This window comes from Aquarana catesbeiana, linkage group LG01 (assembly GCF_042186555.1).
Source record: "Aquarana catesbeiana isolate 2022-GZ linkage group LG01, ASM4218655v1, whole genome shotgun sequence".
Taxonomy (NCBI): Eukaryota; Metazoa; Chordata; class Amphibia; order Anura; family Ranidae; genus Aquarana; species Aquarana catesbeiana.
In genome coordinates this window covers 241,927,381-242,056,000 of record NC_133324.1, presented here as the reverse complement: position 1 = coordinate 242,056,000, position 128,620 = coordinate 241,927,381, and the positions used below count along the sequence as shown (strand labels likewise).

General features: G+C 44.0%; 1 protein-coding gene and 1 pseudogene across 1 annotated transcript; both read right to left on the bottom strand.

The window, feature by feature from the left end:
* Positions 1–11,228: 11,228 nt before the first annotated feature.
* LOC141124391 (U2 spliceosomal RNA) lies at positions 11,229–11,407 on the bottom strand (annotated as a pseudogene).
* Positions 11,408–40,336: 28,929 nt separating this feature from the next.
* Positions 40,337–127,694, bottom strand: TMEM120B (transmembrane protein 120B). Its single transcript, XM_073626719.1, has 12 exons — positions 127,503–127,694; positions 108,028–108,146; positions 105,029–105,145; positions 91,681–91,740; positions 89,400–89,495; positions 72,619–72,708; positions 69,831–69,896; positions 68,028–68,089; positions 53,846–53,938; positions 52,233–52,297; positions 49,739–49,807; positions 40,337–41,068 (listed from the first exon to the last, which is right to left on the bottom strand). Exons 1-12 carry the CDS (start codon positions 127,563–127,565, stop codon positions 40,961–40,963), a joined length of 1,008 nt encoding a protein of 335 aa, XP_073482820.1. The 5' UTR covers positions 127,566–127,694; the 3' UTR covers positions 40,337–40,960.
* Positions 127,695–128,620: the final 926 nt, after the last annotated feature.

Below are 128,620 nucleotides of genomic sequence, written 5' to 3'. Positions count from 1 at the left end.
GGGGGAACGCTGGGTTGCCCAGTGTTGGGAAAAGAGGGGAGTCTCTGGTGGAAAGGGAGGTTGTCCGTATAATTGTCGAGCCTGCGCAGAGGGTAGTGCCTATTATCGGGTGGGATTTCAAAGCAGAAGGCAACTGGTCAAAACACCACACGGCCCCTTTCAATGGAACCTCCGTCTGGGCTTGTTCCAGTTGCGTCCACAGTTTGGTCTTGCCGTGTCGATTCCAGTCAATAATTCTCCCTAGGTGTACTGCCAAATAGTAATTTTGTATGTCAGGGAGAGCTAGGCCTCCGTAATGTTTGGGTAAAGTAAGGTAGCTTCTGCGTAAGCAAGGTTTCAAGTGTGCCCAGATAAATTTAATAAAAAGTGAGTGCAACTGTTTGAAATAATGTGGTGCAATGTTGATCGGTAGTGCTTGAAATAGAAAAAGAAACTTCAGGAGTGTACACATCTTGAGGAGGTTGCATCTGCCAAACCAAGAGTGTAGGCCTTTGTTCCACTCCTCTAACAACAAGCGGGTTTTGGTTAGCAGAGGTGGGAAGTTAAGTTTAAAGGTGCGTGTCAGGTCATTAGGATATTTGAGGGCGCAGTCTGACCATTTGAAGTTGAACTGGGTTTGTAAGGATTTCAGTCTATTTGGTGCTACATTATTTCCCATTGCTGCGGACTTAACGAAGTTAATTTTTAAATTAGACAATGTACCATATCTATTGAACTCTGAGTAAATTCGGAAGGGACACTACAGGGTTAGTTATTGAAAAGAGAAGGTCGCCAGCGTAGGCCGATATCTTGTATTGGGCATAAACTAATGTTATTCCAGATATGTCTGGGTTGGAGCATATGGTGCACAAAAAGGGTTCCAGAGATGGGGCAAAGAGAAGGGGAGAGAGTGGACACCCCTGTCAGGTGCCATTTGTGATTGGAAAAGTATCTGAGAGGACACCATTGGCTTTAACCTGGGTTGTTGGTGTGGAGTAGATATTTGAAATCCATTGCAGCATTTTGTGTCCCAGTCCAATGTGCTTGAGGACAGAGGACATGAACTTCCAGATGACACAGTCTAACGCTTTTTCAGCATCTGTGCTGAGGAAGATGCATGGCGTTTTAGTCACAGTGGCTATATGAATGAGGTTGAGCACTTTGGTGAAATTATCTCTAGCCTCTCGTGTGGGGATAAAACCCACCTGGTCTAGGTGAACTATACCCTGAATGTGTTGGGTTAATCTGTTGGCCAGTATCTTTGTAAAAAGCTTGAGGTCTATATTCAGAAGGGAGATGGGTATATAGCTACTGCAGGCGGATGGGTCTTTACCGTCCTTATGATTAAGAGATATGTGGGCCTTCTGTGTATCTCTGAGAAAATGCACCCCCTCACTGAGTGCATTGAACAGCTTCACCATGTAAGGGCCTAGAAGTGGTAGAAGAGATTGGTAATACTGTAGAGTGAAACCATTAGGGCCAGGGGCTTTGCCCGATTTCATCCCTCCCACCGCTCTTTGCAGTTCGTCTAGGGTGATGGGGGAATCTAACTCCGCACCTACCTCAGCAGATTGCTGGGGGAGGTGGGATGAGGTCATATAGTCCTCCATTACTGCTTCATTGGATAATCGCATTGGGAGGTTGTATAAGGACAAGTAGTAATCCCTGAATTCCTTTGCAATATGGAGGCATGACCCTTTTCTAGCCCGAAGGAGCTATAATTTGGGGGACATATGTATTAAGCCTAACTGCTTTCGCCAAGAGTTTCCCACATTTATGGCCCGATTCGTAAAAAAGGTTCTCGGCAGAATTGTAGCACCGCTTTAACTCTATATGTAAATCTACCGTTTGCCTTCTAAGCGATAACAGTTCAGTGCGTTTATGCCTTAGTTCAACTTCATATATCTTATGTAGAAGCTTAAGCAGTTGTTCTCTTTCACATTTGATGCGCGCCCCGGGTTTAATCACCACCCCTCTTATAACGGTCTTGTGGGCTTCCCATAGGATGCCGGGGTCACAGTGTGCACTGTTGTTAGTTTGGAAATAGTGCTTTAGTTCAGTCGTAACGTTGGTCAGAACTGCTGGGGTCTGCAATAGACTTTCATTTAGTTTCCAGAACCTAGTTCTGGTGGTCGAGGCTGTAGAGATGGTATATCGCATGGTAATCGGTGCATGATCTGACCATGTGATATTGCCTGTCTTTGGATCGTGTACTGCCTCCAATTGACCATGGGGAACTAGAAAGTAATCTATCCTCAAGTACACTTTGTGGGGTGAGGAATAAAATGTATAATCCCTCTCCCCAGAATGATGGAGCCTCCAAACATCTATCAGTTGGTCTTGTGTGATGCGTTTATGGACATCAGAGCGGACCGAGGAAAAACCAGACGAGGTGTCCACCATGGGAGACAGGGGTATATTAAAGTCACCCCCTACAATCAGCTGCCCCTCTGCAAATTCTGTGAGTTTATTCAGTATACGGTGGAGAAAGGCGTCTTGCCTATCATTAGGAGCATAGATGGTAGCCAACCTCACCCGCGTGCCCCCCCCATCAATCAAATCAAAGAGGTTAGACCGGACCGAGAGGAGTCCTCCCAGCCCCCCCAGCTTGGAAACATAAAACAGACACGTAGTAACTCCAAAACATCTATTAATTCCAGAACAGGTGTAATCAGCCCAGGAACAAAAAATATTGGAAAACATTGGAAACTCTAACGGTAAACTTTTTCCCCCTGAGAGAGCTACTAGAATCAGTCTTGAAAACATCTAGTACACTGTGATGCTGCCTAAACCTCAGGTACTGCCAGGCATGTACTGGCCACCGGGACTACCGGGAGTTTCTCGGTGGGCCGATGGCTCAGTGGGCCTGTTTCAGTGACAGACAGTCAAAATAATGGATGCGCGGCCCTTGCAGCCATTATTTTGAGCACTGCTGTGCTGCCGGCCCTACCATGGGACCGAGGCGGCAATTTAGGGGTGGACTTAGCTGGGATGGTGGGAGCTGGCTGGGTGCTTTAGTGTTTTACTGCCGGCTCGCCCACCACCTGTAGCACAGAGCACTTCCTTTGCCGCTACGATAGGTTACTGTAAGGTTACGCTGGTGGGTGGGGAAGTCCTCCAATGGCCGCTGCTGCTCCATCCTTCGGATCATCCCTGATGTCAGCGTGTGGGCAGTGGGTGACAGCCAGCTCGGTGCAGCTGCCCTAGAGGAGAGGATTCGCATACTGCTCCTCAGCCAGCTTGTGACAAACACTGCTTCTACCGCCCCTTTCTCCCTGCCCATGCGTTGCATCTATGAAGAGGAAGAGGGAGCAGATTAAATAAGCAGCCGACAGCCACATTAAAGCCCTCGCCACCATTCAAGTGAGTTAGCTGAGCACTGACCAGACCCGGACCCCTCTCTCCCTCCTCTCTCTCTCTGCCCCCTTCTCCCTCTGCCCCCTTCACTCTCTCTCTCTGTGGCCCCTCCCGTCTCTGCTTCTCTGCCCCTTCTCTCTCTCTGCCCCTCTCTGCCCCCTTCTCTCTCTCTCTCTCTCTCTCTCTCTCCCCCTTCTCTCTCTCTCTCTCTCTCTCTCTGCCCCCTTCTCTCTCTCTCTCCCCCTCTCTGCCCCCTTCTCTCTCTCTCTCTCCCCCTCTCTGCCCCTTCTCTCTCTCTCTCTCTCTCTCTCTCTCTGCCCCTTCTCTCTCTCTCTCCCCCTCTCTCTTTCTCTCTCTCTCTCTCTCACTGCCTCTCTGCCCCTTTCTCTCTCTCTCTCTCTCTGCCCCTCTCTTCCCCCCCTCTCTCTCTGCCCCCTCTCTCTCTCTCTGCCCCCTTCTCTCTCTGCCCCCTTCTCTCTCTCTGCCCCCTTCTCTCTCTCTCTCTCTCTCTCTCTCTACCTCTGTGCCCCCTTCTCTCTCTCTGCCTCTCTGCCCCTTCTCTCTCTGTCCCTCTCTGCCCCCCCTCTCTCTCTCTGCCTCTCTGCCTGCCCCTTCTCTCTCTCTGCCTCTCTGCCCCCTTCTCTCTCTCTGCCTCTGCCCCTTCTCTCTCTCTCTCTCTGCCTCTCTGCCCCTTCTCTCTCTCTGCCTCTCTGCCCCTTCTCCCTCTCTGCCTCTCTGCCCCCTTCTCTCTCTCTGCATCTCTGCCCCCTTCTCTCTCTGCCCCTTCTCTCTCTCTGCCTCTCTACCCCTTCTCTCTCTCTCTCTGCCCCTCTCTCTCTGCCCCTCTCTCTCTGCCCCTCTCTCTCTGCCCCTCCTCTCTCTCTGCCCCTCCTCTCTCTCTGCCCCCCTCTTTCTCTGCTCCCTTCTCTCTGCCTCCCTCTCTCTTTGCCCCCTTCTCTCTCTGCCCCCTTCTCTCTCTCTCTGCCCCCTTCTCTCTTTCTGCCCCTAATCTCTTTTCCCCCTTCTCTCTTTACCCCTTCTCTCTCTGCCTCCCCCTCTCTCTCTCCCTCTGCCTCCCCCTCTCCCTCTCTCTCTGCCTCCCTCTCTCTTTGCCCCTTCTCTCTGTGCCCCCTTCTCTCTCTGCCTCTCTCTCTCTGCCTCTCTCTCTCTGCCCCCTTTTCTCTTTGCCCCCTTCTCTCTGCCTCCCTCTCTCTCTCTGCCTCCCTCGCTCTCTCTGCCCCCTTCTCTCTCTGCCCCTTCTCTCTCTCTCTGCCCCTTCTCTCTCTCTCTGCCCCCTTCTCTCTCTCTCTGCCCCCTTCTCTCTCTGTCCCTCTCTGCCCTTCTCTCTCTCTGCCCCCCCCGCCCCTTCTCTCTCTCTGCCCCTCTCTCTCTCCTCTCCCTTCTCCCCTCCTCTCTTTCTCCCCCCTCTTTTCCGCTTTCTCCCCCCCCTCTCTCTATCTCTCTCACCTCCCTCTCTCTCTCTCCCTGCCCTTTCTCTGGCAGCAGGTGACGGTGACAAGTGACACATTGCATCTGGTGGCAGGTGGCGGGGGGCAAGTGACACGCTGCATCTGGGGGCAAGTGACACACTGCATCTGGTGGCAAGCGACAGTGGCAAATAACACACTGCATCTGGTCGCAGGCAATGGTGACATGCTGCATCTGGTGGCAGGCGGCGGTGGCAAATGACATTCTGCATCTGGTGGCAGGTGACAAGCTCAGGGTTCCCACTGATTCTGCATTCTGGTGAGTTGAACTATTTCATTATATATTACAATTTAGTAATAGAAATAATGTGATTTGATCATCCTGACACCATATTAAGCATGGTGTCGGGATGTTTTCAGTGCTAGCACCAGCCATTCATTCGACAAATCACCCCCACCACTGAATTCCCTGTCAACCCTGAGACTACATCCCCCTGGTCCTTGGCAAAATTGTCCCTCAATGGCAGTCTGGAAATGTGGTCACCCTACCAGGGGGCAAGGTGGCATTTTCCCCCCGGCCGCTCTGATGCCCCATACTAAGGCCGCACAGCTTCCCTCAGATCCATCCCAAACTCAATAAGTATCCATATTGCGCATTTGCGTATAGTTTTATATACTGTTTTGGTGCATGCTTGCAAAAATAAAGTGGGCCGGTCTGGGTGAAGTCCAGGGCCAAATTTTTGTCCCAGTCCAGCCCTGGGTACTGCCCCGTATTCCTGGGCTAACTAAAGTCATCGCCTACAGGCGCCCAGGGGTAGCAATAATAAGGATGAAAAATTAAAAATAAAGATCAAAAATAAAGGTAAATACCCCTGGCTTTCTGTGAGATGTGGGGTGTGCCCGTATACCTCTAATATACATAGTTGGTTCACCCCTTAATGGACAAGATTCATGCCCCCATTCCCAGGCGTCAGGGTCAGCCCCAGCGCAGGGAACGTATAGATCTCACCGCACACCTGTCAGGGTCGCCTGCCAAGGGGCAATCCCCTCCCCTCAGCCGAGAGGAGGCAAGCGGACCTCCTGGCCCCCCTGCTTATGCTAGGGGCATGTCTAAACTGCCAATGGCATGGTCAGAGCCATCAATGCCCCTATCAGGCTCAACTCAGCTGTATTGATTCCCCCATGGGGAGCAGGTGGGCACACACGCTGGGGTTAATAATTGTATATGGGCATATAATGCCGTCCAGCACAGGGCCAGACTGATAACAAAAAAAAGAGAGGATAGAAAGGCGTTAAAACCTTTGCTCAGTGAGACTGGTAGTGCATGCCAACCCGGTCCTCCACAGTGCACAGTTCTCTGCAAGAAGCATCATCACATTAGGTATATATTTACATGCTGAATCCCTTATTGGGCACAACCCTCTCTTGGTATTTGAGAACTTTGTGTAGGAAGATTGTGATCCCCAGCCATACAGTATCTACAGGTGAGATATAGATCTCCAAAACATTAAGGCACAAAGACCTTTCCGGTGCAGCAGGAGGGGCCCAAACCATCCAGAGGGATGCAGTGTCTGCCGGCCAGGTAGGTGTACCCCCTGTTTAGGCAGTGTCCGCACTTGCGATGCCAGGGACATCAGCCCAGTAGTTCCTGGATAGGTAGTAAGATTCCATGGAGGTGCATAGAGGCCATCCTGTAAACGCCTGACACTGACAGTCCAGGAGAGCTGCGGGATATAATGGGATCCATGTGGGCGAAACGTGTCTGGTGCATGGGAAAGTCACCTCCCGTACTGGGTTCTCCCCCTTTCCCTGGTCCACCGTAGGTTATGGGGTCTGGGTGGGGAACTGGCCTTCCAGTGGACAACTAGGGGGGTTGGAGGCAGAGGACAGGAGATGGGCAGACCCGGGGCAACATAATAAAAGGTATATACGGCAGCTTACTGTACCGTTAGCAGCTGTTAGAACTCTTCAGGTGAGGCGATGCGGGATCTGCATCCGCTCCTCTGCGGTCTGGGTGAACGGGCTCTCCTTGATCTCGGCACGCCAGGACGGTGAGTGAAGTGCTGGAGCATCTGGAACCAGTTGGGTATCTCGATAGGGTTGACCTCCATAAAGGCAAACAGGGCAGGGAGATCCTCCGGGGTATGAAGAGTGAAGAACTGCTGAGCTTTCTTGAAGGTAACAGAGATGGAGAAACCCCATCTGTAAGTGATTCCCGATTGTCGGGATTGGCTGAACGTTTAAAAAAAAAAACGGTTTCAGCACTGCTCGCCGCTGTAAGGTTGCCCTGGACAAATCGGGTAGTATCCGTAGGGCAGTGCCGTCAAAGTCTATTTCCCCCTTTTCCCAGGCCTTTCGCAAGATAAGTTCCTTGTGGGGATAGTGAAGCACACGGCAGATTACATCTCGCGGCCTATCTGGCTCCGAGGATCAGGGACCCAGGGCTCTGTGTATCCGGTCAAAGGTCAGGTTGGTAGGGAAAGCTTTCCCCGCTATGTCCCGAAATATAGCCAGGGCTGATGCTGCTAGGTTCTCCCTCTCCGTGGCTTCTGGTAGGCCTCAGCCTCAGATTGTTCCTCCTGCTGCTGTCCTCAATTTCCTCCAGCTGAAGTTGCTGGGTGAGTATCGTGGCTCCCTGGGATGTCTAATGATTCTCTACTGTTAGCATCTGTCTTTCCAGCGATGCCACCGAGAACTCACCCGACCCCATCCCATCTGAGAGCAGTTTCACTTTTTTCCTGACTGATGTTTTGTCTTTGTGGTATGATGCCTCAAGCCTGCTAACCAGGGCCTCGATGTCTGATCTCGTGGGCAAGGCCTGGGGCTCCGTTTGGAACACTGCTGGGGTGTCAAAGCCTGTCATCGAGACCGCTGGGGAGGTAGAGGGGTCCTGGGATGGTGGGTCCTTGTGGGGACTGAGCAGCGTGGAATCCGCCATCTTGGTAGCCGGAGAGGCCTCCTGTGTGTTTGTAAAGTAACGCTGGATTTCCCCACTCGTCTGCGGTTTGGGAGAGGTCTTCTTTTTGCTTTTGCCTTTCCTCTTACCCGCAGAGTACATGCCGGGGAATTCTGGAGTATATAGGCTGGGTTTTTAAGCTGGTTTAGGCTGAGAAGGGCCGGGAGCTCCACAGACACACTTCCTCACTCGGCCATGTCCAGACCATGTCCCCCCCCCCCATCCAATCTTGTAAATGTAGCGGTGAAGCCAGATTTCTTATGCACCCCTCTAGACCATACTCTGTGGGGCTTTTATATAATTATCCTAAGCTCTTGCTGCTACGGAAATGTGTTGTCAATATAAAGGGCTTTGGGCTGAGCTAGGAGTGGCTCTTTCAACAAAAAGACTGTCAAAGTTGCCAAGATCTAAGAAGGCTACAGCAATAACTTGCATGTACATAGATGACAATGCTGAAGTGCTTTTCACTGCTTACTGAGACAGTGCACCTACATCACATATATGGTTTTATTGTTTGAGCATAGTTTCTACTTTAAGGGGCTAAAATCAGATCTGTGTTGCTCTTTATACTAAAGAATAAACATAAATAAGCCTACAGACTGAAACCTAAATTGCTGCCAAGTACCATCACACATCATTTACACTTTGCTTACATAATGCCTTCAGGATATGTTTAGTGATTGGCTGAACGTTTAAAAAAGCACACTAGTTTGTGTTGTGGTACCCTACAATTTTGCTGGTTGCTGTAGGTTGATTCTGTGAGAACCTCTGTGTAGGTGTATTTTTTTGTCATGAGATTCTAAGAGATGATGTGTTTGAATATGCTTTTTCTTTTATATATAGCAGCACACCCTATATGTTTTTGGTTTGTTATTCCCCCACACACATTTTTTAGTTGAAAGTATAAAAATATAGTTCTTAGTACTTTGACATATAATACTCACAAACTAATCTAGGTAAAAATAGCCCTTGCCTGGCTGACTGTAAATGACAAATTTAAAGGAGAACTTCACATTCATAAAAATATGTAAATTGCTACATGAGCCATTTTTTATATAAATTTTCTTAACGTTTGCCTTTCCACTTCAGTCTTTGGTCCCTGTGCAATAAGACAACCTGAAGGTTCTGTACATAAAGCCCCTTGAAATGTGCCTGCTTTTGTGATTGTCTCCCAGATTTTTCACATAAGTCTGTACTAGATATGTTTTAGACATCCCCTGCAGTAGGATTTTCATTTTTGGTTAAAATGTGTTACCCTCAAAAATAAGCTTTAATGTCGGTGTTGTGATCGGTGCTGTCTCATATAGGTCTTACTAAATGTAGTCTGTTATTTCTTAAAATTAATTTGTCCGTGTAAATATTTGCGCCAGTTTCTGTAACATTACCAATACTAGCGAAAAATTAAGGTAGTAGTCACTACTGTCACTCTAGGAATGTCTGCCATAGCAATTGATTCTTTTAAAGAATTAGCACTAGTTCACAGATTGGGAACCTGGTGGCAACTAAAACCAGATCTGAGCTGGCGTATGGAGGTACCCTAATATTTAGTGTCGGGCATGTCTATACTGAGAGGTAGAGTACTCTATCGCCGGCCCCATACTGCTGTGCACTGGCAATCAAAAACCAGGCAGACCTTATGGGGAACTAGTCTTTCTGTTCCCCACCAGGCTCCTCCCGCCCCTTACTACAGAACCTCTGGCCCATGTACCTGTCAGTGTGCTTGGTGCAAGAAGGAAGGGAGTGCGCTGTGGAAGTGGTCCCCCCATACCAACCTCAGTGCCTAGGACCAATAGATTAATGTACCTATGTGTGACATGTTCACAAATTGGCCACAATCACCAATGGAATTCTAAAGGGTATCTATGAGAGAGCATATAAACAATATAGCAGCAGCGAAGGTCCCATTTAGGGGTGAACGTAATCGGAGGTGCTCACAAAACGTTCTGAACCTCCCCCTGCACACTACATCCGATCTCATCGAGCCAACACCCATAGTTTGTACATATATCAATATTTACTTCATTAACTACCAGGGCTATACGCCCGTATTCACTCTCTATCAACTGCTCTTGTATTCCCTGTTTTTACCTATCAAAGCCTATTGAAAGAATGTGACCTGCTTCACTGAACTGTATGTCAAACTCTACCTGTTAACCTGTGAAAATTTTCAATAAAATCTTTTGAAAAAAAAAAAAAAAACAATATAGCAGCCCTTGATTGTGCCCCGGCCTACGCTAACCTGTACCTGGGGGGGTGGGAGTGTGACATCTTCTCCAGTGAGGCTCTGGCTAGCCACACCAGCCATGCGCTGGTGTGGCTAAGGTACATTGATTATATATTTATTGTGTGGACTAGTACACAAAAAGCTCTGGACAGTTTTGTGGACCTTCTTAACAATAACACATATAATCTCAAATTTACCGTGAATAGTGACCCGCACAATATTTAATTTCTTGACCTTCAAATTTTTAAAGATTGTGACAACTGTTTGGCCACCACACTCTATAGCAAAGATACTGCCGGAAACACTATTCTGCATGCCTTAAGTGCACATCCTTTTTTTTTTTTTTATTAGCCAGTGGCGTGCAAAACACACCTCAAAAACTTCCACCCGGTGCCAAAAAAAGTGCACACACATAAAGAATGAAACACAAAAATGTGCAACGGGTGTTCAGAGTCCTCCACTAGGGAAAGACCTTACCCTGATCCCCCGGGGTGTTAGGCTCCAGACAGGGACTGAGGTACTTTACAATGGGTCCATCTGGCCGAAACCAGGTGGACCCCTGTTCTCTGGAAGGTCTGCCGAAACAGACCCACCCAAATACTAGGTGGGGCTCCCCCCAAGGGAGACCCCCAAAGGAGAGGGCAAACCAAGCCAGAAAGCCTATGTCCACCCCTTCCCAAGACTTTCAGAGTAGGCCTGAGGACCCACACCCTACTCGTCACACAGTGACAAACGTGTATACACTACAAACAAAAAAATACAAAAAAGTGACAAACGGGGTGAATAAAAAGAGTGGGGAGGTAGGAGAGTGAAAGTGACTATTGTGCAATACAATGGCCGGCCCTCCGGCCAGGAATAAAAATTTCCCCTGGTCCTAGCCAAAAGGCTCGGCCCAAGAGGCAGGTGTGAAAAACGTGTGTAGTGGTGAAGTGACCATGGTGCCATAAAATCAAGTGCCTAAACACAGTGACTGTACAGCACCCCTGAACTGCCACTTCAGGGTCACATTCACCACTGGCTTTTCAAAGCAATCCTGACCCACAGCCCAGACCACAGCAGCCCCCACCCCAGGCAGGAAGGCATGAAGTTCTGGAAGCTTGGTGAGAGCCTTTACCATCAGGCCTCACCGTCGTTCCGTCCCTCCTACCTAATTACATTTGGGAAATACTGGCCGCTCCCCCGGTGGGAGTAAGGGGAGCCAGTGTTCTCTCCCGAATAACTGTCCGGAGCTAGAGCTGCCCCAATCCAGGCCAGAAGGTCAGGGACCCGACCCTCCAGCCAGACCAAATGGTTCTCCTTCCCCATCAGAAGGCTCCGGGTTACCTTCATTCCAGCAGGTTTTGCATAGCAACCGCCATCCCATCTCTACTTCGCCATAGATTAGGGACGGAAGCAAGCGCACCTCCTGGAAACTGATAAGAACAGATACTACACTTGATCTTAGCCAAAAGGCCGAGAAGCCTTAAGTGCACATCCTACTACACTTATCCATAGCATCCCATATGCCCAATACATCAGATTGAGAAGAAACTGTACCCACGACAAGGATTTCAAATACCACGCAGACTTGTTGAGAGAACGACTCCTACTGTGTGGCTATTCGAAATCACTCTTACGTAAGGCATTCAATAAAGCACTCCAACAGCCTAGAAATGCATGACTTTACAAAACCAAGACCAAATCTGATCATAATGCTATGTTACAATTCATTACCCAATATTCTTATCAGCAACACCAACTTAGAGATGTTTTGGCCAAACATTGGCATATTTGTGTGACGATTCAACCCTCACCAAGTATATCTCTGCCTGCCCTGAGAGTTTTTAAACGTGCTGTTTCTTTAAGTGACAAACGCACTAACAGCCACTATGTCCCTACTCGTGGGCAGGGCACTCACAAGAAAGGGATCCACAGATGTGGTCATTGCACTTTTTTGTCCGTGGATGTCCACGGATTCCAGATTTAAACTGCCCAATGGGGAACTTTTTAATCCCCATTTCTGGGCAGATTGCAGCACTCAGGGTGTCGTTTATCTTATGACATGCAAATGTGGCGCGTTTTATGTTGGTAAGACCATCCGCCAACTACGTCAAAGAATAAATGATCACATCTATTACTCTACCAATGGCAAGATGTTGACTCCCATAAGCAGACATTTAGATCTATACCATAGATTTAACACATCGCTAGGGGAGGCGACTGGGATAAAAGAATATTGCAACAGGAAACTAAATAGATAGAATGTTTAAACGCTACGCATCCACCTGAAATTTATGAGTTACAATCTTATAAATCATTTCTGTAAAGATATACAGGTATCTGTATATACAGCAGATGCTTTATGTGCCTTGTCTACTATCCAATTTTGTCATTTTTGTTTCTGTGCCAAAAAATTGTTGTAATGATGTTTTGCTATTAACCCTCAAAAATGTACTCTCTGCCTGAATGCACTCTATGCCATAACTTAATCTGAGATGTATAATATTATAAACTCAATTTGTATTATTAACTAAATAATTTTTATTTTACTTGTCTTTTTTATTTTTCTAATTTGTTTGTTGATTTGTCTCCTGGTGTATGGAGGACCACCTGACTGTGCCGATGAGCTGGCGTTTCACAGCGTGTCAGCGTTGCGGGTCTTATGTGCGGCCAGTAAGCCGCAGTGCCTTTCACTCAATGTGGGACGGCTCTGCGGATTATGTGGGTCTAGGCTGAGCTTTTCCCTCTGGCTGTCACCCTGGGCTCTCTGTTATTCCATCAATCAGCCACAGGTCATCTCCACTCTGGCCTATGCAATGCACACCTTATTGCATTGCACGGCTTTCAGACGCCACTGGGGGGGAGCCCTTAGTCTTATGTTTCCCACTGGGACGCCCGCCCCGCTCGGTCTCGCTTGTTGATCGCCGCCAATGCGGACTGGGCATGCGCGGCCGGGCGGTGATGCGCGCGCATCCTGTCACGGCCGAGTCAGGTGATGTGGAAGCTCCATACTGCACACCTCATTGGAGCGTGTGTATATAAGGCACTAATTGTAGCCTTATATCATGGTAACTACCTCCATTTTTCAATCCCTTATCCGGACTTATTTTACAACACTACTTGGTTACGTATGTACTTAGTGCCAACAACCACTGAGTAAGGACAATATCAGGATTTTTAGATTATTTACCAGAGAAATTCCTATTTTTACAGATGGTGTGGGTCTGACCTTCTCTGTGCTTTCTGTGCTCTAAGCTTTAGTGATATATCTTTTAAAATAATTCCTATATGATGCATATCTCCCTGGTTTGAGTATCTGTCCAGCTCTATTGACACTGGCATTACTTTTACATATCAAGTACAGTTATCAGGTGAGACTATTCACTCTCTTTTCCCCCATTGCTCCCCCCCCCCCCCCATTTTTGTACTTCTTTCTTAATACCACTTTCAATTTGGTTTATATTCCATAGATGGCATGTTTTTGCCGCTAAGCATATTTAAAGCCTTATGTGAAGATCCCAGCTACATACAACAGATTAAATATCTCCAATCTACAAATATTTATTGTCCATACCAAGGTAGGCATAGGTAAGATCCTACCTACCCCATTGCATGAGAATATCCGGATACGGGCGTAGTTTACTAATCATCTTTACATAGTTTATTTTCTTCTTTTTCCTTTGCCTACATAGTTTAGGTTCTGCGCTTTTCTTCTTTGGTGCATCTATATAGACATATGTTTATACAGTTTCGACCTGGCACGTCCCCACATATCGCCTGTTGCGCACCTTACATGCTGTGTGTCCATTTGTCTGCTCCTGGGTGCAGTCTTGGTGCTTCCTGCATACTCTGAGACTATCTACCTATTATATATAGTTCTACTGCATTATAATTATTGATTGTGTTTCTCTCCTTATAATTTATACAAAGCTCCTGAAGAAGCGATTTTTGCAAAACATGTAGAGCTTATTTCATTGTTACATTATAGTCTAGTCATACATGTCTATTATGACATGTTTTCGACATCTATGACCATTACTGGAGAGGTCTAGCTGCCACTGTAGTAATACTGCAGTATTTTAATGTGTTTTTTATCTCTATGTATTGTTAATAAAAGTTTGTTTATTTCTTACTATTGGTGCCTGGAAAGTCCATTTTTTTTCACTTTCATTATTTGATCAATATAGCAGACCTTATCCAAGCCCATAGCATATATAGCCATCCACTCCGTGTACTCTTAGCAGAATTTCTTTATTGGCTACACATAAAAGGACACAGTAAAATTATTTCCAAGCTCTCCCCCTGTTTTTGGAGGGAAGATGGGACATAGTAAGGAAAGCACATTGTGCTTGGGTTGTTCAAGCAATGTTTTTAAGTTTTTTTGTTCTCTCTTTTGTTTCTTTTTTGTTCTAGGATTATGTAAACTGTTTAAGGCCCCTTTCACACGAGGCGGGCTCCGTTTCTACGGAGCCCGCCTCGGTCCGCCGGCTCAGCGGGAGATCAGTCCGTTGATCTCCGCTGAGCCGGCGGATGACAGGTCCCTCTCTGCTCACTGAGCGGGGAGGGGCTTGTCAGGCGCCGCTGCCGCCTATGGAGGGATCGGACGAAAACGGACAGCGTGTCCGTTTTCGTCAGATCTCACCCGATCCGATCCGCCAGCGACGGATCTGGACGTAGAGCCATACGTCTGCTTTTAGCGGATCGGACGGGGTCGGATGTCAGCGGACATGTCTCCGCTGACATCCGACGCTCCATAGGCTAACATGGATCGCCCGTTCAGGTCCGCCGTCAAAACTGACAGGCGGACCTAAACGGTCCGATCGTGTGAAAGGGGCCTAAGAGCTGATGATACCTGGTATGATGTAACAGAGATTATGCTGCTTATGGGTTGTTTCTTGGTGCGCCCCCTCAATCATTCTAATTGGTCATTCTCACTTACCTCAAATGGCTGACCCCCTAGCTTATTCCTTCACAGTCCTTTCGTGGAATGTGAGGGGTCTCGGCTCCAAATTCAAAAGGGCCTTACTGTTCCAATATTTAAAATCCCACGCCCCCCAACTCATTATCCTTCAGGAGACCCACCTCATGGGCAGCAAAATCTTGACATTTAAAAAAACGTGGATACAGAGGGCTATTCATGCCACATACTCTACATATGCAAGGGGAGTGTCGATCCTAATTCACAAAAACTTTCCATGTGTGATTCATGAGGTGTGTATGGACCAACAGGGCAAATTTGTCATTGTAGTATTTACACTCTGGTCTCAAAGATATGTTGTGGTTGGTTTGTACATACCTCCACCCTTTTCACCCGATATACTATATACGGTTATGGATAAGGTTGCATCTTTCGGCCCGGGTAAATTACTAATAATGGGTGATTTCAACGCCACTCTGTCCCCGGACTTGGATAGACCTATTCCCTCCAAACACCACAACAGAGATCTGTCTGCCTGGGCTCAGGCAATGGGTCTAGAAGAGATTTGGCGGTGGAAGCACCCTACCGCCAGAATCTATTCGTGCTTCTCCACCTCTTATAAAACTGCATCGCGCATAGATTTGGCATTCTCTAATCTTACACTGATGGCAGATGTGCTGGAGGCTTCCTATCTGCCAAGCGGGCTGTCAGACCATAGCCCATTGGCAGTGGTACTCCGCTCTCCTGCGTCTAGGAGTGCTGCGCTTTGGAGACTGGGGGCACACTGGGTCTCGCATCCGGAGCTAACTGACACATTGCCCCCCCTTCTTCCTGAGTTCTGGGAGCGGAACGCCGAGTCCTCCTCTACGGGCATTGCTTGGGATGCATTTAAGGCCTACACTAGGGGGCAGTACATTTCGTCCATTGCACACATTAAGAAACAGCAATCAATCGAGACTCGATCACTGCAACAATCGGTGACGACTCAGACCTATGTATACAGCTCAGATCCCACCCCTGTTCACTTTGATTTGTTGATGGCAGCTCAAAGAGAACTCCACCTGCACTTATCAGAGATCACACGACTTGAGGCCCTTAGAGGTAAACAAGGACTTTTGAGCAGGGCGATAAAAATGGTTGTCTTTTGGCCTTGTTGGCACAAAACGACCAACCGCTCACACTTGTCTCCATACTGCAGACCTCTGAAGGTGAGAGTGTACCGCTCCTTCGGAAATCTTGCAAACTTTCAGCTCCTTCTATAAAACCCTATATACGTCCACCTTAACCTCTGCTTTCCAACCTGAGAAGTTGCAAGATCTGTTGGATCCACTGGCACTCGGTTGGCTTTCAGACCAAGAACGGGAGACACTGGTCCAACCATTCACGGCCCTAGAGGTCCTGAACGCCATCCACTCCTTTCCTTCTGGAAAGGCGCCTGGGCCTGGTGGCCTTCCAATTGATTTTTATAAGGCACATGGTGATCTATTAGCGCCTCTGTTGGCCCAACTTTACACTACCTGTTTAACTGATGGCAAACTACCAGATTCCATGTACCATGCCTACCTGACCTTAATATACAAATCCCCTAAAGACCCAACATCCTGTGCCTCTTACCGACCAATGGCGTTACTGAATAACGATTTTAAAATACTGACTAAATTGCTGGCCCTTCGACTGTATCCCCTCCTACCTTCCTTAATAGATCCAGATCAAACTGGCTTTATATCCCGTAGGTCCACAGACGTAAACCTTAGAAGGTTGTTCACTAACATTCATGCTCAACACCACAACACGGGATCGAGAGCGATAGCCTCACTTGACATAGAAAAGGCTTTCGGCACCGTGGAGTGGCCCTTCTTGTGGGAAACATTGTGCAGGATGGGATTCCCATTAGTTTTTATCCACTGGCTTCAAGTGTTGTATAAATGCCCCATTTCATCGGTGAGACTGGGAGGGGGATTGTCCACCCCCTTTAGACTGTATAGAGGAACTCGGCAGGGCTGCCCTCTCTCCCCGGATCTATTTGCTTTAGCCATTGAGGCGGAGGCATTGCGTACCTCCCCTCATATCAGGGGTTTCCGTCTTGGTTTGCTAGAGGAGAGGGTAGCCCTGTACGCAGATGACATGCTGCTGTTCCTCAATGACGCTGGCCCATCCCTGCAGGGTGCATTGACTGTACTAGACGCCTTTACAGAGGTTACTGGACTCAAGGTAAACTGGTCCAAATCCTTGCTATTCCCGATAGATCGAGCGGCTATGTCTACATCCCCTCCGGACTGCCCCCTGCAGTGAGTAGACACCTTTAAGTACTTGGGGGTACAAATATCCACGCAAGCCTCAGATTTAATTTCACTAAACCTAGACCCAATACTGATAGACACTAAGATGAAACTCAACTCATGGTGTAAGTTACCTCTGTCCGTTTGGGGGAGAGTGAATCTTTTAAAAATGAAAATCATTCCCAAATACATTTATCTCTTTCGTCACTCCCCACAATGGGTACCCAGATCCTTTTTTAAAAAACTTAACCAACTATTCTCATCTTTTCTGTGGGGTCCTTCGCCGCCTAGATACAAGTTGACGACCTTGATGAGGCCGACAACGCAAGGTATGGCATTTCCCAATTGTTACAAATTTTTTCTAGCTACCCAGCTGGTAACGGTGGCCTGGTGGCTACACCCTGATAAAACAAATTCATCCACAGTCCTAGAGGCCACGGTAGTAGGTTCATTAGAGGCCCTCCAATTCCTGATCTTCAGAGGCCCTCGTGCCCCATACCCCCTGACACCCTCTATGTGCACCACCCTGAGAGCATGGCGGACAGGCTTAGCTATTGAAAAATACAAACCAACTGAGAACTCCCCTAATGCCCTGATATGGCTAAATCCAAATTTACCTCACATATATAAACTCCCAGATCCTTATGCATGGACCAAACACGGGGTAAAAACTCTATCACAAATGTCATTATTATCCCTGCCACAGCTGTCCTCTTTATATAATATACCACATCACTACCAATTTCGTTACTTCCAATTATCACATGCTTTTGCTGCACAATTTCCACGCTTTTCTTGCATCATAGTTCAGTCGGGGCTCGAGAGAACACTCAGAACTAACTGTACTGAGAAACCTACTTCACAGCTATATGCACATTTAATCTCAGTGTCTTTGCCATCTCTAGATAAACTCTGGGCTCGCTGGCAGCATGACATACTGGGACGATGTTTGGGATTTCCCTTTTCGATCTCTAGTTTCTATACGTGATAGGTTAGTGCAATTCAAAATTGTACACAGAGCATATTTCACTCCATATGATGAACCCTGATTGTCCCACAGAATGTTGGAGATGTGGAATCTCACCAGGAGATTTCTCACATATTTTCTGGAGCTGCCCTAGAATTCAGCAATATTGGAGGGAGGTACTTGACATGATAAATAGAGTCGCACCAGCCACACTGCCACAAGTAATGGAGGTTTGTCTCTTGGGACTGATTGAAACGCTTCTACCAACTATAGCAAAATGTACACTGGTGGGATTGTTACTCTTCTATGCCCGGAAGAATATTGCCATACTAAGGAAGAAACCCAACCCTCTTTGATGCAATGGAAACGTCTGGTTAATGATAATCTCCCCTTATATAAGGATACATACACGAATAGGGGATGTCCATTGAAATATGATAAGGTCTGGCATACTTGGTTAGCTGAACCAGAAACGGCTTAACTGAGACTCAGCAATGATCTGAGATGATATGAGAGGAGAGTTTTGTAGATCAGAACAGGGGGAGGGATTTTGACTTTTCTGAGGTCGTGAGTCGAGAATGGGGAAATGTGATTTACACCATACATCCACAGAAATGTATTGGCTGGAACTGTTATATGGATGTATCATAGCACTTGAGTCGTTGAGTCGTATGTGTATTGTTTGTATTGAAAATGTAATAAAAATAAGTTAAAAAAAAAAAAAAGGACACAGTATCTAAAAAGCAACGCGTTTCAGCTCACACAGCCTTCCTCATAGCATATGCTATGTGAGCCAAAACGTGTTTCATTTTGGCTATTGTGTTTTTTATGTGTAGCCAATAAAGAACTTATGTTAAGAGTACACTGAGTGGCTGGCTAAATATGCAATGTCTATGAAAGTGCACCAGGTGATTCTAATGAACACTGACCATCCCATTTGTGAATCAGTCCCATCCAATTTGTGAATCAAAGTTTGTAAAGTACACAGATCACCAAGAGGCGATTGTTTTTTGTCCTGCCCCCCCCACCCCCCCCCCCCCCACACACACACACACACACACACACACACAAAAGTGGAGTTAGACTTAAGCCTCGTACAGGTGTGTTTGTACTTTCAACTTTTGTGTGACGGGTTTGTGTACTGACCATATGAAAATCTGACATCAAACCGTTGTCCGCTGAAAACTTACTAGCCTGCCATCCAACATTTGTTGGCCGAAAGCTGGACAACAATTGTCAAAAGGAATGTACTAATGGTAAGATTTAAGGACAACAGTCTGTCAACAGACAATCACCTGCCAACAATCGTACTGTGTGTACGAGGCTTTAGTATATGCTCCTTTCTTACAGTAGAATGATTGCTTTTACAGGAAGATACTCCATACATTCTGCAATTTTTAGCTCTTGCAATATCTATTTGCAAGTCACTTTCTCTGACTGTGGAGATCAAACTGAAGAACTAAAGTGTAATTCCTGTCAAAACTTAACTAAGTTTAAATATACCCTACCCCAAGTCTATTGTGGTCACATACATTGGCTAATCAGCTTCTCTCGATTGCTGGTTAGTCACCATCCGGTCCAGCTGTCCTTACCATCGCTGCGACCCGCCATCCATTCTAGACAAATCCCAGACCGCTCTCAGTGGAGAACTCATGAAGGTTAGCTGATGGTAATTTGTTTGATCACGCGTATTCCTTTTAATCCAATAAACTACAAGCTTTTTAATGAGTATGATGTGGCTCACATAATTATTGGTCCCTCCACCAATTATAAGCCTTTTTGAGAGAAACGTGGTGGATCTAAACGCTTCTAGGAACTCTTGCTGCTTTTTATACCCCAATTCTAAGCCTATACTATATACCCAGTAAAAAGAAAGATGTCTATACTTACCTATGCTCTAGTTGCTCCGGTGTGGTCACATGATCTCTCCAGCGGCCGACTTCAGTCTAGAGGAGAGATTGCTGACAATTGCTGCAGAGCCTGGGCGATAATGTCATCCATAGGCCTACTATGGAGCATCCATTGTCTGCTGTTCCTTCTCTCTACCCTGAATCTGGCGCTGGGACATGCTCATATGACTGGAACACCCTCAAAATAGGTAAGTATAGACATCTTTCCTTTTACAGGGTAGATAGAATAGGCTTAAAAATTAGTGTAGGAGCAGGTTTAGGCTTAGTTAGGTTTTGCCATTATTTACACTTTAACCAGTTAAGGACCAGCTGCTGCAGTTGCACTGCGGCAGGTTGATTCTCCTGGGCGAATCTGCGTCATTGTACGTCAGCCGCTTTAAAACCACTAGGATGCACCTTTAAAACCACTAGGGGGCACGCAACGCCATAGCCAATGCGCGTGGCCGGCAGCCGTGATGTCCGCCGGCCACCCTCGATCTCTCCTGAGAGAGACAGAGCAGGGATCTGTCAATGTAAACAGACAGATCCCTATTCTGTCAGGGGAGGATAGGCAGATCTGCTGAACAGCAATCTGTCTCCTCCTCCAGTGACTACACTGCCCCCACAGTTAGAAACACCTCCCTAGGAAACACTTAACCCCTTCCATGCCAGTGACATTTATACAGTAATCAGTGGCTATTTATAGCACTGATTACTGTATAAATGTCACTGGTTCCAAAAAGTGTCAAAATTATCCGATCTGTCCACCGCAATGTCACAGTCCCACTAAAAATCACAGATCAACGCCATTACTAGTAAAAAAAAAAAATAATAATAATAAAAAGTCCATAAATCTATCCCCTATTTTGTAGACGCTATAACTCTTGCGCAAACCAATCAATATACGCTTATTGCGATTTTTTTTTATACCAAAGATATGTAGTAGAAGTATACATATTGGCCTAAACTGATGAAGAAATTTGTTTTTTTTACAATTTTTTGGGGATATTTATTATAGCAAAAAATAAAAAAATAGGATTTTTATAACAGCTTACCTGTAAAATCCTTTTCTTGGAGTACATCACGCACCATAATAATAACTATATGGGTTATAGGCCACCTTCAGGTAATGGACACTGGCGCACTCTAAACAGGAAGTTGCTTCCCTATATAACCCCTCCCATACCGGAAACACCTCAGTTTTTGTAGCAAAGCAATATACATATACCCCAGAAAAAGAGGGGAGGGACATCTGTGTCCCATCAGGGCCGATCCTAGGGTCACCGGCGCCTGGGTGCATAAATATTTCTGGTGCCCCCACATGGGCGTGGTCATCTTACCAACTCCTCCCCTTTATAAATGTTTCTATGGCAACGACTCAAACACAGAGATGCTCCCCTAAGAAGTCTTTGTTACCCTGAGATCCTCCCATGATCTTTTAACAATAAAAAAAATACAGGAAGAGCGTACACTAATGAGACCTGGAGGGGGTCTCTCTGATGCACACAGAAATGGCTTCTGTTAGAGAGTCTGTTAGAAAGAGCCCCAGTCATATTACAGGAGATGGTCAGAGACTGCAATCATGGTACAGGAGATGGTCAGAGACTGCAGACATAGTACAGGAGATGATCAGAGACTGCAGACATAGTACAGGAGATGATCAGAGACTGCAGACATAGTACAGGAGATGATCAGAGACTGTAGACAGGATATAAGAGATGATCAGAGACTGCAGACATAGTACAGGAGATGATCAGAAACTGCAGACATAGTACAGGAGATGATCAGAGACTGTAGACAGGATATAAGAGATGATCAGAGACTGCAGACATAGTACAGGACATGATCAGAGACTGCAGACATAGTACAGGAGATGGTCAGAGACTGCAGACATGATACAAGAGATGGTCAGAGACTGCAGACATACTGCAGGAGATGGTGAGAGACTGCAGACGTAGTACAGGAGATGCCCAGAGACTGCCGACATACTACAGGAGTTGATCAGAGACTGCAGACATAGTACAGGAGATGGCCAGAGACTGCAGACATAGTACAGGAGATGGCCAGAGACTGCAGACATAGTACAGGAGATGGCCAGAGACTGCAGACATAGTACAGGAGATGCCCAGAGACTGCAGACATACTACAGGAGATGGTCAGAGACTGCAGACATACTACAGGAGATGGCCAGAGACTGCAGACATAGTACAGGAGATGGTCAGAGATTGCAGACATACTACAGAAGATGATCAGAGACTGCAGACATAGTACAGTAGATGGTCAGAGACTGCAGATATAATAAAGGAGATGGTCAGAGACTGCAGTCATAGTAGAGGAGATGGTCAGAGACTGCAGTTCCTATGGATGTTAGTAGATAATGGCCGATCGCTCACCTGACCCAGCAATACAGCAACGGTTCCTCTGATCAGGAGTCAACTCACTCTGAATTGCCCATGGCGACTCTGCTGAGTAGCACCCAGATCTGTATTCCTGCAATGACTCCATTCCTTTCTCCACCAGGGATGGCGCTAGGCTGTGTGGCTTTCCCTATGGTGGCGCAGGGCAGCGGGGTTCTCTCTCTGATGGTGTTATCTCAGCACTGTCCTCTCCCTCTGGAGTCCTGGGTGCACTTCCCTGAAAGCTTTCCCGGCTCCTGTATCGCTCTCTCTCCCGTTCAGCTGAGCATGTTGTGTGGGCTGCAGTTTCCGTGTTACAGTGGGGCTGCCAGTCCTCTGGACTATATGTCCCACAATCCTCTTCTCTGCTCCTTTTTCTATTCTGTTTCTTCCCTGGGCATATGAAGGCGGGGGAAGATACATAGTGGGCAGCTGTGCTGGCAAGCACCGCTCACTAGTACAGCAGCGCGCGAGAAGGAGGGGGGGAGAGGGAGAGGGAGGGGGGAAAGAAGAGCCCGCAGCTGCATGGGCATCACTAGGGTTAGGGTCACCCCCCTTCCACCAACTATAGTTGCCCCTCAGTACAGACTAAGTATAGTATAGACCTCCACTAAGTATAGACCCCCCTCCATCAGTGCAGAAGTATAAACCCCTCCCTCAGTACAGACCTTACTCAGTACAGACCCCCCCCCAGGAAAACCACCCTTCATTAGTACAGACCCCCCCAGGACAGATCTCCCCCTCCATTAGTACAGACCCCCACAGGACAAACCACCCCTCCATTAGTACAGACCCCCCCTCCCCCTCCATTAGTACAGACCCCCCCATTAGTACAGACCCCCCAGGAAAAAACGTCCCCCCTCCATTAGTACAGACCCCCCTCCATTAGTACAGACCGCCCCAGGACAGACCCCCCCTCCATTTAGGGTTGTCCCGATACTAGTATCGGTATCGGCACCGATACCGAACATTTGCCCAAGTACTTGTACTCGGGCAAATGCTCCCGATGCTTCCCCCGATACCTAGAGGACAGCTGTGATTGGCGCGTGGGGGAGTTACAAGCTTCTCCCCCAGCGGCTTTCACCAGCTTTAGTGACATACAGCAGTGATCGCTCACAGCTGACTGTCACTGCATCCTCCTCCATGCCTCCTCCGTTCCTCTGTGCCTCTCCGCTGTCCCCTGCATTCCTCCCTCCTTATCTGTCCCCCTCCGTTCTCCCCCTCCGTTCCTCTCTCCTTATCTGTCCCCTCCGTTCTCCCCCTCCGTTCCCCTCTCCTTATCTGTCCCCTACGTTCCTCTCTCCTTATCTGTCCCCTCTGTTCTCCCCCTCAGTTCCTCCGTCCTTTGTGTATGGATAGAGTCAGCTGACTCTGTCCATTCACATAACTGAAACATTGTAATCTCCTGTGATTACGATGTGTCAGTTTATGAATGGAGAGGAGCCGCTGTCTTCTCTCCATTCATTCTCAGTGCAGCTGACGCTGCAGAGAAAGGGACTGGGGAATCTCTATCCTCTGTCTCTTTCTCTGTCTCAAGGGGGAGATATCAGAGGTCAAGACCCCTGATATCTCACCAAAGCCCCCCAAAAGGGCTGATTAAAAAAAACAAACAAAAAAAAACAATAAAGAATAAAAAAATATTATTGTAAAAAATAAAAATTGTAAAAAAAAAAAAAAAACACACACACATACAACTTTCACCCCCCCCCCCAAAAAAATAGCAAAAAAAAAAAACTGTCACGTGACATAAAAAAAAAAAGTATCGTAATCGGTATCGGCGAGTACTTGAAAAAAAGTATCGGTACTTGTACTCAGTCCTAAAAAAGTGGTATCGGGACAACCCTAATTAGTATAGACCCCCCCAGGACAGACCCCCGCTCCATTAGTACAGACCCCCCAGGACAGACCCCCCCATTAGTACAGACCCCCCCAGGACAGACCCCCTTTATTAGTACAGACCCCCCAGGAAAGACTCCCCCATAAGTACAGACCCCCCCATTAGTACAGACCCCCCAGGACAGACCCCCCTCAATTAGTACAGACCCCCCTCCATTAGTATAGACTCCCCCAGGACAGACCCCCCCTCCATTAGTACAGACCCCCAAGACAGACCCCTCCTCCATTAGTACAGACCTCCCAGGACAGACCCCCCTCCATTAGAAATGACCCCCCCAGGACAGACCCCCTCCTCCATTAGTACAGACCCCCCAGGACAGACCCCCCTCCATTACTACAGACCCCCCTCCATTACTACAGACCCCCCAGGACAGACCCCCCCATTAGTACAGAGCCCCCCTCCATTAGTACAGACCCCCTTCCATTAGTATAGACCCCCCAGGACAGAGCCCCCCTCTATTAGTACAGACCCTCCCTCCATTAGTAATGACCCCCCAGGACAGACCCCCCTCCATTAGTACAGACCCCCCAGGACAGACCCTCCTCCATTAGTAATGACCCCCCAGGACAGACCCCCCTCCATTAGTAATGACCCCCCAGGACAGACCCCCCCTCCATTAGTACAGACCTCCCCTCCCTTAGTACAGACCCCCCAGGACAGACCCTCCCCCCCTCCATTAGGGTACGGTACATAAAAACACCCGGGCGGCAGCTTGAGAGGAGAGGACTGTGTGCAGCCGCGCCGCCCGGGTGGAGAACAGAACAGTTCACAGCAGGCAGGAGTGAGAGACACAGAGAGGAACAGAATGTGTCAGGCACGGACTGCCCCGCCCCCCCGTGTGACATCACTGTGCAGCTAGTCTCTCTCCACACAGAGACCAGCCGCTCTGCCTCCATTCTCATCTCCGGGCCGGCTGGCTGTTCTCCTTCTCTGACAGGAGGAGGGAGGGGCTTGAGCAGTTAACACAGCGGCGCCTTTCTTCTTAGAACACCGGCGGAGAGGCGTCGCCGGACACAAACAAGAGGAGGAGGAGGAGGGAAGGGAGCACTCTGGCGCTTCAGCGCCCCCACCTCTCTGGTGCTCGGGTGCACTGCACCCTGTGCACCCCGTCTGGGATCGGCCCTGTGTCCCATGATGTACTCCAAGAAAAGGATTTTACAGGTAAGCTGTTATAAAAATCCTATTTTCTTTATCGTACATCACAGGACACAGAGCACCATAGTAAATACTACGTGGGACGTCCTATAGCACAGGTGGCAAACACAAAGCCCGCGGGCCAAATCCAGCCCGTCAGGCCTTGTCATGTGGCCCTCTGCCAGGTATCCCAACAAGAAAACATCCCCCCTCGTGAGCGGAGCGGCCGGTCAGTCTCCATGAGAACAAGTAAACATGTCCCCCTCCGTGCTGTCTCCGCCTCCACCCCCGCCTCCCTGAACTTTGTCTCAGCCAAAGATGCCACTCTGTCTGCGCCTCTGCCCTGTCTCCGCCTCCGCCTCTGCCCTGTCTCCGCCTCCGCCCTGTCTCCGCCTCCACCTCGCCTCCCTTAGCTTTGTCTCAGCCAACGATGCCGCTCTGTCTCTGCCTCCGCCCTGTCTCCGCCTCCACCCCCGCCTCCCTCAGCTTTTCCGCAGCCAACGATGCCGCCCTGTCTCCGCCTCCGCCACTGCCCTGTACCCGCCTCTGCTCTCTCGCCTCCCCAGTCCCTCCAGCGACGCCGACTTTTTGCATAGTGGTATTTTTCGTGCATACTGGCATTCTTTGCATAGTGGCATTTTTCGTGCATAGTGGCATTCTTTGCATAGTGGCGTTTTTCGTGCATTGTGACATTTTTCTTGCATAGTGACATTTTTCTTGCATAGTGACATTTTTCCTGCATAGTGACGTTTGTCGTGCATAGTGACATTTTTCGTGCATAGTGACATTTTTCTTGCATAGTGACATTTTTCTTGCATAGTGACATTTTTTGCATAGTGGCAGAGATTGCTGACAGCTCTGTTTTTTTTTTTTTTTCCCCATCCAGCGGGCTGCATCCTGAGGGCTTTTTAAGCACTTGTGTTGATGAAGTGTGTGCTGCTTATTTTGAAGTGATGGTGAAAAAAAACATAGCAAAACTGAGTACTGATACTAAACACAGAGATCTGCTCACAGAGGGAGGTACCATATATAGTCCAATAAACAGGAAACTACTAACTATAGCCCAATACAAAGGGAGGGAGCCGCCTATACAGGGAGGTACCAGAGCAGGGCCAGGTAGGAGAGAGAACAGATGTGAGGAAACTTGGGGCGCATTCCTGACCCCTGCACTCTGTACGTAGCACATTCCTGACCCCTGCACTCTGTACGTAGCGCATTCCTGACCCCTGCACTCTGTACATAGTGCATTCCTGACCCCTGCACTCTGTATGTAGTGCATTCCTGACCCCTCCACTCTGTACGTAGCACACTCCTGACCCCTGCACTCTGTACGTAGCGTACTCCTGACCCCTGCACTCTGTACGTAGCGCATTCCTGAACCCTGCACTCTGAGTATATACATAGTCCTACAGATACAACCGGCCCTTCGAGGGCAACCATACTGCTGATGCGGCCTCCCGATGAATTTGAGTTTGACACCCCTGTCCTATAGCAATGCTATTTGAGGAGAGGGAGACACAACCCGTAGGGCGCCAACAGACTTGAGGACCTATACTGCTGCCTGCAGCATACTGTGCCCAAAAGCGTTATCCTCATGCCCTTTTATACATCCACTTGATAAAATCTGGTGAATGTATGGACTGCAGACCAAGTTGCGGCCTTGCAGATCTGAGCCATGGAGGCTTGTGATGTACTGCCCCAGAAGCACTAACCACTCTAGTAGAGTGCACTTTGACATGAAAAGGTGAAGTCTTACCTTTTAACCATTAGGTCTGAATTATAACTTGCCGAATCCACTTAGCAATAGTGGATTTCAACGCTGCCTGTCCCTACCTAGGACCATCTGGCAGCATATTAAAACATCAGTCTTTCAGACCTGAGCAGTCGTCTTTAACCACTTGGACCTGAATTTCCGGGAGGCCGTCATATGACGGCCTCCCCTGTGCACGCACCGAGCGTGCTGTGATCACGAGTCACTGAGACTTGGGTGATCACCAATCCGAGTAAGGGGCTGGTCCCGACCCCTTACCATGTGATCAGCTGTCAGCCAATGACAGCTGATCACATGATGTAAACAAAAGATCGGTAATCTTTTTTTTTTCTACTCACGCTGATAGCGTGAGTAGAAAAAAAAGCCGATCACCGGATCAGCTGCAAGGGACATTGGTCCCGAAGTGGAAGTGGCACATCTGCCTCATCTGTGCCACCTGCCGTTGCCACCTAACAGTGCCACCTATCAATGCCCACAAGTGCCATCTATCAATGCCCACAAGTGCCAGCTATCAATGCCCACCAGTAGTGCCAATCAGTGCCACCTAGCAGTGCTGCCTATCAGTGTAACTGATCAGTGCTCATTATTGCCACCCATCACTGCCATCCATCGGTGCCCATCAGTGCCGCCTCATCAGCGTACATCAATGAAGGAGAAAAATTACCGGTTTTACAGTTTTTTTTTTTTTTAATTCAGACAAAAAATTTAACAAAAAATAAAAACCGCAGAGGTGATCAAATACCACCAAAAGAAAGCTCTATATGTGAGGAAAAAAATGATAAAAATTTCATTTGTGTACAGTGTTGTATGACCGCGCAATTATCATTCAAAGTGTGTCAGCGCTGAAAGCTGAAAATTGGTCTGGATAGGAGGGGGGTTTAAGTGCCCAGTAAGCAAGTAGTTAAATAGACCTTGACCGCTCTCACTACCTACTAAGACAATGTAGTGAGTTATCTTGGAAAAAAAACTGGAAAAAAACTGACGGCAGGACAATATCTTGGTTTAGGTAAAAAACCTAAAACCACCTAAATTATTAAATATGGCTTCTTTACAGGAAAGAGTGGCCAACTCCGATACCCTTTTTCAGAGGGTATAGCAACCCGAAACACTATTTCCCTTGTCAGGAGGACCAAGGGAGTATGCTGTAATGGTTCAAAGGCCTGTTTTGCAATACCGACAAAAAACTAAGTTCAAGTCCCAAGGGTTCAAGGGTGGTCTAACTGGCGGAATAAGCCGCATTACCCCTTGTATAAAAACCCTGGACCAAAAAATGCGAAGCAAGCGGTCTTTGAAATAAGACTGATAAAGCCGAGACTTGGCCAGCTTCATTTGTACTTGTAGAAAACAACAAGAATTCTACCTATGTTATATTTCCGAGGGTGGCAACCCTTGGATTCACACCAGGAAATGTAAACCCTCCAGAGTCTATAATATATAACTCTAGAAGCAGGCTTCATTAATGAAGGTAGAAATCACTGACCCGGAGAGACTTCAGAATGTTGGCTTCAATAGCCAAACCGTCAAACTTAGAGTTTGTAAGGTAGGATGGAATATCGGCCCCTGTGAGAGTAAGTCTGGCCGTAGTGGAAGGGACCATGGATCCTCCACCGCCATCTTTACGATTTCTGCATACCAGGACCTTCTGGGCCATGCTGGGGCTACAATAATTACTGGCTTTCTTTCCAGCTTGATCCTGCAAAGAAGCCGTGGCAGCAACTGAATAGGGAATAAAGCCTAACTGAAAACTGACCCCATGGGATCACCGTGCAGCTGTCTCGCATGCAAGTGGATTCCTTGTCCTTGACATAAAGTCGACCAACTACATGTTGAACCTGGACGTGAAAGATCTATGTCCGGGATCCCCCATCTTTGGCTATAGCCAGAAAGATTTTGGGGGGGAAGGGACCACTCTCCCGGGAACAACTGCTGGTGACTCACGTAGTCCGCCTGCCAATTCTCTATTCCTGGAATGAAGATTGCCAATAGGCAAGGAACATCCTTTTCCGCCCAAGCTAGAATATGGTCCACCACTCTCTGAGCTGTGTGACCCTTAGTGCCTCCTTGGCAATTGATATAGGCCACAGCTGTGTCATTATCGGATTGGATCCTGACAGGACAATCCCGTAACCTTCAGGGCTTCAGAGCCAGACGCACTGCCTGAATCTCTAGGATGTTGATGGCCAAGGCTTTTTCGGTTCTAGACCTCTGTCCCTGGACAGTTGTCTTTTCCAGTACTGCTCCCCAACCTGAAAGGTTGGTATCTGTCGTTACCACTTTCCAGGTAACTGGTATGAAGGTTTTTTTCCTTCTGCAGATTCCTGGATACCGGGCACCAACTGAGGTTCTGGAACACCTCTGGGGACAGCCGCATTGGAAAGTCTAAAGCTTGAATCGTTTTGTTCCAAGTAGACAGGATACTGTTTTGCAACAGGAACAGGGCATAGGGAACCATTTCAAATTAAGCCACCATCTTTCCTAACAACCTCATGCAAAGGCGAATGGAGGGATCTCCTTTCGACTTGACTATCCGCACCAGCTCTCTTATGGAATTGATCTTTGCCTGAGGCAAGAACACCTTTTTCTGGGCTGTGTCTATGATCAGACCCAAGTACTCCAGCCTTTTTAGAGGTAACTGGTTTTAATGCGTACGCTTGGCTCCAAACGGGCCACCGACTGGTCTATTAGCAATAGATCGTCTAGGTACGGCAAGACTGTTATGCCCTGTGCCCTTAACCTGGCTAGAGGTGGGGCTAGGACTTTTGTAAACACCCGGGGTGCTGTAGCTAGCCCAAAGGGCAAGGCTACAAACTGGAATTGCTGCTGTTCTACCTCGAACCACAGAAACCTTTGATGATCGAGAAATATAGGAACATGCAGATATGCATCCCTGATGTCGATAGATGCCTGAAGTTCTCCTCCTTGTAGGATAGAAACCACTGACCTGATCGACTCCATGCAAAAGGAGCGGATCTTCAAGAACTTATTTAGATTTTTTAGATATAGAATGGGTCTGACCTCTGCGTTTGGTTTTGGTATCGTAAATGGTTTGAATAAAACCCCAAACCTTGCTCTTCTGTGGGGATTTGTATGATAACCACCTGAGCCATTAATCGGTCTAGTGCCCGAAACAGAGATTTTTCCCTGGATCTTTGGGAACATTTGACCTCAGAAAACGAGACGTGGAAAGTCCCGAAATTCCAGTTTGTACCCTAGAGTTACCGTGGAGATGACCCATCTGTTCTGAATTTCCTCTTGCCAGACTTCTGAGAACTGCAGAAGTCTTCCCCTCACCCAGGCGAGGGAGGGGGGCCTTCATAATGAGGCTTTAGAATTCTGTTTTGCAGGATTCCGGCCCCAGGACTTCTTTTGTGCCTGGGCCTAACCCTGAGGTCTTCCTCTAGAGTCTGACAGCAGAGGCCGTCAATACTGCCTAGAGGCAGATGCCCCTGGCGCAGGAGAAAGAGTCCGCTTAAATGAAGGGCGTTCATTCTTTCTTTTGACTGGCAAAAAGTGTACTTTTCCCACTGGAAATCGTTTGGATGTATTTGTCCAAATCATCCCCAAATAGCCGATCCTCATGAAAAGGAAAACCAGTCAGGAGCTTTTTGCATGGTGCTTCGGCTGACCAATTTTTAAACACAGGATTCTACGCATGTGTACTAGAACAAGCGCAAGGCGGGACGCCTGGAGAATAGAATCTTTAATGGCATCTATGGCAAAACACAATGCTTTTGGTAGTTCAGCCAAATCCCGAGCTTGTTGTACAGGAACCTCTTTAAGGGCCTGTCTAAATTACTCCTTTAGGGATTGACAGATGCCTATTGCAGCGATTGCAGGCTGAGTAACGGCACCTGCCAAAGAAAAAGAGGATTTTACCAGGAATTCCAACCTTTTATATGTTGGATCCCTAAGCATTTGTGCATCGTGAACTGGACAAGTTAGACTTTTATTCACACTGGAAATCGCAGCGTCAACTGCTGGTACATTCCATGTTTTGGTGAATTTCTCCTCCATGGGATAGAGAATTGAGAATCTCTTTGGAGGGAGAAAATGCTTATCCAGGTGATCCCATTCAGCATAAATAAGCTTTTCTAGTAATGCATGGACAAGAAACGCATGCAAAGGCTATAAAGGTTTTGAGGAACCCTAGGAAGAAACCGAACTTTCAGCAGACCCTGTTAGGGGTAGCATGAAAGTAGAACGAACCATCTCCGTAAGAGGTTGTATCAGCAACTTCCCAGATTGCGAGGCTAAAAAGGGTTCATCTACCGTTGTTTCCTCCGCAGAGGAGTCATTGGTTTGTCTTTCCTCCTGATCGCCTGAGGGTAACACCTCATCCTGTACCCACTGTTCCCTTTGCAAAGAGTTTAAGGTAGGGGAGGGGGATCTAACACGCTTCCTATCCATTTGAATGGAGGATGCGATTAAAGCCACTAATCTACCTTCTAGGCCCTGCAGGGCGGAGGAAAAGGCATCTTCAGTCACGTGTACAAGGGCTGAGATGAGAGAAGCTGCTGCACCACCAATTTGTTCCAATGACTCACCCTGGCTTGCCATAGCTGGTATTTCAGGCGAGGATGACAGTGTGGAGGTACGACTGGAGTTCCTAGCGCCTGGGGGTGAAATCTTTGCTACCTTTTTGGTCTTTGTGGTGTCTTTTTTAGTACGCATAGTCCTAAGCACAAAAGCAGAGGCACTATTTCAATGCACTATTTGCTAATCATAGTCTGACAGTGTAATGCCGCTATACAAGTTCAAGCTAATGCTGGGAAAAAATGTCCTTTCCATATTAGGAATGCCCCCTGCAGCCCTTACGTGCCCCATCGCTCCTGTGTCCCGAGTGCAGCCAGGCTTGCTTTTCCTCGCTACAGCCGAGGAGAGACTGCTCTATGTGAAACTCTTAAGCCTGCGCCAGGCGTCCTCGTGGATGCTGTCCTACACACGGTGCCGCGCCTAGGCTCCGCCCCCTCTGTCAACCCGCCCCCTCCTTTCCTTTGAAAAAACATTCCCGTGCACGCCACGGGCAGCCTTCGGGTCCGCAGACCCAACATGAGGGGTGGGGGGAGAGAGGCAGAGCTCAAACAAGCAGGAAGAGAAAACAACACATGTGGAAACTTCCCTGGGGGGGGGTACAACTGCTGATTCCCTAACCCTCCTGGTCCCTTCGGGGGGAGAAAAGCATGGCAGATCTCCCCCTGTGCATGCAGCTGCGGCCACACACAGACTGACACTGAGCTCAAGTGAAAACAACAGATTAAGGTATGTGCACATACTCCCTCTAGTGGAGAATTAAGGCATAACAACATTTTTCCCTAAAGAAGAAAAACTTAGGTGGACTTTTATAGTTCCTAGGCTTCTTCCCTTAACTTATCCCCGCCGCAGGATTCTGCTGAATTAACAGACAGATCCAACCTTCACCCATCATGGCGGGCTGCATTTAGAAAACCTTCAAGGACCAGGTCCCTTTTTATCGGGGTTCCACTCCCTTGGACCTGTAATAGCACCCCGCCAAAAAAACTTTAATGCAATGTAGGATGACCAAAGCCCTGGGTCCCGGGGTCCAGTCCTGCAAAGAGGCGTTACAGGCATAACCTTGTGTTTTCGGATACGAGGCCCGGGTACCATCCACCTTGGCCTCAGTGGCACTTTGGATGGATCCGGTCTGTAGAGGTTATTAAAATCCAGCATGGATCCCTCCTGGAGCTCCTCAGAGCACATATTCACTTGTGACCAACACCATTAGACACTGGTGAAAAAACTGAGGTGTTCCCGGTATTAGAGGGGTTATATAGGGAGGCAACTTCCTGTTTAGGGTGTGCCAGTGTCCATCACCTGAAGGTGGACTATAACCCACATAGTAATTACTATGGTGCTCTGTGTCCCGTGACGTACGATAAAAAAATATTGTTTTTTCTCAAAATTGTCGGTCTCTTTTTGTTTAGAACGCAAAAAAAAAATACAAAATAAAAAGGCAGAGGTGACAAATACCACCAAAAGAAAGCTCTATTTGCGGGGGAAAAAAAAAGGACGTCAATTTTGTTTGGGTACAACGTCGCACGACCACGCAATTGTCAGTTAAATTGACGCAGTGCTGTATCGCAAAAAATGGCCTGGTCATTGAGAGGGCAAATCCTTCCGGTTCTTGAGTGGTTAAGAACAGCAAATATCAATGGAATCTTAATATGACACTTTTCCTAACTACTTTATACATAAGCATTCAATAGGTTCCAATCAGCTAAAAGCCTGACTGATCCTTTCAATCTGTATGTGTTCTATTGTTCAATACAAAACGTCTTGCAACCACTCTACAGCAATCTTATTCTTTTAAAATGAAGTAAGAAATCTGGTTTGAGGTGTTAGGAAACTTCTCCAGATTCACAGCCTGAGCAGCAATTTAGTGTCTCTGCCTCACACAGAACCCACCGTGCAGGTGTGGACTAGAGCTGGAAAGGTAAGGTAAGCTGTGAGTCAGTTGGACTTGATAAGAGGCATGATCCAGCTAACGCTCAGTTCACACTTGTGCGACTTGTCATGCAACTTTGGACACAAAGTTGCATAAGTCGCAGACCATTGATCTCAATGGAACCCGGTCAAATTTATGCGACCTATAAAAGGTTCGCCCCCACTACTTTAATGTGAATTGAGTGTCAGAGTGTAAAAGTTGCATCAAAGTCGTACACCTTTGGAGTTGCACAAGTGTGAACGGAGCCTAACGCGTAGTTCAGGGCTCTCAGGGATTTGTCAAGGAGCAGCAAAGTTAACTTTTAGGTCCACTTTAAGGTTCGGCCATCCTAGTTATCAGAGAATACAGAGTGCATTCCCTAGTTTCCCTTCTTCAAAATTTTTTTTTTTTTTTTTTTAGCTCTGTCTAATAGAAAAAGATTTTTTTCTTCATTACCTGGTTGAAAAAAAAAATCTTTTAGGCTGTTCACACTGATGTGGTGTGATTTGAAAAAGCACCTGCTGTGTGTGTTGATGCGGTTCAGATGCGAGTCGAATCAGCTTTTGAAACGATTTGGCTGCAGGCGCGATCTCTCTCTGTTTTATCTGAAGACAGATAAGAATTTTACATGCAGTTTCTGGAGATAACAATTGCACTACTCCAAATTCGCACCAATGCGATTTCTGATGCCAGTGCGATTCTGATGTGATTATAAAAATGGTCCTGTGAGAGTTTAGAGCCGTGCGATTTTTGCTCCAGAGACTTGAATCATAACTGCGTGTAAAACGCTTATTTGTGTGAAGACAATTCCAGTGTGTTTTTCCTGTGTTCTGAGAGAAATCGCAGCTGCAGCCAAATCACATCAAAAACAAATTAGACTCGCATGTGAACCGCATCAACTCGCACTGCCTCAGTGTGAACCTAGCCTTACCTGTAAAATCCTATGCTTACTAGTACAGTGGCATTCAGGAACCAATGGTTGCTTTAAAGGAGAACAGCCCAGTATAACTCATCCTTCCCAGTAAGCAATAATAGAAGTGGATCATAAGAAAACGGGGGTACAATATACTTATTTGCATTAATGTACACAAGATCGTATCAATGGGTTATGCAGACGCTTGAAAGAGATTGGGCAGTCACAACCAAAGTAGCCCTGTAAAACCCCTCGCACTCCTAACAAGCAATAATAGGAGTGGATTGTAGAAACCCAATTCCAAAAAAAAGTTGGGACGCTGTGTAACATCTACATATACACAGAATGCAATAATTTTCAAATCTTATAAACCCACATTTTTTCACAGTAGAAAACATATCAAATATTTAACGGAGAAAATGTGTCATTTTAAGAAAAAAAAAAAGATATTTTTGAAATCGATGACAGCAACACATCCCAAAAAAGTTGGGATAGGGCCAGGTTTACCACAGTGTAGCATCTTCTCTTCTTTTCACAACACCAAGGTCTGGTGAACTGAGGAGACCAGTTGATGGAGTTTGTCCAATTCTTGCCTGATATACTGTAGGATTCTAACTGCTCAACAGTCCTGGGCCTTTGTCATATTTTTCATTTCAAGAAGCACCACATATTTTCATTGGGTGAAAGGTCTAGACTACAGGTGGGCCAGTTAAGCACCTGGACTCTTCTATTACGAAGCCATGCTGTTGTCATAGATGCAGCATGCCAAAGTTTCTTAACTCCAGTCCTCAAGTACCGCCAACAGGTCAGGTTTTCAGGATTTGCCTCAGATGAAATGGCTGTGGTAATTACTAAGGCAGTGAAACTGATCAAATTACTTGTACAAAATAATGGAAAGTCTGAAAACATTACCTGTTGGGGGTACGTAAGGACTGGAGTTGAGAAACATTGCAGTATGGGGTTTAACATCGTTCTGCTGAAAAATGCAAGGCCTTCCCTGAAAAAGGATGCTCCCTGGATGAGAGCATATGCTGCTCTAAAACCTGGATATATCTTCCAGCATCGATAGGGACTTTCCATTCCATACACACAAATCCACCCCCATACCATCAGAAATGTAGGCTTTTGAAATTAACGCTGATAACAAGCCAGAAGGTCCCTCTACGCTTTAGTTTAGAGGATGCGGCACCTATGGTCCCGAAAGGAATGTCAAATTTTGATTGGTCAGACCACAGAACAGTTTTCCACTATAAAACAAGGAGATAAACAGCAATTTTCTATGGGGAAAAAAATGGGAGCATGCTACAAAAAGTCCAATATATTAAAACAGTCACTTTTGGGATGGCTGTAGCTTCTCTACAGAGTATGAGTAGATCCTCTGGGCTCTAATACTGAAGAAGACAGAGGGCGTGACCATCTAAGTGTAGATTTTTATATATTTTTTTAAACGTAGGGTTAAAATAACATATGCACTCACATGTAGCCCAAAAAGTAGGCACATTAACCCAACCAAGGGTTTCATGATGGATCTCCAATGGATGGTTTACAAGCACTTATCCAGAGTTTGCCAGAAAAATGGCCAGACACTGCAGAGTAAAGAAGCAGTTGCGGATGTGTAACAGCAAGCAGAGCCAGTATGGAATGCAAAGTGATGCAGGAAGTCGGGTAGCGATGTTTACATTGACAGATCCTCATTCTGGCTCTCTGTGGAGCGATCGCGGGTGGCCGCATCAGCGCCGCGGGCGCCCACTGTATTTACTGCACGAAGCAACATACACCTTTCAATTAACCTAATTAGTTACAAAATGTTCTACCAGCTCTTCCTTGTTAGTACCTCTTTTCAAGATTTTTTTTTGTTTTGCCCTGTCCCAACTTCTAAGACATGTTGCTGCCATCAATTTTAAAATTACCTTAAGTAAGTTCTCAGTTTAAAACATTTGCTATGTTTTCTATTGTGAATAAAATGTGGGTTTAGGAGATTTGCAAATCATTGGTAAGACAAAAAAAACTATTTTCTTAATCATAGATTACAGGACACAGGATGGTATTCTGGTGCAATTGGTATCTCCAAAAGCAGTCCAACTTAGAAGTGGGGCAACATGGCAAATTACTGCATAACAGCCAACAAAGGTAAACATAGGAACAGATAGGGTCCTACAGCTAATAGGGGCACCTGAATAACCTTATGACCAAAGCCAGAACCCACTGAAGCCTGAACTTCCAACTGAAAAAAATAATGCATGTGAGAACCAAAGACCAGATGGCCACCTAGCAAATTCCCTTCCCGCTAGCAAAGCTGTAAAAGCATAGATCAGGTTCAACTGATCTGTGGAGTCAACAGAGCATCTACTGCAAAGGTTTGAGAATTCCTGACCTGTTCAGTTTGTTGTGGTCTTGGAAATCAAGAGGTCTACATCCGGTGTCCCCCAACTGCGACAGAAAGCTTGAAACACCTCCAAGTGATTGGATCATTTTCCAAAATCCAGATGTTGAAGTCAACCTGTTATTTTCCATGCCTGAATAGTGCACAGCAGTCAGGACAGGAACCTGAGGCTCATCTCAAGCCAGAATCAGGCCCACTTCTCTTTAAGCTGCATGACTTCTGGTGCCTCCTTAATGGTTCATGTAAACCACTGTTGTGGCATTCTTCAACTGAATTCTGGTCAGGGAACCTCAGAGGTCCAGTGTCAAAGAGACAACTAAAATGCCTTGAGCTGCACAATATTGCAGAGGTTCCTCCATTACCCAAGCCCCCTGTACCAAGAGTGTATGCAAGACTCTTAATGTGTATGCACTGTGAGCACCTTCCTGACATCAGGAGAAAGGGTTTCCTTGATTGGACTGGAAATCAACCATTGCTGATCAGGTGTATGGGGCAACCCAGAGACCAAGTCTGCTTGTCCCATGATGCAATGCCAGAATCTTGCATTGCAACAGTCTACAGTTAAACTGGGTATATGGGACTGCCTCAAAGGAGTGAATTATTGAGTGGCTATTGGACCATTGGGGCCAAATATGGAAGCGGAGAGACTGGAATTTTTTTACTTAGGGAAGAGAGACCTGGGACAGGGCAATATGCAAGATTAGGCTCAGATATTCCCAAAGTGATGAGTTGGATCCAGAGCCAATTTCTTGAACTTTGGAGAAGTATGCATTCTCGATGTTCACAGAGGCCAGGAGATAATCGGGTGCAAGGAAGTAATGATTGAATAGGCAGATTCCATACAAGTTCTCTAAATCCAGTATGGGGTGATTGCATTGTTTCCTTGGGGACAGTGAACAGGTTTGAAGGGAACCCTGGAACCTTTCCTTTTCTGGGACAATAGCTTTCACCCCTTGAAAAAAAGAGCTGCTTGAGAGCAGTGCGAAGGTCCCCCACCTTTGCAGAGATGTGGGCGTGTTTGAGAGCATTAAAGTGGTTGTAAAGCCAGATAACGAAAATTAAACTGAACATTTCAGCTAAACCAGCACAACCCATTTGTGCACAGTCTGGCAGGGATACGAGCAGCCCATCTGTAATCCTCCCCGCCTTGCTACTAAAAAAAAAAAAATCCGACACATGACAAAAATATGTGTTGCCACACCCCCTCTTCTTTGACATGAGTGAAGGGTGCATGTTTACTGCCCCAGCCTGAGTGAAAGAGCATTTAGTTTTAAGTGCTTGTAAAACTCATAAGCATCAGTTCCCAAATACATGCACCAATTTATAGTTTGTTCTGTAAAAATCCAAAGGGCTGTATTTTTACCTCTGAGTTTTCATCTCCAAGCCTATCACAGCTCTCTGGAAATCTCCGGTCCATGGGTGGCGGAGTCATGGCATCACTGGCCCCACCTGCCAGCAGGGAGGGACGTGCACGCACACTTCCAGCACCGTATGCGCTGCCAAACCAGCGCTAGTGTGTGAATGTACAGCGAAGATGTGGGGCCAGTGATGTCATGACATTCCGAGTCCATACATATGTCCATGGACCGGAGATTTTCAGAGAGTTGTGACAGGATTACAGATGAAAATACAGAGGGGATAATAAAGCAGTTTGGATTTTTACAGAACTATAAAATGGTGCATGTATTGGAAAAATGATGCATATGAGGTTTACAACCACTTCAGCCCCGGATATGGCACTGCATCGCTTTAACTGACAATTACTCGGTCACGCAATGCTGTGCCCAGACAAAATTGATGTCCCTTTTTTCCTCACAAATAGAGCTATAAACAAAAAAAGAGCGAAAATTTTGAAAAAAAAAAAAAGAGCAACATTTTTTACTTTCTGCTGTAAAACATTTCCAGAAAAAACAAATATATTCATCAGTTTAGGCCGATATGTATTCTGCTACATTTAAAAAAAAAAAAAAAAACTCAAAAAGTGTATAATGATTGGTTTGCACAAAAGTTATCACATCTACAAAATAGCGGATAGATTTATGGCATTTTTATTATTTATTTTTACTAGTAATGGCAGAGATCAGTGATTTTTAGCGGGACTGTGACATTGCGGTGGACAGATCAGACACCTGACATTTGACACTTTTTTGGGAACCAGTGACATTATTACAGTAATCAGTGCTAAAAATATAAATGTTATTGTACTAATGACACTGGCAGGAAAGGGGTTAACATCAGGGGCGATCAAGGGGCTAAATGTGTTCCCGGTTTGTGTTTACTAACTGTGTGGGGAGCGGTGTCAATGGGTTGATCCCCATTCTGTCACTGCGAAGAATGATCACGGGTAGAGTCCGCCGGACCTGCTGATTGGCTCACCCGCTGGGCAATGGGAGCTTGCGCGTTCACAAAAGAGAGTTTCCGTGCCGACGTACAGCTACGGCGATTTGCGGGAACGAGCCACCTTGCCGCAGTATAATGACGGATGCTGGTCGGGAATCGGTTAAGCAGGTAGATGCAGAGACAAAAATTATAGGTTTGTACAACCTGTATGCAATATTCTAGACCCAAGGGGTGGATATTCAGGATGAGGCCAGTCACTCTACAATACAGACTGTAAAAGTGAGTGTACAGTGTTGGGGAACACAGGGTGGTGACCCTTGGCAAGGCCAGTGCAGGCTGTGCTAGGTTAAGCAACGTGTTGCACTGCATCAAGGATAGAAATAGTATCCTTAGGTTTAGGAGACTTAACTTCCTCATGTACAGAGTCCATTAAGTCTGAGGTACCATACTCATCCTCCACTTCAGGAAGTGCAGAGGTAGCCAGAAGAAGTTCAGAGATGGCTCTGGGGGACATGGTGAGGTAGCTTACTTGCAGCCCCTGCAGAGGAATTCAGGGATTATAGCAGAAAATTCCTCTCTTGATAACTAGGAGAGGAATAGCCTTGAAAGGGTTAAAGGGGAACTTGAAGGAAGGTACTGGTAGGCTTGCAGAGTCAGGACCTGGACCTATGGAGAACTCTGCGGCTGTGTTGAACGGCATCCTCTTTTTGGCAGGGTCCAGGTGTAGTTTCCCAGGGCATAGCCCAGGAGTAACTGATCCAGACGCTGCCAAAATGAACCTCAGTACCTCTACAGCTACTGAAGAATATTGGTAGTAGAACAAATGCTACAAAAGAAAGTGGTTTCTTTCTCTCACAGCAGACACTTAAAAAAAGAGACTTGCTGCAATAGGAGAGGTTATACAGGGCTGCCCTTACAGCTTTGTTTCCCATTGTTCAATCCCCTGAAGGCAGCTGCATAATCCATTGGATCCAAAATACTATCCTGTGTCCTGTAATGTACAATTAAGAAAAGATGGCTTTCCATATGATCAACATTATTTCAAAAGGTTATCCATTCATTTCTGAAAATATCAAACTGCAATGTGATTTCCTGTGAAAGACAATTTTGTTTTATTTTGCATTCTTTCCAGCCATAACTCACACATCGTCAGCAATATGAACATTTCCTTAGGAAGTCATTAAAAAAAGTCCTCTTTCACATTATTTCATTCGTCATCAAGTTTAAATATGTGAAATGACAGAAAATTAAAATGAATGCTGGTCTGACCTCTCTTTCCAAAAACAGTACTTGTAAAACGTATAGGTCATTAACAATTATTCACACTGTGCATGCACCTAAGTCTTTGCATATGAGAATTGGGGCAGGCACTGGATTTGTACTTCAATATTCCGTCAGTAAAACGCGGGTGATTTCACAACATTTTAAGACCTTCAAGTGGTACAAAGCGGAGCAATACACTCTGATACCCCAAGTGGCATGTAAGGTCTTATCACTGCAGGTGAAACTTAGAGGTTTGGTATTATAAAGTCAGTGGTCTCTCCCGGAGAGAAATAGGGAGCAGCATGTAAGGACTGCAGGCAGTCTCCAGTAGTGATACAGATACTGGGATACTTGTAGCTTCCCACAATCCCTTTTTCTGTTAAACATTTTATTTTGGGTAATTTATTAGCTACATAACAGTCAACAAGTCCATGGTCTAGTTAACATCAAGGTTTCTTTTCTTTATTCTTCTGAAACTTTGCATGGACCACTTTCAGAGTCGTCAAAAAGTTCCCCAGGAACAGGACGAGAAAAGCGAGAGCCAAAACGAAAACCTGTAGGAATCAAAATCAAAAGTGTACATGAATCATGTAGCAGAGACATAGGTGTTAGGTTAGCAGCTTTATATAATACTTTACTATCCAATACTAATGCTAGCAGCATAAGGATTCAAAATAGTCAATGTTGATTGAGAGAGTGAAGTTTCACTTTAATAGACATGGGCAAGCAAAGGCACACGTTTCTGAACAGTTTTACCTATTCTGTATTTGAATGGCAGCCCTGTTCATGTACACAGATGAAGATTTTTCCTTTTTTGGTGGCTGAGCTCAAGACTGGAGTCAACTGAATGACATCGGTACAGACTGGATTTATCCTTCACATATACGAGAAAGATGTTGACTGATAGTTACTATATACTGAGTAGTAAACCACTCTTATAAGTAATCAAAGCCTGCATACAACATCCTTAATAGTCCCATGCGAAAGGACTATGATCAGAAATATGGCTGCATGTTGAAATGAATAAATGTGACTGTATAACACACTTAAAGCGGGGGTTCACCCACACCGCAAAAAAAAAAAAATATTAAAAGCCAGCAGCTACAAATACTGCAGCTGCTGACTTTTAATACATTGCCACTTACCTGTCCCGGGGTCCAGCGATGTCGGCAGGGGACGCCGAGAACCCGCTCGGTTCTTGGCAGCTGCCGCCGCCATCCTAGGTGAGGGAATCAGGAAGTGAAGCGTTGCGGCTTCACTTCCCGGTTCCCTACTGCGCATGCGCGAGTCGCGCTGCGCGTCCCTAGTGGTCCCCGCTCTCTGCTGGGAGCTGTGTGTTCCCAGCAGACAGCGCGGTCGGGACGGGAAGAGGCATAGACTCCCATGGGAGTCTATGCCGGAAGTGGGTGCAAATACCTGTCTTTGACAGGTATCTGCACCCCCCTTCCCCCCTGAAAGGTGCCAAATGTGACACCGGAGGGGGGGAGGGTTCCGAAAAGCGGAAGTTCCATTTTTGTGTGGAACTCCGCTTTAAGTATCACCCCTGATAATGCAGATCTGCAAAATGCATAAGAGATATACAATATTTCTCCACCATAACCCTTCTAGATCCAAGGATACAACCAAGATGCAATTACTGGAATTGGAGAAATATAAAAAGTGTATTTTCACTTTTGGAGTCAAATTTCAGAATCCCCACTAAGTTTGCTGTGCCCCAATTCACAAAGCACACTTAAAAGAAATGTAAAATATTATTTCTTTCAGCTATTTGGAGCAGGATTATGCATATGCATAGCACCCTAGAGGCAGCTTCTACTGCCTTCTGCTTTCAATAGATAGCAATGTACAAACAGTGAACAAAAGTGAGGGACTATATATATATATTTTTTTTTTATCACACACACACACACACACACACACACACACACACACACACACACACACACACACACACACACACACTAACATACACTAACATACTATGAGCCAGCCAGGCCTGGAAATCCTTTGCTAGGAGAGTCAGTTTTGCTCATCAAATTTAAGTGATAGAAATCTGCACAGTACAGATTGGGTTGTTCATGGCCAACACAAGTCCCCAGCCCCTCATGAACAGGGAGCACCAAGTAGGATTTTTCAGAAAAGAGCATCTAGAAGAGGTAAGATGCAATTTTTAAATACATTATTTAGTATGCTATGTGAACAGGAACAAGAAAATATAAAGTAGGTGTTATCTCAGTTTGGCTGCAAAAGTGGAAATACACTTTAAAATGTGTTAACAAATAGGTTTGTGTTCTCTATAACAAATATGATACTAGATGAAAACATGCTATATGAATATACCAGCTTTGGAAGAAGTCGTAATGGTGAAACGCGTCAGTGCATGGCTATACATGAACCAGAAGTGAGGTCAGTATGCCGGCCGGAAGTGACGCCGACTGCTGGAATCGCTTTTTTAGTGAGTGTTTTTAATCTAGACTGTTTAACTTAATAAAGTGTCTGAATGGGATTACGCTATGTGGACTATTTTTTTGAGCTTTCGTGGAAAGCATTTGTCCAACTGGAAGTGAGCATCCAGGACTGGAAGAATTATCTATTGGGGAAAAGGCTGTGCAGATCATGTGAGCTATGCTGGGGCCACCATTTGCACCGAGGTGGATATTTAGGAGTGGATGCTGGGATTGCTTTCTGGAGGCACTTGTTTCGGTGTATAAAGGACACATTTCCTACCACTAATTCACACGAAGGTGGACTTGTATCTACTAATTAATTCCCCAATCAGTGGAGCGCTGCCTAAAAGCGGACTATTGCACTAGATTATATTTATATTGTACAAGCCTTGCTTTTATTTATGACACACTGATCAGCCATAACATTATGACCACCCACCATAACCCATCAAGGCATGAACTCCACCAGACTTCTGAAGGTATGCTGCGGTATCTGGCACTAAGCCGTCAGTAGCAGATCCTATAAGTTGCGAAGAGGACCCTCCATGGATCAGACTTGTTTTTTCCAGCACATCCCACAGATACTCAATTGAATTGAAATCTGGAGAATTTGGTGGGGAAGTCAACAACTCAAACTCGTTGAATTCATTAGACCAGGCCACCTTCTTTCACTGCTTTGTGGTCCAGTTCTGATCCATGCCCATTGTAGGTGCTTTTGGCTGTGGGCAAGGGTCAGCATGGGCACCCTGACTGGACTGTGGCCACACAGCTCAATATGAAACAAACGCACATATGTTCTGATACCTTTCTATTGGAATCAACATGAACTTTTTCAGAAATTTTAGCTACAGTAGCTCTTTTATTCGATCAGACTACATGAGCAAGCCTTCGTGACCCATGTGCATTAATGAGCCCTGACTGCCCATGACTTTGTTGCTGGTTTTCCTTTCTTGGACGACTTTTGGTAGGTCCTGACCAATGCAGACCGGGGGACATCCCACAAGAACTGCAGTTGTGGACCTTTTCTGAGCCAGTCTTCTAGCCATTACAATCTGGCCCTTGTCAGGATTGTGCAAACTCTTAAACTTGCCCATTTTTTCTGCTTTCACACATCAACTTCAGTGACATGATGTTCACTTCCTGCCTAATATATCTCACTCACTTTCAAATGCCATTGTAATGAGATACTCAATGTTATTCCCTTTACCTGTCGGTGGTCATAATGTTATGGCTGATCAGTATATTATTGCATCTTTGTATGTACCTAAGAGTACATGAAATGTCCCCAAATAGGGCAGATTTATTTTTTTGGAGGTTTATTGTACACAGATAAAAAGTCTATATTTTTGGTGAAAGCATTCATACAAGTGCCAACACATGAGCTGAACCTGCAAGACATCCAAATCAAAGCTCAATGACAGTGCCTACCTGGCTGTAACCTAGGAGGCTCCAACAATTGTCATCTGTGAGTGTTTGTACTAGCTAGGTGTGACTCAATACTCAGACATACTGCAGCCTCTCCTGGGTCCCGAGCCAAGCTCCACCCTTGATAAACTCTACAGCTGCCTGATCTGCGGCAGCACAAGGTATGAGTGACTTATAAACCTGGGTGACAATTACTTGCTATAATTCTGGATGCTTTTTTTTTTTTTTTATGAAGTGTGACAAATCCTGGTTTTCACACCTCACACGCCTTTAATAAATAAAATACGTCTAAATGGCATTTAGTGAACACTATGACACAGAATGAATCATTACACCGGACAAAATATTAACACTGCTTTAAAGGAAATCCAGTGACAGAAATAGAGATGATTTCATTCTTTTTAAGGGCCATTTCACACCACATGCAGTCCAGTGCATTTTTTTCTGCTTTAAAAACGCATGGAAAGTAGGTTATATGGTTTTCAATGGCATAGTTCACACACCAGTACTTGCCGTTCCAGTAAAAAAAAAAAAAAAGTAGAACATGCTGCATTTTTCCTGCGCTGGAATGCTGTAAAACGCATTAAAAAGGCACTGGAACACACGTCCTTATTTAAGGTTAATTAAAAAAGAGGGTGAAAAATTGCACTGGACTTTATCAAAAACACACTGGAACGCATCCAGACTGCGTTTCTATGGTGTAAACTGGCCCTAATAGAAGTTAGGAGTTCCAAAGCTGTCATTTTCATCCTGTGGTTACATGACTTATTAAGTAGGTGACCCTAAACAACATGCAGCCAGAAAGGTAAAAAGTCCTACTCGTCATACATTTCAAGTCTGAACTTTTTTCCTTCCATTTGTCGGTATGTATAGTAAGGTGGGTATGTGACCAAAGATCTTTTTTGGTACTGTGGATGGTGTAGGTTTTACTTTTCTGTCAATTTGCAATATATTTTTATAGACCTATTTTTTCTTCCACTGGTGCCCCATGTTGCTCTCCCCAGTTTTCTTTCGGAGGTGTCCACCTTTATGTGTGCACTTGTGTGGATTAGGTGAGTCGTTGATACTGTCTTTTAACTGTCTCTGACCTCGGCCTTAGTATACGGTCTTTCCCCCCATGGATATCCTGCTGTCTGTACACCTGGTTCCCCCCCCCCCCCTTTTTTTTCCTTCTTTTCCCTTTCAGGTCACTCAACTAGTTCTTAATTATGGTTTGTGTATATTTGCTTTAAGGTTTCTGTATATAATTTTTTTTTTTTTTTTTTGCATAAACGTTTGGAGTGAACAAAAAGGAACAAAGGAGACATTCCAAGTACATAAAGATTACAAATTAGGTACATATGTTGCGTCATCACTTCCCATAACAACAGAGGAAGAATATACTGAAAACAAGACAAAGAAAAGAAAGGAGATCTGTATCATGTATTGGAGGTTATAGCTGGGAATGCTTCCTTGAGTAACATATAGAACACAGACTTTAGGTATAAAATCAAAATAAACAGTAAGAAGGGAGGCAGGATGTTAAACATCAAGGTCTACCAAGATCCCAAAGCAGCCAACCTATTCCCCCCTTTGTGTCCATGCGCCTCTAATCTTAAAGGAACCCAAAAAGAAAGGGGCGAGTAAGCCTGCATCTTCATCAAAAGGCTCCCGTGAAGGGGTCTGCTGTCTAAGCCCAACCTAGTGGGGGAGAGTTAGATGAGAAGAGAGCGATACTAGAAATCAGAAAAGATGAGGGGAGAGAGGAAAAAAAAAAAAAGGGGGGAATAGGATAGCGGAGAGGGGGGTGAGGAATAACACCATCTACCATCCCTCCACCACTGTGGAATCAAGTCCAGGGACACCACTACCATGGTGTACCAGGTAGACCTCAAAGAGAAAGAGAAGGTTCTGTATATTATTTTGTATATCTTGTTGTTCAGCCATCCTTCTTCAAGCGTGGATCCTGAGAAAGCAAATTTTGCGAAACGCTGTGACTTTACATGCTTGGTAAACGTGACTGTGATTTTTAACAATTGGAATGATGCAATTTGGATATTTTTGTATAATGTTTTTATTAAAGTGGTTGTAAACCCTTACAGACCACTTTTTTATAATAAGGTTTACCTGTAGTTACCCAGGATATCTCCTAAACCTGCACAGTTTAGGAGATATCCCCTGTATTTGCATGTGCTGACATCATCGGCACATGCGCACTCAAGCAATGGCATGTATGTGCCGTTTGCTTCAGTGAGCGTGCAGTTACCGGCGGGAGTGACATAATTGCGTCTCCGGCCAATCACAGCGGCAGAGCCGCGATACCCGGAAGTAACCCCCGGAGTAACGTCGCTGACCAGTGCTGTGTACGGGCATCGCAGCGAGGACCTCGATCTCAGGTGAGTATTACATAATGAGCTAGTATGCTATGCATACTAGCTCATTATGCCTTTGTCTTGCAGGTGTTAGGTTTTTTTTTTAAGTGGGTTTACAACCACTTTAAGAGATGGCTCTTTTTTTTTTATGGGATTAAATAATAAAATGTATTCATTTTTAATAAGATTTTGTGTATTTCTATGGTTTTCATTATTAGGCACATTTAAAGTCCCTTTATGAATGGGATATCTATTCCATGTATAGGTGCGATGGCCCACTTTTTCTCCCTTCTTGCATATCCTTCCCGTCATACTTGTTCCCCACAGTACTGACCCATCTGGCAGGCTGCTCAAGTTCTGCTTTCTTGTCTCCTCTGCTCCTGCAGTCAATGAAAGAGGAGCAGAATACAAGTGAGGCGATACCTCTGTAAACATGGCCATTGTTATGCTAACAGACACGGTACAAAGCCTCCCTCAATCCGCGCAAGAGCGGTTGTGCAGAAGATTACAAGTGATCGATATAAAGGGAGTGTCAAAACTTCCTTATATGTAAAAATTAATGTAATGATTTCGTAATGAATATGTATCCGTAATTTAAAATTGTGTTTATAATAAATTTTCCTGTAGTTTTACTTTATATTGCAGCGATCAGAAGTGGCTAGATATTGCCTATGCACTGAATGACAGTCTAGAGCAGCCTTTCTCAATCTTTTCAAATCAGAAGAACCCTTGAAATAACTTTGCAATCTCAAAGAACCCCTGATAACTACTATATCTACAACTCATGATACATCAATGTGATGGACAGTGAGAAGAATGCTCCTTAAGCCGGCCATACATGGATCGAATGTCAGCTGGTTCAACAGGTACAGGCTGAGATTTGATCCATGTCTGGGCAGGCTAGCTGCACTGAAGTCAATTTATCAATCGACTTCAGTACCACCAGCCTGTCGGATTTTTGGCATGCGATTACTGCCTGTGGCTTTAGCCGCAAATGGTAATCATTGTGTTCTGCTGGCCGGGAAGTCCCCCCCATTAGCAGAACGAAATAGAGCTGTGGGAGGCATTCCACACATGTGTGGACTTGTCATTGGAAACCTTTTTATGTATTTGTACTATACATGATACACACACACACACACACACACACACTATCTCACAAAAGTGAGTACACCCCTCACATTTTTGTAAATATTTTATTATATCTTTTCAGGTGACAACAATTCAGAAATGACACTTTGCTACAATGTAAAGTAGTGAGCGTACAGCTTGTATAACAGTGTAAATCTGCTGTCCCCTCAAAATAACTCACACAGCCATTAATGTCTAAACCGCTGGCAACAAAATTGAGTACACCCCTAAGTGAAAATGTCCAAATTGGGCCCAATTAGCCATCTTCCCTCCCCAATGTCATGTGACTCATTAGTGTTACAAGGTCTCAGGTGTGAATGGGTAGCAGGTGTGTTAAATTTGGTGTTATCGCTCTCACTCTCTCATACTGGTGAATCTGCCAGCGGGCCCCAGGATCGTCCACCCACTCTTGGGAGAAGATGGGGTGGCATACAAAGCTGCGGTCGGGTAAGCCACCCCGCCATCGGTCCAGGGGTCATCCGCCTCCCCGGCTATCTGGCCTTGGCCCCTTGCAGTGTCGCCTGCCAGAGGAAACACTAAAGACTGAAGGGCCAGCCGGGGGAGCTGGAATTTGAAGGATGGCTGACACAGTGTTTCCTGTGGAGGGGAGGAGTCAAGGTCTCTCATGGAGGCTGTCCTGAAAGACACTGCAGGAAAGAATTGATGCTCTACATAAAGATGGCCTAGGCTATAAAAAGATTGCCAAGACCCTGAAACTGAGTTGCAGCATGGTGGTCAAGATCATACAGCGGTTTAACAGGACAGGATCCACTCAGAACAGTCCTTGCCATGGTTGACCAAAGAAGTTGAGTGCACATGCTCAGCGTCATATCCAGATAAACGTATTTGGTTCAGATGGTGTCAAGGGTGTGTGGCGGCAACCAGGTGCAGAGTACAAAGACAAGTGTATCTTGCATACAGTCAAGCATGGTGGTGGGAGTATCATGGTTTGGGGCTGCGTGAGTGCTGCTGCCACTGGGGAGCTACAGTTCATTGAGGGAACCATGAACCATTGAGGTCTCCACCTTGGAAAATCCTGGAACCTGGACAGGAGCAGGGGTGGCATTTGCTAGAACTGATCCCCTGTGGTTCCCCCCTGCAGCAGCTGAAAGCTAGCTTCTCCTCCTCTACCTCCAGTCAGCATTCAGCTGCTTCAGGGAAATTACAGGGAATCGGTTCCAGTAAATGCTTTCCTTCTGCTGCCCAGAACCCCGCGTTGCTCCCCCTGGCCCCCACCCCCTCCTCACAGCCCTGCCAGCTTCCTCTCCTCTGCCTCCTGCTGGCTGCTGTGGGGGGGAGAGCGACCAGTAAATATGTTATTTACTGGCCCCTTCCTTTTCTGAATGAACACAGTGAGCAATTAGTACTGATCACTATTTGTGTTCATTCATAAACTATTTACTATGCTTCCGCTTCTAAATGAACAGGAAGACTGTGAATAGCTTTTCCTGTTCATTCATTCTGTGCAGTTGAGGCTACAAAATTAGAGATTGAGGACTGTGTCCTCATTCACTTTATCTCAAAAGTGAGACAGCAAGGGTCTGTTTAGACTCCTGATATTTCACCAAAGCCTCTCAACAGGGCTGTAAAAATAAATAAATATAAAATAAAAATAATAAACTACTGACACCATCCGCTTGCCCTCCTGATCGACACTGTCCACTTTTAAACAGTTTCAGACAGTTTGGTTATGCTGTGGTTAATGCGTATTTAAAAAAAAAACAAAAAACTGTGATTAAACTATTATGCCTCAAAGCACATGTAAAATCCATCCAAAAAGTTAAAACACGTTTTCAGACACAAAGTGTGAATTGTGCAGCTCATAAGTGGAAACTAGCTTAGTGTAAAGTCATGAAGATGCATACATTACCTGCCACTCTTTGCATGCTTCGTGTTTAGACAGCTCAAAAAGTGTGATTGAATTGTACAGCTGCCAAAACTGAGGAAAAAAGAGAAGGATGATTACTAATGAGCACAGCTTGATCTTCATCAAGTCTACTTGCTACAGCCTAAACAGTGCAAGGCCCCATTTTCTGTGACTCAGCACTGCACTCTGCTGTTCAAAAAAAAAAAAAAAAGCATTTTTGTCATGGAAAACCCACATGGACATTGCTAATGACTCCTTCATTCGTAATAAACCCTGTCCACTGGATCATTTTACCCGTTAGGAAACTCCCTCACTTAGGAAGTCATTAACTACAACTGGGAATAGTATACCTAGTAATAACTGTCATGTATAGAAACTAAAAGAACAAGTGCAAGTATTACCTACTAACCTGAATTTATAACCTGCTCTAGAAAAATGACAGCTCATGTCAACACAGTCTTTCCTAATTTGTGTACAGGACATCCTCTAACTTCGAACATTAGAATTGAAAAAACTCTGGTTTGTAATAGTATAGCTGTGCTGATCAAAAATATAACTTTGCTACTTTGTCTCCATTTCCAAAGCCAAGGACTCATTAACATGTACTCTAGTTTAGCTGATCTTCACTGTCAGTTATGACATACTAAGGAGGTGTGGACACATGGCTCCTTTTTTTTTTAACTCTTCCTCATGTGTAAGAACATTTTAGAGTTCTGACATTTGCATGGACCTATATTGCCAGCATTAGAGTTCTTCTTTAAACTGGGTCAGGTCATTCATTTTATATTTGGCAATATGAGCAGAATCCACAGTGAGGTCCATATATATATATTTGGACACAGGCACAATTGTAGTTTTTTTCATGGTATTTATCAAAAAATATTCAAGCTATAGTTATATAATGGATATGGGCTAAAAGTGCACACTCGCAGGTTTAATTTGAGGTATGTACACCCAAATCAGAGGAAGGGTTTAGGAATTACAGCTCTTAAGAATAGCCACCCCACTCTTTCAAGGGACCAAAAGTAATTGGACAATTGAATCAAACGTTTCATGGCCAGGTGTGGGCTACTCCTTTGTTATTTCTTCATCAATTAAGCAGCTAAAAGGTCTGGAGTTGATTCTAACTGTGGTATTTGCATTTCCAATATTGCTGTGAACCTACATAATGCATTCAAATGAGCTGTCCATGCAAGTGAAACAGACCATTGTAAGGCTTCAAAAATGAAACAAATCCATCAGAGATAGCAGCAACATTAGGAGTGGCAAAATCAACAGTTTGGTACGTTCTGAGGAAAGAAGAACGCACTGGTGAGTTTAACATAAAAAGGACTGGACTCCAGACAACAGTGGTGGATGATCGCAGGATCCTCTCAATGGTAAATAAAAACCCATTCACAACATCCAGACAAGTGAAGGACACTCTCAAGGAGGTGGGCGTATCATTGTCAAAGTCTACAATCAAGAGAAGACTGCAGGAGAGCAAATACAGAGGGTTCACCACAAGGTGCAAACCATTCATAAGCCTGAAGAATAGAAAAGCCAGATTAGACTTTGCAAAAAAAAATCTAAAAAAGCCAGACCAGTTCTGGAAAAGCATTCTTTGGAAGGATGAAACTAAGATTAATCTGTACCAGAATGACGGGAAGAAAAAAAAAGTGTGGAGCAGGCTTGGAACAGCTCATGATCCAAAGCACACAATGTCATCTGTAAAACATGGTGGAGGCAGTGTGATGGCATGGGCATGCATGGCTTCCAGTGACACTGGGTCATTGGTGTTTATTGATGATGTGACAAAAGCAGCCGGATGAATTCTGCAGTGTTTAGAGATATACTGTCAGCCCAGATTCAGTCAAATGCAGCAAAGTTGATTGGACGGCGCTTCACAGTACAGATGGGCAATGATCCAAAATACACTGCAAAAGCAACCCAGGGGCAAAAGCAACCCAAGTGGAATATTCTGCAATGGCTGAGTCAATCACCTGATCTCAACCTAATTGAGCATTTCACTTGCTGAAGGCAAAACTAAGGGCAAAAAGACCCACAAGCAAAGAACAACTGAAGACAGCTGCAGTTAGAGCCTGGCAAAGCATCAGAAAGGAGGAAACCCAGTCTTTGGTAATGTTCATGGGTTCCAGACTTCAGGCAGTCATTGCCAGTAAAGAATTCTCAACAAAATATAAAAAATTAACATTTTATGATTATATTCATTTGTCCAATTACATTTGAGCCCCTGAAAATGGGGTGACCGTGTAAAAAAAATGGTCGCAGTTCCTAAAATTTGTACTTAATGTTTATGTTCGACCCATTGAATTAAAACTGAACGTCTGTACTTCAAATTTATTTGGATTGTTTCGTTTAAATTTTATTCTGGTGGCATACAGAGTCAAAAGTATAAAAATAGGTCCATATATATTTGGGCACAAACTGTATATGTAGTTCTATATAATGCATCTTCTGACAGACAGGAGTGTACACATGGTACAATAATACTTACATGGCCAAAGAACAGAAAGGGGAGAAGAAAGGTTAGTCCTCGCCACATCCAGGACTGAAAGCCCTCTAGAAAATGAGAACTACAAATCATTTTTTTTTTCCCCCAAGAACCCCTGTCCCACACAAAACACAGCTTGTACTGTATAATATATTGGGATGTCTCTACTTTACTAATATTTACTAGACATTTACCAACTTCTTTTACGTGGTAGGTGAAACAAGCTGCGACTGATACCGCTTTAACCACTTCCTGTCCACGACGTACCCGTACTTCACTGGAATCTGGGTGGATATACCGGGATGCCGTCAGCTGCAGGCATCACCCCGGTATAGTTTTTTTTTTTTTTAGAGCCGACAGTCGGCTCTCCTGTAATAGCAATCTGAGTGGCTAACTAGCTGCTTGATTGCAATTACCAGCAGTGGGAGGGGAAGTCTCTCTACCCCCCCCCCCCCCCCCCGCTCTCTTGGGCTCTCCTGTCCCACGGGGAGTAATTTTCCAGCAAAAAATACTGATCATTACATGTGAACAAAAAGTGCCAGAAAAGGCCCGGACTGGAAGTAGTTAAGGAAGAATGTATTACTTTTAAGTTATTTCCACCTATCATTTCCCAATGGGACAAAGTGCTGCCTGTACTTTTTGTCCTATCTTTCTATGTGCAGGGAAATGCTGGCTATAATGTCATACGGGGCCACTGCCCACCCCAGCAGTGAGCGAGGAGACAAGTTAACAGCCAAACTCTTCTACAGCAAGCACCAGAAAGAGGAATGCAGAAGGGGAGGCTCTCTCTCCTCCGTCTCCTTGCTAACTGTGGTCAGTCAGCCCAGTTGGGGGGGGGGGGGGTTTATGGCTCTGTCCCTCATCACAGCTAGTCTTACAGGTCACCTAGCTTGACATGCTGAACCCATGCTAACAATTCCAAATATGCCTGTCTAAAAGAATTATGTATTTGCCCATTGGAATTAAACCCTCCCTGTTAACTCACCTATACCATATACCTACATGAATCTGTTCATCACAGATAATTCAACCTAAAGCCAACCATGCATAGATCAAAATTTGGCTGGTTCAGCAGGGACCAGTTGAATTTCGATCTATGTGTGGGCAGGCTGATTATACCCAAGTCAATTCATCGATCGCCTTGGGTACATCCAGTTGTCAGATTTTTTTTCACGGCTATAGCTGTAGCTGCTGGTAGTAACCAATGTATTCTGCCAGCTGGGAATGCTCTTCGTGCCCCCCTCCCAACTGGCAGAACAGTAGCAGGAGGCATTCCCCCATCAATACTTACTGTGTTTATGGTGGAATCGAGCAATTTTCTTTCCTTCCACCCGTGGTGGAAGAAAAAAAAAAATGCCATATCTATGGCCTGCTTTAAACACCCATTGTCTAGCTGTTTTCACATATGCAAGGTTTGCTAGGGTACAAACTAGGCTCAACTTTATGCCACGTATAAGTGTGTTCCAGCAACAAATGTCTGAAGAATGCAATTTTCCTAATAAGCCTTCCAATCAGAAATAAAACTGCCCACAATTTACCCTTCAGATCTTTCACTATCCAATGGCATGTGTGCCCATCCCAAGAGTAAACTACAAATAGCAAGTCCATGTACTTACCCACTGTAAGGTCTAAGTGGTTTCTTTCTCCCAATGCACGTAATCTGTATAGACAGCCACTTTGATAGTAATATTGTAGAAACTGTACACAGCCTGCAAAAAAGAATATTTAGACAATAAAAAAAAATACTCATATTAAAATCCTAACATACAATATCCACCAAAATGTGATATTCACTTCCTAAAAAGCACAAGCAGTCTAATCCACTACAACCCCAGTGCTCCTACAAATATACTAAGCGTTCTGGCAATGAATAACATTTCAGTAAGGCACAATCTGGAAAAAAAGGTAAAGTCCATTAATATTATCCACAGTATACACCTGTATATTACTATTTTTCACTTTACAGTTCACCATAGCCCTTTATCCTACATTCACACCCCAGCAGAGTGTGTATTCCTGGTGATTTTGAAGCATTTTTCAGGTGTACTATAGGAGTTTTTCAGGTGTTTTTGCACATTGATCAAGTTTCAGGAATTTGTTTCTTGGGCTGGGCAAGGGGAGGAGAGCGGTTATATAGCAGACGTGTTCTTCAGGCATAAAAATGTGCATACTGCATGTTTACAGGTGCTCCCACTGAAATCTATGGGACCAAAAATGGCTGAGTACGCTCAAAAAAACAACAACAAAAACAAAACTCATGTACATTTTTGAGTGTTGAGCGCAGGGCAACTTAGCATATAAGTGTGAACAGGGACAAATAAAAAAGAATAGAATTCTGCATAATTAGACGCAGGAAAACAAGCAGAAAAATGCTCACGTGTAAACAGGGGCTTACGCACACTTAAAACAAATCATTTCTAGAAGTCAAATCAAACATTGTGTGTTGCCTTACTAACAAAAAATTAGTTCTGACTAAGACTATGACTCCATCCAGTTTTGCAAGTTGCTCAGCAAGTAAGAACAGGAATCTCACAGCCCTTTCTCAGCCATTGATGGATTGTAACAAAACTTCTTTTGGAGTTTTCAGAGGAGTCACCAAACAAAATACTCATCTGTATTCCATTTGTTGTGTGTGTTTTTTTCTAGTTATGTCTAACAAAAGTCATCAGTGCTAGGATCTTTAAAGTGGAAATCCAGGCAAAATACACAATTAAAAACCCATACATAATTCATTAAACAGTCAGAGAATATGTAATACTGTTCAGCCAGTCTTGTGATTCATACACCTCTGCCATTGTATTTCTACCCCAGCGGTGTAACAATAATATAGTTAAAGGGGTTGTAAAATCTCCAGGTTTTTCACCTTAATGCATTAAGGTGAAAAACCTTCTGTGCTGCAGCCCCCCAGACCCCCCCCCTTTTTTTTTTCTTACCAGAGCCCGTCCGTTCCAGCAATGTGCACAAGCCCAGCGACTCCAGCCACAGTCTCTGTCCTCATTTGATAGATCGATAGCAGTAGGAGCCATTGGCTCCCGCTGCTGTCAATCAAATCCAGTGAGGTGGGGGGGGGGGCCTGCTGTCTGTGTCAATGGACAGCAGTGGGATTCATGAGCGCGCCCGCATGGGTGCCCGCAGGGAAAGTGGCTCTCCATGGGGGCACCCAATGAAGGGGAGCCCGGAGCACCCCAGAAGAAGAGGATCGGGCTGCTCTGTGCAAAACCTTTGCACAGAGCAGGCAAGTATAACATGTTTGTTATTTGAAAAAAAAACAAAAAAAAAAAAAAAAAAAAACTTTACAACCACTTTAAAATGCAGGAAGCCAGATTTTCAGCTGGAAATCTGATTTTTGAAACAGAGTGATCTTCTTGGCTATGTAGTGTGGAAGGGCTGTGCGAATCACAAGATTAGCTAAAGGAATAGTTATCTCTGGATGGGTCAAATCAAAAGCTGTTTAACATTTAAACAATTTGCAGGCTTGAATATCAACTGTGCATTTGGTGATTTATCTGGATCTCACCTCAAGTGCACAGTGAAAGAAAGTTATGGCATCAACTGATCATCACAAATTATTGAGAGGGGGGGGGGGTTATTGAAGAGACCCTAGGGTTGGATTCACCATATTAATCAATCACATGGAGGACAGGTGGATGATTGATAGGTCCACACCCTCCATTCAGAGATCAGGTTTCATTTATGGAAGTTGTAGTACGGCGTCTATGAATGAAACAGCTGGGTGGAAAAGGTGGGCATAGTCGGGATCTCTTGTTGAAAGCCTGTTATAGCCCCTTGTTTAACCCCGGCTGCATTAGAAGACTACAGTGGCAGGGTAGGGGTGGAGGAAGATTTCAGCTAAAAAAAAAAGCATCAAGTCAGGGACATGTCTTACTGACCAAGTTATGTCCCTGGTGCTGTCTTTTCTGTTTTTTTTATTTTGGCTGCCCTTATGTTTTGAAATATTAGAGCAACGTTTTTTTCTTTTGAGGATAAAAGGTTTAACATAGCCAAGTAAAAGCTGACCATTATAAGCACCCCTGTCAATGTTAAATGGTTTGTCTCAACCCTCTAACTGCCACTTTTGCTGGACAGCTTGGTCTGTTAAAGGAAGTTGAAAAACAACAGATTCACTTGCAGGATTAACAGGTGAAAATAAAGGAAAAGAGGCCAAAAAAAAGGAGAGAACAAATGCATCCACCACATCTAGGAATGGTAAAGCTGCATTATATTACATTTTTATTTTTGATTCTAAAACTTTATTGTTGAAAAAGTTGCTGCCCCCTTGCCTATACCCTAAGATAAATAGGATTTTCTTCATTCACATTGATGTGAAGGGTTCAGGAAGAGCGAAACCGAGAACATCCCGTGTCTATGTTTAGAAACAAGACACAGGACTGTTCTGTGATTGGCTACAGCCAATCAGCAGGTTCACAGGCAAAATCGTTGGCCTAAACCTGCGCACGCAAGCAAACTCGGAAGAAGCTTCTGATGTACAGGTGCGTGATCGATCCTGCACCTACCACCCGCTCCCAGTATATTTACTGTAAATCGTCACAGGTGGTTAAACTGAGAAAATGTACCAGTTTAAGAAAAAAAATAATGGTCATTTTGAAAATAATGGCAGCAACAGGTCTCAAAAAAGTTGGGACAGGGCAACAAAAAGCTGGCAAAGTAAGTGGTACTAACAAGGAAGTGCTGGAAGAACATTTTGCAACCAATTAGGTTAACTGGCAACAAGTCAGTAACATGACTGGGTATAAAAAAGAGCATCTTAAAGCGGAGGTCCGCTGAAAAAAAAAATATTAAAAGCCAGCAGCTACAAATACTGCAGCTGCTGACTTTTAATATATGGACGCTTACCTGTCCAGGGAGCCCGCGATGTCGGCAGCCGAAGCCGATCCATCCTTCGGCTCTCGGCTGCTGCCGCCGCCAACCTTAGTAAGAGAATAAGGAAGTGAAGCCGTGCGGCTTCACTTCCTGGTTCCCTACTGCGCATGCGCTTGCGCGTCCTCTCTGGCTCCTGTTGTGTTCTGTGTCTCACAGAATACAGCGGTGGAGGAGAGTGTAGGCGCCGGAAGTGGCGTAGGTCACCGCAAACGCCCCTGTGATCTATGCCAGGAAGTGGGAGCAAATACCTGTATTAGACAGGTATCTGCTCCCTCCTCCCCCCTGAAAGGTGCCAAATGTGACACCAGAGGGGGGGGGGGGGGAAGGAATCCAAAAAGTGGAAGTTCCATTTTTGGGTGGAACTCCACTTTAAGAGAGTCAGAGTGTCTTATGCCGCGTACACACGAGCGGACTTTACGGCATACTTGGTTCGGCGGACTGGAGTCCATCGGACAATTCGATCGTGTGTGGGCTCCAGCGGACTTTTTTCCCCAAAAGTTCGACGGACCTAGAAATAAAACATGTTTCAAATCTTTTCGACGGACTCGAGTCCGGTCGAAAAGTCCGCTCGTCTGTATGCTAGTCCGACGGACAAAAACCGACGCTAGGGCAGCTATTGGCTACTGGCTATGAACTTCCTTGTTTTAGTCCGGTCGTACGCCATCATGTACAAATCCGTCGGACTTTGGTTGATCGTGTGTAGGCAAGTCCGTCCATTCGGAAAGTCCGTCGTAAAGTCCATCGAAAAATCCGCAGGACAAAGTATGCCGTAAAGTCCGGTCGTATGTACGCGGCATTGGAAGTAAAGAAGGGCAGAGGTTCACTAATCTGTGAAAAGCGGTGTCTAAAAGTGTGCAACAATTTCAGAATGGTCCTCCATGTAAAACCAGAAAGATTTTAAATATATCATCTACAGTACATGATATCAAAAGACTCTGAGAAATCTCTGTGCACAAAGTACAAGGCCAAAACTCAATATTGGATGCCCGTAATCTTAGGGTCCTCAGACGGCACTGCATTAAAAATAGGCATTAATCCATGATGGACATCACTGGGCTCAGGAATACTTCCAAAAATCACTGTCTGTGAAGACAGTGCGCTGTGCACTTCACAAGTGCAAGGAAAAGTTCTATAATGTAAAGAAGAATCCAAATCTGAAGACATGATCCAGAAACGCCACTGTCTTCTCTGGGCCAAAGCTCATTTGAAATGGCCTGTTGCAAAGTGGAAAACTGTTCTGTGGTCAGACAAATCAAAATTAGACTATGCGATAACATGGGCTCTGGACTAAAGAGGAAAGGGACCTTCCAGCTTATCGCTCAGTTCAAAAGCCTGCATCTCTGATGGTATAGGGGTGCATTAGTATGTACAGTATGGAATGGGCAGCTTGCACATCTGGAAAGGCACCATCAATGCTTAAAGGTATATTCAGGTTTTAGAGCACATTTGCTCCAATCCAGAAGATGGGGAAGGCTTTGCAGATTTCAGCAGGACAATGACAAACCACATACTGCATTTATAACAGCATAGTAGAAGAGTCTGAGTGCTTGTCTGGCCTGCCGTCCAGACCTTTCACCAATTGAAAAGATTTGGCGCATCTTGAAATGAAAAATACGAAAGACGACCCAGGACTGTTGAGCAGTTAGAATCCTATATCAGGCAAGAATGGGGCAACATTCCTCTCCCAAAACTCCAGCAACTGTCCTCCTCTGTTCCCAGACATTTACAGAGTGTTGTTAAAAGAAGAGGGTATGATACACTGTGGTAAACATGGCCCTGTCCAAACTTTGAGATGTGTTGCTGCCATCAATTTCAAAATTACCTTATTTTTTTCTTAAAATTGTAAATTTTCTCTAGTTCCAATAAAATAAGGATTTAAGATATTTGAAAATCGTTGCATTTTTTTTGTAGATTTAGCACAGAGTCCCAACTTCTTTGGAATCAGGTTTCTACAAGTCCATTTTCCAAGGTGGCAGATGGGACTTGTAGTTCATTTATTCACAGATCTCTTAAAAAGTAACAGCAGCTGCAGGGGAGAAGAACTCCTGCATGCGGTCATGGGGTGGCATGACATTCACACCATGTTACGCCCCAAGTATGGTAACATGGTGCAAAAAGTGAACTTAGCCTTTAACCAGTTCAGCTCTCCCACACCTGTATGGCCCCCTATGGAACAGAGCAAGTTTTACATTTCTGCTATGGGCCTATTTATTCGCAATCATTTTTGTGATTACGGTATTTAAAAATAAGTAATATACTTATAGATTTTTTACACACAAGGACAAACAAGGCTTTCATTTGGCAATATTGTCCATCTGTATCTAGTGTATCTTTTTTTTTTTTTTTTTTTACGGCAAAATCTTTTATTGAACAAAAAGAAGGAGATTACATATAAAATCGGTAGTTGTGACAGTCATCCAAATAAATGAACCAGGTTATCAATTATATATATACATTTGCTCTCTTTACTTATATGAATATTGGTCTAGTACCTTGTTATTGTTAACATATACATCCATTCAATTCTACATATCTTGCAAGGTATGACAAGAAAACTTGCATTATTAACCCTTATTGTAACCTTTGAGCGATCAGTTTATAGGAGGTGAGGCTAAGCAATAGAGATTTGGGTTCCATTACATTTAGTTGAGTCAGCAGAAGGGGTTAGTTTAGTCTATCACGTCTGGAGCTTTGATTATACACATGTTTCGGGGTTTTTTAGCCACCTATCCCATATCTTATCATATTTAGATGGACACCCTCTATTGGAGTACATTAATTTCTTGTATGGTAGAGCTTTGTTGATTTCTGTTAGCCATTGCACAAGTTCCGGCGGGTTAGGCCTCATCCAGATTCTGGCTATTATTTTACGAGCATAGAAAAGAGTTTCGTGTAAAAATGTTTTAGTGAATTTATCAAGTTCAGGATCTGGAAAAATTCCCAGGAGGCATGGTTTTGGCTGTAGTGTGATGGGGGAGCCCATTTTATTGTGCAGGAACTGTATCACCTGCATCCAGAAGGCTTGAATCCTTGGGCATTGCCATAATAGGTGAAAAAAGGTACCCACTGCCTGACCACACATTAAGCAGTTAGTAGATTGGTTGCTTTTATATTTAGAGACTCTAAGGGGTGTGAAGTATGCTCTATGTGTTATAAAAATTTGCGTTAAGCGGTCTGATAATTTAGGTGACACTAGGTTACAAGTGTCAAGTGCATCACTCCACTCAGAATCGTCTATAGGGCCCATCTCTCCCTCCCACCTGGTCTTAAGTGCGTATGCAGATGAAGTTGCCTGAGGAAGTGTCAGCATGCTGTAAAATTGCGAAATCAGTTTCTTTGGGTCCGGGCATTTTACTGCTGCCAGTAGGGGGTTATCATTCAAGTTTAGATCGTCTAGGGGGAACTGCGCACGAAATGCATGTCGTAATTGTATATATCGGTAAAACATTTGCTCTGGCAATGCAAATTCCGTTTTTAAACTATTAAAAGACTTCAGTTTTCCGTTTTGAGTGATCTGAGCCAGGTAAACTATTCCCCTTGAGCTCCATATTGTGTTGTCATGTAGAAGGTTGAACTCTGGTAGGGACATATTATGCCAAAGGTGAGTGCAACTATGGGGAGACATAATACTCAATTTGTCAGATGCCATCTCCCACACCTTTCTATATTGGTATAAAAGTGATTTGTTATCTTTTTTTGGCCCACGACTCTACCTTTACCCGTTATTGCTACTAGGGAGTCTAGGGTCTGTCTAGTCCATGTTGGACAGAGAGAGTGTAGAAACCTATTCCTGTCTATTTTATCAATATGGGAAATCTGTCAAAGCTGGGCCGCTAAATAGTATGCTTTAAAATCAGGTAGTGCCATTCCGACAAGATCTGTTGGATGTTTTAGTTTGTACCAAGGAAGTTTATGCCTATTGTTGCCCCAGACGAATGGTTTGATGAGAGTCTCAAGTATTTTGAAATGTTTTAGTACCAAATACACAGGTGAGTGCCAGAGCATATACAGAACCTTTGGCAAGAGGACCATTTTTATTAAATTTATTCGGCCCATCACTCCCAGAGGGAGACGGGCCCATGCCTGCGTCTTTTGTCTAAACATTTCCTGTAATGGTGCAATATTGAGCTGTATGTAGTCTGATGGGATTCGGGTGGTACGTATTCCCAAATACTTTATGGTGTTTACTCTCTGTAGGGGAAGTAGAGCCCTATCTTTAGGTGGTAGAAAACTGTCTAGTGGCAGTATTTGGGATTTATCCCAGTTAATCCTGAGTCCAGAGAAGGTGCCGAAACGTTCTATAAGGGCCAGGGCTGTTGGTAGGGAATCCTTGGAGTCATCGAGATACAGCAGAGTATCGTCAGCATATGTGCTTATTTTTTCTACTATCTCCCCCCTCTGTAGGCCCACTATTCCTGGATGTTCCCGTATGGCTATTGCAAGAGGTTCTGCCGCCAGTGCATATAGCAATGGCGATAGTGGGCACCCCTGTCTCGTACCCCTAGATAGGGGGAATTGGTCCGATGGCCATCCGTTTGCCAGAACTCTCGCCACCGGATCCTGATACAGAAGCTGAATCCATTTTATGAATCTGGGACCTAGCCCAAACCTATCCAGACAGATCCATAGGTACCTCCATTTGACTGAGTCGAAGGCCTTGGCTGTGTCCAAGGCAACGACTATTCTGGACCCAACATTATCATGTTTCGTCTGGAGATTGATAAACAGCCTCCGGAGATTGAAGGACGTGTTTCTTCCTGGCATGAATCCAGCTTGGTCCTCATGAACCAGTGACAAGATGACTGTGTTTAGGCGGATAGCAAGAATTTTGGCGAGAATCTTAACATCTACCTGAAGCAGGGAGATGGGACGATAAGATTCCGGAAGGTGTGGATCTTTTCCCGATTTGGGAATTAAAATAATAGTAGCTTCCCTCATGGATGCTGGGAGGACTGAGCTTTCAAAAATGGAGTTGTATAGTGCTAGAAGTCTAGGGATCAGCTGGTCCGAGTATGTGGAATAGAATTCCGCAGGCAAACCATCCGAGCCCGGGGCCTTTGTGTTGGGAAATACAGCAATTGCCCTAGATATTTCATCTCCCATGAGAGGGGCTTCTAGCTCTTTTGTTTGCTCTTCTGTTAATTTAGGGATTGGTATTTCAGCTAAAAAAGATTCTATCAAGGTGTCATCATCTGAAACTGTGGTAGTGTATAGGGCTGCAAAGAAGTCTTTGAATAAGGATGCCACTGCTGTAGGTTCCGTTATCAAAGCTCCATCATGCGAGCGAAGGGAGATCACTACCGGGGGTCTCTCTTCGCAGTGTACCATATACGCAAGTAGTTTCCCGGCCCTTTCTCCATATTCAAATGACTTTTGCCTTATGGAAGAAGAGTTTGCATTTAGACTTTTCATAGTGTAATTGGTCTAGTGCTCTGGAACAAAGTTTGAGATTATTGGCTTTGTCTGTGGTGGGATCAACGATAAAGGCCCTCTCTGCTTCCTGTAAATGTTTAATAGTGATGTCAGTAGTTATTTCAGAAGTGCGTTTCAATTTATTTATAAGCATGATAAGTATCATGCGCGCGTGTTTTTTAAATGTTTCCCAAACTATTTGTGGTGATGTAGAGTCTCCATTAATCGCGAAAAATTGGTCCCATTCAGTTATAATATCATCACCTTCTGGAAATAAAGTCAGCCAGAAGGGGTTCAGTCTCCATGAATTTGGAGGTCTTGTGTGTGAAAGGGATAGCGTAACCCAATACGGGCAGTGGTCAGAGAGCGATCTAGGGTGGAATCCCGCTTCTAGCAACCTAGGGAGTAGTATTTTGGATATAAGGATAAGATCTATACGGGACATAGAGTTGTGTGAAGTGGAAAAGCATGAGTAGGCCCTTGTTGTAGGATATTTATACCGCCATGTGTCGACTAGGTTAAAGTTCTCAAGTATCCTTGCAAATCTTGTTGGGTGTTGGGGTGTAGTTGTAGAAAGGGATCCAGCTAACCTGTCTAGTTTTGGATCCAACACATTATTAAAATCGCCTAGCCAAATAGCAGGAGTATTAGGGTACATGGTCATGTAATCAAATCCTTTGGTCAGAACGGAAAACTGAAATGGGGGTGGTACATAGATTGCCAGTAACAATATGGGGTCACCTTGTATTTTGGTGCTCAGAAAAACATATCTACCCTCTGGGTCGACTTCAGAACCTTGGAACTCAAAATGTGTAGTTTTAGAGACTAGTATCGATATTCCTCTAGAGTGCGTGGTGTGCACTGAATGGTACACCCATCCCATCCATGGACGCTTAAGTGCCCTCTGTACCGAACCTTCTGCATGTGTCTCCACCAGTACCACCACATCAGCTCTTTGTTTTTTAAGTTGAGCAAAAACCGCTGACCTTTTTATTGGGTCCCTAATCCCTCGCACATTCCATACTACAAGTTTCAATGCAGCCATGAGGTGTTGTGTTTATGGGAAGCGGCCCCAGTATTCAAATCTCCCCAAGGATTGGTTGGTGATAGATACAATCTCCACTACATGACTGTCAATAAAAGCATGGTTATTATCCATTGTCCTTTATAGGGATCAGTTTGTATATAGTAAAAGACTTTGCCTTGTAACCTTAGGAACCACAAATCCCCCCTCCCCGCCCTGCATTGTCCCCAACTGATGCGAGCTATTTCCCCAAACTGCCAACATGGCATAAACTCTGTCCAGCCTGAGAGGAGAGCTGTAACAAGTGCATAAATATTGAAATGAACGTTTGATAGCCATATAGCAAACCTTATAATAGTAACTGCGGCCGCAGTTATTATAGCAAAAAAACAAACATGACCCCTCAGGCTGGGACCTATTACTAGTGGGGCGGCTTTGCGCTGCATAACGTAGCACTGAGTAGGACTATGCTCACTATTACTGTGAGCTCCCTGGCATAATGCTTCCCTCCGCCGAGAGAACTATTTAGCAAACATTTTCAGAGAACCAATAATAAGAGCATATATGACCCATACTTATTATAAAAATTAAAGGTCTGTTTCCCCCACTCCTCCCGCCCCCCCCGACCATACCCCAAATATTAATATCAATATGCCAAACTGTGCAATAAAAAAAAAAGGGGGAAAAGAAAAAAGGGAAAAAGAAAAAAAGGGGAGTCACTTTTAGCTGTGTAGGTAGCATTTCACTGAAGAAATCGTATGGAATGTTCCAGGCATAGTTGCTGGTATATTGCAACTCGTCATATCTTCAGAGGCAACAGTCTCAGGTGTCAGTGTCTAGATACAGCTTGACGCTCATTCTCCTTTTTGGGAATATTTAAGAGCACAGGACACAGTGTTGTGTTTTAGTGATTGTGCGAACTGTTCCAAATGTAGTTCCTGGTAAATGGCTTCCCTTTACACTGCCGGAGCAACAGCATCAGTGAGCAATGTCTGTGTGCAGGCCGTTGCTTCTTTCCTTTTATATAGATGCGTATGAAGGTGCAAAGTACAGTTGCAATAGTCAGACAAACACGCACACTGCCCCAGTCATAGGCTACCTCCCTTTCATGAATAACAGTATCAGAAAGCATTGTTTATATGCGAGGCATATCACCCTTTTCTCTAATATAGAAACATTCCAGGGTGCACAGCTGGTGCATTAAGAAGGCATATTGGTTTTGAGGTACAGGGTAAAGGACTTGGTTACTTATCTGCGTTCCTCTCTCTGTTCCAACCATGAAATGACGGCCTCTGGATCATCAAAGTAGTAAGCGCGGTCATCTCCCTCCACACGTAGGCGAGCTGGGAATAACATCGCATATTTTATATGTTTGATGCGGAGTCTACGTTTGGCTTCCATAAATGTTTTGCGCCTACGCTGAACTTCCGCCGAAAAGTCCGAGAATACAGCGATCGTTTTGTTACCGAAGGGGATATTACCCTTTTCTCTACTAAGGCGAAGAATGGCATCCCGGTCTTTGAAATTAAGAAATTTGGCTATAAAAGTGCGTGGGGGCGCTCCAGTTGGAGGTGGTCTGCCCGACACACGATGCGCCCTCTCCACAACAAATGTGGGGGAGAAGGCCTCTCTGCCATAGGTGTCACATAACAATGATTCAAGAAATGTAGTTGAATCACCCCCCTCCGCTCCCTCGGGGAGACCTATGAATCTAAGATTACATATTCTGATTCTGTTCTCTAAATCATCCTGCTTTTGCAGGATTTGGTTGACCTGCAATTGTATGGCATCTGTGGATTGCTGAAGGGGGGGGAGGGAGTCCTCCACTATGCCAAGTCGGGTCTCAGCCTCAGTAACTCTGTCCCTTAATTTTTGGAAGTCCTGTCTCACTAATGAGATATCCACCTTTACCTCTTCAATCCTGGCTTTAAGAGAAGATTGACATGAAGCCACCGCTTCTTGGCACATAGTTATAGCCTCAAGTACCTTCGCTGTGTCAGCATTCACAGCAGCCTCCTCTCCCCTCGTGCCGCCGCCATCTTGCCCAGGGGAATCTTTCTCCTTCTCCTGTCGGCGGTACTGCTCCAGCTTAGAGGTCGTTGCGGCTGGATTCTTCGGCGGTGACATGATCCCGGGAGGAGTATGAGGTAATTAGGAGCGTTTGGGGGTCTCTATATTCGCCTGAAATCTTAGGATTTGCTCTCCAGGATAGACTGTCGGCGGAGCGCCGCTGCCGTGCGTCCTATCCCATGCCGCTTCAGGCCACGCCCCGATAGTGTATCTTTAAGTGGAAGGCACACTTTTTTCCCCATCTCTAGCAGTAATAACTCTAATCAACATGAATTATCTTTTCTACGATTGCTCTGCAGCCAACAATTATATACTACAGTATCATGCACTAAAATTCCATTCCAATCTCTGACAATAATTCTGACGCTTCTCATGGTACCATTGCACAGGATGTGCAGTGGAAATTAAAACCTCCTCCCAAGATCATCAGTGCCTCTATATCTCCCCCTCTGCCCAAATAAGTGGTCTGACAGAACAGTATCTCCTCACTACATCACATTATACGGGGTGTCAAACTCAAATTTTATCGTGGGCTGCATCAGCATTATGGTTGCCCTCCAAGGGCCAACTGTATCAGTAAGACTATATAAAATGTATCTACTCATTATCATATTAAATGATTGCCTCCGTATTACATTATTACTGGTTTTAGTAATAACGTTAGACTTAATCTGTGAAGAGCAGGTGCAGACTGGCATGGTGCCCATTCACACTCCTGTAGCAGATGATGAGATGATGGAAGTCTGAAAAGGAGGGTTGCACACCACTGGTATCATCCACAAGAAACTGGTTCTGCTATGGAATTCTGTCTGAGCAGTCTCCAATAAAGTTTCTTATGGATGATACCAGCGGTGTGCGACCCTCCTTTTCAACTGACATAGAACCGTATTACATAGTTACATACCTAGTTGGTAAGGTTGAAAAAAGACACAAGTCCATCAAGTCCAACCTGTGTGTGTAATATTTATACACAGATGTCAAGAAGCCCCCCATCAGAAGTCAAAGAGCCCTCCACCCTCCCTTAGATCAGAGTGTACCCCCCTTGTGCTGTTGCCGAGAAGCAGAAAGTGCAGGGTCTGGAAGAGGACAAGAGGAGGGCTGGAGTCAGTTGCCAGAATCTGCTGAATGGTGAGACCACGGGGTGCTGCAGGTGCACAGAAGGGGCAGGATCTTTAGAAGGAGTGTTTTTTGCATATACAGTACTGGGGTTATCTGTCTGCCATTAGTCTGCTTTGAAATTCCCTTTAAGGGCTCACAGATACAGGTGAATTCACAGTCATCCTAATGTAGGGTCTTCCACCTAGATAGCAAGTGGCCAACATCATTTACCTGTATGGTTAATGCATATGCAGCACGAGTCAGCGATCACCATCTTAGTGGCTTGGTTTCAAGTACTTAGTTTAGGATTTAGAGTATGATTATTGCTGGGCTGAAACATACCTTATACTACAAATATCAGTGGCAAACATACTATATAGGCAAATCATGTTTACTGTATAAACAATCAGTTTTAAAACTTTTTGTAGAAAAACTTTTACATCAAAAATAACCCTGTTATTTTTTTTTTAAGGGTTAAAAATCCACATGACACCAGAACTCTGTTGCCTGTGTAATGGCCTTTCTTACCTGCTGTTATATCAAGTGTACCTGCCATTTCTAGCATGAGCTGTGACCCAATAGCATAATACCAGTCTTATACTGCAGTGGCTAAAAAAGCCAGAGTCTGGAGACATGGCAAAGATGGAGGACAGCATACTAACAGTAAATTGTCACATGTTCCTATATTTCAGCAGAGAAATCATTATAAATGTATTTGGTGTTTATATTCCCCTTCATTTTACAAGTGACTCATTAAAAACAATGCATTCCCCGTGTGGCCGATATCTTAACAGTTGTTAAATAGGGGGGGGATATTTAATACAACAAAACCGAGAGATACAGAGAGAGAGAGACAGAGAGAGAGAGACAGAGAGAGACAGAGAGAGAGAGACAGAGAGAGAGAGAGACAGAGAGAGAGAGAGACAGAGAGAGAGAGAGACACAGAGACAGAGAGAGAGACAGAGAGAGAGACAGAGAGAGAGAGACAGAGAGAGAGGGACAGAGAGGGACAGAGAGGGACAGAGAGGGACAGAGAGAGTGCGCAAGCAGGTAAAACTGAAGATTAAAAATGTCTTCAGGGAACACACACCATGAATTATAAATCTGAGCTCACTAAAAATACAATATGATGTGTTTATACACACTAACACATCTGTGCTATCCAAAACTGATATTCGTGAAAGTTCCCCCCATCACTTTTGTACAATACAAAAAAGGAGGGCGAATGTACATTTTAAAATGCATGAAAAATGGATACTCACAGGTGTGAAAAGGACCATGTATGTAATGCAGTGGTCAGAGAATCTACTTACTTTGATATATTGAAAATGCAAGAAACTGATTGCGGAACATTCGATACATTAAGCCATCTGGCCTAGACAGATAAAAGATAAATGCATTAACTTATATAACATATATGTTAAACCTTTTACGTTTAAAAAAAAAAAAAGTGCTGCCCACAACAAGAAGATACCTGCCATCATTACTATGCCAGGTTAGAGGAAAACATCTGCTTGCCAAGGCAACCACTTCAGTTAACTTCATTCTCGCTTTCATATACCGACAATATAACATAATTAGGTCTGGATTTACATTTATGCATTGCAGGAATTAATGTCAAAGCACAGTTTACCATATCACATGGTAATGTGCAAATCTGCAAATTGTAGTGTGTGTGTGTGTGTGGGGGGGGGGGGGGGTGTTCTGGTTTTTATTTTATGCGCCTTTAAGTGGTTGTTAACCCACCAATGTAATTTTACACTATCCTCTCTGGTTATGTATGATTGTGCTTTATAAAAATAATGCAGTATATACCTTGTTTACAGAGCACTGATCTGACCCGCCGCCTCTCTCAGCCCGACAGATGCAGTGGGTGGGGCCACCCATAGGATCCCCCCGCTGACATCAGTTAGAAGGGGAGGAGAGAGGAGGCCCGTCCGCTGCAGCTGTCATGCGAGAGAGGATAGACGGGGCGGGTCAGATCAGCGCTCTGTAAACAAGGTATATACTGCCTTATTTTTATAAAGCACAATCATACATAACCAGAGAGGATAGTGTGAGAAAATTATAGTAATTAGAGCAGCCTGAGTGGAGGGGGCAGAGAGCACAGAGGAGAACAGAGGACACAGCGGATGATGGAGGCACGTAATCTGACCATGGTGTCAGGGCTCAGCAGCCATGTTACACCATGGTCAGCGTACAGAGGGGAGGGCAGAAACTGGAAGATCAGCCAGGTATTTCAGGTGATACAGGGGGCCAAATTACACAGCACAAGCACTGTGCTGTAAAACATGCATTTAAGGAACAGGGTTTTATTTTTAGGTTAACAAACGCTTTAAAGTATAACTATAGGCGAAACTTAGTTTTTTTCATTTTAGCTAGTCATTTTTTTGCAATCTATGTACTATTTGGGAAGATTTATCTTCACTTCCTGTCTCTTAGCCAAAACAGGAAGTGAGAGGAAATTAAGGTAATCCCTTGAGGCCCTTCAGGTCACCGGAACTCCCCATTGTATGATTTTCCCTACTACAGCTATCTTATGCTCTGTGCCAAGCTACTTTGCTTCTGCATAGTAACCGTGGGAGCATTTGCTAGGGACTGCCACCATTTACAGATGCCTTGAAATGTTTGCAGTGAATACAAAGCGGTCTCTGATTGGATGAGGTAGAGACCTGTAGCCTATTTACTCTCTGTAATGACAGACATACCAGAAATCAAGTTGAGAGAGGGAGTACCTAGATTGTTAGCCAACTCAGCTCTACTGTACTGCACACACTAATGTGTTAAGCACTAGCAGCTAGAGGGAGATCATATTTAGGCAGGATAAAGTTGGCCATACATGGCTCAAATTTCGATCCATCTACGGCCACTCTCGTTCATCAGAAGTCAATCTATTGATCAACTTCTCGTGAATCGGCTTGTAGCCTCAGGTTATGAGTAGAGGTATAACTCTCTATGTTTATAATTTGGAAAGGTATATGATTTACAAGAATGCATGAGCAAATACTTTGGCAGGTTAACATTTATTAATTACAACTGTCTTTAGCGGTTTGCCTAAAGTAGTTCAGGTGAAAATGTGATGATGCCTCTGTTGCTAGAACAGTTCTTGAACTTACCATGTGAGCATCACGCCAGAAAGAAAAGTAGATACATAGTGATGTGAAACCCACCATCCTTTTATTCTGAAAAAATATAAAAAAATCTTTAAAAAAAAGGAAATAATTAAATATTAAACTTACAAAACTAAACACCAACCAGCGGTAACATCAAACTACAAGGAAGCACAGAAGAAAATAATGTAAACATCAGGACTAAAGGTCTCCATCTATAGAAAAAAACATCTCAGTAAACAAACGAACAAACTTGCCTGATGAGAGTGAGCTCACCATCATAGGGCAGAGGCTTGCTCAATTAGGTTCCCCTAACTTATTCCAACCCTACCCCCAATTCAGAAAAAGTGTCCAAAAAAAAAAAAAAGTTAAAGCGTATTTATGCAGTGGTGTATTTTGGTTTTGAGCTGCCCTAAGCAAAACTAAAATCCCCCCCTCCATCTAAATTTGCCCCACCCCTTCATCTGTAAAATATGCTAAGTGGGGTCTCTGGTGGTTATGCAGTCCAAGCATGAATGAACCCCTGGGAACTAAGGAGTCATACCCTTAGATCTCAGGAGTTCATGCTTGGACTTGTAGCCCTTTACTAGTTTTTTGGGGTGGTGTCATGTCGTTCTCAGCTCTGAGGGCTTCATGTCAGGACTTGCAGTTCTTCACTTTTGGGAGGGTTCCAGCATGAACCCCTGGGATCTAAGGATTTAACCCCCCCCCCCCATCAAAATGGAAGGACTACACGTCCCAGAATGATCCCCTGAGACCTAAGGATGTGACCCCCCCTTAAAAGAGAGACTACAAGTCCCATAATGAACCCCTGAGATCTAAGGATATGACCTCTTAGATGTGTAGTCCTTGACTAGTTTGTGGGGGTGGGGGGGTCACATCCTCAGCGCTGAGGGGCTCATGCTGGGGACCTGTAGTCCTTCACTTTTGGGGGGGTCACATCCCCCAAAAGTGAAGGACTACAAGTTCCAGCATGAACCCCTCTTTTTATGGATTTTTGCAGTGCCTGGCTTCCTCATGACACACATGGTTTCAATCCATCCCTGGCCTCACCTCAGAGTTCTGAGAGTTGCTCTCAACTGAGTCCTGGCAGTTCCCTTTCCCTTCCCTCTGAGCATGCCGTGCCGCCAGAGATGATGAAGGAGGTGGGTGGCGCTAAAGCACTAGGTACGGATCGGTGGAGGAAGTTTAGCGGTAAAACGCTTTTTGGTCACTAGCGGGGTGCTTTTAACCCCCGCTAGTGCCCGAAGGATTAAAAGTGCCCGCAAACCGCCCCTGCCGAAACGCTGTATACGCCGCTCCCGCACCGCCCGAAAGATGCTGCTTGCAAGACTTTTTCTAACGTCCTGCAAGCGCACCGCTCCAGTGTAAAAGCACTCGGGCTTTCACACTGGGGCTGCAGGGGAGGGCAGCGCTATTTTTAGCACTTTAGCGCCTAAAAAAAATTTTGGCAAATTACAAACCTTTGAAAATGGTGACACTTTACCTATTCCTGTACATGCACATCAATGTTTCATCAAACAGTAGGTCAATGTTACACTAAGGATTTATGCAAACAAGTATTTTTTTAGTGAACATTGTGACGTAACACAACAAAAAAAAAAAAGAAAAAAAGAAAAAAAAAAGAAAAAAAAAAAAAAGTAAAAAAAGAAGTTCTTCCAGATTAAAATCAACTTTTCCACAGCACTGCATGTTACGTAAAAAACCACGTATGCAAATTTCTTTAGTCAGAAGACATTGATAATGGTATTTTGGGGTAAATATCAGGGGCTGCATGAATTAAATAAGGGCTCTTTCATACTGGTGCACTTAAAGAAGAATGTTAACCCAACATTTCATATTCCTGATTTGTGTCTGTTGTACCATATATGTTTGTTAAAAAGTGTCCTGTTTTCTTTGCATTGTTTCCTTTATGTGAAATGCCTGGTGATCCTGCCAGCCCCCTGCTTTCCTATTTTAAAAATGATGACACTAGGCATTAGAGCACATCCATCCCATTGTGGTCAGTTTTCTGGCTGTGCTAGGAGCACAGCCTGCCTGTCCTCCAATGGTCAGACTTGTCATGCCCAACAGCACAACAAATGTCAGTGCTTCCACAGAGGCTGGAGTGTCCAAACCGAGAACACTGTCCTTAGTGCATGTTCAGCCCCTTGCTAGCTAAGACACTAAAGGCTGTGCACCCGGCAGCATCTAGTAATGGATTGCTCATACCCAGCCCCACTCAGCTGCCGACTGGGAGAAGCACGATGCTGGCTAACATTGTCCAAATATGGCCACTGCTGTCAGATAGCATCCCAGCCCTTTGTTTACTTTCAGCTGTTGGCCAGGGAATCTCTGGCCTAGCTCCAGATTGGGGTTGGGGATGAGTAATTGGTCACTGAGGGCAGTGGCCAGCAGATTCATGAAAACTTCAGAGCAAAAAAAGGACACCAGTCTGAGAACTGGCATGTCTCTGTATGCAAACTCAGAGTTGGTCCTAATTACCACCAGTTTGCTGTAAACTGGTGATAATCTTTTTAGAATCTGTCGCAATCAAAGTGGCAGATTCTAAATGTGGTGGTAATAAATACCTGAATTTGGCACAAGTGTTAGGAAGCAAAACTGTCACAAGACCTTCCTGCATTCGGGGAAAAAAAAACACCACCAAAAAATGTTGTAAGTGTTCAATGATTTTTCCTCATAGCGCCCTAGTAGAAAACTACCACTTAACAGAATCTGTAAACTTGCTTCACTTTTTACCACCACTAACTTTCATTAATGAGCACCCATGTTTTGCTTTGGTTCAGGCACTCACCGTGATCCATTGCTAATGAGGATACTTTCTCTGATGGTTAGAGTGCAGAAGTACCAGACTAGCAAAAAATTGAACACTTCATCTGTGACTCTAGAAGACAAAATACAAATTTTTCTTTCAAATTCTTTATTTGTATAAATGAATGAAGCATCTATCAAAGCAGTGAATAAAAGAATAGGTACAATATCTCACATAATACAGAGTCGTTTCACAGTAGCATGGTATTATAGAGCGAGATAAAGAAATGTAAAATATTCTGACATCACTATAGCCCACGTCATTTTCACACTTCCAAAACTGAGTAGGCGACTAAAGATAATGTTCCAGAATTTGCTTGGGTGGACACATTAATTTTTTAGGGGGGGGGGGGGGGGGGGACAAAAACAGAGAGACTAATAGACGCCCATGGGCGCAGAAATAAAAAAGAAAGGAAAGTGGGGAAAAAAAAAAAAAAAGATGGGGGGGGGGGGGGGGGGTCGGATGGAAGGTGAGGAGGGGAGAGAGCAAGGGTGATGGAATGCATGCATTGGCAAGAAGAAGGACAGGAGGACCTTAATCCCCAGGGCAGCTCTCTATGAGTGACTTCACCTCATCTGAATATACAAACATGTCCCAATATGACCATGTTTTGGTATATTGTTCTCTTCTCTCTTGAGCAGCAAGCACTAGATCTTACATGACATTGATACTCCTGACCTTATTGAGCCACATAGCAATTGAAGCAGGATTAGGGGCCCTTCCAAAAATACAAAATGTATGTGTTAACATTATTTGGTGTGAAATGAACAAAAAAGGATAGAGAGGGCAGGTAAACATCCCATCTATGATCTAAAATTTAGGTAGTAGGAAGCTTTCAATATCTCACTAAAGCCAGCCATTGCCGAACCATCTATGGGCGAGCTGAATGTACCAAAGTCGATCCACTGATAGACTTGAGCACAAACCAGCATATCCGACTTTTCGGGTAATTATTGCCAGTGGGTATAGCCGTTGGCAAAAATGACTGTGTTCTCCCAGCAGGGATGGCTTCCCACCAACTAGAACACAATAGCTCCGTGGGAAGGATTCTCCCATCAACACAGACTCTGCTTTAGTAGGAGAATACTATGTGATTTGACAAAAAACACCATTCACATTCTCTTGCTCTGTTTAGATAACTATTATACGAGATTTATATAGCGCCAACAGTTTACGCAACGCTTTACAATGTATAAGGGGGACAACACAATTACAGTACAGTTCAATACAAAAAGGTACAGGAGGGCCCTGCTCGTACAGCTTACATTCTAAAGGGAGGGGGTGGTGGTACAAAAGGTAATAACTGCAGAATGATTTGATGGGGGTGGATAACTGTAATGACAAAAATGTGTGGGCTGCCACTAATGACATAATTCTGAAATGAATTGCTGCCTGGTAGTCTCATGCTTTGGTATTTAGAATAAGTACAGAGTAGGGTCAGAATTCTAGGTCTGTGACTTAAATTGTACTGCACCAATCAACACAACAGCCAGATAACTAAGCAGTTCATATACATCCAAAGTATCTCTTTGATAACAGGTTTTCTTTAAAGGTTCTGCAATAAATTCATGTAAGATCTCTGCATTTTTCATGCTGCCCCATGTTGTGTTGCCATGGCTATTTTAGTGACTTTTTTAGCTTAAATATATAGGCAAAAACATTTCATCTACCAATTAGAATTTATAAGCTGGGCTACCCCCAGATTCAACATCTAGTGGAATCACTAAGAATCTAAAAAGATCTAAAAACACTGAAGAAGCAGTTTACACATTTCCTCAGTATGTGGTAATGCTTGGCTAATCAATTAAAGCAGAACTAACGTTACAATTAGATCTCACCCCTCACAGCATATGAGCCCAGATGCTGCTCAAGCATGATGACCCAGGGTCTAGTCTCCCTATTATACAGCCGTGGTCAAAGCTTTGAAAATGACACAAATATTAATTTTCACAGTCTGCTTCTTCAGTGTTTTTAGATCTTTTTGTCAGATGTTACTATGGTATACTGAAGTAGAGTTACAAGCATTTCATAAGTGTCAAAGGCTTTTATTGACAATTACATAAAGTTAATGCAAAGAGTCAATATTTGAAGTGTTGACCCTTCTTTTTCCAAGACCTCTGTAATTCACCCTGGCATGCTGTCAATCAAATTCTGGGCCACATCCTGACTGATGGCAGCCCATTCTTGCATAATCAATGCTTGGAGTTTGTCAGAATTTGTGGGGAGCCCTCTTGAGGATTGACCACAAGTTCTCAATGAGATTAAGGTCTGGGGCGTTTCTTGGCCATGGACCCAAAATGTCGATGTTTTATTCCCCAAGCTGCTTCATTATCACTTTTGCCTTATGGCAAGGTGTTCCATCATACTGCAAAAGGCATGGTTCATCACCAAACTGTTCTTGGATGGTTGGGAGAAGTTGCTCTCGGAGGAAGTTTTTGTACCATTCTTTATTCATGGCTTAGGCAAAATTGTGAGTGAGCCCACTCCCTTGGCTGAGAAGCAACCCCACACATGAATGGTCTTAGGAAGCTTTACTGTTGGCATGACACAGGACGACTGATGACAGCACTCAACTTTTCATCTTTGAACAAGGTTTTTTCCGCTTGCCCCAAACAATTGAAAAGATGATTCATCAGAAAAAATTACTTTACCCCAGTCATCAGCAGTCCAATCCCTGTACCTTTTGCAGAATATCAGTCTGTCCCTGATATTTTTCCTGGAGAGAAGTGGCTTCTTTGCTGCTCTTCATGACACCAAGCCATCCTCCAAAAGTCTTTGACTCACTTTGCGTGCAGATACACTCACCTGCCTGCTGCGATTCCTGAGCAAGCTCTGTACTGGTGGTGCCCCGATCCCACAGCTAAATAAACTGTAGGAGACGGCCCTGGCACTTGCTGGACTTTCTTGGACGCCCTGAAGCCTTCTTTACAAATGCAGTGGAAATGTTTTTATGGGATTAAGTTAATTTTCATGGCAAAGAGGGACTTTGCAATTAATTGCAATTCATCTGATCAATCTTCATAACATTCTGGAGTATATGCAAATTGCCATCATACAAACTGAGCCAGCAGACTTTGTGAAAATTAATATTTGTGTCATTCTCAAAACCTTTGGCCATGGCTGTACTCCTCTATACTGGGTAATACAATGCACAAGCCCCGATGTACTGTTTGCAGTGGGAGCGGGACTTTGACACAATTATATCTCCTGAAGACTGGAACAAAGCATGGGAGTTGCTGTTTAAATCCTCACACCATGTGTTAGCATTAGGGTACTCCTAGAAAGTTCTCTCTCATTAGTACTATACCTTCACTAGGATTGCAAGATGCTTCCCTGCCCAACCTTCTTGTTTTCGGGGCTGCTGGGAGACGTGTAACAGGGTTAAGAGGCTTTGGATATGGGTTTCCGCTATTGTCAATACGATACTGCATGTTAACTTGCGTAAGAACCTTTGGGTGGCACTCCAACATCAGCCAATAGAAAATGTTACCCGTCGGGAATGTACAATGATCACTCACATTTTCATGGCTACAAAATAAACTATAGCAAAAGCATGAAAGTTGCCAACACTAAGCTTCGACGAGGCACAGTTATAAACGAAAAGCTCACAGCAGTCCATAATGACACAAATGATAAATACCTGGCAGCCTTTGTTAGACCATTTTAAGCCTTCTTAGCTAACCACATGCACTTTGGAGAGGTGACCTTAGTGTCAATGAATTTACTAACACGAACCAAGGCCTCTTGGAACTTTCACTTTAGCGAGTTGGCAAGAGAGTTTCATAATGTGCGGTATTCTTCTCTTTTATTCATTTATGGATGCCGTACATGGATGGTACCCTTTTGTTATGCGTCATGCTGTACAGTAAGCTGACAGTGTACCATTTCTGTTCAAAATGCTAATTAACTTGTTAACTGGTTCATAAAGGCTAGTTAAATAGGAAGTGATGTTGGCAGGAAATGGGGGGAGGCAAGACAGGAGATAACACAGCCATGTGCTGAGTCTGGAAGAAGACCTGGGTAGATGCAAAAGGCTCCATAACAAGAATACCTAGGCAGCAGGAAGGTCTGTGCCAGAGGGGACTTCACAAGACGACAGAAGATACTTCACTAAATCTATACTACAAAAGCACCCAGTTTCCTCCAATTGCTTCAGTCCTGTTTGTTACAGAAATTGCAAACTATACCCCAAGCTAAATAAATAGTTTAGTTTATTCCCATCACATGCAGACCGTTGTCAATGCTCATTTGCTAGGAAGGATAGGTAGCATGTGTGTTGTATGCATATTTGAAATACTCTGTATGTCTTGTATTGTTTTCCTAGGATGTAGTTTGTATGTAGAGCATTCTTGTTTAGTAAAAGCACATTAATTTACTACATGGGTTTCTGCTTCCTTGCTTTACCACAAAGTAACCTAAAAGGAGAAGTATGGCCAAAGCACTTTTGGCCATACTACTCCTGTGTCTCACAAAAGTGCACTTAGTTCTGCACTCCTGTGACCCAGATTCAGTTGACAGCGAGTTAAGAGCTGGTCCAGACCGCTGAGAGCCTGAGCCAGCCGATCCTGCCCACCACTGCCCATCTCTCCAGTGAGCGTTTGAGGGACAAAGAAGAGCGCTGATCACTCAGTTCTCAATGTATAGCTGGTAGGGGACAGCTGCAGCATCGGATTGATAATGCAGGGATCTAGATAAGTTTGTATGTATGTTTTTGGGATTCCCTCACTTCTCTTTAAAAAAACAAAACACATGTGTGTAAATATCCTCCTTTAAACAATCCTAAACTGTAACGTTAGTTCTGCTTTAATCGATTAGCCAAGCATTACCACATACTGAGGAAATGTATAAACTATCACAGCTGACTTTTTCTTCTGAAAATGCTTACTGGCAAGTTGTCATTCTAATCCAATGGCTTTATCACTTTCTGAGGCACTGGCCCCAGAACAAGTATGCAGATTGGGTATTCTGACTTCAATGTAACACCCAAGCCAGAGGAAGGCTTGTAATCATTCATAAAAATATAAGGCTTCCTGGGAAGGGCTGAACAACGCTCAGCCCGATTTGATTTCATCCCGGAAACAGGACAGGAAGCCCCCGCATCGCTGCTAGAACACAGCTGATGCTAAATACAGTTTATACATCGCTGACAGCAGATGCAGCAATTTTGGGCCAGCTTGGCCCAAATTAACTATACAAAGTTAAAGCAAAGCTGTCATTGGGCTTTAAAACCTTCCCACCCAGCAAAATGACGGCCAGGCGGCGGCGCTCACATCCTGACTGGACGATATATGACGTCCTCTGAGAAAGCGCCACTCACAGGGGCATGCAACGGCGCGATCTGTCACCACCTGTGTCCACGGGACACAGCCAATAACTGATCAGTGTACTGGCTTGCTGCCGGTACCATGTGACCGCCATGACCAATTACAGCAGGTCACATGACAGTTGTACACAATGGATGGCTTCCTTTCATGCCATCAATTGTTTACAATTGTGTTACAAGCTGTGATTGGTCAATTTGATCACGTGATACAGACAGGGCCAATCACAGCCCATCTTGACCAATCACAGCTAATCACAACAAAACAAACTGAATGGATCAGTTTCATTCAGTAAAATGCTTGCTTATAGCAATGTAATTCACTACTATAAGCAAACAATGTGTAAAATAAAAAAAAAAAAAATCCTGACCACTTCCCCGGAGTAGTACAATGTTACTATGGTAACATTATTTTGTTCTGGTCACGGCGTGTTAAAAAAAAAAAAATTGCAAAAAAGATGTAATAAAAAACAAATCGAAAAAAGAATTAGCATTTTTTTATTTGTACTGTCACTAGTCAGTGTCCCTGATCACCGCTGTTATATGATGACGCTGTACTGCACTGGTGACCTATGTAAAAAATAAAAAATTTACAACTTCAAAAAACCCACCATGCCTCTTACTAAATACCTTGGACTGTCTACTTGCCATAAAATTGGTCATTTGGGGGGTATTTGTACTGTCCTGGCATTTTAGGGCCTCAAGAAATGAGATAGGGTGTCATTACATCAGGATTGATCAATTTTCGGATATATACCATAGTTTGTGGACGCTAAAACTTTCCTACAGACTAAATAATATACACTGATTTGGGTTACTTTCACCAAAGAGATGTGGCAGTATACATTTTGGGATAAATTTATGAACAACAATTATTTATTTGCAAAATTTTATAACAGAAACAATGAAAAACGCGTTTTTTCCCCTAAAATTTTCAGTCCTTCGTTTATTTAGCAAAAAAACCCAAAAAAAACCTGGTGGTGATTAAATACCACCAAAAGAAAGCTCTAGCTATGTGAACAAAATAATAAAAATGTAGTTTGGGTACAGTAATGCATGACCGCGCAATTGTCATTCAAATTGTGAGTGCTGACAGCTGAAAATTATCCTGGGCAGGAAGGTGGTAAAAGTGCCCAGTAATGAAGTGGTTAGATTGGCTTTAATGCACAGAACTGGTCAGACACACCCCTTCTCTACCTCTTCATTGTAGGTCTGTACGTAGACCCTGTCCCTACCATATGAAAAATGAACACAGTAGCGATGCGGGATTAGCAGGATGAACCACTCTGCTCAACGTGGGATACGCAGTACAACACACCCAGAAGCGTTGGAAAGCAGCAGGGGGCCTAAGCTCTGCAAGAGTGTGAACCTGCTGAAGAGTATTCATTTTCTGCTTTTACAGTCTGCTTCCTTTTTATTTAATTTAGTAGAGTAAGCAATGCTTTAAAATCCTTTCTAGGCAAAAATGTGTCACAAATTATAACAAGCAAGGGTACAGGAAAATAAAAAGCTAAAACAGGATGGAGGCTTCAACTGAACTTTACATTTACAAATAACAATGATTTTCCTGCTTTTTGGAATTGTGTATGCCTCCTGTCCTTGAATATGACAAACACTATTGTGGATACAAATGTATTAAGTTCAGAAAGTGAAGAAAACATGATGTATAAAGAACAAAAACATTATTTTGTACATCACTTTCATTAAATAGTAATCTGTGTATATCATTATTTCAAGCTACCAGGCAGCTAAAATAATGTGAACACCACTTTTTTTTCATGTTTTTCTTTTTAGCAGACCCATGTACCAAGATCATATCAGATGCAAGAGAGCCATTGCTGTAGAGTTCTTTGGGGGCTGTTTAGGAATGGCTTTCCTTTGTGCTATTAATTGTAGGACATACTTTTCCAGGGAGATTGACAAAAAGTACTCAAAGTTCATAAACTAGTTGTAGCCTGGTGGTGGCAAAAAGTGTATTTGCTTTGGAAGAATAAATCACTTCTAACGTTGTGTGTCCTACTTAGACTTGTGAATGTTGCTGCATTATGTAAAATTATTAGAATAGTTTTTTACATTTTAGAATGTGGTGCTTCGAGACTGTCCAGAATTTTTAAGGTTGCCTCGAGATTGTCCATCATTTTTAAAAGGGTGCCTTGACAGAAAAAGGTTGAGAAACACTGCTCTAGCCTTTAACAACTCATCTTTTGAGGCTTGTGAAACCTAAATCAGTAGACAGGTGAAACAAAGTGATACCTTTTGATATATGTATGCTGTTTTGGGAGAAAAAAAAAACAAACAAACAAACACTGTATACAACTACTATAAACTCATACAGAGGGTGGAGGGAATATAGACGTGCAGCTTTTTTGCTTCAGGGCTTGAAAGGTCTGTAGTAATGGAGGAACTAATGAATAAAACTGTATAGGAGAGTGGTGGTGAATCTGGGTCATGCAACACCGAACTGATTCAAAATGCAGAAGTACTTGCTGTGACTTCATCTAAAACAGGGGTCTCCAAACTTCCTAAAACAAAGGGCTGGTTTACTGCCTTCAGGCTTTAGGGGGCCGGACTGTGCCCATCCGAAGTACAAAACATCCCAGCGTCCATGGCAGTTAACAATCCCTCATCAATGACGTCATTGAGAGGAACTGTGCCCCCATTGTTGGTGTCATTGGGAGCAACTGTGCCCCATCATTGGTGTCATTATGAGGAACTGTGCCCCATCGGTGTCTTTGGGAGGAATTGTGCCCTTCATTGGGGTCAGCGAATAAAATAGCACCCAAGGGCCATTTAAAAGCAAGCAAAGGGTCGCATATGGCCCCCCGGCCTGCAGTTTGGAGACCACTGACCTAGCACATGGAAAATTATAAATAAATCAAAACAGAATCATATGCAGGGCTTGGTCAAAATATGTTTTAATAACTGCTACTCAGAACTCATGAAGCGTTTGGTTACAAACCTGCAAGGAGGTCTTCGTTAATGACTAAACTTATTCTATCAATGACCTCAGTTGTTTAAACTATTAGTTCTTTTAGTCTTGGTTTACACTTGCAATTGTGGGACAGTAAAAATAGGAAGTTGAGCCCCTTCAGATGCAACAGCAGCTGGATGAGGCTGTAGACATGCCATGGCTTTGATGCTTTGTGGCACAGCAAAATTAACCCCATGCAGCATTTAGTGGCAGAAAAAATAAAAATAAAAAACAGGCATCCCGGAGGCTTGGGTATTGCCTCCTGAACTCCTGTCAATTGTGCCCACATTGTTCTCTGAAAAGCAATCCACCGTGAATTGCTACCAAGATGGTAATACAGGCGCCAAGGAACCATAAAAGATGCAATGCTGTATTGCAAAACAAAATTGATATACATTTTTTCCCCACAAATAGAGCTCTCTCTTGGTGGTTTTATCACCACTGGGTCTTTTTTTTGTGATATAAATGAAAAGAGACTGAAAATTTTGAAGAAAAAAAAAAACAAAAAAAACAAAACAAAAAACACACACTATATTTTACTTTCTGCTACAAAACATATCCAATAAAAAAAATGTAAAAAATCTAACTTCGTGGGGCGTGACCGGATGGACGGGTGTGTGTGGCGCTGTGTGATGGAGTGAGTGTGAGAGCGCGGGATGCTGCATGGCTCTCCCCACCCCCAGCTATACATCTCTGGCTGGCTGAGCGCTCTCCTCGGGCTCATCCCTGAGCAAACCTGAGCCAGGTCGAAAGTCGCCTCCCTTCTTTGACTCCCCTATCTCCTATCTCCTATCTCCTACCCCAGGCGGGCTGAAGGAGCCAAGGAAACTACAGGCGTGTGGTTAAATCTCCGCCCACCGACGGAGCTTCGAGGCAGCGGACCGAGCGTGTGAGAGGCGACCGGCCGCTTTCAGTTTCACTTTCATCCGGGAGGAGCGTTTCATCTAAAGCTCCGAAGGTGGTGGGGTACAGTAAATGGTAGAGTGCTTATAAATTCACTCCTCAAACGCAGGTAATACCCAGCATAACCCCTCCTGGGAAGCCCAGATTGTTTTCTTTTTTTACTGCTATTTACTGCTTAAGCTGCTTTCTACCTCAGTCGTGCGGACTGCTCGAAGTTGTTTTACTGCTATTTATTGCTTATGCTGTTCTCTACCTCAGCCGTGCGGACTGCTTGAAATTGTTACAATACCACTTGCTACACATTCCAGCTATTCTATATAACGTGGGACCGACATGGAAATGGAGTAGGAACTGTGGGGTTGTGGGAGAACTGCGAGGGACGGCCAGTAACACCAGGTGGTTTTGAATCTCAAGGTGGAGTTACCCCCCACGTATTGCCCCACATACTAACCTGTGCACATGATAACTAAAGGGTAATTCAGCTGGTAACTCAGCACCCTTTTTAACACGCTTTATAGCGGAGGCCATTCAGCTGGACTCATAACTCGGTGCAATTGGCGCCCTCCCTCTTTTTTTTTTTTCTCTCTTGGATTCTTTGTTCCTTAAAATCCACCCATATAAGCATTGTGCTGGCTAGCAGTGGTGAGAAAGGGAGTATACAATGCAGAACTTACGTTCAGCTAAAGATAAAAACCCGCAGCTCTCAGTAGCGGCGTCAGCAGCAGCGAAGCTAGAGCAATATGCCCACGCCCCAGTTGTGACCCCCCCAAAGAAGGGTTCACAATCAAAAACAAACCAGGGGGAGCACCTGATAGGAAAAGTCTGGGTCAACAGCAGGTATCGACATCAGGGGCTACTCAAGCGGTCCATTTATCTAAAACGCACAATACAAAAGGGCTAGGGCCGAGCGATCAAAATACGAACACTAATATGGAAGGGAGTACTGATCCAAACCTGCCTAAAGAACCAACTCTTACTGATGTATTTATGGCAGTTGGGATGTGTAATTCCTCGCTTAAAGAACTTTGTGAGCAGATGAGGGGAGTAAAAGCGGATCTGTTGCTGGCCAGGCAAGACTTACAGAAAACGGCTGAGAGAACAACAGCTCTGGAGGAAAGAGTAGGGCTACTGGAAGATGACATGTCTCCAATGATTAAGGAAATGAAATGGTTAAAGGAGCAGATATCCAAACAAGCTTCCAAACTAGACGAAATGGAGAATAGAAGCTGAAGGGATAATGTGAGGCTGGTGGGACTACCTGAAAAAAGCGAGGGCATTGACCCGCCAGAATTCATAGAAAAGTGGCTGGTGGAACTATTTGGAAGAGAATCATTTTCAGCATCCTTCTCAATAGTAAGGGCCCATAGGGTCCCCTTTAGAGCTCCCCCAGCAGGGGGCTTTCCTAGACCTCTCCTTATAAGGTTCCTTAATTATAGAGATAAAGTGGTGTTGCTCCGTAAAATAAGGGAGGCAGGAAATATTCTCTTTAAAGGGACTAGAGTATCTTTTTATGCGGATTTTTCTCCGGACCTGCAGAAGAGAAGGGCAGAGTTTATTCAATCAAAACGCACCTTACAAAAATTTAATCTCTCTTATGCTCTCCTCTATCCGGCGAAGTTACGGGTATCTGCTCTGGGAGGTACCCTGTTCTTTGATTCCCCTGCTGGCGTGGAGAAATGGCTCGAGGAGAACAGAGAAAAACTTTCAAGCTCAGCATAGTGTGCTATGAGGGGCATGATAATACATAGGTTATTCTGGCTTTATTGGGGGGGGGGGGGGCTATGCGGGCGCCTGTTGGGGGGGTGTTGAATGGGAGAGGAGTATAGGTGGCAGTATATGGTGCTAGATGGAGTTAGATGGGAAACGGTCACGGTTAACCCCCAGGGGGTTCACCTTGATAGGTGGGGGGGGATAGGAGGGGGAGGGGAAGCGGGATGGGCTGGGGTGGGGGTAGGTGGGGGGGAAGTGGGGGGAGGGGCTGGAGGGGGGAGGGGAGTGAGTTGGGGAGGTAGGGGGGATGGGAGGGGTAGTTTGATTGAAAAATTTAACACAGAAAACCAACACATTGGTGGAAAACACCTGGGCTGGAACCAGGGATGCACAATTAGATATACACATAGACACAATGACAGGAAACTGGCTCTTAAAATTATTTAAAGCTCACGTTTATACTAAGTTAAGTATTATTATGGTTTCTCGGTTTCTACGAGTGATAAGCATAGTGCAAACACATTTAATAGTAACTAAATTAAGTTTTGATAGGAGGTTTGGTAAGGGTTATTTGCTGTTCCTTCACTGTATTTTTTTTAAATAACGTGGGATGCAGGCTGAAATGGTGAAAGTTGGATCCTGGAATGTCAGGGGACTGGGGACCCCTCTCAAAAGGCTGGCAGTGCTCTCCGAGTTGGAGAACTACGGGGTTGACTTGGTCTGTCTGCAGGAAACCCATCTCACCAGGGATACAATACAATCTCTACAGATGCATAAATTTCAACACCAATACCACGCGGTCCACTCTTCTTATAGTAGAGGGGTGAGTATCCTGGTGGGAACGGGAGTCAAATTTTCCTGCAGACAGGCCAAGATTGATGAAATGGGTCGTTATATCTTTTTATTTTGCTCTATTAATGATGCTATGTATATTCTGGCAAACGTATACATCCCTCCCCTTTTAATTTAGATGTTATGCTCAAACTGAATGAATTCCTGACAGATAAAAAAGAAGTTCCTATCATAGTAATGGGAGACTTTAATGAGGTATTAGACAGAAGGTTGGACCGCTTTCCAAGGAGAACCCTTTTGGAGTATACCACCAAGAGCTGTCTAAGCCAGTTTATGGATGAGGTGGGGCTGGTAGACTTATGGCGGGTGCGGAACCCGGGAGTGCTTCAATACACATGCAGATCAGCGTCACACTCGACCCTTTCGAGGATAGACATGGCCCTGGGGAATGACAGAACACTCCAGCTAGTGGGAAAAATAATGTATGGGCCAAGAGGGATTTCAGACCATTCTCCCATGGTAGTGTCGCTGAGGGTAGGGGAATATAGCCCCCGGAAGGAATGGAGAATTAGCCCGCATTGGTTCGAGGTACTCAGGAAGGAGAAGGGTATTCTATCTGCTCTGAGGGAATTTGTAGGTTTCAACCAGGGAACGGTGACATCAGTTGTATATTGGGATACTTGTAAAGCGTTCCTCAGAGGGGTGTTAATACAGCAAATAGCTAAATATAATAAAGAAGATAGACGGGAGGTAGAGATGCTACGGCAAGACGTAATAGAGGCTGAAAGTAACTTCATTAGAGACCCAACCCCTGAAAAGGAAAAGAGCTGGCAAAAGAAACAACGGGTATATAAACAGACTACCCTACAGAAGGCTGAGACCAGAAGGCTTCTCCAGTGCCAGGTATCCTCGGTCGAGGGTGAGAGAGTGGGAAGAGTGTTAGCACAGTTGGTAAAATCTAATAAGGCCCCATCAACGGTCCTCGCTATCAGAGCGCAGAACGGAGAAATCCTCTCATGTTCTCCAAAAATAGTGCAAACTTTTGGAGACTATTATAAAAAGTTGTATACCTCTCAGAAAAAAAATAAAGAAAGGGTGATGGGGGACTTCTTGGGGAAGCTGTCAGTCCCGCTATTATCGCAAGAGGAGCGGGACCTGCTGGAATCCCCAATAACAATTACAGAATTACATCAAGCGATTAAAAACATGGCGGGTCTTAAGTCACCCGGCCCCGATGGAATACCAATCGAGGCCTACAGGTACCTTGGGGAGGTGCTAATCCCAGAACTAATGAAGACTCTGGGGGAAGCGAAAGAGGGGGGGCGTCTCCCTGCATCAATGCTAGAAGCAACAATCATAGTCCTGCAGAAAGAGGGGAAGGACCCCCTTGATATGGCTGCCTATAGGCCAATTTCTCTAATCTGTGCTGATGCTAAAATACTGGCCAAGGTTTTGGCTGCCAGATTGAGTAGAGTTATACATAAACTAATCCATGAGGACCAGGCGGGCTTTATGGCCAATAGATCTACGAGCCTAAATATCAGGAGGGCCTTCTTGAACCTACAGCCTCCTACTGAAAATGAGCGCTCAAGAGCCTTGTTGACCTTAGATATTTCCAAGGCTTTTGATAGCGTGGAATGGGAATACATGTGGTATATGTTGGGAAAGTTTGGCTTTTGGCCGTCCTTTATTGGATGGATTAAGATGCTCTATAATAGTCCTAAGGCAAGAGTCAAAATAAATAACGAATTTTCAGACTGGTTTGTGCTTGAGAGGGGGACTAGACAGGGGTGTCCGTTATCTCCTTTACTTTTTGCACTAGTAATGGAGCCCCTTGCTATGGCAATCAGAGAAAGCCACGAGATAAAAGGGTTTCAGAGGGGGTCAATCGAGGAAAGAATTGCCCTATATGCAGACGACATTCTGTTATTTTTAGGCGATTGTCAGAGATCAATGGCAGGCGCAATGAGATTGGTGGAGGAATTCGGTAAATTCTCCGGCCTGGAGATAAACTGGGAGAAATCCGAGCTCTTACCGTTTGACCCTCTAGGAGCACCAACTGTACCCAGATTTTCCCAGGTAGTAATCGTGGAAGCACTAAAGTACTTGGGAATTGTCCTAACCAAAGACCCCAACCAATATATTAGCAAGAACTTAGTACCTCTTCTGGCCAAATTTAAACAAAAAACAAGCATCTGGAGACGCCTCCCCTTATCAGTAGCAGGCAGATGCAGCCTGATAAAAATGATCTGGATGCCGCAACTGCTTTACATCTTGCACAACTCTCCGGTTTGGATCAATAAAAGCTGGTTTAGGAAAATAGAGGCTCTATTCAGAGACTTGATATGGAAAGGTGGGCAAGCCAGGATAAGGCTGCAAGTTCTCCAGCTTCCTACCAAGGAGGGGGGGATTGCACTCCCCCACCCGGAGCGTTACTACCTTGCATCACAACTACAGCATTTAATGGGCTGTGGAATCCCAGAGGGGGGCACTCCGAATGGCAGGCTAATTTTGTTAAACGCTCGGCATAACACGCTTATTGAGGCGTTAGAGGCAGATATGTTTCACCATGAATCCCCGATAACCAGGTTGCTAATTAAGTTATGGAAAACTGTTAAGAAAATAAAGGGGCATGAGGGGTTTACGGATTATACTCCTATTTGGAACAACCGGAATCTACAGGAAATTCTAAAAATAGGAAAGAGTAGGGTGTGGGAGGTTGGTGGTATTAACAAGCTAAGACAGCTCTACTCAGGAAATACCCTTAAAAAATTCCCCGAGCTGATTAGGGAATTTAAGATCCCTCAGAGCTCCTTGTTCCTTTACCGGCAGATAGAACATGCTCTTAGGGCCCAATTTGGTGATCAGTCCCCTAGATGGGCTGAAATGCCCGTTGCTCGTCAATTATTACAAGTGGGACCCACCAGGGGGGTGATAGCTAAAATTTACGACCAACTAAGTAATATAGAGAATAGATGGGAAACACTTCAGAAGGTAAGAGTTAAATGGGAGGAGGAACTAGGGGCAATCCCTGAGGAACAATGGAGGAGAATTTTAGAGATGGCACCTCTGGTGTCAGTAACCCCTTCGCAGAAGATATCGCACTTGATGCTGCTTAATAGGGCCTATTATACTCCAAGACGGCTCTTTAGGTTCGGTGGAAGGCCTAATGATAACTGCCCTAGGTGTCAGGAGTCTGGGAACCTCATCCACTTACTCTGGAGATGTCCCAAGCTGTATCGATACTGGGAGGGAGTGACTAGTAGTCTGGGTGAAGCCTATCAAACGCCAGTAAAGAGGGAGGCGGTGGAATGTATTCTGGGATATAGAAGGATGGAGGGGGAGAGGAGGCATATCACTTTGGCAATCCTGAGAGGCCTATTCCAGGCTCGAAAAATGATAACGCTAAGGTGGCAATCAAAAGAGCCCCCGACAGTGAATGACTGGATAGATACACTTGGTGCCTCTATTGGTAGGGAGAGATTGGAATATATAAAAAGGGGGAATCTCCAGGAATTTGACAAAATATGGAAGCCATGGATGGATAAGGCGGCCTGCTTAAGGGGAAAGTTTTGAGTGTAAGGGATTAGGCTAAAAGCTAAGTTATTCATGAACTAGTGAAATATAGAATTAGTGAACCACATAAAGTAATTTAGTGTTATTAGTGCTTTGATTTAAGTAGGCAACAATAGTAAACATTAAAACTCTGTGTTTGGGGTGATTTTGTATAGATGGGGTACAGGGGTGGAGGAGGGTGGGAGAAGGGGAGCGGGAAGGGGTGGGGGGTTCTCACAAACACGTAACAATTCACAAGTGGTCTTAATAGGGGGCTATGGGTGTGGGGACCCCAATAGCCTAGCACCATACACGAGGTCCTCCTAGACTCCATCGACGGGCGGTACTTTTTATACTCGTTGCAACCTGGCCTGTTCCGTGTTGTGCAGTGAGTATAGATCCCACTCGGGGTACCCTCGGGAGGGGAGAAATAAGATTTACACAACTCGTTTTTCTTTTAAGTAGCTGAGAACAAGCGGACTAAGAAATCCTTCAACAGGGTATTTAATAAAGCGGTAAATAATTGTTCGTTAGAAAAAAAAAAAAAAAAAAAATCTAACTTCTTCGTAAATTTTGCCCAAAATGTATTCTGCTGTGTCTTTGGTAGAATAAAAAAAAAAATCCCAGAAAGTGTATATGGATTGGTTTGCATGAAGTTACAGAGCCTAAAGACTATGGTATATATACTGGATTTTTTTTTTTATGGCGAATAGAGAATTATAATGGGACTGCAATAGTGCAGCAGGCATAGTGACACTAACTGACGCTGGGGGGGGACGGACACATCACCAGTGACATTAATGCAGTGATATTATACACTGTCACTGTACTAATGACACAGGCTGGGAAGGGGTTACCATCTAGGGCAATCAAGGGGTTAAATGTGTGCCAGTGTGTGTAAAGTGTGCTGCTTTAACTAATGGATCTTTAAGTTTCTATAAGATCTCTAAGAGAAACAGAGATTGTTCTCTGTACAGTGTTGATTGCCAAAACAGAGCTCTGGGCTGTGATCATACGCAGCTGATTAGCAGGTCCCAGCCCTGAATCATTAGCTGGGACTTGCTGATTGTACACAGCAGGCGCTGGCTGGAGGGGCACACGTCCAAAACCTGGAAATAGGCAGTGACGTAACGGGTACGTCGCTTTGTCTACACTGGCCGAAGTACATTGCAGACGGGCGATTGGAAAAAGTGGTTGAATCAAATTTTTGCATATATTATATTCAAAATGTCTGATAGTATATAAATCTGCAAACTTATTTTTTCCCACAAATGAAGAGAAGCAGCAATGCATTGCGGGGTTTCTCAATACTATAAAGAGGTGACCAATATTAATATCCACTGTGTAAATGTCTAATTGACAAGAGCTGGTAAGAAAAGCTAGTTTCATACAACTACGCAAGCTGGTAACACAGTATTTATGGACTATGGCTCACTTTTGTGTTATGTAAAGCATTTCAACTGCACAATAAAAAAAATTTGCAATGCTGTGGCCAGAAGAAAAAAATCTCACCTGTAATGAAGCACAAACCTACATGCTATGGCTCCAAGTAATAAGATTATTGTTAAATAAAGCTTGAATTTTTCATATTCATCCTTGTAAGCAAACCTAAAAAAGGAAGGAAAAACAGACCAAAACAATTAAGACAAGAGAGCCTCAGAATTAAAATACACATATACTGTCTTATAAATTCACACAAGATTTTCAGTTACTTAGGATCAAAACGATAAAAGCAGAGACCCAGTAACCCCTACTGTGTGATATTTATTACTGGTTTCCCTTTTTGCTGACTCCCTGGTGCTTCTATAATTGTCTAATGCCAGTCATAGTACACTGCTAAGTAAAGAGAAAAGCTATGATGCAATAATGTAGAAGGTTTACAGCTCTCCGTGTGTCCTTATGTGCTGACTTGGGGCAGAAGGAAGATGACCTATTTGCTCTCAGTAATGGTGCACAAAGTATGCCATGTCACTGACATTTACTCACCACATATCAAAACTCAAACTTACCTCATTTCTAATATAAAGCAATTGTGAAAATACTTGAAGAGCATATGAGAAAACAAATATCAAAGGCCCATTAAAACATATAAGTGAGCAGGGATCCACTGTAACAATTTGAAGATCTATTCATTTAGGCCCCTTCCACATAGGGCGCACCCTGCCAGCTTAGTGGGAAATCTGTCCACTTATCCCTGCTAAGCAGGCGGATGGCTTGTCAGTGTCTGCTCCGCTTTTGCAGAGCAGACACAGACACAGCCTGCTCTACCCTGGGGCGGTCGGATGTAAATGGACCGCTTGTCCATTTACACTCGACAGCCATCCGATCCACTAGGCAAATGGTGAACGGATCTCCATCCATCTGTTTTTAGCAGATAGGATTGGATGTTAGTGGGTGTCAACAGACACATGCCCTTTGACATACGCCGCTCCATAGAGGGCAATGAATAGTCCAATCAGGTCCGCCTAAAAAAATGACAGGCAGACCTGATCGGTCCACCCATGTGAAAGGTGCCTTTTTAGGATTTCACAGTTCAGTTAAAAACAAGTTAAAAAAAAAATAATAATCATCATCACAAAGCATAATAGCAAGTTACGCTTTGTAAATGCTGGTAATCCAGCACAAGGCAGTCTATGTGATTTGTAATGCTGTTAAAATATTCAGCAAACTATTACTGAAACCTGTTAATTTGCAAGCCTAACAAAAACATTTTTATATTATAGTTGCAGGTAGGAAATGTACCCGCTGACATCTGACATTGTTTATTCTCTCGGTAGAATTCCAGCTTAAAAGTTTGTAAGCGCTAAGCTGGCCTGAATTAACTATTTCCATTACAGAACAATGTGGTCACAGTGTGCACTGTAATAGACAGAATAATTTATTAATCCCAAAGAGAAATTGGGAAATACTGTAGTAGTATGAACTACAAACAGCAAGTGATGCTGTGCCGCTGCCATTCAGGAGAAGCTTTGTATTTTTAGCAGTCAATACAATGCTTCCTCTGAGTTTCTGAGTTGGAAAGGTGGGCAGAGGACATCAAAATTCTAACCTCAGCCAATCAAGAGAAAGCCTTATATTTGTTGATAAAAATACAAGGAGTCTAAATGGTGGAGAAGCACTGAACTTTCGAATGCTGGCATTTCTGGCAGTAGACGGGAAGTTGTCTGTACTGCTGCCAGAACACAGCACCGCTTATTGTATATAGCTAATGCGCATATATATATATATATATATATATATATACATACATATACACACACACACACACATACATACACACACACACACACACACACACACCACACAGTACAGTATAGCGCACACACAGCGGCCGCATTGTTATGTAATGAAAAAGATTTATTTGGGCCATCTTGACACAAATTACTTAAAGTGATATTAAAGACAGAATTCTACTTTATAGGAAACCTGTAGGAAATACAGGGCCTGCAATAGAAATTTATTGACCTGCGCGAAGTCAGAACTCCCGATTAGTAACCCATAAAACATCCATATTTCTTAACACAGATTTTGCTTTTTTGCAACACTTCTGAATATAATCAACTGTAAATTATAGCTGGACTGTCAATTTACCAAGACAATAAAATGCAGTTGGAAATGAAAACTTTTATATGATTCCTAGATCTCCTTGTTTGCGTTTCTCTATTCAGGCAAGAGAAACACCACTTCTGTGCAACTGTTGGAAGGACATGCGGCACAGCTAGATACACAGAACAAGCACAACGTGAAGACAATGGCATGTAGCTTTTTTTCACTTATTAAAATTCCCACTTACTTTGCTTGATTACTAAGAAGAGTGACATTCACATTCCCAAGCACTAGGTTTAAATATAAACTAAAAGGAGAGAGAGTGAGAACATGTTAACAGTTATACAAACATGGCATAGCGTCTTATCAAAGAGATAATAAAATGTAATAACTAAAAGAATTTAGTTCACTTGAGAAAAGTATAGGAAATGCTTAAAGATTACAGGACAGATTTTCTATTAATGCAGCACTTTCAAATGAAACAGTGCCCTGAGCTGCTTGTGTATCTGGTAAATAGTTCCATGTACCAGGACGGAGTGTGCAGAGATAGCATTTACTGCAAAGGTCACCATTTCGGTATGTCAGTAGAGCTGCAATTACCAGCCTGACCAAAGGGCAGACAACACTGCACTCACTGTTCTGGCTCATAACAAACATTGCCATTAGCATGCTGAATGTTATAGAAAATTAAACAAGAGCAGGATCAGCATTAAAATGACAAACTTTGGTGATAAAAAGTAAGATTCCATTCAAGTATGCATTTTTTACTCAAAAAGAACCTCCTATTGCTCTCAGCCTTTTTTTTTTGCTGTAATCTGACTTCCTGTAAGGCTTAATGTACACGGGACGCTTTTACAACCTCTCCTGAATGATTTAACTTGACAGATAGGGGGTCATTTACTATAGCGCTGCGGTGCTAATTAGCGCTGATTCGCGGTAATTAGCGCTAAACCGGTATTCACTATAGCGCTGGTGAGAAAATACTCCCAAAATCGAATTTACTATAGTTCCCTGAAACCAAATAGCACCCAAACCCTAACTCTGCTAAAACCTGGAGTAGTGCACATGGAAAAATGTTTAGAGCATGATATAATTGCCTAAATGGTACTGAAATATGCGGTATATTATTTAAAGATAATCTGCTTTTAAACTGTGTGAAAAAGTGATTTCTACACTGAAATATCTTTAAAAGTCTGAGAAGTGAAAAATTCCCTGCTTTGGACAACTAGGTGCCAACACAACTAAACATGCTCAGACCTGAAAATAACTCTCATTTTAACTCAAGTGTCTTTTTTAGCCGGCGCTATAGTAAATACCAAAATGAGAGCTAATTAGAGAGCATTTTTTTTTAAATGAAAATCTGCTCTATTTTAGTCAAAATGAAGTTTCAGCCATTGAAACTTGGAACAATTCTAACTTTCACAAAAAACCTTTTAATGTTGAGATGAAATGTATCTTTCTGTGAAATAAATTTTCCTTTGCAACATTGTTGCTTCTACTTAAAATATTTTGACTTTAAGAATATTAGAATGTGGAATGTTTTGATAAAATATATTTTTCTCTGTCACTTTCACTTGTTACTCTTCATCTCGCAACAATCTTTACCCCAAACTCACACAGGTGTCTTTATAATCCACAAATACCATTGCTGATGCAAATTTAAAATGAATCACAATTTTTTGTGCTTTTTATTATTTCCAAATATTCATAATTTGAGCCCAAAAAATGTGATGTGTACCAACATCAGAAATCAAAATGTAATTCCCAAAAATTTGAGGGTAATATTCTACTCTCACCCACAAAAAAACACCAAATATCACAGAATAAATCAAGAAGAATAACTCTTGAATAATGTAATTCCATCACCTGTATGTCCAAAGAAATGCCGTATTTATGTGTAGTTATATCTAGGAGGTTCTCACACGTGGCAGCTCCGTGGCTTAGAGGTTAGAACTTCTGCTTAGCATCCCTGAGTGTATGGGTTCAAATCCCAAACAAGTTGTCTAATCGCCCAGGTCCTATAACGATGTCTAAATGTAGTATTTATGTGTAGGAGGGTTCCACCACCATTGTAAGTATTTTCCAGATACACTATTTAGCCAAAAGTATTGGGACACCTGCCTTTACACACACATGAACTTTAATGGCAGCCCAGTCTTCGTCCGTAGGGTTAAAATTTGATTTGTCCCACCCTTTGCAGCTAGAACAGCTTCTGGGAAGGCTGTCCACAAGGTTTAGTGTGTCTATGGGATTGTTTGATCATTCTTCCAGAAGTGCAATGGTGAGGCCAGGCACTGGTGTTCTATCGGGTTGAGGCCAGGACTTTGTGCAGGCCAATCAAGTTTCTCCACCCCAAACTTGCTCATCCATGTCTTTATGGACCTTGCTTTGGGCACTGGTGTGCAGTCATGTTGGAACAGGAAGGGGCTTTCCCCAAACTGTTCCCACAAAGTTGGGAGCATGAAATTGTCCAAAATGTCTTGGTATGCTGACGCCTTAAGAGTTCCCTCAACACAACAGAACACCTTGGTGAAGAATTAGAGAGGAGACTGTAGGTCAGGCCTTCTCATCCAACATCAGCGCCTGACCTCACAAATGCACTTGGAAAGATGGTCAAACATTCCCATAGACACACTCCTAAACCTTGTGGACAAGAAGAGTTGAAGCTGTTATAGCTGCAAAGGGGGGGCCAAATGAGTTTTGAACCCAATACTAATACTGGGATGCCATTATAGTTCATGTGCGTTTAAAGGCAGACGTCCCAATACTTAGGCCAATATATTGTATATTGCTTGTGACACTGAGCATGGCTATGGACGTAGGGCTGGTTCACACCACAGAGATGCAGAGAACATGTGTGGGGCTGCCTGGTGGCTAAGTGGGTAGCAGTTCTGTCTAGCAGCACCTGGGATGTTGGTTCAATTCCCCAACATGCTAATCCTTGTGTTGAAGTTTATATGTTCTCCCTGTGTGGGTTTCTCACCACAATCCAAAGACATGCTGGCATTTTATTTGTCTCCTGTCGAATTAGGTTCTAATGTAAGAAAGTTAATTTTGTACTTTAGATTGGAAGCTCATTGCAGCCAGGGACTGATGTTAATGTTTATTAGCACTAGTCATGCCCAGGGACTTGGACATTTCAAATTTTAGGGTTTACACTGCACAGGTACATATGCTTAGAAAACTGTTGCTTTGTTTATGTGGATGCAAATGGACTTTGATCTTTGTCCTGTATGTAGTTGGAGATTTGATGCACATAGCCGAGGGCTAACACAGTTGCGAATAGTATTACGTGTTCCTGCTCATCAGGTGCAATCACTTTAGACATACATGAAGAGATATATTGAAAGATACTGGGGGGGCGTGTACTTCTATTGGGCGTGTCAGTGTGCTAACAATACAACCTCTCTTATATAAAGGCCTGCAGTAGGGGGGGTTGTTTGGCCTGAGAAGGTCAGGTTTTTTGCCGTGATTTGTGGGGGAGAAGGAATGATATTGGGAGATTTGATGAAATTCTTGTGCATTTTTTCAATCAAAAGTGGGTTTATGTGGCCATGCTGTCAATGTTGTGCGTGTATTGTTCCTGTCTGATCATGCAAACATCGTTTGGAAGCATCTGCTGACCTACTCTTTTTGATCTCGTTTAAATCGTGTACACCGAAATGCAGCTTCCAGCAGAACATGGTCACCAATGTATGTATGTGTGGATTGTGGGCTGGTGGTGGGTGTTTTGAATAAGTCTTTTAATATTATGTTGGAATGCTTTGTAAGAATGACTGTTAAGTATGTTTCTATAATCTTGCAGATAAAAATGTGATGTGTTGCCCCATTATACACTGAAATTAAAGCTGTGTCCACTCTAAGGTTTTTTAAAATTTTAGATTGTAAGCACCATTGCTAAATGTAGCACCACATAACCTGTCCAAATTTTTTTGAAGCTAGTAAATGAATGTAAATTTTTTTTGTTTTTGTTTTTCTGCTGGTAAAATAAAAGTACATTATTGAGCTTTGTTGTGGTGTTTTTTTTTTCTTCTACTTTTTTCTCTTTAGTTTTTGTGGGTGGTGGTTTTGGGAAAGTGCAATATCTCTTATATTTTATTTCAATATGTATTTGTGCACCAAAAATCTAATCTCTTTGCCCTGGTTCACATTGATGCTACTTTGAAATCGCGCTACTTCACTTGTAATATCCCTTTAAATTTCATACCTGGGGGGTGTCTATAGTATGCCTGTAAAGGGGGCCATGTTTCCCGTGTTTAGAACAGTCTGACAGCAAAATGACATTTCAAAGGAAAAAAAGTCATTTAAAACTACTCGCGGCTAATAATGAATTGCTGGTCCGACAATACACATAAAAGTTCATTCATAAAAACGGCATGGGAATTCCCCACTGGGGAACCCCGAACCAAAATTAAAATAAAAATAATGGCGTGGGGTGTCACCCTAAATTCCACACCAGGCCCTTCAGGTCTGGTATGGCTATTAAGGGGAACCCCGCGCCAAAATTAAAAAAAAAAAAATGTCGTGGGGTCCCCCCAAAAATCCATACCAGACCCTTATCCGAGCACGCAACCTGGCAGGCCGCAGGAAAAGAGGGGGGGACGAGAGAGTGTCCCCCCTCCTGAACTGTACCAGGTCACATGCCCTCAAAATTGGGAGGGTGCTTTGGGGTAGCCCCCAAAACACCTTGTCCCCATGTTGCTTGCCCGGTGGTTGTGGGGGTCTGCGGGCGGGGGGCTTATTGGAATCTGGAAGCCCCCTTTAACAAGGGGACCCCCAGATCCCGGCCCTCCCCCCTGTGTGAAATGGTAAGGGGGTACAAAAGTACCCCTACCATTTCACAAAAAAAGTGTCAAAAATGTTAAAAATGACAAGAGCGAGTTTTTGACAATTCCTTTATTTAAATGCTTCTTCTTTCTTCTATCTTCCTTCGGTTTCTTCCTCCATCTTCTCCTTCTGGTTCTTCCTCCGGTGTTCTCGTCCGGCATCTTCCTCCGCAGCGTCTTGTTCCCTTCTTCTCCTCGGGCCGCTCCGCATCCATGATGGCATGGAGGGAGGCTCCCGCTGTGTGACGCTTCTCCTCTTCTGACGGTTCTTAAATAACGGGGGGGGGGGGCACTCGGTGATTCCGCCCCCCTCTGACGCACGGGGACTTCCCTGTGGCATTTCCCGTGACGTCAGGGGGGGGTGGGGTCACTGGGTGGCCCCGCCCTCCACTATTTAAGAACCGTCAGAAGAGAAGCGTCACACAGCGGGAGCCTCCCTCCATGCCATCATGGATGCGGAGCGGTCCGGAGAAGAAGATGAAGAGAAGAAGACGCCGCGGAGGAGATGTCGGACGACAACACCGGAGGAAGAACCAGATGGAGGAAGAAACCGAAGGAAGATAGAAGATAGAAGAAGCATTTAAATAAAGGAATTGTCAAAAACTGTCTCTTGTCATTTTTAACATTTTTGACACTTTTTTTGTGAAATGGTCCCTTACCATTTCACACAGGGGGGAGGGCCAGGATCTGGGGGTCCCCTTGTTAAAGGGGGCTTCCAGATTCTGATAAGCCCCCCCACCCGCAGACCCTCACAACCACCGGGCAAGGGTTGTGGGGATGACACCCTTGTCCCCATCAACATGGGGACAAGGTGTTTTGGGGGGCTACCCCAAAGCACCCTCCCAATGTTGAGGACATGTGGCCTGGTACGGTTCAGGAGGGGGGGTGCTTTCTCGCCCCCCCCCCTCTTTTCCTGCGGCCTGCCAGGTTGCGTGCTCGGATAAGGGTCTGGTATGGATTTTTGGGGGGACCCCACGCCATTTTTAAAAAAAAATTTGGCGAGGGGTTCCCTTTAAAATCCATACCAGACCTGAAGGGTCCGGTATAGATTTTAAGGGGGACCCCACGCCTTTTTTTTTTTAAATTTTGGCCGGGGTTCCCCTTAATAGCCATACCAGACCTGAAGGGCCCCCCAGGTACGAAATTTAAAGGAATATTACACTTTTACTGTTTCACTCAAAGCATTATTAAAATCACTGCTCCCGAAAAAAACGGACGTTTTTAAAAAAATTTTTGGCATTGATCCATGTCCCCTGGGGCAGGACCCGGGTCTCCAAACACTTTTTATGGTAAAGAACTTGCATATAAGTCTTCAGTGAGAACTTTGGATTTTGCAGGTTCGAGCCCCATTGACTTCCACTATTCCAGCATATGTGATCTGACAGGCAATATTTCCGTAATAGCGCTGCTTTCCATTTGCATTAGCGCTGACTTTCTGAGAGTTGAAGTCTTTCTGGCCTTTTTTGAGAGTTATTTTTTGGTACTGCAGCAGAATTTTTTGGCGCTATAGTAAATGACCCCCATAGGATCCCCTCTTTTATAACGTCCGTTTTGCCGCGTTTAGCTGTGTTTTGCTGCGTTTGCGTTTACAAGCGTTTCTAAAAAAAAAAAAAAAAAAAAAATGTTTTTTTTAATGGCCAAAAACGCCTATAAACAAAACTTATTTTTTTGCCTTCAAAAAAAGGCCTATAAAACGCAATTGCCTAAAAACGACAGTAAACAAACCCGTGTACATGTACACATAAGATAACATTGATTGGAGTTCAGGGGCAGTTGAAAAAGTGTCCAACTGCCTCTGAACGTCCGTTTAGCAGCAGCAGTGTACATGGGGCCTTGGAGGGTGGCTACGTTTGTTGTCCATGGCCCCACTGTGTGTAGGAACATAGCTACCCCCTTTTGCTAGCTCCTGAGATGGGCTATGCACTATGGGATTTGTATTGTTTAAAGAGCAGTGCACATGTCAACAACCAAACATGCTCTGTTCCTTCCAAAGGGAAGTGAGACGGAAAAGGAGAGGTTCGAGAGCACAGGACTGATTTAACCACTTCAACTCCGGAAGGTTTTACCCACTTCTAGAGCTGCACGATCATTACCAAAATTGTGATCTCGATTCAAACACCCTCTCGATCTTAACTGGCATTTCCTTGAGCTGGCAGAGCCAGAGCTGTCAAAAAAAAAAGCCAGCAAATGTTTAGGTCTATAAATGAGGTCAGTTTAACCACTTAAAGACTAAGCCTTTTTCTGACACTTGTTGCTTACAAGTTAAAATCAGCATTTTTTTGCTAGGAAATTACCTAGAACCCCCAAATATATATATATATAGGCGGGGTTGAATGGGAGCTGTTCTCCCAGTGATTGCCCCCGGGGGAAGAGAGTGGAGGAAGAGGCGAGCTGGCCGGATCACGGAGCAGGGATGGCCCGCTGCAACAGCTTACATTTGAATTGCTGTCCACTCACGGTCACACACAGTCCTGACCCAGGGCCTGTGACAGACAGAACACGTCCCAGCATTGGACCGGCATTCTGTCTGTCACAAGCGCCGGGTCAGGAGGCGGGGCTGAGTGTGACCGGACAGCAATTCAAACGTAAGCTGTTACGACGGGCAATTCCCACTCTGTGATGATCCGGCAGCCCTCTCTCATCCTCTGCACAGGTCATGCTGCAATGAAGGGCACAGGGGGGGCTGCGTCGATGGGCACAGGTGGGGCTGCACTTATTTTTGTAACTTAATTCTGCATAAAACATTTCAATTCTAAACCCTGCCCTAGGGAATAAAATGGCGGTCGTTGCAATATTTTATGTCACACTGTATTTGCGCAGCGGTCTTTCAAACAATTTTTGGGGAAAAAATACACTTCAATTCATTAAAAAAACAGAAACTGTAAAAGTTAGCCCAATTTTTTTGTATAACGTGAAAGATGTTTTTTACGCCGCGGGAATCATGAGAGAATCATGCTTTTTATTCTAAGCAAAAAAATCGTGATTCTCATTTTAGCCAGAATCATGCAACTCTACTCACTTCCTGACCAGTCAATTTTTTGCAATACGTCACTGCGTGGTTCTAACTGACAATTACGCGGTCGTGTGACGCTGTACCCAAATAAAATTGATGTCCTTTTTTTCCCACAAATAGAGCTTTCTTATGGTGGCATGATCACCTCTGTGGTTTTTATTTTTTTTTTCTGTAAACAAAAAAAGGAGCGACTATTTTGAAAAAAAAATATATATATATTTTTTACTTTCTGCTATAAATTATTCTCAATAAAAAAAAAAAAAGTTTTCATCAATTTAGGCCAATTTGTATTCTGCTACATATTTTTGGTAAAAAAATCCCAATAAGTGTACATCGATTATTGGTTTGCGCAAAAGTTATAGCGTCTACAAACTATGGGATAGATTTAGGGACTTATTATTTTTAATGTTTTTACTAGTAATGGCAGCGATCAGTCATTTTTAGCAGGACTGCAACATTGCGTCAAACAAATCTGACAGTGACACTTTTTGGGGACCAGTGACACCAATGATCAGTGCTAAAAAAAATAAAAATGCACTGACACAGTATAATTGACACCGGCAGGGAAGGGGTTAATATCAGGGGCAATCAAAGGGTTAACTGTGTTCCCTATGAGTGTTTTCTTACTGTGTGGGGGACGGATGCACTCGAGGAAGAGAGACATCTGTGTTACTGATTAGCAGGAATCACCGATGTCCTGCTTCCTGTTTTACAAAAGGACAATCTGCCCTGTTTACTGTCTCTCCAGCGAGCGATCACGGTTGGCCGGAGGCCATCGCGGCCACCAGACCCGCTGATTGGTTCCTGCTGTGCCCAATCACAGCGGGAGCGCTGCTCCGGCGGTGTGCGCCCTAGAGCCATGCATGAGAATCACTTACAGGTAAGCGATTTTGTGCTCAAGGGCCGTCCTTCCGCAATAAATGTACGTGGGGCGGTCCTTAAGTGGTTAATAAAAGGGACTTTCCACTTTAGTCTAACAGTGGGCCCACACTTCAAGGAACAGATGTACTTTGGAAATGTCCCAAACTGTTCAGAAACTGGCATAATTTAGTGAATACTATTAACCATGCCTATCAAACCCACATAGATCTAGACCCCAAGGTATGCTTCTTGGGGTATTTAGATGAGGAAATATAAACACCAGATTCAGTGGCGGCCCGTCCATTAGGGGCGCTCAGGCACTGTCCCCTCTCTCAAGGCCGCCCCTAAATGCATAATGCACAGCATGAATCTATCCATGGCCGCCACTGCCACCTTCTATTCATGCGTCCGGCCCCTTTCAGGGCACCGGGTGCATGAATTACAGTGGCAGGGGATTTCTTTTCCGATTGGCCGAAAAGAGAAGACTCACGATTAGCCGCTGAGGAGGGAGGAAACGGAAGCCGCCACCGTGGAGAGCAGGAGAACGGGAAGCTGTCAGTAATGGAGAGCAGAACAGGAGGCTGCCGCCAAGCAGGGGGAAGATGCCGAAAATGGGGTCAGTGCTATCGACCGAATGGGGGGGGGGGGGGGTAGCATACTGTTTGCCGCCGCCGCCTCCCCCCCAACAAAAATTTCCACCAGCCGCCACTGCACCGGATATAATAACACCCATTAATAGGCTGCTATTTATAGCGCATAAAACTATTACATTGAAGTGGCTGCCTCCTGGGCCCCCCACACAAAGGAATGGCGACTTCAAGTTAACGATACTTTACTGAAAGAAGAACAAGTGTATCGGAATAGAGTCACAGCTAATACATTTTATAAAGTTTGGGAGCCCTGGTTAGCAGCTCCTGATTTAACCCCCTTCTCATTAGCGTCTTATAGAATATTACAATGCTAACTGGTCGAGCGAGGGACAAGATAAGGTAGTAATGAATAATCAATAGCTTGGTCTCCTATGCATAAATTTTATTATTAGCTGAGATAAGTATGCTCCTGGCCTTTCTGACATGCAAGATAGGCAATAGTATTGGTGTGTACGGGTTTAACTATAACAATTGGTATAATTATACTTTTAGTACAGCTTTTACATGCCAATATGTGCTCTTAGAGTCTTATGTACTCACTGCTAGATGCTATATCTACAAATTATTGTACGTAAGTTCTTTACAAGATTGGGAGGCTGTCTCAGGCTCCTTTCACACTTGTACGACTTGTCCTACGATTTGGGACTGCAAAGTCGCATGACAAGTAGTTCCCCATGATTTCCAATGACAACCATTCATATTAGTACTACTACAAAAAGTAGTCCCTGCACTACTTTGGTCCAACTTTGATGCGAGTTCAGGTTCATAGACCTAAAGTCTCCCTGAAATCACGGCAAAATCGCAGCAAAATCGCACGACTTTGAAGTCGCGGTAGTGTGAAAGGGGCATAATGCTATACTTTTTGATGTAAATGTGTGCAGCCATTTTTTTTTTTTATTCTTTTTTGTTTTGTCTTTTTGTCTGTTGGGTTTTGTTACCCAATGTATGTTTATACAATAAAAAAAACTTTCTTCAATAAAAATTATTGGAAAAAAAAAAAAAGGAACAGATGTAGTGTGTCCTGCCTGGCAGACTACATCGTCAATGAGTCTACCCAAGTGTGTTGCTTGGTAATATTTTCGTATGTCTGGCACGGCCAATCCCCCATGTTGTTTGCGTAATTAATGTAGTCATCTATGTAGTCGTGGATGTTTGTGGGCCCAAATGAAGTCAGTAAGCCATAATTGTGTCTGTTTGAAGTAGCTAGAAGGGATAGAAATTGGCAGAGCCTGAAATAGATATGTAAATTTGGGAAGGATACTCATTTTGAGTATCTTGCAGCAGCCAAACCATGAATGCAGTCCAGAGTGCCATGTATTTTGGAGAAATCAAACTTTTTTTTTAGAACTGGGGGAAAATTCAGGTGGAAAGTTGTAAGAGTTTAGTAGGGCTGCAACTAACGATTATTTTCGTAATCGATTAGTTGGCCGATTATTGTTTAGATTAATCGGTTAATAACCTTAAAAAAGTGGGGTGTATAATTTAGTTAATATGTAAAGTTTAAAAAAAAGGCAATTTATTCTTAAATATCTCTATGCAGTGGTAAATATAAATAACCAACTATATGGTTAGGGAGCAAAATATCTAATCCACTCTGAGAATGAGACAGAAGAGATATACTGTATATACTATTAGAGGGTGAATCCGGTAAATACCATCAGACTCAGATCAAATTTTTTTTTTTTTATTTAAAAAACAAAAAATGTCTTCCTTCGAAAAAAAATGTAATTTGAAGAATTCTAAAAATTGTTAGTCGGGTCAAATCAACGTTCATTTTCAACCACAGTGATGGGAAATTTTGGAAATAATAAAAAACTTCTTGGTCAAAGGAATTTTCAGACCGTGTATGTGGTTTTCGTTCAGAAATTACATTCATTTTAAAAACAAGTGAAATTTTCAAACAACATTCTTTCATTCAGCGAATGTACAAAGGCTTTTTTGTCTGAATTTTCTCATCTGAAAATTGATCCGTATGGCCAGCATAAGGCACACACCTATGCAGTTTGCTTTTGATCTGTTTCTGCAGTGCGTTTTGATTTTGCTGCGATTTGCATTTTTGCCTTTTTTTTGGCCAATTTGTTGTTGGGCAGATTAAAAAAACCACAAAATTGCTGAAAAAATGCATTACATGCTTTTCCGCAGCTTGAAGTATATTGAACCAAAAAAGCACCGTTTTGCATTAAAAAAGTCCCTGACCCTTTCCAAATACACAGCAGCTGAAAAAAAGCATAGATGTGAACATGTCCCATAGGAAACCATGTAAATGAACTGTAGTGCGTTTATGCAAAAAGCACAAAAACACATAGATGTGAACCAGGTCTAAGATGTTTAGTAACATAATGGGGTTAAAAAAACAAAACAAAAATGAGCCCTTTATAGTACAAATAAAAAAAAAAAAAAAAAAAGAGATAATCGCTACTGTAAGGGTTTCATTTTTTTTTACTGTAGAACTGTGAAAGTTCTACAGTAAAAAAGCTCGCTTGAAGATGTGATAGAAGAAGTTGCGGTATACCCACCCCCATGGCTTCGGAATTGGCAAAATGTATTTTCAGGTTTGATAGGCACCGAGTTGACAACTGACAATTGTCTGGTCGTGCGACACTGTACTCAAATAAGATTTATGTCCTTTTTTTCGCACAAATAGAGCTTTCTTTTGGTTGTATTTGATCACCTGAGCAGTTTTCGTTTTGTGCACTATAAACAAAAAAAGACCGGCAATTTTGAAAAAAAAAAAAAAAAAAAAAAAAAATATTTTTTACTTTCTGCTATAAAACATTTCCAATTAAAAAATGTAAAAAAAAAATCAAATTTCTTAAAAAATTTAGGCCAATATGTATTGTGCTACATATTTTTGGTAAAAAAACCCCAATAAGCGTATATTGATTGGTTTGCGCAAAAGTTATAGCGTCTACAAACTATGGGACTTTTTTGTTTTTGGGGACTAGTGACACCAATATAGTGATCAGGGCTAAAAAAAATGCACTGACACTGTATAAATGACACTGGCTGGAAGGAGCAATCAAAGAGTTCCCTAGGGGGTGCTTTCTAACTGTAGGGGGAGTGCTTTGACTACAGGAAAACAGAGGTCCATGTCTTAGCAGAAACATGATCTCAATTTTCCTTTCTGACAGAACAGCGGTCTGCCTTGTTTACATAGGCAGACCGCCGTTCTGCCTCTCTACGAATGATGGCCTGGTTCCCGGCGGTGATCGTGGCAGCAGGAGCCGCTGATTGGCTCCCACTGTGTCCAATCACAGTGGGAGCGGGGCTCCGGCGGCGTGGGTGCCGAAGACGAGAATCATGTGCAGTTATGTGATTTTTTGCGATAAAGGACCCCCCCTGCCATAGTACATATATGTGGGGCGGTCTTTAAGCAGTTAAACTGACTTCATTTACAGACCGAAGTTCATCCCAAGCAGCCAATAATGTTTATCAACAACAATGTGCAGTGCTGAAAGAGAAATAGAAAGGTACAATGTTTCTTTTTATTTCTCTTTCAGTGCTGAGCAATGTTTTGTTGATAAACATTGCCGGCTGCTTTTTTTTTTTCTGACAGCAATGCTGGATTAAGATCGCGTGGGGGGGTTGACTTGAGATCACGATCTTTTAACGATTAATCGTGCAGCTCTAAAGCACAGCAAAATACACTTTTAGCTTTGCCTTTTTAAACAGAAAATATTTATGTCCTAACTTCCAACACAAATCCAACGTCCCAAAAATGAAAAAAAAAAAAAAAAAAAAAATTTTGTATTTTTTACAGGTACTTATAGAGAGCTGTGAATTTATGCAGCGCTTTACATATATTATACATTCATATCAGTCCCTGCCCTCAAGGAGCTTACAAACTAAAGTCCCTAACTCGCATTCATACACACATACTAGGGACAATTTACCCACCAGCATGTCCTTGGAGTGTGGGAGGAAACCGGAGTACCAGTGGAAACCCACATAGGCACAGAGAGAACATGCACACCCCAGGTAGGTAGTGCTGTGGTTGGAACTCGAACTGACGACCCTAAATGGAGTAACTTTTCTTCCATGGTAGCACTGGGTCAATTATTTGAGTGCTGCCACTGAGGAGTCAAAAAATAGGAATCGTGAGTGTATGGAACTAAAGGCTTTATTAGCCAATCTGTGAAGATGCAAACAGGAAGGATAACATCACTATACGTCTTGTACCTCAAGGTGAAATACCACGTACTCATTCTTGGAAAACTTTCAACTGAAAAAGCTGGTACAACCTACCCATTTTTCTTTGGCAAATAAGCTTCCATGTCAAAGAAGACATTGTGCCTTTCTTTAATGGTACCATCCATCTGCTGGATGAGGTCAGTCTCACCAAGGCTGGCAGTGTGTTTATGCCTTGAGGGGAAGAATAAAACAAGGTTACAGATTGCTACAGAATTTCCTAGGGTCTATACAGAGAACATCAAGATAAAGAGTGAGCCTACATTAACACCAGATTTATTCCTTTTTAAAATGTCAGGAATATTTAAAGTGTTACTAAACCCACAACAGTAAAATCAATCTTTATATGCAGTAAAGCATGCTTGTTATAGGCACTGTGGAAACTAAGGGGTTAATCCTCTGCATTGTTTTAAAAGGCTGTTTGATCCTGTCCTCGCTGATCTTCCCTTCTTCCACAGTCCCCAAACCATCTCCTGATAAAAAAGAGCATTGGGGGCAAGCTGACCATGCTCAGTTTGGTGTGTATTACTAGAGAGTTTTCTTTTCTTGGGATGGTGCAAGTGAGCCGCACAGGGCCAATCAGCACTGTCCAGACAGAGGGTCAGGGGTCCTGCAGCCTCATAGGACCATCAGGGGAGAATAAAAGCTCCTCCTACAAGTTTTAACCAGACGCTGACAGAAATCACAAGACTGCTATAAACAGCTGACAAGAAAAGGTATTTAGCAGTTTATATTTACTAAAACTATTGCATTTCCATGTTCTGTGTACTGTGGGAGACCTGATATAGTGAATACAGGGTCCTGGGTTTAACAACACTTTAAGAAGCATTTTACATGCATTTTGCAATATCTTGTTCAAATAATCTTAAAGTAAAGGCAATACAGTTTAGAGATTTAAAAGCTTTGCACTGGTAATGCAAGAAAATATAGCCTGGTGTGAACAATCCTTAAAGTGATCCTGAAAATTTGAAAACTTTTAAAAGTAAAAAGGTCCTGCCTAAGATCAACCAGCATAAGATGCTGGCTTTTACTTTTATCAGACAAAAGAGCCTGTTCTACCCTTCTTAGACGAAGTTTAAAAAAGAGGTGCGGACAAAAACAAACAGTGTGATGCTCTGCCAGAGAGACAATGAGAGAATAATGAGACAATGACTGTCATACTGTATTCTATATAGCACTGAACTATCTATATTCTGTGGATGCTAGGACATTAGGCATAGAGAAAGAGGACCAACATTCACTTAACAGGAAATATAATCTACTTAAAAGCGGACCTTCAGTCATTTTTTCATCTTTCCATCTATTAAATCTTCTGCCCTTGTTGTTTTAACTTTGAATAGTAAAATATATTTTTTTCTGCCAGTAAATACCTTATACAGCCCACTTCCTCTTTCTTGTCTGGTATAAAGCCTAGGCGTATGACATCATGCACAGCTCTCTCTCTCACTCTTGAGTTTACCAGGAAGGGGGGGGGGGGGGAGTCATAAGAGGGCCAATGAGGGATGGAGGTGTGCCTCTGTGCGTCTGTGTAAATCCAGGAAGTGAATAGGCAGCAGCTTCAGCTGCCCACAGTTAAAATGATTACAGCCAGACTCAGAGAAGGGAGATTTCTACAGCATATTTGGCAAGTACAGAATCACAGTATACATAAAATAATATGCTAAGTGGTTGGAGGGAAGCTTCAGAATGACAAAGATGTTTTTATTACAAAATATGTGAGTAGACTACGGTTCATCTTTAACAGGAAATAGGAGGAAATGGGAACAATGGGTATAGACAGTAGTCATTATTAGTATATTTAATGTGCAACACTCCAAATGTATCACTACAAAAAAGTTTAATAGATAAACAAATTGGACATTGCATTTCCCACCTATTAGTAAAATACATTTAAAGGATTGCAAAAAGGTTCTGAGAGAAGCTGCAATCTTCCAGCTAGCTCTAATTGATTCTAAACAAGTACAGACTTGTGGGATTCTCCAGAGCTTACTACAGGTTAGAAGGTGAGGAAAATACATGCAAGCATAGGCCTGTGCTTAAACACCCTCAGCACTATACAACACTAGCATACTTCTGTAATAATCATAGAGAGCTTGCTAACAGTTGCCAAATTCTTTGAACTGTTTATATTTTCAGTCTTCTGCTACATCCCTATCTCCATATGGGGCTTGAGATGCAAGGCTTGAACTGAGCCATTTATAAGTATCCATGGAAATTGACAATGAACATTTGCGATGGCAGAACCATTTCTCACCAAATGAGAATTTCTAGCCTGCAATGGACCTGACAAATTCCATAATAAGAAAAAACATGTTGGGCATCTGTCTACATGACTGCATCTATAACAGACATGCAATCCCCCAGCCAAGACACATGGCTGAAAATCAGCATTGCATTATCTCTACAGAACTCTGCAAAACAACGTCCAGAAGTGAAGAAAATTTGTATGGGGGCATTGTGGTTAAATGAAGTAGCAATTGATAGAAAAGAATAATGATTAAGGCCTCAAACCATACAATATGTACATAAAAATTGATGGAAAAATATGCAGATTTGACCTGCATAGGCTTGTCCATGCCAGGTCTCTGCAAGGACACAATGAAATCCATTGTTTTCTATGTGCTCTGTTCACACTGTAACTCTGCCGTCACTTCACTTTTTTTCTGTGTGGAAATGTACATCAAATTCTCTGCAAGGACATAAAGAAAACCATAAAGAAAACAATTGTTCGCTATGTGCCCTGTTCACAGCACAATGTTGATGTCACATCAGTTAATTTTTTCTGTGCAGAAAACGGCATGCACGTTGCAGATTTTAGCACAGAAAAAAAATCTGAATTGGATACCAGTGTTGTGATGTGAACAGAGCACATAGAGAACAATTGTTTTCCTTGAGTCTATGCAGAGACAGTGCAGCAAAACTTGTGTCTCTGCACATGGTAATACAAGGTAACCATATTGTAATAAGTCATTAGCTGGTAAGAGCCAGATCTGTTGTTAGCACCAATTTCTTTATGTAAATAAATGTCACATTGCAGAGTAAAAAGAATAATTTACTTCTTCAGATTGCATTTCAAGTCCGCTAGACGCCTCTTATGCTTGCTTATGTAACCGCTGCACACGCTTTGAAGAGTGTTCAGTTCCTCCAATTTCTGTTTGTAAACTTTGTGCGTTTCCTACAATATACCAAAAAAACAAACCAAAATAGACATGTTACATAAGTATTTTTAGGTAATACAGTTTCTGCCACATTAAAATGGAAAAAAATATAGGAATCATGTGACCAGTCATAACAAATTAAGAAGACCAATTCCAATCATAGCGTTTCAAATACATCAACACGTTAATACCAGTTACAGACCTCTACTCTGATGTCTTTGGACGCAGGCTGCAGGAGTCACGGCTAATGCTTTCTATTGAAATCCATCTGCACAGATCAAGGCAGCTCATCTGAAGTGGTTTGAATGAGCCACTGCCCAGTGCATGGGATCCCGGTGTTTTGGAGTGGGCAGAACGTACAGGCTCATCATCCAGCATTGCTGATAGCAGCCTATAAACCTCTATGAGAGGCTGAAACCTGCACCGAGTGGCACAAATGTTTAAGGCAGTATGCCCCCAGAAACAAATGCCCAGAACAAGGGGCATTGTGCCTGTATCCTCCACCCACACCAAAAAGCCAGGATACCATGCACCAGAACTAAACACCAAGTGTGCATGAGTCTCAGATTATACTTAGAAGAACAGCTAAATCAATCTTTAAAAGCTATGTTCACCTACAGTATCTCACAAAAGTGAGTACACCCCTCGCATTTTTGTAAATATTTTATTATATCTTTTCATGTGACAACACTGAAGAAATGACACTTTGCTAAAAAGTAGTGAGTGTACAGCTTGCATAAAAGTGTAAATTAGCTGTCCCATCAAACTAACTCAGCACACAGCCATTAATGCCTAAACTGCTGGCAACAAAAGTGAGTACACCCACAAGTGAAAATGTCCAAATTGGGCCCAATTAGCTATTTTTCCTCCCCGATGTCATGTGACTCATTAGTGTTACAAGGTCTCAGGTGTGAATGGGGAGCAGGTGTGTTAAATTTGGTGTTATCGCTCTCACTCTCTCATACTGGTCACTGGAAGTTCAACATGGCACCCCATGGCAAAGAACTCTCTGAGGATCTGAAAAAAAGAATTGTTGCTCTACATAAAGATGGCCTAGGCTATAAGAAGATTGGCAAGACCCTGAAACTGAGCTGCAGCACTGTGGCCAAGACCATACAGTGGTTTAACAGGACAGGTTCCACTCAGAACAGGCTCCGCCATGGACGACCACAGAAGTTGAGTGCATGTGCTCGGCGTCATATCCAGAGGTTGTCTTTGGGAAATAAACGTATGAGTACTGCCAGCATTGCTGCAGAGGTTGAAGGGGTGGGGGAATCAGCCTGTCAGTGCTCAGACCATACTCCACACACTGCATCAAATTGGTCTGCATGGCTGTCGTCCCAGAAGGAAGTCTCTTCTAAAGATGATGCACAAGAAAGCAAGCAAACAGTTTGCTGAAGACAAGCAGACTAAGGACATGGATTACTGGAACCATGTCCTGTGGTCTGATGAGACCAAGATAAACTTATTTGATTCAGATGGTGTCAAGTGTGTGTGACGGCAACCAGGTGAGGAGTACAAAGACAAGTGTGTCTTGCCAACAGACAAGCATGGTGGTGGGGGTGTCATGGTCTGGGGCTGCATGAGTACTGCCAGCACTGCGGAGCTACAGTTCATTGAGGGAACCATGAATGCCAATATGTATTGTGACATACTGAAGCAGAGCATGATCCCCTCTCTTCAGGGACTGGACCGCAGGGCAGTATTCCAACATGATAATGACCCCAAACACACCTCCAGGATGACCACTGCCTTTCTAAAGAAGCTGAGCGTAAAGGTGATGGACTGGCCAAGCATGTCTCCAGAGCATCTGTGGGGCATCCTCAAAAACGTAACATCCACCAGCTCCATGATGTCGTCATGGAGGAAGGGAAGAGGACTCCAGTGGCAACCTGTGAAGCTCTGGTGAATTCCATGCCCAAGCGGGTTAAGGCAGTGCTGGATAATGGTGGTCACACAAAATATTAACACATTGGGCCCAATTTGGACATTTTCACTTAGGAGTGTACTCACTTTTGTTGCCAGCGGTTTAGACATTAATGGCTGTGTGTTGAGTGAGGGGACAGCAAATTTACACTGTTATACAAGCTGTACACTCACTACTTTACATTGTAGCAAAGTGTTATTTCTTCAGTGTTGTCACATGAAAAGATATAATAAAATACTTACAAAAATGTGAGGGGGGGAATTAATTTTATGAGATACTGTATATGCGATAACTTATGCAGTGAAAGGGCCTGATTGGGTATCAACCACTTCAGCCCCGGAAGGTTTTACCCCTTTATTGACCAGGCCATTTTTTGCGATATGGCACTGTGTTACTTTAACTGACAATTGCGCGGCCGTGTGACGCTGTACCCAAATACAATTGATGTCCTCAAATTTCTTCATTAATGTATGTAATATGTATTGTGCTACATGTTTTTGGTAAAAAAAAAAAAAAATCCCAATAAGCATATATTGATTGGTTTCCGCAAAACTTATAGCGTCTATGATTGGATATATTTTTATGGAATATTTATTTATTAGTGATTTATGGCGACGAACAGTGATTTTTAGCGGGACTGCGACATTGCGGCAGACAAATCGGAACACCTGACACTTTTTACACTTTTTTGGGGACCAGTGACACTAACAGTGATCAGTGCTAAAAAATATGCACTGTTACTGTACTGACACTGGCAGGGAAGGGAAGAGGAGGATCTGGGCTATTCTGTGCAAAATCACTGCATTGCGCAGGTAAGTATAACATGTTTTTTTTGTTTTTAAACAAGACTTTACAATCACTATAATGTATATGTCTAACAAAACATCTTTGTATAGCTTTGGGAAAGGTTAGAAGCGGTCAGGTTTTTACTGGTGTGTGTCAGTACTAAGGAGATTTTCCATCCCTTCATGCCTCAGTGACAATTTCACCAGAACAGGAAGTGAGAGGAAAGTTTTCTAACAGGACCAGAACAGCAATAAAAACATGTTTTATCATAGTGTGGAATGGCTAAAATCTCCATCAGCTTTTTATTGCTGCATGTGTCCCCACTTGAGTATTCTCGCACTTCCTGCCATGGAAGGAACAGCGATGGAGGATCTTGCCCTTACCCATGAAAAACGTTGACTGAGGTTCCACTTTAACATCGCTTCTATCAGGGGGAAAAAAAAGGCAGGACTTACACTCCGCCCCTCCAGGCTATACAACCAGACAAACAGGATTTGTGAAAGCTTACAGCCCAAACAAGAATAGGCGTTTGTATCTGATTATCATTCTTTCTACACACTGCTAATTTTTCCCTACATACATGGTGCCCAATCTGCAGCCCTTTGGCACTTAGACCCCTTTCACACTGAAGCAGTTTTCATGCATTTTAGCACTAGAAATAGCCTCTAAATAACACCTGAAAACCGCTTCCCATTAATTTCATTATGTTAGAAAAAGTCCTGTAAGCAGCATCTTTGGGGTGATTTGGGAGCTCTGTATACAGCGCTCCCAAAATGCCCCTGCCCATTGAAATGAATGGGCAGCGATTCCAAAGCACCTGAAAAGCGATTTGGAAGAGCCGCAACACGGGCGCTTTTAACCCCTTCTTCTAGCCTTATTGCACAGCCCCTTCAGACAGCAGTCTGCTTACTTGGGCCAGTAAAAATTATTCTTTAGAAGGTTCAATAGTTTTTTAATACACCATCTTAGTTTCTTTTTATAAGGATCTTGCTCAGAAAAATATTAGAAAAAGTGTTACTAAACCCCCAGTAAAATCAGTCTGTATATGCAGCAAAGCATGCTTGTTATACTCACTGTGGAACCTAAGGGATTAATCCTCCGCATTGTGTATAAAAGCTGTGTGATCCTGTCTTCTCTGATCCTCCCCTTCTTTAACTGATTCCAACCCATCATTAAATAGAACAGAGGGGGGGAGTGTGCATGTGCTCAGCACAGGGCCAATCAGCATTGTCCAGACAGAGGGTCAGGGGAGAATGAAAACTCCTCCCACAAGGTAAAAGCATTTTTTCATTTTTGGGGGGGGGGGGGGGGGGGGTTGGGGTTAAAAAAGAGCCTGTTCCTTTAAAGCATTTTATACAGCACAGTTCTTGTGCTGTGTCATTTGGCCCCCTGTAATACCTGACTGACCCTGCCTGGCTATACTCACCCCACTGTAAGCTAACTCCGATATATCAGGGCTGCTGAGCCCTGACACCAGAGTCATCCTGAGCCCTGACACCGGAGTCATCTGTACGTGCCTCCGTCATCCGCAGCCTGCTACCTGTCTCCTGTGTCCTCTTCTCCAACCTATCCCCCCTCCCCTCTCTGACTGTTAGCTTGTGACAGTGTCTTCCCCCTCAACTCCTACTGCTCAAATAACTTTCACATCTTTATACCATCCCCGCTGTGTTCTAATCCTGTGTGCGTAATTTTTTTTTTAATATATATATATATATATTTATATTCTGCTTCTCAGCTACACACGATCGGCCAGCTCTCTTTCTCCTCTCCCAAATGATGTTAGCAGGGGAATCTCGGCCCCGCCCGCTGCATCTATCAGACAGGGAGGGAAGAAAGCCAGCAGATCCTGTGATTGCTGAGAAGAGATCTGAAATGAGGTATATCAGACTTTTTTTTTTTTATAAATCACTTACACAGGGGCACACAGAATTAGAACACATAGGGGATGGTATGAAGAAGAGGTGAAAGTGGCTTAAAGGGGTTGTAAACCCTTGTGTTTTTTCACCTTAATGCATCCTACACATTAAGGTGAAAAAACACCCGGCAGTGACCGGCCCCCCAGAGCCCCCCCATTTTACTTACCTGAGCCCTGGAATTTCACACGTCGGAGACAAGCTCTTCCTCTGCCCGGGGTTCTCGACTCTTGATTGGATAGATTGATAGCAGCACAGCCATTGGCTCCCGCTGCTGTCAATCAAATCCAATGACACGGGCACCAGGGGGCGGGGCCAAGCCCAGCATTCGTGTCTATGGACGCAAATGCTGGACTCGGTAGTGCGCCCGCAAGGTAACCCCCCCCCCCCGGGAGAGCGCCTCTCCTAGGGGGTTTACCGATGCGAGGAGGAGCCACGAGAGCCGCCGAGGGACCCCAGAAGAGGATGTTCGGGGCCACTCTGTGCAAAACGAGCTGCACAGTGGAGGCAAGTATGATATGTTGGTTATAAAAAAAAAAAAAAAAAACCACAGCCTTTACAATCACTTTAACAACCACTTTAAACAGACAGTAATAGAAGTCAAAGGACTGCTCTAACTGCTGATGAGAAAAGGTATTTAGCAGTTTATAATTACTAAAACTAGAGCTGCACGATTTATCGTTAAAATTCGAGATCACAATTTTTTTCCCCCTCATGTTCTTAAAGCATTTCCCAATTCTTTTTATGCAGAGAATTCTCTGCTCAAGCTGACAGCTGTCAAAAAAAATAAAATAAAAATAAAAAATAAAAAAAAGGCAGTCCGAAAAAGCATCACAACATTCCTCAGCTTCAGAGCTTACTATAAACATCCTAACATTTTGTTCTTTAGATCAAAGGAATAAACGTTGGTCTGTAAATGAGGTCAGTTTAACCACTTAAAGACTAAACATTTTTCTGACACTTGTTGGTTTTAGGTTAAAATCATTATTTTTTTGCTAGAAAATTACTTAGAACCCCCAAACATTATATATGTGTATTTTTGATATTTTTTTTTAGCAGATATCCTAGGGAATAAAATGGTGGTTGTTACAATATTTTATGTGACACTGTATTTGCCCAGCGGTCTTTCAAACGCAATTTTTTTGGAAAAAAAAATACACTTTCATGAATTAAAAAAAAAAAAAAAAAAAAAACTAAACAGTAAAGTTAGCCCAATTTTTTTGCATAATGTGAAAATCGTGATTCTCATTTTGGCCAGAATCGTTCAGCTCTCACTAAAAACTACTGCATTTCCATGTTCTGTGAGCCATACTTTTACTGCCCCCCAACCACTACACCCTTTAAGCTGCAGAAGCACCTGCCAGTGTACACATGCTGCAGCCACAATGCCCCTGAATGATAGATTGACTTGCGTACAACCAGTCTGCCCATACATGTGTTGGATTTTGATCTATGCATAGCTGGCTTCACTGTTTCATCAGCTCATCCCTCACAGTTATTACCTTCTGTACTACTTGCCCCTGCCTACTAGATAGTAAGCTCTTATGAGCAGGGCCCTCTTAACCCTCTTGCATTGTATTCTAAATATACAGTCTCCCTTTATATTGTAAAGCACTGCACAAACTGTGGGTGCTATATAAATTCTGCATAATAATAATAATAATAATGTTATTTTCAATGTGAGGGAAATTCTAAATCTTGGATTTCCCCTCGCTTTCATATCCAGTGACACTGGTGATCAGGAAACTTTGAAAGGATAAATCTCTCTAGCAGAAGCACAGGCAATAAAAAAAAAAAAAAAGTGGCTCTAACCCCTCACCACCACCCAGGACCCTGCATTCACTATATATGGTCCCCAGAACATGGTATATGGTCCGGTACACAGAACATGGAAATGAAAATATTTAAAGTAAATATAAACCGTTAAATACCTTTTCTCATCAGCAGTGTATAGCAGCCTTATGACTTCTATATGTGTCTGGTTAAAGCTGGTAGGAGTAGTTTTAATTCCACTCTGACTGTCCTATGAGGCTGCAGGACCCCTGGCCCTCTGTCTGGACAGTGCTGATTGGCCCTGCTATGATCACATGCACCCTTTCAAGAGAAAAAAAAAAAAAAAACCTCTAGCAATACACACCAAACTAAGCATGTGCACTCCAAATGCTGAAAATGCTGTATCTTATCAAGAGATGGATTGGGGACAGTGGAAGAAGGGGAAGATCAGAGAGGGCAGTCTTTTTGCACAAAGGTTTAATCCCTTACACTGTGCGTATAACAAGCATGCTTTTCTGCATTGACAGACTGATTTTACTGTTGTGGGTTTAGGGTTCAGCTTGCTAAATTGCTAGATCTAAATGTAGGAAAAACAAAACAAAAAAACAAACAAACATGTAAAATGAAACAAACAAGATGTGCTTTAACTGCAGACTTTCAGCTTTAATTTGAGGGTATTTAAATCAAAATCCAGTGAACGGTGTAGGAATTACAACAGTTTGTATATGTGCCTCCCACTTTTTAAGGGACCAAAAGTAATGGGACAGATTAACAATCATCCATCAAATTTTCACTTTTAATACTTGGTTGCAAATCCTTTGCAGTCAGTTACAGCCTGAAGTCTGGAACGCATAGACATCACCAGACGCTGGGTTTCATTCCTGGTGATGCTCTGCCAGGCCTCTACTGCAACTGTCTTCAGTTCCTGCTTGTTCTGGGGGCATTTTCCCTTCAGTTTTGTCTTCAGCAAGTGAAATGCATGCTCACTCGGATTCAGGTCAGGTGATTGACTTGGCCATTGCAAAACATTCCACTTCTTTCCCAGTATGCTTCGGGTCATTGTCCATCTGCACTGTGAAGCGCCGTCCAATTAGTTCTGAAGCATTTTGCTGAATATGAGCAGATAATATTGCCCGAAACACTACAGAATTCATCCTGCTGCTTTTGTCAGCAGTCACATCATCAATAAATACAAGAGAACCAGTTCCATTGGCAGCTATACATACCCACGCCATGACCCTACCACCACCATGCTTCACTGAGGTGGTATGCTTTGGATCATGAGCAGTTCCTTTCCTTCTCCATGCTCTTCTCTTCCCATCACTCTGGTACAAGTTGATCTTGGTCTCATCTGTCCATAGGATGTTGTTCCAGAACTGTGAAGGCTTTTTTAGATGTTGTTTGGCAAACTCTAATCTGGCCTTCCTGTTTTTGAGGCTCACCAATGGTTTACATCTTGTGGTGAACCCTCTGTATTCACTCTGGTGAAGTCTTCTCTTGATTCTTAACTTTGACACACATACATCTACCTCCTGGAGAGTGTTCTTGATCTGGCCAACTGTTGTTTAGGGTGTTTACTTCACCAGGGAAAGAATTCTTCGGTCATCTACCACAGTTGTTTTCCACGGTCTTCTGGGTCCTTTGGTGTTGCTGAGCTCACCGGTGCGTTCTTTGTTTTTAAGGATGTTCCAAACAGTTGATTTGGCCACACCTAATGTTTTTGCTATCTCTCTCATGGGTTTTTTTTTTTTGTTTTTTCAGCCTAATGATGGCTTGCTTCACTGATAGTGACAGCTCTTTGGATCTCATATTCAGAGTTGACAGCAACAGATTCCAAACGCAAATAGCACACTTGAAATTAACTCTGGATCTTTTCTCTGCTCCTTGTAAATGGGATAATGAGGGAATAACACACACCTGGCCATGGAACAGCTGAGCAGCCAGTTGTCCCAATACTTTTGGTCCCTTAAAAAGTGTGAGGCACATATACAAACTGTTGTAATTCCCACACCGTTCACCTGATTTGAATGTAAATACCCTCAAATTAAAGCTGAAAGTCTGCAGTTAAAGCACATCTTGTTTGTTTCATTTCAAATCCATTGTGGTGGTGTAGAGAGCCAAAAAGATTAGAACTGTGTCGATGTCCCAATATTTATGGACCTGACTGTATATATACATACACACATATATACATTAAAAAAAAGCAGATTTCTACCCGTCTGACAGCTCCAGTGGGGTGGGGCTGAGTACTCCCACTGACGTCAGCTTGGGAGGATGAGGGGGGAGGTTGTAGAGGAGGAGAGAGCCAAGGAGTCACGTGAGCACCGGGAGGCGCTGTAAAAACCAGGTAGAAATATGCTTTACTTTTTTTTTTTTAAATAAAGCACAGGCACTAGGACACAGGTTCTTATCTAACAGAGGGGATGGTTTTAGAGCAGTGGGGAGGGGAGCAGAGCGGCGCTGGTACCAGCTGACAGGCAGGGAGAGGAGAGGGACAGAGGGAGGCACAGAAGAGCTGCAGATAGCAGCGGATGACGAAGGCACGTAAAATGACCACGGTGCCAGTGCTCAGCAGCCATGATATACCGTGGTCAGTTTACAGGGAGGAGGGGAGAACCCGACAGGTATTTCAGGTGATACAGTGGGCCAAATTACACAGCACAAGTACCATGCTGTATAACATGCGTTAAAGGGAACAGGATCTATTTTTTTTTTTTTTTAGGGTAACAAACACTAAACTTTCTTAGTAAGTTAAATCAGGTTGAACAGGCAGGATCAGACAGATATCGTACAAAATAGAAAGGGACAATTGACATGGCAAAAGCACTGTGCTAAATCTCGTGCTTTAAAGGGACAGGACCTTTTTTTTTTCTTTTTATGGTTGCAACCACTTTAAGTCCAAAGACAAAAAATAAAAACAAAAAACAAAAAATAAAAACCCTAAAATAAAAGCCCATTCCTCTACACAGGTAGCACCGATGGTACAATAGAAGCAAATGTACATACTTCAAATACTTCACATGTACTTTCCCTTGCAACGATATGTGTTTTGACAGTACCTGTATACAATATAGACCCATTGCCAAAATATTGGAATGTCCTATGCTGACTTAAAGCACTGCTCCACCTAAGCTGAATACAGGGCTATCCAGGTACAGCTAGTAAAAACACAGACAAAGGTGTACATTAACTGCAGGAAAATACCATATACTGCAACTTATCAAAATGTCTAAAATATATTAACCTGTGTTAATCCATGGCAAAATTATCTAGAGTCCATTCACTGACATGCTTTGTGGTGTGTGAACGTGCATTGAGCTGTATTGGACTATTGTTCCCATATAAAGAAATAAAACTAACTTTTTTTTATTTTATTTTTTATGAGCAGCAAAGTGCACTGAAATGCAAAGATAGTGTTGATCTATATGCAGTTTATATCCCATGTCAGTGTCATATTTGCCAACAGGGAACAATCCAAAGATGCAGTATGCCTGCAGTGCTACCTGTGCATTATCATAATAACCTGCAACATGAATGAAAGTTTCTTGTGCTTAGCAATTACACCAACTACCAATTTTATCTGCTCAGGCTTGTACAACTTGTTTTGTAAGTAAATGATGAAAGGGTACTTTTGAAGAGTATAAACGAAGGCTGGATATTGACTGCTACGACTATAAAGTCCACAATAAAAAATCTAGCATTATGCAGAGGAGTCCATGGTTTGATTTCTAACAGAGTACAGAAGAGTTCATGGTAAGATTTCTAATAGAGAACAGAGGAGTTCATGGTAGGATTTCCAATAGAGTACAGGAGTTCATGGTAAGATTTCTAATAGAGAACAGAGGAGCCCAATAGTAAGATTTCTAATTGAGAACAGAGGAATTTGTGGTAAGTAGGGGTGTGGAAAATAACAGGCGCATCGATGCATCGCGATTCAGCCTTGCTCGATTCTGCATCGATGCAGAGATCAGCTGAATTACGATGTGCGCTGATGTCAATGCAGCTCCTCCCCCTTGTCACATTCATCTTAGCAAACACTCAAACCCAGCCACCTACGTGCTGCCACCTTCCATTGATCCCCTTCACTCTCCCCTCATCATCCCACCCCCTCAGCCTCCAACAGAAAGTGACCCTAAGCAGCGTCATTGTGACAGAATGAGGCCGTGAGGAGCCACGCTGTGTGCACGTTGGCGGGGACATGGAGTGCCGGGGCTTGGGGTGGCTGGAGCTGTCCGTGCCGGAGCGGCTGCTGATAAGAGTGGCGGCGGCCGGCTTGTGGAGCACGGTGCTCCGAGGAGGAGAGTGGAGCCATCAGTGCTTTTGGTCCCGGAAGGGTTTGGGGCGGCCGCGGTGTATCCAGTCAGAGACGTGACGGAGGAGGATGAGGCAGAGCCGGAGAAGTGAGGTAAAGCCAGGTGAGGGGGCAGCGGGGAGGACACTGAGGGGACTGTACGTGGTAAGGGAGGTGCCAGACTGTCCTATCCAAGCTGACCAATACCCCACCACCACCACGAACCTGTCACCATATAATACTGTTTCATTACCATAGTGCTCCCCTGCCCAGTGTCACCAAGGACCAATTCCCATCCTTCTCGACCAGCATCACATAGTCCTCTGCTCTTCCCCCGCCCCCCCACCTCTACACAGCAGGCATGCAGGGCAATAAAACAAAAAAATGGTATGCAGTGCTTTGCGGTGTTACATTTACAAAAGAGTCTTATTAAGTAGTGAACAAATATAGTCCTGAAATTATAATATGGAATTACTTTGAATACACAAAAAGATTTTTTAATCAGATCATATATTATATATATATATATATATATATATATATATATATATATTTCAGGACTATATTTGTTCACTGCTTAATAAGAATCTTTTGTACATTTATCAGCGCAAAGCACTGCACACCATTTTGTTTTATGGTCTATTAAAGGTTGTATATTCACTGTGTGCTAGCTGCCAACAAATCATACAGCACCCACTTCATTTTGTTTTTAATGCAGATATGACAGCATGTTCCCTAGCTGGCTGTCAAACTGCCCAATGTCCTCCACAGCCCCTTCCTCCCCCCGCAGGTTCACCGTCTCTCACCCAATACCCCCCCCCACACCTTTATATATGTCTCAAACTACTCCTGATCACTAACCCCAGATCACCCAAACATCAGACGGACATGGCTCCTAGCTAGGGCTGGGAGATTTTCTTAAAGTTTGTTTTTTTTTTTTTTTTTTTGATTCTCTTAAAAAAAAAAACTCGATTCACATCGAGTTTTCTTTTTTCTTTGGAAACCGCACCGGTCCTGAGGCGCTGCGGGCATGAGCTTTTAGGCGAGGCCGCGGCTTCGGCCTAGTCCACGGCGTCCGGCCTCGTGGACACGGCTTCACCTAAAAACTCCTTGCCCGCAGCGCCTCAGGACCGACGCAGTGAAAAAAAAAAAAAAATCGATTTGCTTAAATTTTGAATCGATTTGACCTCTCAACTCGATTCAAGATTTAAATCGATTTTTTCCCCAGCCCTACTCCCAGCCCATTCCTCTTCCACCTCCCCATTCAAACCAATGGCCATCGCATAGCCCTCAACCTCCTTACCTCCATTCACGGTCTCCAACCCCCACCCCACGCAGCCCTGAACAATCTGAGGACCCACCTATTCTTATCTCTGGACCGACCCTTCCATGCTCCAGTTCCTATCACCCCCCCCAGACTCCGCCAGCAAATAATATTCCAGCCTTCCATTCCTATCCTCAGATTCTTCCATCCTTTCATTATCATTCATTGATTCCTATTTCCCTATCCCCAGACTCTTCCATTCTCTCCATGGATTTCACCATCTTTCAATTCTTGTCCCTTGACCCGTCCATCCTTCAGTTCTATCCCCAGACTCTTCCATCTATTAGTTCTTATCTGCAGACTCCTCCATCCTTCCTTTCATATTCATGGATTCCTCCTTCCCTATCTCCAGACTCCTCCATCTTTCCAATCGTGATGCATCACGGAATCGAATCGTTGACATGATAATCGGAATTGAATAGTGAAACCACTGAAGATGCGCACCTCTAATGGTAAGATTTCTAATAGAGTCCATGATAGGATCTTTAACGGAGTACAGAGGAGTCCATGGTAAGATTTCAAAGGCTCCATGCACACTGGCTTAACCTCTTCCCGCCCACCGGCCGTCAAATGACGGCTGGGCGGAGCGGCTGACGTTCTAGGTGGACGTCATATGACAGTCCTCCAGAACGACCGCTCTAATGCGCCCCAGGGGTGTGCGGTGATCGGGGCCGTACCGTGTTGCTAGGACATGGCGCGACCCCGATCCGTGTAAAGACCCGCGGCCGCGGCTCTTTAACCATCTGATAGGCTGTGTCCAATCACAGCCGGTCACATGTAAACACGGAGATGCTGGTAATCGGAGCTCCTTGACTCACACTGACAGAGTGTGAGGAGAGGAGAGCTGATCAGCGGCATCTCCTCACAGAGGACATCTAGGGATGTAATAAGGGCGCTGATCATCAGTGCCCCGATTACAATTAAATGCCAGCAATCAGTGTCCACAAGTGCCAGCAATCAGTGGTGCCCATCACTGGTGCCCACCAGTGCCGCCCATCAGTGCCCATAAGTGCGGCATATTCGTGCCTCCTCATAAGTGCCCATAAGTGCCACCTCATCTGCGCCCATCAGTGAAGGAGAAAAAATTACTTAGTTTCTGTCAGTAAATTTTGTAAAATAAGAAAAACTTTTTATTTTTTCAAAATTTTTGGTCTTTTTTTTTTTTTTTTAGGAAAAGATAAAAACCCAGGAGTGATCAAATACCACCAAAAGAAAGCTCTATTTGTGTGAATAAAATGATAAAAATGTCACATGGTTACAGTGTAGCAAGACCGCGCAATTGTCATTCAAAATGTGACAGTGCTGAAAGCTGAAAAATGGCCTGGGCAGGAAGGATGTGTATTGAGGTGGTTAAAAGTCGCTGCTTCTACAGGAGTTTTGTGTTCTGCGTGTAGAAGCAGCTCAATGTTATCCTATGTGTCCATGCACTTTAGGACAATTACAGGCATATTTTAAGCTCAACATTCAGAGGCAAAAATTAAAAAAAACCCTCTGGTTTGCGTTTATGATTGGAGTTTTCTGGCAGAAAAAACGCAAAACTCTCCTAAAAAATGCTCTATATGGACATTTTTTTTTCTGTCAGAGTCTTTTTTTAAGCCCAGTGTGTATGGAGCCTAAGAGTACAGGAGAGTCCATGGCAAGGTTTCTAATAAAATCTACCATAATACAGAAGGTTACATAGTAATAAGATCTAACATTGTACATAAGAATTCAACTGCTGTACAAGACAGCCCAAATAATTATTCTACCAAAGAGTCGATAGTATTAAGGCCCCTTTCACACTGAGGAGCTTCTAAACTGCCAGTAAAACGCTGCACGCTTTTGAAGAACTTTCCATTCATTTCAATGGAGAGGGGCGTTTTTTCACCGCCCTGCCAGTGCACTGCCCCCAAAGTGTTTTTTTTTTTTGTGAGCTTTTCAGGCACTTTTTTTTTAGCGTGAAAAGGGGTCTTAATCAAGAATTGTATAAAAAAAATTATCATTGTACAGGAGAGTCTGTAGTAAGATTGCACAGGGAAGTCCATGGTTACATCTCTACCACTATAAAGGGGAAGTCCGTTGTCAGAAATATAATATATATATATATATATATATATATATATATATATATATATATATCTTTGTAGTGTAGTGTCTGTGATATGACTGCAGAGGAGAGTCCTTGGTAAGAATTCTAGTATAGGTCTACTGGAGTCTGTAATAGGGCCTCATTCACACTAGCACCGTTAAACCTACAATTACATACATTCACAGGACATTTCTAAATGTATATAAAATGCATGTAATTATTTTTCCCAGTGGTGCCATTTACACGGTGCATTTAATTGTATTTAGTTAGTCAGTTTAGCTGTGTTTAGGCCTGGTTCACACTAGTGAGATGAGTTGTAAATGTGGTTTATGCAGTGCAGGTGTTTTTATTTTGATGCGACTTCAGCGCTATCCGTTTTTGGATGCAATTTTTTGACTTGGAACTTCCTGCAAACTACTACCACTACAACTGAAGGGAGTACGATAGTTGAGAGGGGAAAAAAGGCAACAAAAATCGCATCTAAAAACACATGTAAATGTGTTTATGTCTCCTTTAACCACTTGCCGACAGCTGCATACCAATATACATCGGCACAGTGGCAGCGGTGGGCAAATGGGCGTACCTGTACGTCCCCTTTAAGAGCCGGGGATAGCCAGCGCGCGCACACCCGCCGCGCACAGCGTGACTGTGCCCGGGTCTCCCGGCGAACTCGATGTCCACCGGCGATCGTGTCACGGAGCCTCTGAATGGGGAAGTGCCTATGTAAACAAGGCACGTCCCCATTCTGGCTTGTGTCATGACAGAGATCACCGCTCCTTGTCATGTGACTTAAAGCCCATCCGCTCCAAAGTTAGAATCACTCCCTAGGACACACTTAACCCCTTCATCGCCTCCTAGTGGTTAACCCCTTCACTGCCAGTGTCATTTACACAGTAATCAGTGCATTTGTATAGCACTGATCACTGTATAAATGACAATGGTCCCAAAAGAGTGTCAAAAGTGTCCGACGTGTCCGCCATAATGTTGCAGTCCTGATAAAAATCACAGATCGCCGCTATTTCTAATAAAAAAAAAAATTGTAGAAATAAAAATGCCATAAAACTATCCCCCATTTTGTAGACGCTATAACTTTTGCGCAAACCAGTCAATATACGCTTATTGTGATTTTTTTTTCAAAAATATGTAGAAGAATACATATTGGCCTAAACTGAGGGAAAAAAAATGTTTGTTTGTTTTTTTTACATATTTTTGGGGAATATTTATTATAGCAAAAAATAATGTGTATTTTTCAAAATTGTCGCTCTTTTTTTGTTTATAGCACAAAAAATAAAAAACGCAGAGGTGATCAAATACCACCAAAAGAAAGCTCTATTTGTGGGGAAAAAAAAGGATGTTTTTTGTTTGGGTGCAACATTGCACGACTGCGCAATTGTCAGTTAAAGCGACGCAGTGCGAATCGCAAAAAGTGCACGACTGCGCAATTGTCAGTTAAAGCGACGCAGTGCCGAATCGCAAAAAGTGCTCTGGTCAGGAAGGGGGTAAAATCTTCCAGGGCTGAAGCGATTCAAGTCTATTGGACACAAAATCGCACTGCATCACACTAAAATCGATCAGGACCCTTTCCCAAACAGTGCTGTTGCATTGATGTGAACAGGCACCATTGCATACAATGCTATTTCCATCGTCATGCGATTCTGTGTGACTGAAGTCGTATCAGAAATTGCACTAGTGTGAGTGGAGACTTTGAGAAAATAGAATCCAACAGGATTCAATTAGATGCTCTAAACACAAGCATATGTAGATAAAACCTGCTTTAAAGCAGGGATATCTAAATGCAGGAAAAGGTGACCCGGGAAACATAAAAGCTTATACTTCCAAGATGACTTCAATGTTTACAATAGCTAAATGCGGGACTGCTGGTGTGAAGGGTGAATAGAAGAGCCATGATACAAAATGAATTGCACAGGACAGCAGAGCTGCACTATTCTGGCTAAAATGAGAATCAAGATTTTTTTGCTTAGAATAAAGATCACGATTCTCAAGGTGTAACATCATCCTTCACATTATCCCAAAAAATTGTGCTAACTTTACTGTTTAGTTTTTTTTTTTTAATTCCTTTGATCTAAGAACGAAATGTTACAAGGTTTATAGTTATCTACCAGCACAATGTCACTTGGCAGACTACCCGTTTTTTTGACAGCTGAGTGAGCAGAGAACTCTCTACACTTGTTTCATAAATGAATCGGGAAATTCTGCATAGAGATCGGGGGGGGGGGGGGGGGGTTAAATTGAGATCACAATTTAACGATTAATCGTGCAGCTCTACAGGACAGTCGGTGATAAGACCGCGGTACAGTATATTTTATATCATTGTACAGAAGAGTCAGTAATAAGATTGATCAAAAAAGATAATGGTAAAAACACCAATGCACAGAGAAAGACTGTGATACAGTGCCTTGAAAAAGTATTCATACCCCTTAAAATTTTCCACATTTTGTCATATTACAACCAAAAATAAAAATGTATTTTATTGGGATTTTATGTGATAAACCAACACAAAGTGGCACATAAAATTGTGAAGTGGAAGGAAAACAATCAATTAGCTCTGGCTGTATGTTTAGGGTCATTATCCTGCTGGAAGGTGAACCTCCGCCCCAGTCCCAAGTCTTTTGCAGACTCTAACAGGTTTTCTTTTAAGATCATCACCATCTTCCCCATCAACTCTGACCAGCTTCCCTGTCCCTGCTGAAGAAAAGCATCCCCACAACATGATGCTGCCACCACCATGTTTCACAGTGGGGATGGTGTGCAGTGTTAGTTTTCCGCCACACAAAGCGTTTTGCTTTTAGGCCAGAAAGTTCAATTTTGGTCTCATCTGACCACAGCACCTAGCCCTGCTTTAAACTCCTCCACAACTTTATCCCTGACCTGTCTGGGGTGCGTGCCTTGGCCTCCGTGATGCTGTTTGTTTACTAAGGTTCTCTAACAAACCTCTGAGAGCTTCACAGAACAGCTGTATTTATACAGAGATTAAATTATTCTCTCTATTTACTAATCAGGTAACTTCTGAAGGCAAATCATTTCCACTATATTTTAGTTAGGGGTATCAGAGTAAAGGGGGCTGAATACAAATGCACACCACACTTTTCAGATATATAAAAAAAAAAAAATTGAGAACCATTTATCATTTTCCTTCCACTAATTAAATACATTTATGTTTTTGGTTGTAACATGACAAAATGTGGAAAAATGTCAAGGGGTGTGAATACTTTTTCAAGCCACTGTATATTATATCATTGTACAGAACAGTCAGCGATACGATTGTAGAGGAGAGTCCATGGTATATTATATCATTGACTGTCTTGTACAATGATATAATAGACCATGGACTCTCCTCTACAGTCTTAATGTACATGGCAGTCAGTGATAAGACTAGAGGAGAGTCCATGGTACCATGGTATATAGATATCTCATTGTAAAAGTACAGTCAGTGAAAAGACTGTTAGGCTGGCCATAGATGGATTGAAATTTGAATTTCATCAGTGTTATAAGACTGTCTAATGCTGCGCAAGACAGCCCCCCCCCGGTCTGACGCTGCGCAGGACAGCCCCCCGGTGGTCTGACGCTGCGCAGGGCGGCCCCCCGGTGGTCTGACGCTGCGCAGGACGGCCCATGTGTTTCTGCACAGGACGGCTCCCCGGTGGTCTGACACTGCGCAGGACAGCCCGTGTGACGCTGCGCAGCACGGCCCCCCCGTTAGTGTGACAATGCGCAGTAGGGCCCCCCGGTGGCCTGACGCTGAGCAGGGCGGCCCCCCCCGGTGGCCTGACGCTGAGCAGGGCGGCCCCCCCGGTGGCCTGACGCTGAGCAGGGCGGCCCCCCCGGTGGCCTGACGCTGAGCAGGACGGCCCCCCCGGTGGCCTGACGCTGAGCAGGACGGCCCCCCCCGGTGGCCTGACGCTGAGCAGGACGGCCCCCCCCCCGGTGGCCTGACGCTGAGCAGGACGGCCCCCCCGGTGGCCTGACGCTGAGCAGGACGGCCCCCCCCCCCGGTGGCCTGACGCTGCTCAGAACGGCCCCCCCAGTGGCCTGACGCTGCGCAGGATGGCCCATGTGACGCTGCGCAGGACGGCCCCCCCCGGTGGTCTGATGCTGCGCAGGATGGCCCATTTGATGCTGTGCAGGACAGCCCCCCCGGTGGCCTGACGCTGCGCAGGATGGCCCCCCTGGTGCCCTATGACGCTGCGCAGGATGGCCCCCCCCGGTGGTCTATGACGCTGCGCAGGACAGCCCGTGTGACGCTGCACAGCACGGCCCCCCGTTAGTGTGACGATGCACAGGGCGGCCCCCCGATGGTCTGACTCTGTGCAGGACGGCCTATGTGGCGCTGCGTAGGACGGCCCCCGGGCGTCTGACGCTGCGCAGAACGGGGGCCCCCCGGGCGTCTGACGCTGCGCAGAACGGGGGCCCCCCGGGCGTCTGATGCTGCGCAGAACGGGGGCCCCCCGGGCGTCTGATGCTGCGCAGAACGGGGGCCCCCCGGGCGTCTGACGCTGCGCAGAACGGGGGCCCCCCGGGCGTCTGACGCTGCGCAGAACGGGGGCCCCCCGGGCGTCTGACGCTGCGTAGAACGGGGGCCCCCCGGGCGTCTGACGCTGCGTAGAACGGGGCCCCCCCGGGCGTCTGACGCTGCGCAGAACGGGGCCCCCCCCGGGCGTCTGACGCTGCGCAGAACGGGCCCCCCCCGGGCGTCTGACGCTGCGCAGAACGGGGGCCCCCCGGGCGTCTGACGCTGCGCAGAACGGGGGCCCCCCGGACGTCTGACGCTGCGCAGAACGGGGGCCCCCCGGGCGTCTGACGCTGCGCAGAACGGGGGCCCCCCGGGCGTCTGACGCTGCGCAGAACGGGGCCCCCCCGGGCGTCTGACGCTGCGCAGAACGGGGCCCCCCCGGATGTCTGACGCTGCGCAGGACAGGCCCCCCCGTGGTGTGATGGTGCACAGGACAGTCTATGGCTCAGCAGACATACAGTACAGGATCTCCTGCTCTATAGACTGTAAGACCAGGATCCTCCAACAAGCAGCACCAAGCTGAAGGACTGACAACGTATACAGTACATGAAATGATGAAAGCAGTGAGAACAGAATGAGATCTCCCAGCTTCCTCCTCATACACACAACATAGAAGACAATGGAGCTTCATCCCCGGGCTCCCCTTCCATTATTCAGCACGGACCCCCACTGAGGAGAGCTCAGCTCCTATAGCAGGCGTGCATTTCTACGTGAACTAAACCAACTCGTAGCACAGCTCCGTCCCCAGGCTCTTCCTTACCTGAAGCTGCTTGAATTCCTTCTCCAATTCCTCCCATTCTTCCTGACACTTGTGCAAGGACATGTTGGGAGACCAAAGCTTCCCCGGCCTCTGCAGCCACGCTCACACCTGACGTCACCTCCCCAACTCCAGGAGCCAAGCCACCGTCCAGACAGCGAGGCGGAGTCAGCGCATGCGCACTGGCCTCATCTGCCAGATCTGCGGCTGGTCGATGGGAGACAGAAGCTAAAGCTTGGAGTTCTTTGTAATCCCCAGACTGCGGAAAATGCCCTGTGCAAGGGAATGGAAGTAATCCTGGACTGTTTAGTCCATTGTATGCTCTATGGCTGCAAAACTCTCTGCAACTATGCAGTTTAGGAAGCTAGAGCTCATGATTTGCATGCTAGGTCAGTTCCTAAATATATGCAAACCTACTTCCAAAAATTGGGATGCAGTGTAAAATCTACTTTAAACAGAATGCAATGATTTGCAAATCCTATGTTTTATTCACAATAGAAAACAGAAACATTAAATGTTTAACCACTTCAGCCCCGGAAGGATTTACCCCCTTCCTGACCAGAGCACTTTTTACAATTTGGCACTGTGTCGCTTTAACTGCTAATTGCGCGGTCATGCAATGCTGTACCCAAACGAAATTTGCGTCCTTTTCTTCCCACAAATAGAGCTTTCTTTTGATGGTATTTGATCACCTCTGCGGTTTTTATTTTTTTGCGCTATAAATGGAAACAGACCGAACATTTTGAAAAAAAATGATATTTTCTACTTTTTGTTATAAAAAAATCCAATAAACTCAATTTTAGTCATACATTTAGGACAACATGTATTCGGCCACATGTCTTTGGTAAAAAAAAAGTCAATAAGCGTATATTTATTGGTTTGCGCAAAAGTTATAGCGTCTACAAACTAGGGTACATTTTCTGGAATTTACACAGCTTTTAGTTTATGACTGCCTATGTCATTTCTTGAGGTACTAAAATGGCAGGGCAGTACAAAACCCCCACAAATGACCCCATTTTGGAAAGTAGACACCCCAAGGAAATTGCTGAGAGGCATGTTGAGCCCATTGAATATTATTTTTTTTTGTCCCAAGTGATTGAATAATGACAAAAAAGAAAAAA

What these genes read in the sequence shown, in the direction of transcription:
- TMEM120B (XM_073626719.1), bottom strand. Translation starts at nt 127,565, where the DNA reads ATGTCCTTGCACAAGTGTCAGGAAGAATGGGAGGAATTGGAGAAGGAA. An exon ending in TTGAAATGCAATCTGAAGAA is followed by an intron (nt 105,146 to 108,027) that starts GTAAATTATTCT and finishes CTTCCCCTCAAG; the next exon opens with GCATAAACACACTGCCAGCC. An exon ending in CTCATTAGCAATGGATCACG is followed by an intron (nt 69,897 to 72,618) that starts GTGAGTGCCTGA and finishes ATATTTTTTCAG; the next exon opens with AATAAAAGGATGGTGGGTTT.